Source organism: Lepisma saccharinum, chromosome 13 (assembly GCF_977018435.1).
Source record: "Lepisma saccharinum chromosome 13, izLepSacc3.1, whole genome shotgun sequence".
Lineage (NCBI taxonomy): Eukaryota > Metazoa > Arthropoda > Insecta > Zygentoma > Lepismatidae > Lepisma > Lepisma saccharinum.
The window spans coordinates 65,677,076-65,812,004 of NC_139241.1; the positions used below are offsets into that span (position 1 = coordinate 65,677,076).

Sequence of the window (134,929 nt, forward strand, 5' to 3'; positions counted from 1 at the left end):
GACCAGTTGTCACAAGTTAAGCACTGCACCCATTGCTCACCAGATGCACTATTGGTCCACTTCTCAAGGCAAATTAAACAAAAACATTCGTCGTTTTCAGAGCTTCTTTCCTGACACCTTCTTGCGCTTCTGCTTGCAGTTCTCTTCTTTTTTGATTGACGACTGTCACTTCTGTCGAACAGCCTGTTTTTCCCTTTGTTGTTTTCTTGTCTCGATCTTTGCTGTGCCATAAGTAGTTCTTTTTCAGGTGTATCTGTCAATATAGCACTTTTCTTTCTTTTCCTTCGAGGTGCTGATTCTTTAGGTTCTTCATGAGGCAGAGGTCGAATGTCAGCCGGAGAAACAGCTGTTGAGGTGGACGAAGAGGTTCATTGCAAGGGTTGCATTGCTCTTTGTTCTGGGTACAACTAGTTTCTTCCAAGTTACTTGATTGTTCTGTTTCATCGACATTGTAGATGTCTTGAGGTTCGAATTGATATTACTCCAAAACCTTCGATAGGTTTTCAATTTTTTTTGTAACATTCTCTTTATTAAAGTTCATAGCACGCGCTAAGGATGTTGACTCTGGGGTCCTTATTGCTAAAGTAGAATTTATCTTTATAAATGCGGTAAACCAGTCAGCACCAGCCATTTGACGATCTCTCCAGGACTCTAGAAACTTACACTGATTTTGGTTTGTATATTGGTAGGCTAGCTGTCTGACTTCTTTTGGGGTGAGTCCATAAAATATATTTGCACATGTCTTTATATACTCAGTTAACTGGGTCTCCATGTAGGCAGAGAACACTTTATTGTGTGGTTTATAACCCATAACAGGATTCCCTTTTTCTTGTCTCTTCTTAACAAAACGGGTCAATGTCACATGACAAATATTGTGCGCTTTTGCTGCGTGTCGGATTGAAACATTGCTTTCCAAAACTAACTTTGCAGCTTATTCCATCTTATCTTGTGAAGGGCCTCGTTCGGTAGTTCTTTTTCTGTCTCTCACCATTCTGAAACATACAGAATGTAATAATTCAGGTTGGTTGAACAATGTTTTTTATTACAATGCAAGTGAATATTTTACATAAGAAACGCATAAGGGGCAATTGTAACAGTGTTACAACTGCCCCGGTTACATTTGTTACATTTGCCCCATCCTGACGCCATATTGTTTGCTGGCTTGCAGCTACTAACCCCGACACCAGAAATGATCACAACTATCTTAACAAATACATCAAATATTGTGTATTGCGATGATATATACAAACCTTGATCAGACGACATCGCGAAATCACTATTAAAAAAATAAAAGGAACCTTATGTTTTTACTTACGTGTTGAAAATTTGAAAAACTCCCAATAATAGCCGGAACAATCGGTACGTAAGCACTACCGCCACATGAGTCACTCCCAACTGACGTCTCATTTCTACAGGTTTGAATAGTTTTAAAAAATACCTCACGAGACCAGCACAGTAGCGATTGTTACATTTGCCCCGTGTTACAATTGACCCCGCTCTCCCCTACACAAATTTTAGTGATCTTAATTAGACATACTAAGCTAGGTAATGAATACAAGCTGTTACATTTCTTCAGTTATTATGTCAAATTTGTACCTAATAATAATATTATGATTATTAATTGACCAGGAGGGGACTTCACCCTCCTGGCTACGTGCCTGAATTGACCCATTATGATAATATTATAATTATTAATAATAATTAATTTTATCACATTAAGTATAAACTATATTATTATTATTATTATTGTACATGTGACACACTTGGTTCGGAACCCTCCCAAAATCTATGTCCCAATGTCTATGGAGGGGAAACGTGTTTCTTATGTACGTTTGAACGTGTAACGCAACGTAAATATTTCCGCCATACGTAATGTTAAAAACTCAGTTTTGAAGGTATTTATCGTATCTCGAGCATTAGAAGACATTCGAACCATCCTCTCAGAATACCTGAAATACATATCTCACAACCATTGCAAATGTATGAAATTTTAGTGGTACTGAATGACAACATTGCTGGGAGAGGAGAGCAAGGTATAGTTTTTGGGGGGAATGACCTATCGGTTTTGTGCCACCTATGTAGACGACAGTGCAGCCTCACACTTCTTAAAATTTACTTTTTTTTATACTTTCAAACGGTAAAACACAAGGGTCGATTGTGCAGTCTAGCCACGATGAACAGCAACTTGTAAATTAAATCATAAGTAGCCTATGTATTATTCAAACAAAGCCTTGATTGATGTCGAACACATAGTACGATTTTTCACATTCACATATAGATTAAATCTACTTCGAAACAAATCTAAGTCCCTGTAAATATCGAATTGTGTGCTACTCACCTACCGAATAATCTTGATGCAAATTGGACGATTTCTTCTAATAATCTCAGGTTTCCAGTTAATCTCAAATGAAAACTTAGTTACACAATTCTGACAACTTGAACAAATTAATAATAAAGAATAATTAATAAATTGCTTAATAAACAAGTCTTGCTATCATTACGTCTGTGATTCATTCATTCATTCATTCCTTTATTTGGAACCTAACAGCTTTTATGCCGTTTTTTGTCCATAACAATACACATATAAAATGTACACAATTGTTTTACATTGAAATTATCAGTCCATCCCCCCTATTTTACAGATATTAGATTATTTTTTTTTAAGAACACTTTGCCTTTTACAATTGTATGTTACACTTCCTTAAAAATGATAACAAACTATACCCAATTCTCACATCTGGATTAACAACTAAACTTAACAAATTTGTTGGAAATTGAACCTTTAGATTATTTAAAGTTTTATACAAGATATTTCTCTCTCTATTATATTTTGAGCATTCCAGTATTATATGTTGTGCATCTGCACTTTCCCAGCCACATTCACATTTCTTTCTGTTCGTTATTCCAATTTTGGATAAATGTTGCCTAGTACACAAATGGCCCGTTCTCAGTCTATTAATTAATACAATTACATTTCTTGTAGCACTTACATGATGAAACCATGGTTTTTGTGTTTTGAATTCATCAAATGGTCTGTATGATTCTCCAACTGTTGTAAGTTCATTTCGACACCAATCAAACCATTCATTCAGAATTTTCTTCTTTACTCTAGGGAGAAGATCCGTATAGTATAATGATAAGTTCGTAATATTTGGAAGACGCACTGCTTTCTTTGCACATTCATCTACATGAGAATTATCTGTAATATTGCTATGAGCTTTAACCCAAGAAAACTCAATGGTTTTTCCAGATTTTTGTATTGTTTGAACTAATTGTATGCAATTTATAATATAAGGGGATAATTTGTGAAGACTCTTGAGTAGTAGTATTTGTGCTATAACCAGTGCCGGAAAGTATGAACCCCCCTCAAGCAGATTTGGCTATACTTAAAACAAGCTCAACATGCCCATATGAGCTTTTTGCTCAAGTGTGGAACCCCGTCTAATCCAAGATTTTTGTAAAAATGCCCTCGGGAATTTCTCGGAAAGTATGAACGCCCTCAGATTGATTTGTTTACACTTACAAAAGGCACTTCTGTGAGATTGTTGTCTATAAACCTGTCAAAAATATGCCCCTCTTGATATTTTTTTTGGCCACACTTAAAATTAAGCCAAGATGCTTATAAAACCCACACCCACACACACCTACACACACCCACACACACCTACACACACCTACATACACCCACACCCACCCACACCCACCCACATACACCCACTCCCACACCCACACATATTTACTTCCGGTCCACTTCCGGTCCACTTCCGGTCCACTTCCGGTTCACTTCCGGTTCACTTCCGGTCCACTTCCGGTCCACTTCCGGTCTAAGTTCAATTGGACACCAGGCTCATCTTGCATATCTAGTACCAAGACAATGCAATATGCAGAGACCCCTCTAGAATTGTTCTGTGACTCTCTCATTTCTTACATCATAAACATATGATTTTTCCCCTATGAGAATAACACTACATATGGTGTCATCAGGTAATGCCTCATGGAATTCACAGATAATTTTAATGTTTGTCCTGTCATTCACCACAACTTGTTTCCTTTTTGAAGTGTTGATGACAAACATGGGCCTCTGTGCTTTGAATTCATCTGGTGTGTAATACATGTCAGTATTGCCAGTAGTGACCCTTTTGTATGCTGTAAATGCCTCATATAATTTAAGGAAATCATTCTTGGACATGTCTAAATTATAATTTTCTCTAGGAAATACCTCATTTCTGCCATTTTTAAGATATATGTTCTTGATGTTGCAGTTATCAAATCTACTTGAATTTTTTTCCTGATTATTGTGTCTTCCAGTCTGAAACAGTACCACCACAAAATCAGGCATGTCATATTGTATACTGGAGAATGAATTTGTAGCATCAAACTCATAATATGTGCCAGATGCGGGCTTCTGTACGCATTGATATGTATAAAATTGTAGAAGAATCTGTGGATTTTTTACTATATCTGCTTTGTGTTTAAGAGCATAACTGGCCTCATATTCAACAACAGGGATTCTTAGCTCCATAGTCTGAATAATGCATTTGCCTGCATCAGGTAGGGTATTAGGCAGAGCTTCTCCTGTAGGGTTTAATGTGCTGTACCTCATCAAAGCATTATTATCATTGGCAGCTCTTCTAAATGTAATTCTTAAACCACCCTTCCACATAATATCTTTGTAATCTGAGAAGAATCCTGGCAATAGGCGCATCGGGAACAGCACTGTGTGGTTCTTAGATAATATTTTATCACCAGCCTCAAATCCACCTATTTTGTAGTAAGAAGCCTCGGTTTTGGATAATTTTAGTGTGGCCAAAGCTGTGGAGGTAATGCCGGGATAATCCATTCTGTTTATAACAACACCATGCTTTCTGATCTCAATTTCAGAGAACAGATGCGGCACAAAATTGTCTACTAATCTTATATTTGAATTTGCTGGATAATCTGTTCCATCGAGCTTTACAACATCAAATTTGATGTATAGATCTGCTCTGTGGGGGTGTATAAAGCCATCCCCTACATCAAGATCAACCTCAATCTCTGTGTTGGGTTGATTTAAATTTGCAAATGTCCTCCTGTTTGGAGGGAATGATTGTAGCTCATAACTCTCAATATTTTCCATTGTATGTATTTTTATTTAAATATTAATCTCTATGATTGCAGTTGTTGTGGCTCCAGCAAAATCAACTAATTCTTCTTTTTCATTAGTGACCATCAATTCAATATAATCTATTCTATTATGGCACACAGGAAAATATAATGTTGGGGATGGATTGTAGATGATTGGCTCCATGAATTCGGAATTAGGTTTGAATGTTGCAATGATGCCAGTTTGTTTGTGAGTGCCTATACCATTTGATTTGGTGATCATACCCTCAGCCACATTACAGTGAATATTCAGAGTCTCTATGGCTAAGAATTTGGGTATATTCATAGCAGTGTGTTTGATGCCTGCTTCAAGTTTTGTGTTGTTCTCAAATCCTAGCAGTTCTCCTATAGTACCCAGATCCACTGTTTCTGTAGCAGATACAATCTCTACTCTGTGAGTGACAGAATTTTGAGTTAATACTATACCTCTGGGTAATTGAGCATTTAGAGTGGACAGATTATACTGCCCTGGAGTGATGACAATTTTTTGATCCCCTACTGCAATTTTGTTGTTGTGGTGTGTAATATTAGGGATCAAGTACATGCCATAAAATGCTCTGAGAGCTATTGTTTTGGGATACACTATATCATCATGTAATTTGAGTTTCAATATTGAATTTTGGCTGGTGAGATGGAATACCCCCATGATGTTTCAGATACCACAAGGCTTTTTGAAAATTTTCAATTGATGGTTTATTTATTTGAGACATATATCTGAGAACAGATAAACACAAATGTCCACAATTAACATCTTTGAAGTTTTGAACACGGGCATTATTGTAATAAAGATTAGCTGAATTTAGATATTTTATTAAATTTTAAGGTGGAACACCTCCAAATGAATCAAAAACAAATGCCTCATTGTTTAAATATTTAATATAACAGATCCAGTGAGTGCCCTGATTTTTGTACTTATCCAAATTAACAATGCCACACTCTTTGTTGAGTGGTTGTTCTGGTAAAGAATCAGACATGTACACACCCCTAAAATGTTTGATGCCCAGTGGCTTGATTAAAGCTTCAATATCTTGGTTTGTAAGCGGCTCTTGTTTTTTTTAAACTTATTCATGGCTCTCTTAACACCTTTGCCTTGTTTCTCCATGGCCAGGTTATGGCGCCTCTGCTCATCTAATTCTGCCTTATTTTTCTTGGCATCTATTACTGTTTTTGCTATGGCAGCTGATCCCCCAGCCAAGCTCCCAACAGCCCCGAGAGCAGCTAAGATGGCCGGGATAGTAAATATGAATCCCCCCACATGTGATTTTTTTCTAGATTGTTGTAATTTTTTTAATTGGGGTGTACTAAGCAACAATTTCATACCATGGCCCTTGGCAATACAAGAGTTTTTTTTCTTGCGCTGCTTTTTGGTTAAAAGGCTATCAATAGTTTTAAGAGATTTAAGACCTGCATAAGGTATTTGATACATAACACCCTTGGCCTTCATTGTAGGTTTATTATATACATATTCACAACCCCCACCCCAGTTTTTGTTTGGTGTTCATAGCTATGGTGGTCCCCAATGCTGCTATTTTTTCACTTAAAGAAGCATCTTTGCTTACAAATCTACCAAATGCAGCCTCTTCTAATTTCTTGTCTGCAACATGTCTCTTGTCAAGATCAGAATGTGTGTTGTATGCTATGTCATGGTCTCTATAAGCAGCATCTAAAGGATTAACACCAGGATCACCTCTGTTTAATCTATGGTCCAATTTTGTGCCTGGACCACAATACTGATAGCCTGGAATGTGTAGTTCAAATGGCAGCTTGTTTATAATGTCATTAACTAACCCCCGACCCTCAGAAATATTCCAAAATTTAGGTGGTAGAGTATTAATAATTTTTATAAGATATCCAATCCCCTTAGTGTCATTCACTATAAAATTAGACAATTTTGTGCTTATCATGTCCATAATTCCAACCTTTTCATTGTAAAAATTGTGGTTGCCAGCATTTTCCTCCCCAGCTATCACCAATAACCTATCTACAAGTTTCCTGACATCATCAACCCACACAAATTCTTTAGGCAGGGTGTTGTATTGTTTGATTCCACTGCCAGTCTTGATCTGTGACCATATGGGCTTGATTAAATTGTTGTATTTTGCTCCACTGCTAGACTTGACTCTTTTTTGTGTGGGATCATTGTTCTGGTATAGAGCATCTGATTTTATTAATATTTCTTTGTAATAATCATAATCTTGATCTGTATAGCTGCCAGGCCTTTTCCTAGTCATCAGTTCCCACAATCCAGGTGTTCCGGGGTACTTAACAAAAGCACCTTTTTCTCCGAGACGAGATTCTGAATAAACAATCAGATCATCCCCCATAAATGTTACTCTGAAATTGCCAATTCTATGTATGATACTGCCATCAAGCTCTGTGTCAGCATATAAGCCAAAGACCTCATCTTTGTTGTCTTTAGGTGTGGTTAAATATTTTTGAGCAAGAAGACCCAATTCAATAGGATCCTGAGTAGCTTCAATTCTTCTAGGAGCAATAGGACTAGGTGTATGAATACTGGAAAGTGGGGTGATTGGATAATCTAATATGTTCCTAGCAGCTACAGGTACAAGCTCTGTGATCAAATTTTGATTTTGCTCTGTAACAGTTTTGATATTCTTACCTAATTCACTAATAGCATCAATTACAGGCTGTTCTGCTTGTTTGTGTTTTTCATAAATTCCCCGGTTCTCTGATTTCCATCCCTTAAATCTTTTTACAAGATAATCTCTTAATTTAAGATCATCAATGATTGGCCTTTTCATGTTTATTTATTTATATTTCAATGTCTAGAAAATTGTTGATTTTATTTCTGTATTTGCCACTATTGGGTGTTCTTGTCATATCAATTGTGACAAACCCATAACTGTCCTGGTTCCAGCACCTGCTGCAAAACTTAGAAAAATCATTGTAGCTCAAGTCCCCACCTACATATTCATCATGTATGTGTTTGAGGTTGGTATGATCTTGATGAAACACACATATAAAATTGCTGTTGTCTCGGATCAGTTGCTTCGGTATTTTAGAAAAAGTCTGTGCCAGGTAGAAGCAATCAATGTTTTTGTGTCGGCCCTGTGTAAAGAAATTTCTAACCTTGTTTTGATTATCCAGTATAATGTCATCAAACACAACAACAGAATTATCGAGACAGTCATGAAGTGGCTTAACATCTGGTTCAAAAGTGGCAATATCCAATCCATCATATAGCTTCATCAGCTGCTGATATTTTAATTGTTCCAAGCTCTTAGAGAAAACATACAAGTGCCTGTTTTTCCAGTCTAACCAGTTGGGTGCCAATAAAAAATTATCAACCATTAGTGTAGTTTTACCACAAGCAGATGGCCCAACAATAAGACACCTAATATTTTCAGGCAGCAATTTGCCATTTCTCTTATTCTGCTGTTCAGGTTCTGGCAGCCTTTTTATAACATCCCAGGTGCTCATATTATTATTTTGTCTGCATCGATCCAGCTGTGTTCCGGAAGTCCTAGCCATTTGACAAATAACTTGTTGCCTTTTCTGCGGATTATTTTTTCTATGAGATATGTGTCAGGCTGTTTAGTTTTGCTGAGCTCTTGTTCATAAAACCTGCCTTTGAGAATTTCTCCTCGGTGATCTTTTATTATATATGTGTTAAGGGTCCCAGGTTTAACTTGAACCACTGTAAATAATTCAGTGCTCCAGTTTCTTGTAAAGCCTCTTTTGAATAAGTGCTTATATTTGCTGATTCTTACTTGATCACCCACCTTGTATTTGGCCTTTCTTGTTGTTGGCTGGTATCTAGGATAATAAACAGTCCTGATCAATTTTTGCTCATCAGATGAAGTTACTTCAGAGGGTTTCATGTTGATTGTGGAATGGACCGAGTTGTTATATTTATGTAGAAGTTCTGGAAGAATATTAACCCATTTATAATTACCTTGGAGTGTAAATTGTTTATACATAAGATTTTTTAGGGTTTTGTTGAATCTCTCTACAATTGAGGCTTTGAGGTCACTGTAACTCGAATAATGTTTTATTGCCTGGCTTTTAATAAATTGTTGGAACACAGAATTATAAAATTCTTTGCCATTATCTGTTTGCAAATAGCGCGGTGATCTTCCACTCTGATTGATGATTGTCCTGATGGCTTCTGTAACACATTTTCCAGTCTTGGATTTGAGTGGCACAGCCCAGGCAAATTTTGAAAATGTATCTATTACAGTGAGTAGATACTTGTAGCCCTTGTTGATTTTGTCTAAGTTTTTCAACTGCCCACTTGCCATCAAAATCAAGTCGCTCTGCCATAAATCATCTATGCCTTTTGTGACTACTGGGAGTCTCTTAAAATTATGTCTGGCCTGTCTGTGTAATTCATCAACAATAATTTGTCTAGACATAATATGTAAACAAGAATATTGCAACTATGGGGTGTTCAGCAGCTGATACTGCAGGATTTTCTAAATATAATTTGTCTCCAATATGTATTTTAAATTCCAAAGTGCCATCATCTTCAGTATAGGCTGTTTCTAATGTATTGGGATCTGTAAAATCCTCCAATTCTACACTGGTGATTTTCACTTTGTTATCAGCATTTGTTATTGATAAGGTGGGGTAGTGGTGTGCCTGTGGTTGACGCCAATATTTCATCTTGATTGGTCTCAGTGTGCCCCCAACAAAAAATTGGTAATAAAATTGTGCAGGGGACAGCATATATATTTTGCCACCTGGTGTAAATGGTGAATCATATTCTTTGTTGGGGATGCTGTACAATTCAAGAATTACTGTATGTTTTGGATTCTCGATTATGCCTGTTATTTCCTTTTCTGCTGTAAGCAATCTGCTTGTTACAGATTCAAGGTGCTCATTGATGGTCCTAACAACATCATCATGGCCTGGCTTGATTTTTATGTCCACAACAAGTTTCTTGTATTGTTGCACAATCTCTTGAAGCTGGGTGGCAAAAACAGACAGAGCATTTGCTTGATTGGATTCCATGGTCCCTAGCTGTTGCTTGATATTAGCTACAATTTGTTGCAAATTTTCAACAACTGCCAATTTTGAATTTTGAGCAGTAAGATCATGGACCTGTCTTCTGATATCCTCAAACAGGGCATGCAGTTCATTAATATGTTGATTGGTTGGTAGAGTGGCCACTGTCTGAGTGAGATGTTTGATCTCTGCCTGGATATTCTTGATATCTTCTGATTTCAATATGCGATTCACTGCCCTCTTAATATTTTTAAGTTCCTGTGATGTGGGAAGATTTGATACTGTATTTTGCAAAAATTCAAGTGCCAATTTCACATTGTTTAATTCAGAAGCATCAGCCACATTTTGCATAGCATTTTGGAGCAGGGCTATATCTGCCTGAGTGGGTGTTGATTGTTGTAAAATTTCAAGCTTTGTTTGGATATCATCTATCAAGTGATGAAAATGAGATAGTTCAGATTCAGTGTTGAGGTTTTCAAGCTTTGTGATTTGTTGCTGGACACTGACAAGGGTATCTACAATTCCAGGCAATCGGGATTCTAGTACATTTGCCAAATCATTTTGCACTGCTGCTATTGTACCTTCAAGATGGGTTATGGAACTTTGAATTTTTCCAAAATCTTCATATGTTTCAAGTTGCAGCTTAATATTTGCTACACTCCGAGTTATTGCATTCAAAGCATCAGAAGATGGGAAGTTGTTCATAAAATTTTCAAGTGTCTCAATTTTTTCTTTAACCTCGGCTATGGCATTGTTCAGGGGGTCCAGATTAGGTATCTGGAGTGACTGAATCTGTTCTTTTAGAGTGGAAATCACTAGATCAAAATCTTCTTGTGATTTTATGCTTTTGACAATTGTTTGGAGCTGTGCCTGGACATTATTTATCTGCTCTTCCAATTGTTGTTTCAATTGCTCGGAGTTGGTAGCCTGGCTCTTAAATTTGGCTTGAAGAGCTGCTACAGCTTCTTCTAAACTTTGAAAATTATCCAATGTTGCCAGATCAGTATATTTCTGAAGCAGCACTTTGAGTTCAGAATCAATTTTAAGAAGAGGGTCCATGCATTGTGATTGCAAATTTGTAATTTCTAATTGAAGACTGGCATTCAGTGTGGTTTGTAAAACTTGTAAATCACTTCTTAATTTCTTGACTCTGACATCAAGCATCAGAATCTCATCACTGTGATCTTCATGTCTTGTATGGCCAAATATATCATTAGGCATTTTTGTTTTAGTGGTTATTTATTATAGAGTATCTGATTCTTAATTCTATAAAAAAGGGTGTAAGCTTGTCATATGACCCAGGGACCTCAATATATAAGCAGTCACCAGCAGAAACAGTATATACAGTGCCAGAAACCATGTTTGAGTGCTTAATTCTATAAATATTTCTCCCTACTGAAATTTTAACATCACCCTCAGGGGTTGTAATAAATTGCAATTGCCCACCTACAGGTAATTGGTAATGATTTAAATTATTGTTAAATATGTACAATATTTTGCCTGTTTCATCATCAACATCTGTAAGTATGCTGTTCAGATGAATAATTAACAAGCCACTCAGTTTAGACAGCATATCAGAAGAGGGTTGTGGTGTTGGCAGGTCCATAATAGCCTGTTTTTTGAACCCAAATAAGTTCATAGGCATGTTTATTTATTTCAAATCATGCTCTGTAATTGGGCATTGATTGCCATTTTTCAAATCACAATGACCCCATGGTAGAGTATGTATGCCACATGATAAAATGCATCTCTTATCAGCATGTGGATCCAGAGCCACTTTTCTTACAATATTTGAAGTCAATAAGTGATCCACACTCTGAATTCTGGATTCTGATGTTTTGATTAAATTCTGGGATTTGAGGCAATTTTCATAATCTTCAAATACAAGCTCTTTTTCAACAGTCACTCTGCCAATGCCCTTGGCCTTTTTGGCAACAGCGCCACTACATGTTTTAAAAGTATACATCTTGGCACTTAACCCAGCAAATTTCACAATAACATTACCAAGTGTCTCATCTTTTAACTTGCCAGGCACTTTTTTGTTGTGGTGTTTAATTATTGTATGTTCACTGGTATCAAAGTATTGAAACAATTCAGGCTGTGACATATCTTGATAAACATCTTCTGTTTTAATATCAAGAATAAAACTATCCGTGTCCATGTACATCAATTTTATATTATCACCATAAAAAGGTTTCAACACATCATAATACAATGTTAACATATGTAATTTGGCCAATTCCAATATCACAGCCCCTACATAAATAGGTTTATCAAATTTGATCTTTGTTTTCTTCATGTTGAAAAGTGCCATGTGCTCATCATAAATTCTTCTATAATTGAAATTAGGCTTTGCAACCAATTTTTTGCTCAGGCTGGGGTCAGTAATTATTTTAACATCGGTATGTTTTCTGACATTTTCAATAGTTTTGCCATACACAGAATTAACCATCAATTTAAACAAGCCCTTATCAAATTGGCTCTTTGCAGATGTTCGAAGCTCTGTATTTGTATCAATGTATGGTTTCAACCATTCTGAGTGCCTGAACCTCAAAACTTTGCCAACTTTGGTCACTTGAACACCATGTTTCATCAGGAACTGGAGGTTTTTGTAATATATGACATAGCCTTGTTTCGGCTCCAGAGTCATCATGAGCTTCTTCTGTTTAGAGCCAGGTGAGCACTGAACCTCGGGAATTGGGGGCAGATCAGAAAATGTGTTGTGCAAATGATCAGGAATTGTCAGATCAACCTCTAAGAACAGGCCATAGTTACTGTCATCAAAGTCCTGAAGATCTTCAATATTGAAATCTTCAACCCATTCAAGCCCTGCATATGGCAGTTTATCCATCATGGCATAACCATAGAGGCTGTTTGCATCCACATACAGTATATAATTTGATGGCCGTGCTGGATCATAATCAGGCATATATTTGTTATTTGCTCTGGCATATCTCTGGGAACATTGCACCATCCCCCCTCTTATACATTTCTCCATAAACAGATACTTATCTTGATCGTGGATCAGATCCAAATGCATGTTAGTGTTCAAAAACGTTGCAGACCATGCTAGGCTCGGGGCACTGAAAAAATATATTGGATCCAGTCTATAATTTTGCATAGAAGATTTTCTGAATGCCTGTATTATATCAGCTAAGAGGGTCACATCAAGTTTCAAATATGCCATGTGATAATCACCAAATGTCTTGCATTTTAAATTGTTCCACATCAATTGGGCATGGTGATAATCTTCATCAGTGATTCCAGATCCTCTGATTTTGCTGTAAAACTCTTCTTGTGGTGGCAGGGAACACTCATCAAATTTAGAAAAATCTGTAACATAGTCATATGGATATACACCCTTCCGCCTAATTAATTTCAGGTCCTGATTTGGAAACAAGGCACTTGTGATTTTGAATTGATCATCAGATAATTGATTTGCCAGTGTAGCCAGGCTAGCCGATAAAATTCTGTAAGAATCAAGAAATCTTATGTGAATAGGAACACCATTAACTTTAATTATCTTGCTAATAGATATATATTTTTCATCATTTTCAGCTAAAATATTTAAATTCTGCTTGTCAAACCCCTCGTACCTGATCAGATGATGGAAATCATAATTGGATGCTCCATGGCAAAATATGGGGACAAATTTTGGTCTCTTGATCTGAATATTGCAGCTATTACACAGGGCCATTAAGAATTTACCATCTGTATGAGAATGGTGTTTCACCTTGATATTTGTATCTGAAAATTCAGAATCACATACCGGGCATTTTTCTGCATTGTTGAAATCCTCAATCTGTTTCTCTGTTAAAGGCAACATGGGTTTTGATTTTAATAAGATGTTAGATGCTATGTCACGGCACTCATTTTCTATTCTATGTGCAAATTCTTTGATGGCATTTGGTCCCATGTATAAGTGTGGTTCACTAGCTACACCATCCCGTATAACTATATAACAAAAACTGGAAGGTTCATGTAGCTGGTATGGTGTAATTGAAGATTCTTCAGGATCTGGATTGCAGAATGCAAGAGGTTTGAGGTTCGATTCAAAATCACAGACAATATATGCTGGGTGTTCCGACAAGGCTTCAAACTTTTTGAATTTGCAATTTTCACTTGGCATTGGCATCACCATATGAACAGGTTTATGGTTGCCACAGTATTTCAGATGCTCAATTAACTTGTTTTTAGCAATTTCAGCATTTTTTTCACGAACCCCATTCACCATTTTTCTACCATCAAAAACAGTTAAACATCTTCTGCACAACTTGAATATTGTCTTAGATTTGTCTAGTTGTTTTCTGACTAAAGCTTCAAGATTATGTATCAGAGTGTAATGATATGTGCCATCCTTTTCAATTAAGAGCAGATCAATCGGAACAGCAGAATCATCATCAAATGTACTAATTCTGAGAGGTGCTATCAAGCAATTGCCACGGCCAGTAGAACAAGTAAATACATTAATAGATAATTGTTTGCCATTGATATGCCTGGTCTTTTTTTCAAATTTATCAATATTCTGAACAGACATTGGATATTCTAAACCCTCCATTGCCTCATCAAAATTGTGTTCATGTTGTTTATAATAAGTTATTCTCTCAGGATTTCTTGAAACTGGAAACAAAGCAGCTAAAATACACCACAAAAAGCATTTCTGGTCGGTATTTTCAATATTGACCACGGCTTGTTTGTTTTTAATATTGGCAGGTAATGGCAGATATGTAGAACCTTGTAATGGGCTGAATTCAGAAATATTAATATATAACTTGTGTGGAGAGCCGCATAGGCTCCATCCCGACTCTTTTGCTGCAAATTCAGAGTGTTTAATATTCAATTGATTTATCAAACTGCTTATTATTTTGTCTGAATTTGCGTTTGAATATACCGGTACAGTTTCTGTTATGTGGGGCTGTGTAAATTTTGTGCCATTTGGTTTCTTATATTGTGCAAACAATTTAAGGGACAGTTTATAAGAGCCATTTTGTGCATTTAGAATTGCCTGCAGATCAGGATTTACACTGTTCAAAAAATTCTTAATGTCACATCTTGGCTCTGATACAAACCGGTGATCTCTTAATTGGCCATTAAAACTGCTATGGATGGGTGCATGGCGTGGCTGCTTTGCAGGTCCAGCATTAACAGGTGCTTCGTGCTTTCTTTTCAGACCAGATGTAGATGGTTGTGAGGGCAATATTGATGACTGTGCAGAGCAAGTATCTTTATGTGTATATGTGAAGTATTGCATGCTATATTTTTTATGGCATTTGGGGCATATTTTTGTGGGAGTTCTGTATTTGTCTGGGTTACAAATCTTTTGGTGCTTAGCCCAATTGGGGCTGGATATATTCTTATTGCATTGATTGCAATATTTTTGACTTGGCATTTTTGTTGTTGTTTATTATATACAATTTCCTGGGTTTCAAATCAAAACTCTATGCTGGATAAAAAATATCAGTTGGGTTCAGCACTGTGCTTTGTGTGTGTGTGTATGTGTGTATGTGTGTATACACTTAATATTTTTGGCTTTGGTAATTATATACAATTTCTTGGGATTCAAATCAAAACTCTATGCTGGATAAAAAATATCAGTTGGGTTCAGCACTGTGCTTTGTGTGTGTGTGTATGTGTATATGTGTATGTGTGTGTATGTGTGTGTGTATGTGTGTATGTATATGTGTGTGTGTGTGTGTGTTGATATTTTTGGTATTGGTATTTATATACAATTTCTTGGGGTTCAAATCAAAACTCTATGCTTAATAAAAAATATCAGTTGGGTTCAGTGCAGACAAAAAAAACTGCATAGCTCTATGTCAATTAGTTCTTGAGATTTTGTATTTAGGAACCACTTTGGCCCCCCTGCCAAAAATTGGTTTTTACTGCACCAGTGTATATTGTCTCTATGACCTTACTTGGGTTATTCCACCAGACTGTATGGCAGACAAAAAAACTGCATAGCTCTATGTCAATTAGTTCTTGAGATTTTGTATTTAGGAACCACTTTGGCCCCCCTGCCAAAAATTGGCTTTTACTGCACCAGTGTATATTGTCTCTATGACCTTACTTGGGTTATTCCGCCAAATTATATGCTTCAAGTCTCCTATACTTTGGTGGAGCCTGTTCAGGTTCTGCCCCCCACTTGTGGGTTCCACTGCCGATCCAGCAATGGTGAAGAATCTGCAGTGTGCCCTGGCTTATATAGATTTACAGAGCCAATAGAAACACTGCTTATTTAAGCCAATCAGAAAACGCACATCATCACATTATGTCATAAGCAGCCAATCAGAAAACAACACGTATCTAATAATTTATTGGATAATAATTTGTTGCACAGCATGATGCAATATATATAAACCAGAAATAGGCCACAACTTGGCCACAAGTGGACCGGAAGTAGGCAAACCGGAAGTGAACCGGAAGTGGACCGGAAGTGGACCGGAAGTGGACCGGAAGTAGACCGGAAGTGGACCGGAAGTAAATATGTGTGGGTGTGGGTGTATGTGGGTGGGTGTGTGTAGGTGTGTGTGGGTGTGGGTGTGTGTGGGTGTGTGTGGGTGTGGGTTTTATAAGCATCTTGGCTTAATTTTAAGTGTGGCCAAAAAAAATATCAAGAGGGGCATATTTTTGACAGGTTTATAGACAACAATCTCACAGAAGTGCCTTTTGTAAGTATAAACAAATCAATCTGAGGGGGTTCATACTTTCCGAGAAATTCCCGAGGGCATTTTTACAAAAATCTTGGATTAGACGGGGTTCCACACTTGAGCAAAAAGCTCATATGGGCATGTTGAGCTTGTTTTAAGTATAGCCAAATGTGCTTGAGGGGGGTTCATACTTTCCGGCACTGGTTATAGCACAAATACTACTACTCTCTTGTAAGAAGATTTAAGAGCCTGTAATACACTTTGCGAGTCAGTAAGTATTAAGAACTTTTGTAAATTTAATTTTTGGACATATATTAAAGCTTGGTAAATTGCGTAAGATTCTGCTGTAAATATTGAACAGTCTTGTGGAAGCCGAAATAATAGGTCTGTTTTATGTTGTGGATCGTACACTGCACATCCAACTCCTGACTCACTTTTAGATCCATCTGTGTATATGAAATAAAAACTTGGCCATTGAGTAAAATATTCCGATATGAGCGTATAACGAGGGAAATGAATATTATCCAGAGACTGTTGAGGATAATCTAATGAAAAAACAGGCCGTGAACGCATCTGTAGAACATCCTGGTATTCTTGACAAAACAAATTATACAATTCTATCCACATAGCAGATTTTCTGTTTGTTATTTTTCCCGTTTCATATAAGTGTATCACATTTGTTAGTACATTGTTGAAAGGATGCTCACAATATGATTTTACTTTGAAGAGCATATTTGCTGCTAACATCTTCTGTCTACATGAAATGGAACATTCACCCGCTTCCATGTATACTACTACGTTTGGAGTGCTGTTCATAACGCCTAAGCATCTTCTCAAGAATTTCCTCTGTATGACATCAATGGAATTCAATTTTCCTTCTGTTAAGTTACACATTGCCAGTAGAGAATAATCTATCATAGGCCGAAAATAATTCTTGTAAAATAAAAGCATAACTCGAGGATGACATCCCCACTGAGTATTTGCTATTGCTTGAACAAATTAAACACTTTTTCTGATTTGACTTGTATTGCTTTAATTTGGTCCTTCCAAGTTAGTTTTTCATCCAAGATGACACCTAAATATTTTACTCTGGATGTAATGGGAATTCTTGTTTTTCGGGACATTGAGTGAACTATTGGAGGTGTTCCCTTTTTACTAAAAATTGTAATATTAGATTTTTCCATTGAAATGGAGAGTTTTTTACTTTCAAGCCACTTTTGCACTTCCAATATTTGTTCCTCTAAAACAGGAAAATCAGTATGAATTTGTGTCGTGGACATATAGATACAGATATCATCTGCATATTGAAGATAATTGACTGTTGGAATTAATTTCCTTTTCATCCCGATCATATATATGTTGAATAACAAAGGACTTAAAGGAATTCCTTGAGGTAACCCTTTGCAGGCTGAATACGGTCCTCTACTTTCACTGAAAAAGTGGAAATATACAGATCTTTTACTGAGTAACTTCCATAATATCAAAACATAGTTGTGAGGTATTTTTAGCTGTTGTATTGTTTGGATTAGGATATTAATATCTACATTATCATAAGCTGCGCTGACATCTAAGAATGCAGCTAGTACAATTCTGTTTCTTTTCAGTGAGTCGAAAATATACGAGGAAAGAGTGATTAATCCGTCTTGGCATCCTAATCCCTTTCGAAATCCTATTTGTTCGAACTGAAATATATTTTGGCTTTCTAAAAACCATTCTATTCTTTTTTGTATCAGTTTCTCAAATATCTTTCCTATAACTGACGTCAAAGCTATAGGTCTATATGATTTACCTACTTGAGGGTCCTTGCCTGTTTTTAAAATTGGAATAATCAACTGTTTGGACCAATCTTCTGGTACTTTTCCATTATTTAAGAATTTATTAAAAATTGTGCACATCGCCGTTAACGCTACATCTAGAAGGTAATTAATCATCGAATAAGTAATTCCATCCATCCCTGGAGCAGATTCTTTACTGTTGCCGATGATTTCATAGATTTCCTCTTTTGAAATTGGAGTTGCAAAACCTTTCGCCGAACGTAGTTGTGATGTGTAACTACATAATTCATTTGGTGTTTCAATTACTCCGTCTGACACTGTAGGTATGAGTTTCTGAATAAATTCAGTCTTCCAATTTGATTTCAAAGGGACCACATTTGCTGTACGAGGATTTTTGAGCGACCTAAACTTATTCCACACATATCCTAATTTCATGCTTGGGTGTAAATTTTCACAAAATAATTTCCATGATTTTCTTTTTGCTTTTATGCATAATCTCTTTGATTTGGCCACAGAGCGTCTGAATGCTATCCAGTTCTCCGGATTTGGTTGACGTGAGTATATTCTTGCTAATTCGACTCTATGTAGTTTTGCTTCAGTACACTCTTCTGTCCACCAGCATATCTTTGGGAAGTGTTGCTGACTACTTTTTATCACCCTGGGACAACTCAAGTCCATCGCAGCCGATATGATTTTTACAAACTCCTCATATGTAATATTATCAGGTTTTAGTCCATCATTCTCTGAGAAATAAATATTTAAAAGTTTAGTATAATTAGACCAATTAGCTTTGAATACTTTCCATTTGCGAATAGTTAATATTCTTTCATTTGTTGCATGGCAATAAGCCAGATAAAAATAACATGGATAATGATCGCTTGTTCTCAAGTCCACATCGGCTTCCCATGTAAAGTCTGCACAATACTTTTCTGAAATTAATGTTAAGTCTATAGATGACGGATTACTTCCATTTCTAGGCATATGAGTAGGTGAACCATCATTTATTATAGTTAACTGTTCGGCCTCCATCCATTCAACAAGAGTTCGACCCAACTTATCTGCTGCTTGTCGACCCCACAATGGGTGGTGGCAATTGAAATCTCCAGTTATGATTAATGGAGTCTTGAATGAACTAATCATAGACCTTAAATGTTTCACTGCAATTTTTTGCGATGTATAGGAAGATGGTATATAGATCGAGATAACGGTAAATATTTTATTCAAAATTTGCACTTGTATTCCCACTACTTCCACCCGATATTCTCGAAGAATCACTAAATTGGGATTAAACGATATGGGTTTGAATGCCAGACTTTCATGTACAAATATACCCACTCCTTTTCCGCCTTTTTGATTAATTACTGCGTGATAATTTTTTTATTTCAATTGAAACTCTTCCATCCCCCCATACTTCACATACACATATAATGAGAGGATGATGCTCTTCTATCAGTTTCATGAGTTCAAGTTTTCTTGAAGGAAACGAGCATAAATTCCATTGCACAAACAAAAACATATTTTGCATTTAATAACTTACTGATTATTATATTTAATGTTGAGCATCTTCATATGATTCAAGCTCTTCAATAAGTTTCAATAACTGTGAAGTAATATTTGCACAATCGACTAGAATATTTTTAATTCTCTGAAGATTATCATCCACAGTTATGTTCGACGTTAGTTTTGCCATAACTTGTAACAAACTAATCATTATTTGCTTTTGAGAGTCATATTGTGGAATGCTAGTCCGTAATTTTCGTTTTTCCGTTGTCACTGACGTTGGACTGCTTTGGGAATTTAGTAAAATATAATCTGGTCTTTCTTGTTCGTTTTGGGTTTGAGGATTGTCACACGACTTTAGATTTTGCATACCTTTATTTTTCATAACTTCTTTACTTTTAAATATCTTCCCAAGTCTTCGATCAGCATAACTATTGTTCATGTTGTAAAGATGAGGTTGAGAAGATTTCCACGAATATAAGTTTCTTGATGTCCCTAATTCCTCATCTCTTAGAGTGGCCAGCACCTCATATCTGTTACCTGTTGTAATTGCTGAACTTGGAGCTTGTACAAAGGAAGACTCTGCTTTAGTTGTTTTTAACTCTTGGAAATCTTGTAGTATGTTTGCATAAGAATAATCGTCTCTTTCGGTCATAAATGAACTACTTTACGTCTGTGAAGAACAATTTTTAAATCTTTAAATCAATCCAATCACAGTTGCCAGACACATAATTGGACTTGCTACTTGGTGTTTCCTAAAAAAGTCCATTCCACTAAGATTATAAGCAACAAACATATTTGAGTTAACTTTATAGCAGCATTTTGTGGTACAAAACGCAAGTTTAAGTAGTGAATCATGTTTTAAACATATAAAATCGTATTATTTTCCTCGTTAACCAGATTTTTATTGCGGGTCCAACTTTTGGCGGCATGCTATGACCGTCAGGTATTTCTTTGTATCTTCTTTATCACGTTATGTCTATAAATTGAGGGTCGATAAAGTTCACAACCTAACTGAAGAAAAAAAATAGCAAAAGCGAAAACAGTTCAGTGTTTACGGATGTCAACATTCCTAAGCGTAAGCAACGTTATAAAAATCTTTACTACACAGTTCGATCGGCGTTCAACGACTGCAAGATAATTTTCCACACGTGCTTCTACTATGACAAGAATCTAATTCCCCCTCAAGTTTACTACAACAGAATTGGTATGCGTTAGGTTCCTTACTTCTTAACCCTTTTTAGCATGTACCACGTGCTGCTCTTCCATAATTTCCTCATTTTATCGCTTTGCAAGCAAATGGGGAAGAAAATGAAGGCTACGTCAGTCTTTAAAGCAAGATACTCTTCGTCCCCTCGCTTGCATAGAAAGTGTTTCATTCCTTGATGAAAATAGCCGAGATTGGTAACGCGTTCGTTACGTGCTGCTTCTAGCGGCCTTTCGTGGAAGTAATGGAAGATATTTTCTTTTTGACCAGTGTGCTTAGTGTCGCAATAAAGAACGCGACTCTTTCAAGGGGGAGTGGGAGCTCAAGTTTGGTTTCTTGCACTTTGGAAGAGGTAATGACCAACTTTGTGAGCCAAGGGCTCAGAAAGGACAAGAACTGCTTGACGCGAAGAGAACTTTGCTCATTAAGGAAGCTAAGTAGAGTCTTGCCGCGGAAATATTTCTTGCAGCAACTTGCAAAATCCATACTCTTTGTCAAACTTCATCCCAAGTCGTTAAAAGCACAAGTTTGCGCATGCTCGTGGCATTTTGGGAGGTCGAGGAGTTGACCCAAAAGTAATACTTATATCGAGAAATTCGTAAGATCGCTAAATAATGACCATGGCAAAGGGTACTGACGGATTAATGACCATTGTTCGGATGGTAAGGCTAGTTTTTCATTATTTTTAGATTGATTCAAACTTCATTGGTGGTTTTAGATAAGACTATCTCTTGGGGGGGATTGGTTAATATTAGACCGTCATCGTCAGTTGATCTCATCAAATTGGTGATTTACTATTTATTTTAGAAAACACAGAAGAGTTTATCGTAAAATTTTATATATCAAAGGAGCATGCCCATTTAATCTTCTGCTAAAGTAAATGGTGATTTATTGTGTATTGAATGTCTCAGGAGGCAATCATTGTTATTATGCTAATTTGCTATTTATTATTAGTTTTGAAAATGTCGGTTTCGGGGTAAGGACAGTACCGACACAAGTCTCGACCTCATATCAAATTTTGAAACGAGATCAGAACGGTCTTGCTTAGGAGAGGTTGGTGTCAAAGGGGAAGAGACACCAATTTTGTAACCAATGGTTTATCCACTACTTTCCATCGGCGGGGGATGGTAAGGAAAATTTTGAACCAAAATTTCCACGAATTGGGCCTTGTGGACAAGTTTTGGGGGGCGTTGAGGAAATTTGGGGATTCTGATTGAGGAACTTAAAAGCTACTCCAATACTGTATTAATATTTAAATTGAGCAAAATTCAGCTGAGAGTTTTAAGATGGAGAACAGAAACTAATTTTGTTTTCCTTGCTATGAATTCTGTCCCATTCTGTTCATTCAAATCAGATGGCGAGCACTGATAATTCTCTATACACAACAAAATGCACCTTTGTCAAGCAGAAAAATATTTCTAATGCATTTTCACACAACATAGTTTACAGTCTTACAAAAATGTATTCGTAATCAGAATCAGTAATAAAAAGGGTTAACTGTTTTTGGGAATTGGGCAGGCCATGTATAATGAATGGGAGAGGAAAGAAGACTTTACAGGATTCTTGTTGGGAAACCTGATGGTAAGAGATCTGTAGAAAGGCCAGAACTAACGTTGAGATGGGCCTGAAGGAAATCGTTAAGGATGATAAAGATTGGATTGATCTTGTCCAGGTTAAGGACAGATGGAAGGCTTGTGTTGCTGCAGCATTAGACCCTCGGATTTAAGAAAGCTAGAGAGTTAGTTAGTTTAAAGGATAGTTAATAGGCTACTTCTCTTTGGACTTTGGAGGTGGGTGCTGCTTCAGCTTCAGAAGGCATCGTCTGGCTTCTCCAAGTTAAATTTCAACTGAGAAGTGGCTCACATGCGTCTTCGAATAGTAATAGTGGCAAATATATTCAGTTTTGGGGTGAACTAGACCTCTAGAGTGTCGGTATTGACCCAAGAGCAGAGCCGCGATGGGACTCTATTCACTGAAAATGAGTCACTCAATGAAAAGCTGATCGGAAGAACATGACCCCCTCCCCAAAATGTAGTTGCCCCACAGACACGGAATTTAATTATGACGTTGGTGAATTTCGTTATTATTATTAATAACATTTTTAACAGTTCCATTTCCCTTCAATATATCACGGAACATACATTTCTTAGATATTTTCATAAAACAAGATCTAGTTCTTAATACAGGGTGACCATGAAATAAGGGGGCACCTTTTATCACTTTGTAAAATTTGTATTATTTGAGCTAGTATTTTTCTATCCTTTTTATCTATCTTGTATGTAAAATCTAACCGACATAGCAGAAGAAGTGGATCATGTTTAGAATGGCAGCAAGTTCCCTAAGTATTGAGCAGCGTGTCCAATTTGTAGGCTACGTGTATTTTCCATTACCAACAACGTGTAGCTGAAGTTTAGCGATGAATGCTGCAGGAATGTGGACCTCTAGCACTTAAAAGTGACAAGAATCAACAAGTTATTTCATGCAACCGGAAGTGTTTCAGACCTTAAAAATCTGGTAAGCCAGGAACAGTTTGAAGGAAAGTCAATTACGTCTCCAAGATTGCATTGATTTAAATGGATCTCAAATTGATAATTATGTGGAGAAAAGATAAAATTGTCATTGTGATGTCTAAGTTACTATCTTCAGAAAATAAAAAGTTGCAAATATTATAAATATGTTATCATTCTTAAACGTAATTGATGATCAAAAGGTACCTCCTTAATTCGTGATCACCCTGTAGATTACCAGTACTCGAAATAGAGGGACGGAGGGTGAGTCCTCCTTTCTAATTTTAAGAAATGCACAGATCTCTACGACGCCATGGGTCCTGTGTTCGAATCCCGGCCTGGGCATGGGTGTTTGTGAGTGCCCCTTCATCAATTTCATCACTCATCCTCATTCGCAATTAGCCAAAAAAGTGGCAGAAAAGCGATCAATCAATCAATTCAATATTTTAAAAAAATGATCCGGCGTCCGACTGCCACGCGGGAGATCCTGGTTCAAATAAATGGGTACCTGGGGGTAAAGGCGGCCCGAGCGTGTTGCTGATCACATCTCCAAAATATAGCCCTATCCCCTACATCCCCCTAAATGCGCCTTCACGGCACGGTATCATGTGCACTGGGAACTAAGTACAGTTACTCGATGTACATAACTGGCTTCCAAACACTAGCTAATGTTTAATTCTTGGATAGTAATCCGTGTCAACAGATTGGGTTCCAAAACGGGGGGGGGGGGGGCAAGGACAGTTTACTTTCCTTAGTATATAAGGTTTAGCGTAGTGCTGGAACAAAAGTGGCAAAAAGTAGATGGGGGGAACTCGCCCCTAATCGCCCCCATTGCGTGTCAATGCTACAATAATTAAATATTACTTCTAAAATCAGCATCATCAGCATGTTTTGACTAATAAATCCAGATAAAAAAACGAAAAATAACTTAAGTTGGATGTTAATATGCATAGCAGTATAATATATCCATTAAATCAAGAAAATCGTAACTTTCTTTTTGCGACAACAGCGTTTGTTGTTGGTAAATCAACTTTCCAAAAATGCAGATTGATAGCCATCTTTCTGGGCGGAGCAATTGAAGATTAAGCTTTACATACTCCTGCGGCTCCGATTATGAGATTGTAATATTCTCATAGTTTTATTGCCCGAATACCATTGTTAACAATTACTTTAGTCTCTCTTTATTGCAACCTCCTGCCTTCATTGTTGAACACACAATTGCCATAACACGATAAAATTCCTATGGTGTGCACTTTATAGATATGGGAAAAACTGCTTAGCAGTAATCCCAAGTAAAAGTAAATAAATAATAAATAAATACAGAAAACAACCTTGTACCATAGCTAGGCTCTCTATGGATTTATTATTATCTGGCTTGTCCGACATAAGGGTTGTAAAGTATTTAGAGCAGTGGATATCAACCTTTTTCAGTTAGTGACCCACCTTGAAGGACATTACACTTCATAGGGCCCATTAGCATGGGTGCCAGAAGAATTACTTGTAAGGGTATGCACCCAGTTTATATTCATATTTTTGCTAACCCTGTTTTACGCTTGCTTAAACAAATTACATATGCTTCATTCTAGAAATGTAAATATGTAATTTAAAATAGCTCTAGTCTAACATATAACTAAACACACATGCTGAAATTGAAAACAATTCTTTTTCTTTTACTCACCGAACTAATGTGATGGTTGGGACTGTTTTTTTCCGCATAAGCTGGGGTATGTTGGGTTCAATGGTGGTTAACTCAAGTTTTAAATCTAAGTGAGCTTCACTTGAATCAGAGATGAAAATCCATTTTTACACAAATATGAGGTGGAGAAAGGCAGAAGTAACTTTAATGCCTCATCGGAAAGTTCAGGATACTCACATCTTAAAGATATCCAAAACTGTTGTCTGAATCTCAAAATGTAGTTTTAATGCCAGAATCACAGTTGATATCACACAGTTGTTCTCTTAGGTTTTTAAGAGACAGTAAATAAACTCTCGATCCTGACTTCATAACCTACCAAACACCTCCTCGGGACCCAGCAGTGGATCGCACCCCATACGTTCAGAAACAATAATCTGAATTTTTGGTTCCGTTTTAATCCCTCCCGACCCTACAGGTGAGTTAGAGGTGACGTCATGTTCGTGAGCCGAATTGCAAGCAAAGAGTAGGAAAATTAGTGCCTTACAATTGCAGAGCTTTGCTTTAGTGCAAATTGAATAGTAGTTTTACCTGTGTGTGTATAATGTCTGGAATATTGAGTACAATAAAAAAAATGTTAAAAATATCTACACGATAACAATATATGAAAATATTGCACAGCCGTAACCAAGCACGTATCTAGAAATACCGGATGGTCCGTTTGAGATGTCAGAAAATTAAACCTTTGTATACAAGAGGTTAATGTACGTATCTGTGAGCAGTTTGTTGTAACATAAGCAGAAAGGATGTAAGTTTCGAATGAGTGGAGGTTTACTGACTTCAGCCACATGGCGGCGCTAATGTGCATGGTAACAAATGTGGTGATCACGTCACAACAGCGCACACAGTATGTCGTGTCGTATGGTATGCGAATTTTCGAGGATTACATGCATACCAGCGGCGTATACTCTGGGTCATCTAGGTAATCGCAGATGACCCAGCTGTATTTTTTTAAATATATATATATATATATATATATATATATATATATATATATATATATATAAATATATATATATATATATACATTTCTTGGCAATATTCTTCCAAACCAATTTCGATGCATACATTTCTTTGCTTCCAGCGCGCGAATGCTTCCAACCGTTTGCTGCTGAATGTCCGGGCGGGAACCTTTCTCCAGCCGGTGGAATGACTTCAGGGAATCTCACTCTGACGTCATTCCTCCCTCTTCCCTTACAACCCTTGGCGAGGAGGGAGGAGAGAGAAAGAGGGAGAGAAAACACTGCTTCTCAGGCGCGGTGATTCCGTGGCCAGGGTAAGCTCCTTCTTGTTGAGAGTCCACCGGTCGCACTCTCAACCTTCAGAGCCTTTACCGTTCCCTCCGCTGAATAGGGAAAACATACCCGGTAGAGTGCGAAGAACAGGAAAATTGAATAACATGGGCAAACCAATTCTACGCTAATTTTCACTTTACATTTGCTTCTGTCTTGCTGATTTCTGTTACTTGAACATAAATTTATCAAAAGGAAAAAGCTTAAATATTGAAGATGAAGCAAACTAAATTAAAATTCAAAGCTTAAGCAATTAAAGCACCTATATGCTGACTCCCCCCATCCTTGTATTTACAAAAATAGTGATTGTTTCTCCTCTCTAATCTTCAAAAGCAGCGAGAATACTTCTTTCACGGAACTGAATATTTTTTAAAGGGAAAGATATCAAAAATAAATTTTATATATATATATTAGTTAATTTAAGTTGCTATATTCCGCCTCTTTAGATTAATAGTGATGAAGATGAACGAATTAAACATAAAACGTAAAAAAACACATCAGGCACGTAGCCAGGTGGAGGACTCGTGGGGCTGAAACCCCCCTTCCCGAAATCCTACAAATATCTAATTTAAAAAGTGTATAGTGGTAATTAATTTTACTTCATTAGCAGGATTAAACACCTTGCATAATACGTTGTAATAATCTGAGATTCATCCTCAGGACTTCTTCTAATCCCACTGTTTCAACTTTATGTGGCGGCTGCCACTAAGGGATGATCCCCATCCCGAAATAAAATTCTGGCTCTGGCCTGCAATGATTCGAACTTTTAAAACCTGTCATTTCGAGCTCGGAAAGGGATTTTTTTTATCATTCATAGGGAATTTCATTCTCAGTCAGGAACACAACAACAGAAGTTTGGCGCGTGAAACTGAATGCGTGTAGTCGTTGGCTTCGTGCTGTGCTTCGTGTTTATTATTTATTTAGGTGTTAGTGTTTGTCGTGATAGTGCTGTGTTAAAGGGTAATGGATGTGATACAAGATTTGCTGGTGAAACCTTTTGGAACAAGATCTTTTCAGGAGAAGTTGCAAATTGTTAATACAGACAGGCCAGTGTCATCGCTTGAACTTATTTCTACGCACAAAGACAAAAATCGGGAATATGTGAGGCATTTTCGCAAGCAAATTATGACAAAACACCATGGTTGACAGGAAGTTTAAGTGTTAATAAGCTTTGCTTTTTTGTTGGCCGTGCTTACTTTTCGGGGCTGAAAAGAATGTATGGACGCGTGGCGGATACTGTAATCTTTGCAACGCTTGTGTCAAACATGAAAAATCCAAGTCACATAACTTCCTTTGTTAAGCTGCAATCTTTCGCACAGACACGTATTGACGTGCAACTGGACAAACAGCATACTTTGAATGTGGTACAGCCATGGACGTCCGCAGGAATTTTTCCAGGGAGGGCCAAGGAAGGTATTTTTTTCCAGGGGGGGGCAATCAAGTCACATTTTCCCCCAAAAGAGTGTTGTTTCCTAAAAGAACATTGCTTAAATTTGAATTTATGGTGTTCATGCAATAATTAACACATATTATTGTGGCTAAAATGAAATTTTATGTGTGAAATACATAATGTTTGGGTGACTTTCATTTTCCAGGGGGGGGGGTACCCCTTGCTGGGTACAGCACAAGTAATCGGGTCCTGGAGTAAGTTGAATTTTGCACTTAAATTAATATTGCGGGTTTTTATTTCACTAGTGCACGTCTTTCATTTTATATTTCACAGGTTGTTTTTTATAGCTTTATAATACTGTCTTGTTTTATTATTTGAAATTCTACACGTATATTAAACTGCAATAACGAGAATTAATTGATTGTGGTCGTAGCAATAAGACAAACATTCCGACACAATATTCCTAAATCCAATATGGATCCTGACATAAATTGCACGGAAACTTTTGGAGTTTGAGGATCAAGGGTAGGAGATTACCCACTCGTTAGAACCAGCATACGCCACTGATGCATACTACTGCCACCACGCAGCTGAAGACTGTAAACCTCCACTCACTCGAAAGTTACATCCTTTCTGCTTATATTACAACAAACTGCTCACAGATAAGTACATTAACATCTTGTGTATAAAGGTTTACTTTTCTGACATCTCAAACAGATAACCCGGTACAAATGGTTGGAGGGGGGCAACCAAGTGTCTCAATAATAATAATAATAATAATAATAATAATAATAGAATAATTATGTTAAATTAAAACAATATTAATTACATTGTAAATTAATTAATATTATTATTATTACATGAATAGATAAAAAGATGGTAAAATAATAGATATTCATTATCTACCTTACACGTGGATCGCCAAAATTTATATATTTATAAACAACTGCCTTGGCAAGGAAATTAATATAAAATAGATAAAGAATTTAATATTTATTGAATAACAGAAAAAGAGGTAGATCCAATTGTAAAAAGCAAAAATAACTGTACGGTGGTAACTTTTAATTGCCTATTACAATTGACAAAAAGTAAAGTTAATATTTTTATGCACCTTATCATAAGTAGTAGTGTGTGTGCATAAATCTTTGGAACTGTCCTTCAAAGCTATATGAGCTAAATTCTTTGCCTTAAAATAAGCGGAAGTAAATAACTATCGATTACATAAATGCTAAACCAATACGTTTTGATTATTTAATTTTGGTACTTGGTAAGTCCGGACCCCCTCCTCCCTAAATACGCCCTTGGCCGTAACGTCTACCTACAGACTTCCCACCAGGAATCAGGGAAAAATGCGCCCGGGAAAAATGCGCTCTCGCAATAAAAGTGGGAAAATTGCGCCCTCCCAACAGTAACCACATTAGAAAGTGGGAAAAATGCGCCCAGCACACAATTTAGCGAGTGGCAGCTAAGAAGCGAGCAAGAGAAGGTGACGAATCTATGTCTAAGCTCTACCAGGAAGAAATGGGTCACTTGTTTAATCAAGGATTCGACCTCGTGGCGGAAGTTCCTGTGTACTCCAGCTTCAAACGCAGCATGAACTGTGTGAGGAGGCAGGCACAAGGAGATCGTCGGGACCCGAATTCCAGACAGAACATCGTTTTATCTGAAGAAGACCTGAAAATGGGCGACAGTTCAAGTTTCCTTTTGGTAGATGAAGGAGACGAGCAGAGAATCCTAGTTTTTTGTAGCTCCAAAGGCAGGGAAATACTGCAGAATCACAATCAGTTCTTCATGGACGGGACTTTCAAATCGTGTAGCAAGCAGTTCGCCCAGCTCTATACAATCCACGCAGATCTTGGCAGTACAGATAACGAGACTAACATCGCTCCAGTAGTATTCGCCTTCCTGCCGAACAAAAAAAGATAAACTTACGACCTACTTTTTGGGAAAATGAAGGAATGTTTACCGGGTTGGAATCCAGAAAGAATCATGGTTGACTAAGAAGATGATTGCATTTCTTCCCTCATTTCAAACTTCCCGACTTGTACCGTCAAGGGATGCTACTTCCACTTTAATCAGTGTCTGTGGCGCAAAGTTCAAGACTTTGGATTGGTAGCGGACTACAAGAATGACGAAGAAGTAAGGCTTCATGTCCGCATGTGCAGCGCTCTGGCAATGATCCCCCGGGAGGACGTTGAAGATGGGTGGCTCCTAATCCATAGTACGCCAGTTGATGTGTGGCACTGTGGAGATGCAAAGCACCGAACGAACAATGCTGTCGAAAGGTTGAACAATAAGCTGCAGGAGAAAGTTCGACTTCATCCCAAATTCTACACCCTTCTGAAGACGCTGAGCAGGAAGTGGAATACAGCGGATACAAATATGACAGGGCTAGCATCGGTTTGGAAGGAACGAAGAGGAAACGAACGTACATAAAACTGGATGAACAGATTAGCAAAATTTTACATACAAGTACTTACAAAACAAGCACACCCAAGGACCTTACCAAGTGCCTCAGAAGTCTGGCGTACATCCAAAAAATGGAGTAAAAGATCGTCAACGGAGGTCACAAGAAATGGAAATACAAATGTAAATAAAAACTTTAATCAAATAAAATAAAAATTACAACATATTAAATAAAAATTACAAAAGTAAAAAAAAAAAAAATGACAAAGGACATCATCTCCAGCTTCTAAACACGCCAGAAAAGAGAATATTTTTACTGTACTTTTATTTAAAAAAAATTATCTTTCCTGACAGTCCCAAACCTGTGTTAAATGTGAGGGGAAGCTGCGTCAAGGTTGTTTTAATCAACCTATTATCATATTGGTGAAGGTCGTGTGTGCTGGGCGCATTTTTCCCACTTTTCACTGTGGTTACTCTTGGGAGGGCGCATTTTTCCCACTTTTATTGCGAGAGCGCAATTTTCCCGGGCGCATTTTTCCCGACACCCCCACCAGATTATCCAACCAGTTACAGAGTGACATGTGCTCAGCATGGCAAACCGCCAGTTGTTGTTAAAGGTTTTCTACGACCAAGTTATGCTACTCATTCGTAGATCCCCAATTTGATCACCATGGTGGGTGGCCACCGGTCCCATACACGGGCAAGATCTTAGGTAAAGTTTGTTACTCTTTCCCTCCAAGACTCAAACCTGCATGCATCGCCTAGTTGAACCCCAAAGTTTGCACTTAGACTGCAAGGCCACGGTGCAGTATTAAAGTGAACTTACTATTCAAACTAAATAATACAGGGTGTCCCAAAATGATTATCGATGTTTCATAGTCACTTAAGTTCTTCCATGTGGGACAAAGCTTATATTGGAGTAGAGAACAACTCAACAAGTTTACATAGCGTACCTTATAAATGTTCAATGTGACACGTCCTTTCCCCTTGGACCAATATTTATTGCTGTTAATTTCATTTCTTATTCTACAAATGTTTATTGTTATTAATCTTAATCTCTGTTATTTATTTTGTGATTCTTGTGGTATGCGATATTTAAACCAATCACTGATAATGCCAGGATAGTGACTAACCTGTATATAGAGCTGTTGCCATGGGAATTACGATGGTTTTGAGTTTTAAAGAGTGGCCACGTTGAATTGAGGAGTTGCGGATACTTTTTACATTTTTATAAAAATTGCTTTCGCTCATTTTTCGACTATGCAGCTTTCAGCTACGGGGGAGCAAAATCCAGTCTACTCGACAAAATAGATATATTACAAAGAAAAGCATTGGGAATTTGTCTAGGTCTTATGCAATCAAGCCCCAATGTAAGTGTTTATATGGAGAGAAAAGAAACTTCTTTGAGTCACAGGCGGATTCAATTAACAATAACATTCTTCCTCAAACCATGGAAAAATCACCCTCATCCATTTAATAAATTGTTTGAAATACAAAAACAATGGGCTGAAGCCGATGTAATAAATCCTCATACCACCTCATATTTCTTTGTGTACTGTCATTACTTATTTCCAGAACTTCGATCTAATACAGTACTTTCATTCTCTTACATCCTTTGATTTATCAACTAGATATTCCACTATATACTCAATGTTCAATTCACTTCAAAGATCTAAATTTACATGCATTGTACAGAGAAAAATGGCCAATGCATGTAATGATTTACACCGATGGTTCTAAGAATAAAAAAAAAGCTGTAGGATGTGCCTATTACATCCCAGAGAAAAAACATTTATCAACAATTTAGATTACCTATAGATTCATCTATTTTTACTGCGGAGAGTTACGCTCTATACAAAGCCTTACAATGTGGAATAGCTGAAGATTTTTTAAAAATATTCTCCTTACAGATTCTCTGAGTGTTCTTCAAGCATTATCTACACCCTATCCCAAATTATGTCATCAATCATATCTTATTATTTTAATTATTCAGCAAGTTCAATTTGCTTGCAAAAGGAACATTGACATACAATTCAGTTATGTTAAAGGACACAATATTAACGTAGGAAATGATCGAGTGGACTTATATGCTAAACAGGCCAGAGATTTAAAACTCATAAGTTTCAATAGGTTACTGTATACTGATTTATTACCACGAGTGAAAATCAAAATTATGGAACAATGGAACGAATGGTGCAAGGTTCAATTTAAGTTTGTGGGCAATACATATAGATGGATTGCAGAATTTAAATCCAAGGTCCCTTGGTTCAATTCATACACACTCCCATGACAAGTCATAGTTTTTATTAATAGATTAAGAACAGGACATGTACGTACACCAGCATATTTAGCAAAAATAAATATTGAAAATTGGAAATTAAAAAGAAAATTAAATTATACACGTGGCAATAATAATCCTGATGCTCAACATTTATTTCTAGAATGTCCAATTTTTTTCATATCAACAAATCACACTCTACAAAGGTTTACAACGTTTAAAAATTTCATTTCCAATATTACTCTCATCCATTCTAACAGATTTATCGCCTTCATTAATATGGATGCTGTATGCATATTCTCGGAAATGTAGACTCCAAATATAAAGTGATTTACATACATATATATACACCGTGTCCCAAAAGTCTGGTAACACTTTTATTAATTCATTATACAAAAACTAGAAGTGATAGGCTATAGCTTTCGTGTATATGTCATATGAAAGAGTATCTCAAATGGGTTTTTTAATGTATGAGTTCACAATGTCTCGATATGGAAACCATGTGTAATACAACATATGTCTACACGGTATTCAAATTCTTGCCAGAGATATGCTCCAAAGAGTATGGCAAGAATTTTATTACCGTGTAGACATATGTTGTATTACACATGGTTCCCATATCGAGGCATTGTGAACTCATACATTTAAAAAAACCATTTGAGATACTCTTTCATATGACATATACACGAAAGCTATATCACTTGTAGTTTTTGTATAATGAATTAATAAAAGTGTTACCGGACTTTTGGGACACGGTGTATATATATATATATAATTAATAAGGAACAGCAAAAGGTAAAAAAAAGTGAATTATTCATAATAATCGTTTTATGTTTGTGATTCTGATTAATTTGAGAGACTAACTATCAATTTTAGAAGAAAACATTAAAACAAATACAAAACAATAACGATATTCAAAGTCGACAAGATAATGCTGACAGAGACAGTTAAGAAGAAGAAGAACGTTGGGGATACGAAGGGCGAACTCAACAAACACACATTGTGAGGGAAATGCGTTTCAAGTTGTCAGACACAGTGTGAACTCTGCAAAAACGTGATAAGAGTAGATCGGAAAGATTCCTGTGTGATTTCGAAAGTTTTTTGTTGAGTTTGCCCCAAGCCTCACAACTTCAAACATATTTTCCTCAAAATGTACTTTTGTTGAGTTTGCCCTTCGTATCCACAATGCCTCAATTGTAAGAAGCTGTTATTTCTTTGAGTGAAATTGATTTTATGCCCATAAGTATTTATTTTGCTAAAAACTAAAATTAAAATATACTTCTTTTCTCTTAGTGAAAACTTGACTTGATTTTTATTTGGCCAACCAACGAACAGAGATAATACCCAATACCCTGAGAGGTATCATGTGAATGCTACAGGTCTTCATGTGAACATTTTTATTGTGTCTGGTTTAAATCATGTTCTCTTGACTGAAAGAATGTGTCAAGATTTTGGTGCATCAACGCGGGGCTCGAAATATGTTTTTTTGTTAGTGTTTATTTTTGTGTGTTCGTGAAGTGTAATTGTTTTGTGATTGTGATGGAAATTCTGTGCTATAAGAAAATGGATAATAAAATATTGAGAAGTGTCAGTAAATCATCAGTTGAAGAGAATGAATCTCCAGTGCAGTCAGTTCCAGTTACAGTAGATCTGCTATCTTCATTACGGATTATAACGGTCAAATCTTGAGTAAAAGGTAATTGATTTAATTGCCCGTTATTAAGAATTAATTACAATAGGTAATATTAAAATCCGTCGCGAATAAAGATGTCTAGCAAATGCTTTAGCCAAAGCGAGCTTGCTCAATCACCGTTTTTCGCCCTAATCCTGATTTTACATGCATTCATATGGAGAATAACAGGAAAAGAGGAACTTCTAAACTACTGGACCGAATTGGATGAGATTTTAACCAGCGGAGGACCACATCATGAAAGTACAGATTCCAGAATTTCAGCATAATCAGAACCGAACTATGGGAGTAATAAATTATTAAAGATCCAACGCTGGATACAATGCCATCCAAAATCCCCATTGAGAGAGGCCTCGCTGGACGTGCGAGACACAATAGCGGAGGAGTGAGCCTAATCTCTGCACGAGGGGCTGCTAGCAGAGGTCAAGGAATGACATTAGCACAGACCAGGATAGGAGGACAACGATCAAAGCACCAAAAACAATAAATAGGCACCTAAACACAGAGGCTAGAGCGTCACCACGTTCAAATCTAGAATAAAAGAGATGTTTGGGGATAGCCAGGACACAGTTTTGCCAAGAATCGACACCGGAGTGTGAGCTACGCGCGACCTAGCTCCGAATCGCGATCAGACCCAAGGTCTGAACTTCTTTTTAACTCGAGTGATTGATTAAAGTCATGGAGTCGAGTGATTGTTTAAAGTCATGGAGTCGAGTGATTGTTTAGTCATGGAGTAGAGCAAAGTAGACCCAGGGGGTCGTTTCCCCTCGCCGTCAACGCATCCGTGTACATACGTGTGGTTATGTGAGAATAACACCAGACACGTCCACCCATGTCAATCGTCCGGGACAACGCCCTAAGTTAGTAGAAGTTAATAACAACTGACAGCAAAGTTAATATGTGTGTATATTCTGAATCACCGTAGTACTATGTCACGTCATTTCAGGTGCTTGAAAACAAATCCTCCCAGGTTTATTCTTAGTAGCTCCAACTGTAGGCACTTATCCTGACCGTTTTATAATTCAGGTAATGGTTTAATTAGAGTGACAGGTGTGTCATGGTAAGCGATTCTGTGTTGTTTTGTTGTATAATTTTGCATTGAAAAGAGTCTTCTAACAGGATTATGTTGGAGGAAAGAACAAGGGTTCTGGAAACCAAGATGCAAGAAAACTACAGAAGTCTGGAAGCCAAGATCCAAGAAAACTACAGCAACCTGGAAGCCAAAATCCAAGGAAGCTTCAGCAATATGGAAGCCAAGGTGCAAGAAAACTTCAGCAACCTGGAAGTCAAGATATAACAAAACTCCAGAAGTCTGGAGGCCAAGATCCAAGAAAACTACAACAACCTCGAAGCTAAAATCCAAGGAAGCTTCAGCAATATGGAAGCCAAGGTGCAAGAAAACTTCAGCAACCTGAAAGTCAAGATAGAAGAAAACTCCAGAAGTCTGGAGGCCAAGATGCAAGAAAACTCTCTAAGTCTTGAAGCTAAGATTCAGGAGAATGTAACCATGTTGGAACAAAGTTTCACTTAAGGTTAGAGGAAAGTGCCAGAAATCTGGTGGCAGCGGAACGGCCAGAAGAAGAAAAGTTTTCACAGGGTTATTCGAAGCTCACAGAATCTACTTTGGAGTTGAGACAGTTGCCTTGTAGAGTAAAACAATTGTACCTGGCTTATGATCCGAACACCGTGGATCTTTTACTTGATTTTGTTAAGAGGTATGAGCAAGCAGAGGAACAAGATGCTCGACGGTCGACAAGGGGACGTGAAATTGGAGCTGAACAGAACAGCAGAGAGGGCGAAAGAACATCTAGTTTGCCTACTTCAGCAGCAAAACACCAGCAATCAGCAGATGCCAGTTCAGACCCAAGAAATGGATATCGCTACCATCAACAGCGTCAGTTTAGATCATGACGAGAATATCCAGCATCCAGAGGTAATCCTTATCACCACATTTTTTTTCTCATCAAGACAACGCTTATCTCCACCGCGAGATAGCAATAATTCTTCAAGGACTCAAATGACAAGCAGTGGCATGCAGACAGACATTGTTGAACCATATCCCAGCGCTGAGCAAGTGTGTAGTTCGGAACTAACAAGGAACTTCTGTTGGGACAACGGATCTGATCTGTATCGGGTGTGGGATATTACCCCTCGCGTAGCATAGAACTATCCTTTGTGTTAGGCGATCTCGGATTGAACTGGTAGGAAGAAGATATATTTTACAGCCTGGTGACGAAGATATGAAGCTGATATTTGCAACAAATCAGAATTTATGTGTAAATTAAGGCAAGCCATTCAGTATTAAAAATTCAGTGTGCTAGGACTAGAATTCAGAACTTGATTTGTTTGCAAGCGTAACTCAGTGTTGGAAACTATTGAAAGCACAATTCTAGTGGAAATCTTAATTGTTCAAGAGTAACCATAAAATCTACTTTTAGGTTATTCGTTTCTGTGAAAGTATGAAACAGATCAGTCATATACATAGAATATTATATTTAATGGTGGACGGAGTGTTTATTGAATAGGAGCTAAAAGAGGATAATTCCATAGAAAAGTAAATAAGTCTGGAAATTTAAAGCTAGCTCCTTCACCAGAAGATATTAAAAAGAAGATTGATTATAGTAAATCACTGATAATGGAACGAAGAACCTATTTAATTTGAAATCTTTATGATCCATAGGAAGGTGTCTTCGGAAAGGCCTGGTACTGGAAATGTTATAAATGAATTGGTTGTTACAATATGTTAAAGAACAAGAACATAATGGAATAAGCTGCTGAATGTTTACTTCATATGGTCTCCATATTTGTATAAAATGTACCAGAAGTCCCATGCTGTACAAAAATTGAATCCTTCTTCAAGCGTCCAGTTTTATCCCAGAACCTGCGAAGAATTGTAAACTGTTATCCAGAGATTGAAACCAAAATTTCCTAGACTGGTAGAAATTTTCCAGTTCATTGTCAATTTTGTTTTTCTTCAGAGGGGGCAATTGACACATCCTTTCCCCTTGAAACAATATTTATTGTTGTTAATGTAATTTCTTATTCTACAAATGTTTATTGTTGTTAATTTTAATCTCTGTTATTTATTTTGTGATTCTTGTGGTATGTGATATTTAAACCTATCACTGATAATGTCAGGATAGTGACTGACCTGTATATACATATCTTGTAAGAGCTGTTGCCATGAGAATTACGATGGTGTTTTGTCTTTACTTGAGTTTGGGCTTTTAGTTTTAAAGAGTGGTCAAGTTGAATTGTAAGAAGCTGTTATTTCTGAGTGAAATGGATTTTATGCACACAAGTATTTATTTTGCCAAGAAGTAAAATATACTTCTTTTCTCTTACTGAAAACGTGACTTTGATTTTTATTTGGCCAACGAAGAAACAGGATATTATTACCTAATACCATGAGAGGCATCACGTGAATGCTGCAAGTCTTCATGTGATCATTTTTATTTGGTTTGATTTAAATCAAGTTCTATTGACTAAAGGAATGTGTAAAATTTGAGCACCTTTCATGACGCGGCACACATCCATCCGGTAGTCCAATTCTTCCCAAACACGAGTCAGCGTGTCTAGAGTGATAGATTGAACAGCTGCAACAATCCTGTTTCTCAGGTCTGGCAGGTAGCAGAGGTATGTACACTTTATGTTTTACATAGCCCCACATGAAGTCAGATGTGATGAAGGACCAAAACACCAAAATCAACAAATTCAAGAACACAAAAGGACTTCTGCATGGGAGTCCCCTTCTTGAAATACACTCTGCTGTCATTGATGGGAAATAAATGATAAATGTTCAGGCTAGGAAACTTCAACAGCCATTCTTATCTTACATGTTTGATATAAACATTCATCTTCGTATGTTGCAATATACAAACTACTTGAAAACCCGATAATGATTTTGGGACATGCTATACTTTCCAACAGGGCCTCCCTGATGGCGCAGTTGTAGCATCGTCACCTTGTAATCAAGAGCTCCCGGGTTCGATTCCCAATGGAGGCACATAGTGGTTCGGATCCCACTTTAAAACTGTAGGTCCAGTCCCAATTAGCCTTACTGTGCATAAGGTGGATATAAAACACCAATTTAATAATATACAGCGTGTCCACAATGAGACTCCAACATTTTGGAAGTCTAGAACTTTTTCATTTTAAATTGTACAGCTGTGATTCCGGAAGCAGCAGAAGCAGAAACTCAAAAAGTTTATGTGGTAACGTTTTAGTGTGCGCAATAGCCGTAGTGGCGCTGCAGCAATCGATTGTTTGAAAATTGAGATTCCAAACGAGCGTGCACAGGTTGTGTGGTGGTGTGCAGAAACGAAATCACTTATTCAAGTGCAACGAAACTTTCGTCGTGTGTACGATAAGGATCCTCCGACATTCACGACTATAAAGAAGTGGTGTGATCAGTTTTTGGCGACCGGCAATGTTTTGAAAGGACACTGTGGTGGTAAACCCAGAATCCAGGAACAGGCTGTAGAAAATGTGCGGAGGTCATTCGAAAGGAGTCCACAGACGTCAGTAAGACAAGCAGGGAGAGAACTTGGTATGAAACGGTCGACAGTTCACACAGTTCTTCACTGCTTGTCTTACTGACATCTGTGGACTCCTTTCGAATGAACCTGTGCACGCTCGTTTAGAATCTCCATTTTCAAACAATCGAGTGCTGCAGCGCCACTACGACTATTGCGCGCACTAAAACGTTACCACATAAACTTTTTGAGTTTCTGCTTCTGCTTCTTCCGGAATCACAGCTGTACAATCTGAAATGAAAAATTTATAGACTTTCAAAATGTTGGAGTCTCATTGTGGACATGCTGTACTTTCCAACAATAATTTGCAGTATTCAATTTTATATCAACACTACCTCCTTCAAAAATTTCTGGTCATGCCAATGGTCCTTTACAATATTTCAAAATATCACAATTGAAATAAAAATGTGCGCTTGAAATGTGTAATTTTCGCCTGATCTTCACACCTCTGGCCCCCTTTCAGATGCACGTGTTGAGCTTAAAGTGATTTTAATTTTACAAAGTTTTGAATACGAAATGATTAATATAGAGAATAAAATTAATTTTTATTAGTCCCCAGTTAGACACAGGTTGTCTAAATGTGTGTACAACATCAAGCCAACCGTTATATAAAACAAATTTGTACATTATTCATAAAGGTTAGTTTGAATTTGATATAGAACAAAATATACTCGTTTTTATGTTTACATATACAGAGTTCAACAGCAACAACATATACGAAAAATCACCAGTAATTATTTCAACAATGTAACATATACCACAAATATATGATTTCCAAAAAAATTACAACCACAAGTTTATTCACTTTATGACAATCTCTACACTACACAGAAAACGTTATTATCACAAGTAAGAGCATTTCACTTATTACAAACACTACATTTACACAATAATGAAGATTTAAGTAACTTCTCTGAAGTTCACTCAAAGTGCAAATAATGTCAAATGTATTCAAAATGCACACACATAAATATGGCACTTACGAACAAATATAACTTTCTTGTTCTCTTTACAAAATTATTCTGGCAGATAATTCAGCTACAATCGCACAAACCCGTATGAAAAAATTCAACTGAACCTGAATTTGTCATAACTTTATCAAAGCAAAGACTGGTTGGAAATTAACTAATTTTGTGTTGCCCTGGCAATTACACCTGTGTGTCTTGATTGAGTTGGTGTTTTAAGTCCACTTTATGCACAGTAAGACTAATCGGGACTGGACCTACAATTATTGGGATCCGAACCACTATGTGCCTCCACCGGGTATCGAACCTGGGATCCATAGATTACACAGCAACAACGCTACCATTGCGCCATTGGGGAGGCCCTATATGCTACAGCTGGGACATCGTTCTTTCTACAAATGGGTGCAATGGTTGGAAATTTTACATAGTTGTATACTAAGGCCAAGTCCTCCCATGGAGCAAGAATTCTTAAAAATGCTCATTCAAATTATCCTAGCTGGGTAGGGGCGGCTCAAGATAATTATTTTTCTTTCCAGACTCACCCCCCTCATATTCTACCCTGGTCCTCGTACTTTCCACCTTCCACAAATAAAACACATGGCCATATTATATATTTAGTTTTAATGACGAAAAATATTAGCCTTATTAATAATAGTAATCTCTTAGCTTAAGAGGGGGGGGGGGTTTCCCTGATGGCACAGTGGTAACGTTGTCTCCTTGCAATCAAGGGGTGCTGGTTTCGATACCCAGCGAGGGCCAATAATCGTTCGGATCCCACTTTAAACTGTAGGTTTAGTCCCTATTAGGCTTCCTCTGCATAGAGTGGACGAACTCATATAAACAAAACTCATATATAAAACTGACATGTACGTAATCAAGGTTTTCTCGCTAATGGGATGCCCCAGTTTGGTGACCTACCATGGGGGGGAACCCCCCCCGCAGTCGCCTGGGTCTTCCAGCCCTTAAGCAGCCCTGTAGCTGGTGAAATGTTTCAAAAAATCTCTCTTAACTGGGGGTATAACATGTGCCCCCTCCCCTGCCAACTTCCGGAACTGTTCCAACCATCAGAAAGGTGTTTCTGGAAGAAATCTAGTTGGTACTCTTCATAATTAAGGACCTACTGCGTCAAGTTTACCATTTTCAAATTGCTTATGACAGGACATATCAGACACACATATGGAATCGGAATTTTTGAAAAATCAAAAGTACTGGTTTCTTGCTTTGTCTATTAGTATAATGTCCTACATTATATAAATGGAGTGATTTTGGAAAAGCACTTTCTTGGAAGTGAACTAGCCAGACGTTTTCAGTTATATCGTATCCGTTTACGAAACATGTTGCTTAAAAAAATGGTCATAGATTTGTACATATGGTCAGATTAAAAAAACAAATTGACTTTCAATTTAAGCATTAATTAATGCGATTTAATCAGAAAGCTCATGATAAATCATCACACGTTCAGCCTTACATATTGAAGATCATCTCTACACAAAATAAAGAATTACTAAGTAAAATGCTGGGTAAAATATAACCAATTTTCTCTCCTGTGAATATTTAAATTACAGCTATACTGCAAATTGAACCTGATTTACATGTTTCTCGTAGATCTTTGCCTAAAGAACATAAAATGTGAGAAAAATATAATGTATAATGCAGGAAAATTTAAAATACAGAAACTCAAACTTGGGATTCCACTATATTTGTGTAATAAATACTCTTCTAGAATGAACAGATATAAAATACCATATTTACTCATGTATAATGAGTACTTTTTTCCAAAATTTTTGCACCCAAAAACTGTGGTGTGTACGGAATATTTTTTTATGTTTACGGAACCCTATCATGTTATATACCATTGTAAAGCTTGAATTCTGTAGTTTCTGAACAATGCAGTTGAAATAAGCTCAACACAAAATGAAGGAACGTTCTGATTTTTGTGGTACTTTCGATGAAAGAAAAGATGAGAAAGAAATAATAATTAAAATGTATTGCTGGCCAAATAATGTGACATATATGGAGTGTGTAAATGCCTTAATGAAAGAAATCTTGTTCTGCTAACTGCTAGTTTGAGGGTCCTGAATGGGCCTCTTATAAATGTTATGTCAGTCATGGAAAAAGGATATATTTTGAAGGGTTTTTTTTAGAAAAAGTAAAGAGAAAATGAGAAAAACCACGCATTAAAGTTTAAAGGCCATTTTCCACGATTTCTCACTTTGTAATGTAATGTTCTGAGACACAAGAAAAGCAGTGCTGTTCTGGCAGCATTCGAGCATGCACCTACCGTCACATGGGATGTGTATCAGCGGCAGTGGCATAGCGTTATAGTATGCCTGTATGCCCGGCATTTCCCGATTTAAAATTTCAAAAATGTGTAAATACTGTAAATATAAGTAAAACTTGACTAATTTCATATATGTTTGACCTTCATGGCATTAAAATAGCTATTTTTCGCGATCCGCTTGCAACGCTCCAACAACACTCGTTCTAGCATTTTTTTTCAATGTCTTTCCTGGCCGTACGCCGGGCAGGTTCGGCGTAACGGACTCTATATTCCTTGCTGTCTATCTGGAGAGAAAGCTTGGAGAGGCTTGGATCTCTCCAGCACGCGCACAAATGCTCTCTCGTACACCAGCGTACGTACGGAGCAGAGGGCTACGTGATTGGTTCACGTGACCCTTCCTGCCTTCTGAAGCAGACGACAGCGGTAGAATTCCTAGCCGGCTCTTCGCGCTCATGCCACTCGTGCTATGTGATGCTACAATACACAATATTGACTGACGTAACTTTACCAAACTCAAATATACCACTTCTTAATGGCCACTGCATTGTATAATTTATCGCACGAACTGCGATGTGCATTAGAAACTAAAAGATGAACACAGCTTTTGTCAAATAAGTTGGTGAAGTCCTCGTGGTAGAAATTCAGCCTGTGGCTGCTCTACCACTTAACCCGCAAAACTATTTTTTTTTAATTGTTATTATTTTTTCGTTATTATCTAACTGCTTAATATTGTGTCAATGGAAATGTTTAGCATTCATTTGAAAACTCTTAACATCGAATGGTCTCTGGACAAAATTATTTTAAAATGTTTATCAGCATTCTCAAGATGCAATAAACAGTGGTCTGAATTACTAATCGGCACTGTTACGTCAGTAGAGTGTACGATATTTGGATCATCCACCCACCTCCGTGTCAGAGTGCTTTGCACACTGAGACAAGTTACAGAGGTCCCTGGTTCGAATCCCGGTGTGAGCACGGGTGTTTTGTCAGTGTCCCTTCACCAATATCATCAGTCATATTCATATTCGCGATTTACCAAAAGTGGTAGAAAAGTGAAGTAAAATAAACCAAATCAATCAGTAGTTGGATCATCCACAACAATGACGTCTACTGTTGTGCAGGCGCTTGTGATTCAGGTAGGTTTTTAATGACATGCGTCATGCAGAAAGGTATAAAACACCAGAGTTCAAAACATTTGTGGCATAGTGAGGCATCTAATTTTCTAGCTAAAACATGCATGGATGATGTTTTATTGAAAACCCAGCTGACTTCAGGCAAATAAACAATACCTGTGGCGACTAATACCATAAGTAAATTATTAAGCAAAAGAGGATCGACCCTTCCTTCGGACTTGGCGTTCCCACCCGAAATGCCCATGCTACGCCACTGATCAGTGGTATTTCTTGGGCGAGAAATAACAGAAAATTACTTCCTGAGCACTGCAAATCCATAATATAATTTTGATCCCGCTTTCTAATAAGGTGCTTAAACAGCAAAAGCTTTGGGATGCTAAACACAGTGGAGGGAGAGTAGGGAGGTGGTGTGGGTTGGCGACTTACTATTTACACAAGAGGATATTCTCCTCTTGGTCCACATAGCAACAGGTGACTCATTGAATAGGTATGATGTCACTAGCTCTTGATTGGCATAGCAACAGCTTTACGACCTACAACTAAGAAAGCCATTTCTTGAACCTGTATTATACTGCGCATTATACACGAGATACAATTTTTTGTCACTTTTCTCCATCAAAACCCAGGGTGCACATTATACACACACGCGCATTATACATGTGTAAATACAGTACATACAAAAAATTGTACTACAAACTGCAACTTACATTTATACACACACAGTCTTACAGTAACTTAACCTCACAACCAATACATACATCGCTTCTTCTTAGAGATGCATAATAAAAAAAGTGTGGTAATTTAGAAGCACTGATCCTGTTTCTAAAACACAATGGGACACACACAAAGAAATGACCAATTTCGTTAATCATAATTTAGCATAAAGGCTAAATTACAACATACACCAAATATTCCTTCTATGGTGCACGATCAGTATTTTTGTCAGGAATTCAAAATAAAATTCAAATTGTTCCCTGTTGCAGGATGACTATTAATTGATAATTTCAATTAATTGTGTGCAATACAAAAAAAATCAATATTTACAATGTATATACATGTTTAATTAATTAAAGTATTATTATTAAATGTTATTCACTGTACAAGATAACTGTTACATTCAATTATACATGTTGATGTTGATTTTTCTTCTTATTTCATGTTCCTTTTTTTTCCTAACTCTGAATAATTGTGAAGCGGGAAATTGACTGAACTCTCTGGTGTTGTCATTGAATTTTCAACCTAAGCAAGAGCATGGGCGATGCAATCAGCTGTTTACCCTGAATTGGGTAAACCTTGCATTGCCAAATTGTTCTGTGTTTTTATGTCATTAGACACAATATTTAATGTAGTTGATGCAAGGGAGGGTGTGTGTGTATATATATATACACTCTCACACATGGCAACAAGGAGGCATTTGGACACAAGCGGGGAAGGGGAAATGAGAGGAAAAACAAACAAGTGTTGACTTTAGTTTGTGAGCTTGTAGCGATTTTCCAGTCCTAGGCTACCAATTGCTACCAGCCTGCAAATCTTCCAACAGAAACTTTGGATTTTTACACCCACACTAGAGGTATCGTCACGAATTTGGGAGATTTACGTATGACTATTTTCAATAGCGAGGGCTACATTTAACCACCTGCATGTTAATCCAGAATTATCCTTTTAATTTAATTTTGGAAAAGGTGGGTGGAAGAGGGAATCAGCGTGAAACAATTCTATTGGAATTATACTCATCTGTTACAAGTTACAAACCATCATGTTATCACATCAAGATAAATGAAGTTACTACAAAAATTCTAACATGAAACAGTACAATTTTAGTGCCTTGGTTGAACATGATTTGCCTGTGTACAAAATAACCTTTTCTACTGTGAAAATATCTGTATACAAAATCTAGCTATCAACAACCTTCAGCTACATATAAAAATGTTTTTGAAACTCGAGGGTGTCCCACAAGTCACGCACCATATGAAAATTATCTCTTTCTACACCTGCTTCCAATGAAATAACAAATAACTTATTACAATGTGTCCTCAATGATCAAGTCATCAATCTGAATATACATATGTAAACTAGAGATGAGCCGATGCCAATGCTGATGTATTGGTATCAGCTGATACTAGTGGTATCGGTATCGAAAAGTATTCGTTGGATTTTATTTACCGATACCATCCAATACTTTTCCGGTATTTTGGTATTTCACAGGATCTGGAAAATTATGCAAAGTTTCCCTTTATTTTGCACTAATATTGTGCAAAAAAGTGTTCTTCGTAATTACGTAAAACAGGTATTGTAACATTATGATGTAATTTGTAGAATATTCTGAAACAAAACTCTGGTAAATTGATGCTTAAAACTGGAGTGGACACCCACTAAAATTAATCATCATTTTTGACAACTTTAAATTGTTACAATTTTCAAGTATCAGTATCGGAAGGAATCGGTAACAGTATCAACAATGGTTCAAACTGGTATCGGCTCAGCCCGAATGTAAACAGAAAACCAATCCACACACTCTTAACTTTACTTTTCCTTATCGTGTAGGACTTGTGGAACACTCTGTATATGTACTTTGCAATCTTTGCTAATTATTCTGGTCCACATACCACACTTGAACACCAAAGGCACTGTGCATATGTCACAGACATTGAACAAATATATATTAGCAATATAAAAGCCAACAATGTTAAGTTTGTAAATATTATCACGTATTAACATTAATGCAATGTTGTCCAATTATTACAACTTCCCATATTTTCAACATATATCTTACATGTAACAAAAATACAAATAGAGTAGGATGTCTTAAAGTTGGCCCGTGAAAAATATTAAAGTAGACCTGTTGAACCTGCTGTATTTGTGTAAGAGTGACCTTGTATGCACATGTGCAAAGCAAAAGTACCATAGCATTGTAAGAGGGGTGGAAATGACGAGCAGCTAGCGACAGCCCTAGCACCTTGGAAATACATGCTAACAGCACCACCTGCCTAACATATCCACGCATGCATATAATAGCTTTAAACAAACAAAAATTTACCTGCCCAAACAGTTTACATGCTTATTTCTACTATTACATGACCACATGGATAGGTTACGCAGGTTAGGTTTGGTGCTGTTAGCATATATCTCCCAAGTTGCTAACACTGTCGCTAGCTACTCGTGTGGAAATGAGGGCATGAGTGAGGCTGGAAGCTAAGGAAAATTGGCTGATAAAACAGGACATGGTTCTACGAAAAGGAGGACACTTTCTCTCGCAGTACTGTTTATCTTCCAACGCAAGAGGGTAGCTTACTTGGCCTTCACAAGTTCACAAAAGTTGCTAAGTAAAAGATAATACAGTACATATATTTTGGTTCACTTAAGTGGTGCAATTTCCTGTATGTAATACAAATAAATTCTATGAAGACAAGTAAAAGCAGTGAACCAGCCTTTACTGTCAGGTAGGTGGTAGAGAGGTCAGTGTAACTCAGTATAAAGCCAAAGGTCAGAAGTTCAAACAATGGGTTTCAGCCATCATTCCTTTCACGAGTTCATCCCCATCCTTGAGAATAACCACAGAGGTAGAAGAGTGAGATAAAAATTAATAATTAATAAAAATAGACTGTGCCCTGGATGGTTTTTAGGAGGGGGAGAAAACTTGGGATTATGCTTGTGGGAACATTATTTTACTTGTTCTCTTCAGAACATCAAACTTCCAATGGCGTAGAAATACTCATGAATGGAAAGAGGACACGTTAAGATTTTATTTGTCGTCAGAAAAGTTGAAAAATCTCATTTGATTAGCCGTTACGTTAAGTTGAAGTAGTTTTGTTTTCTTTCTACGATTCTGAAACTACATACTAATCATATTTTTAAAACATCGCATCTAGCTTAATACTAAACTTGAAAAAATGCTTCCACTTGCATTATGGGAAGATATTCATATTCTCTTGTAGAGCTAGTTCTTTTGGTAGCTGTCCCGATTCTGACGATATTGAAATAAATGTGCACCTGGTGCGAAAATATCATTCTTCGCCAGTGCCAGCAATTAGGGCAGGGCACATGTCCCCCAACCTTTTGACACTTTTGACCCCGCACTATGCTAAACCTTATGTACCAAGGGAAAGTAAACTGTCCTTGCCCCCACCCACTTTTTGCACCTCATTTCCCCCCTAGTTTTTGAACCCAATCGTCACCACTGTTCTTCACCTTAAGTTCTCCTGAAAGTGGGGGTAGTAGCACGTTTCAGAGATCTGTCAGAGCAGTTGCATTTGGCAACTCTTATGTACATTATGCTCACACATGTAACAGAAAATTGCTGTAGATACTGAGGGTTGGCTATTAGAACCTCAATTCTCACAGAATGAAATTTCTCAAGGTCTTAACTCATCTGCACCTATGTGAATTAATGCATTCAAAATTACTTACAGTGAACTACCAAGCCAATCGGTACGAACACCCTACTCTCTCAATAGTATAACACATAATCATGATTGGTGAGCAATCATCATGAACATGAAATGCAAACTGAATTCTCAAATAACAATGCTCACTTTAAAACATGAATTCTCCTGTTCTTAACAGGAGATGGTCTCGTGCTTAAAGACACAAAAATGAGCAACGTCAGCCAAGAATGAAACATATTTACATTAGAAATCTCTATACAGACTATTTACAACACTTCAATACTTTGTACATATAAATGACATCACCTCACTGCAACAACTTGAACCTGTTGGCATTTCTTCATTTCACTTCAAACATGTTGGTCCAAACACCTGTAAGTATAGATATACTGAAATTTGGGGCATAAGTGAAGCTATTCTGAACCAATACTTGAACACTACAACTATTTCAAGTTGTTCAAAATATTTCTAAATACGTTTTCTATCGCAACTACATCATGTCATTGCGTAAGTGATGTTCGGTATTTCTGCATCACAAATTTAATTGGTTTCCTGATTAATTTCGAAGGACTATTGAAGTCATTAACAAAAGAGAGGAGTAGGTAGTGCATCACTGCTTTGTTTGTTCCTGGTTGGTGCTAGTTCCAATATCTCAGATTTCAACCATCAGGGATTAAACAAAGCTGTGACACACTACCTACTCTTCTCTTTTGTTAATGACAGTAGTAGTCCTTCGAAAATAATCAGAAAAACCCATGACATTTGCAAGGAGGAAATACGAAACATCACCAACACAATACTAAAACCAAGTTTACCACACCCATCATGTCAACCTACTATGTTTACTTTAAAACATTATGAGATCCACTAAAACATCATCACAATCATCCTTCACAGTTTTCTGTCTCTGGCTGGGTCGGCATCCACTAAAAACATGCTTATCCTAAATGAATTTTGTTAACTTATAAAAATATGAAAACACTTTTCGATCACTATAATCAATATTCAAAAGTGTACACAATCAATTCCATTTGTAAACATTGCTATATACTTTTGCTGCCACACCCAAATTAGCAAATTGTGTATTGCACAGTTATACTGCTCACGGTTCAACTGTGAATAGTTCCTACAAGCCAATTAACTTCTCTTGCGGTCACGTGGTTTTCAATTTTCACTTAAATTTCTCCTGTGTGTGTTAAATTAAATGGTAAAGGAAACTTAATTACCAATACAGCATTTGAATCAGTTTCCAAACCAAAGTACTTAAAGAGTAATAATAACAAATGAAAATTATGTTAACATATTCAACCAAGATCTGACTGTGGTCAGGCAAAAAAGGCATAGGAATTTATTTTGTTTAAACCTATTCATAATTTTGTAGTTCTAGAGTGTAGTATTTCACAAGGAAAATATATTGTTTGAACTATCGCCAATGACCTCCTGGAGACATGTGATACTTCTCAAAGATTTTTACAGTGTTTGTGATTAAACAAATCTATATGCAGAGGTCTTTGGAAGCAAACCTTTCGCACTGTACTAACATGACAAACTGCACACGTTGATTGTTGCCTGTATGTCATTCAGAATGCACCTTCTGACATTAGTGCATATTGTGTCACCTGGGTGAGTTCTGCATCCTTCAATTGTCCATTCATAAGAGTTGATAACTGCAGGAAATTTCACATTGTAATTCACATAAAAATCCCAGTGCTTTTGATTCATTGATTGATTTGCTCTATTTTACTTTTCAATTTGTGCCACTTTTGGCTAATCTGCGAAGAGGGGGATGAGTGAGTCCAGGACAGGATTCGAACCCAAGACACCTGGCATCGTAGCGTGATGTGTTAACCACTGAGCCACGGGGGCCAGCAAAATTTCCAGTGTTAAAAGTACCAAAAGGTGGTTTAAGGCATCAGTAGAGGCATGCATATTTCGTCTTTTACGAAAACACAAAATGTGACATAACACACTGAAATAATAATTTTTCATGTTTTTGAAAGGTGCGAGATGCATTTTTCTATCATGTTTTGTCACGAAATGATGCAAAATGTGAAATACAATCTTAAACATGAAATTTAAAGTTTATCTACCCGAGACACTTCCTGAAGTCTGAATTATCCTGTGAGTTATGCAAATCCCAGAAAACTGATTAACTCTGCTGTAATATATTTGAGAAGCAAAAATGGATTCTTTTGCACAGAAATAAACTTATTACTCTGATATCTACATAAATGTCCTATTAGAAGGGAAATATTTCTTTTGTGTAATAGGTGTAGTTTTTAAATCAAATTTGGGGTTTTAATCACCATTTTAACATAAAAATGTCATTTTTTATACTGCTTTTGATCCCCAAATGTGCCTAGTTTATGTATTGAAATCGTGATGTCTTATTCAACATAAATATGTGGCTCTAGGCATCAAGCGCTGGTTTGTTTCCTGGAGGAAGCAACTTTGGCTAACGTATGCGACTGATGGTCATCCACTATCGTGAGGAAATTGGGGAGCTACAAACAAGTACTGTAACCTGGTCAAGGAAACCTACAATGACGATTGCAGGTTTGTCGTGCTAACCTCACATCAACCTGTAACTGGTTGAATATCAACCACCTCTGCTGAGACATGGGGGAATTAAGGCCAGCTCAGTGAGTAGATGGGGATGGGGGTACGTTTAATTCAGATACCAAAAAGGAGGAGAATGCCAGATTGCCAAATCATATATTTTACTTACCCACTATAGTCTTAGGGAAAGAAGATTAATTTCACCAGGTTGTGGATTATTCTTCTGTCGAACGACAACTTCTTCTTCTGCTCCGTGAAGATTCAGCGAGTGAATATCAAACGGAAAGATGCCCACCGTCTTATCCATTCTCTCCTCGCTGACCGGTTCGGGAGACGGTACAATGAACGGCAGCTCCTCTTCGATCTGGAATAGCCTATCGTCAGGTGTCTGACTGCATGCTCTCGCAGATCGCGGACAGTTGCCGAGGTTGTGCTGAATCTCCTTGATTGTCAAGTTCAGCTCCTCGATGGCCTTGAACTTGCAGGCCGAGAAACGTAGAGAACACATGTACTGGAACAAAGCACCGGCTTTTACGCTGTGGATGCAGTTGACCAATCGATTCAAGTCCTTCAACAGCTTGAACCGGCGCAGGTTGATCGCTTCCATCGGGATATCTGACTGGGAACAGTACGGTAGGAGAACCGTGAAGAACTTGGTTCCAGAATGGTTTCCGGCAAGTTTCTCCCTCAGGAATGTCAACCCAACTTCATACAGGTTCCTATAAATGACCTCCGTCACTTGTTGCTGACATTCAGGGGATGCTACGACAATCACGCAATGGGCCTCTTCAAATGCTTTACTCAACCATGTGAATGGATCCTGAAAAAGGAAGAAAGAAAATACAACACAAATCACAATAGAAGAATTTGTGAATAAAACAGGTGGCCATTTTCCACTTATGGCTACCATAGCCACATAAACATTATTTATTGTGAAATTTCAGATCATGAACTCCTGCCTCTCTTCAAAAGTAGAACCCAAATTCCCATATAACAGCAATGAATTATAGTTGTCTATCATAGTAACTACTATATCAGGATGTCCACCAAAATATCAAATCCAAAATTCTTGACATTTTCTTAACATCTTTCCCCTCTTTCTTAACATGTATTTAAATGCTCCCTGGTTAGGTACAGTTGGAAAATACAAAAATTATACAATTGTTCTACAGTTAGAGTTTTAAAAATAAAAATAAAACATTATAATATATGCAGTGTTATATTATAATTACAAAGTGTAAGACTAACAAGGGAGGTTATCTAAGTGTCCCCCCTATCACGCCCCTGCGTGTGTGTCTCGGTAGCTTTGGAACTCTGACAAGAACTACAGATTGAACTAAATTCACCCTAAAATTATTTGGAACCCGAGGAATATAAACACTACAATCGCCTTGTGTCTGGATATTCAAATCTTACTGTGAAAGGCAGATTAAGCAATGAAATCAAATGTTATTATAGTTCGTCATGATTATTCACCTAATGCTAGCAAATTTCCCAGATACACCCAAACGTAATTTTATCTTATCACAGGAATATCTCCTTTCAAACCAACACCCTGTATTGGATGTGAATTATTCGTCAACTGACATTTTAGTTGTACAAAAATCAAATAAACGACAACTCCGGCTCTTACCATATAACTGCCAATATTTTAACGTATAACTTACTCCCCTCACTCCCGTCCCTTGCCCAACTAAACAATAATCACTGACATGCCAGAAACTTGTCCCAAGTTTGCAAGTACTCACAAATGGCTGTGGACTGGTAAATGAGAAAATATATTATATGTTTTCATAACCCCCTTTCACAAATGTTTTGATAGCAATTATGCACGAGAGACCAGTGCGAAAGAAACCCCCCCTCCTGGAAGAGAACACTTTCATTAAATCACACTCGGTTGCATGCTATACACTTAGAGCATAAACTGGTTCAATTTCAACACAACATCGGAAGATAAACTGTGTATTTTTATTATTTATTTAGAACAACAATGAGCATAATGTCCATCCACAAAACGTGGAAATCACCATAAGTTACCACCGATCAGATGACAAGTTATTTTACATTGTTTGAACTTTATATATTTTTCATGTAGACAAATACAGGCATAGCTGTTCTTAAAATCAGCTGATTGAGCAACCCGCGTTTAACCTTATGTATGGTACATGTATTTAACCAGACAACGGATTAACAATTATAAATTCAGCCAAAGAACTATCAACTTTCGATAGTTTTAATATTGCTCGACAAATTATAAGTTCGTTTGCTCTTGAAATTGGTAAACTTGAAATGAGATTTTTAACTGCAATCCCACAGACACACCAGTTTGTACCAGCTGACGGACGTTTATTTACGTCACAAAACCCCACAACAAACTTCTTACACGAGCTGGAACAATCCAAACAAAAGATAAAAACACTGAGAAATAGAATTTAAGATTATGTACAATGATAGTTTTTATCACAACATCTGTTTTCACTCCGATGTATATGCACGCCAAGATGGCTACGCGAAGCATTCGTTTCCCGCTCGAATTAACGATGCCTTGAATTCCCGCATTATGGCCATAATGTACCGCACACGAGAGCTAGCTATAAATACGAAGTAGAGGTTATCCGTTGATCCAAGGATTGACTTGCAATAATCCAATAGCATTTAGGATAAATAAAATTTGCTACTTACATCCTCTCCTGATACCTCGATTCAATCTTCAGAAAACCGACGAAGAAAAACTCAAATATCTGTCCCACCTTACTTTTGTGCACAAATATTTTTCGAGTATTAGGTGTCCCTGACCTTCATTTAACGTCAGCACCATATGGATTTACTGGATAACCTGAGGATGCTTAGATAGTCTTTGATATCCCGTGCATGTACCGAAGTCTACATGTTTTGGCTAAAAAACTGTTCTAGGGGGCACCCCCCCCCCTGAAATGTCAAAATGAGGACAATTTGAAGTAGGGATCTGACCCCTGTGTACCCCTCCGATTTCCATGAAACTTGGCAGGTGTAAAGAGGGGCCCAAAGGAAGAAATACATGTTTTTTTTGATTCAGCTTAAAAACTGTTTTAGGGGACAAAACCCCTCTCAAATGTAAAAATGAGGACAAATTGAAGTATGCATTTGACCCCTGTGTCCCCCTCAGATTTCCAAGAAATTTGGCAGGTGTATAGAGGGACCCTATGCCCCCTGTTTCTTCCTATGCCATATTTACGTGGTTTCGGTGTCAGATCCCCACTTCAATTTCTCCTCATCTTGACATTTGGTGGGGGGGAGTTGCCCCTTAAAACATTTTTTTTTAGCCAAAACCAAAAAACATGTATTTCTTCCTTTGGGCCCCTCAATACACCTGCCAAGTTTCATGGAAATCAGAGGGGGACACTCAGATAACCTCCCTTGTAAGTGTATTAATTACAAATCACGCACGCGTGCATACAATATATATATATATATATATATATATACTGGGTGGTCCAAAAGTCCCGGAACGGTCACATATCGTGAAAAATACACATCGAATCGGAAAACGAAAAAATATGTGTTGAATAAGTGAAAGAAGGCTATTCAATGATATCACACTTGATTCCCCCCCTCCACCCCAGCTCCCTGGGGGTGGGGCGGGGGCCAAGTGTGAAATTTTATATGAAAACCTCCATTTGTTATTGTAGAATCGGAAAGAGGACTTCATTCCGAGTCCAACGAGCTATCAACAATCCTCCTAGCTCAATTAGGAATGGAGATGTGGCGATTTCAAATTTTCACAAATTTTCTGCCCCTAATTGAGCTAGAGCGAAAGCGATTGCAGATTTCAAGGTCTTGATGTGCAGATTCCAAATCTGCAATCGCTTGCACTATAGCTCAATTAGGGGCAGAGCGTCCCTTTGAATTCTTTTTTTATTTGTTTTATTTATTTATTTTTTTTGGGCGAAATGTAAAATTGCCACATCTCCGTTCCTAATTGACCTCGGAGGATGGTTGATAGCTCGGTGGACTTGGAATGAAGTCATCTTTCCGATTCTACAATGCAAAATAGGGGTTCCATTTAAAATTTCACAGTTGTCCCCTGCCCCACCCCCAGGGGGTGGGGAATCAAGTGTGATATCATTGAATAGCTTTCTTTCACTTATTAAACACGTATTTTTTAGTTTTCCAATTCGATGTGTATTTCTCACGATATGTGAGCGTTCCGGGACTTTTGGACCACCCGATATAAGGCTGGTTAAGATGAAAACTGAAGCTGTACTTTAACAAGCGTCTCGGTCGAGATACCCAAATGTAACCCTCATGGTCCCAAGCGTCTCGATCGAGATGATGTGTCAAGGTCGTAGTTTTTACGTTATAACTTTTCCATTTTTGGCTAGAATTTCTATTTTTTATATATATTGTTTCAAACACATGTATTTAACAGAAATGTTTCTTGCACTTTTTTCTTCATGAAAATGGAGGGGAAAAGGCGGGAAAAGGGACTTCTCTTTTGCATCTCTTTTCAAGGGAAAATCGTAGCACAGTGTACATAACGGAGGTTGGCATGAGTTGCTTGAACCTGGCTTACAGTGAACTTGTAACCTTAAGCCTCAATGTTGAATTGGTCTGAGCATTGCTGTGTTAGTCCCGTGACTTTTTCAGGTCATGAACAATTATTTTTATATCAAACTCCCTGAATTTTCAAGGTCAATCAGAACACCGATGGACAATTCACAAAGATAATATACACACACACAATTTTCTCACCATATTTCCTGACCGGGGAATGCTGATTTGATCCATTTCTACATTCACTTGGCAATTCCTTGAAAGAAACTCAGCCAGGATCCTCACTGCTTTCACATGTAGATCATGAGTCGGGTTGTAGATTATCAGAACAGTTCGTTGCGTCTTGTAGGCTGCAAGGAAATTTGCCAAACTATAGAATTTTTCAACAAATCAAACAAGAAAAACAAATATAGTCAATATTTTTGGTTAAACTTCTTTACAAAATCTTAAATAGGAAAAAACAGATGTTTGTAATATTATAAGTCAGAAGTAACAAAAATATCTCAAATAAAAAAGCAAAAATTTTCTCATCGAACAGATTTTCTAATATACAAGGTGAGTCCAAAATGAAACTGAACATTGAGTGCACCAATGTATTGATATTTGGTATTCCACTTCTGGCATTGTGTAGTGAGTCTTTAGCAGTAATATTCCACTTGTGCCACTACCTTACTTCATTTCAAGATCACATGTGTTGCGGTGTTCCGTGCTTGTGGTGATTTTCTGATACAAAGAAAATTAAGATTCTTGAAGAGCAATGTTCCTTATTCAAGAGTTTCTTGCAAAACATAACACAACTGTTGTATCCCACCCTTCCTATTCTCCTGATTTGGCACTTGCAGATGTCTTTCCATTTCTGGGAATGAAATCAGTGATGGAACATCTGAAATCAATACTTGCTTTGAGAACTAAAATCAACACTTGCTCTGAGGACTAAAATCAACATTTGCTCTGAGGACTAAAATCAACACTTGCTCTGAGGACTAAAATCAACACTTGCCATGAGGACTAAAATCAACACTTGTCATGAGGACTAAAATCAACACTTGCTGTGAGGAGTAAAATCAACACTTGCTCCGAGGACTAAAATCAACACTTGCTCCGAGGACTAAAATCAACACTTGCTCTGAGGACTAAAATCAACACTTGCTGTGAGGAGTAAAATCAACACTTGCTCCGAGGACTAAAATCAACACTTGCTGTGAGGAGTAAAATCAACACTTGCTCCGAGGACTAAAATCAACACTTGCTCCGAGGACTAAAATCAACACTTGCTCCGAGGACTAAAATCAACACTTGCTGCTCTGAGGACTAAAATCTCCTTGCACATGCTAAAAGCTGAGGCTGTAAAAGGGCACTCAGCACATATGTGGAGTAAACACAAGGCAACATGCAACCCTACGAAGGATTATACTTGCCATAGGCACAGATGCCAGAGCCTCATTCATCTGGAAAAGTGCAGTTATCGGGATGTACTATGTGGAAGTGTATTCTCAAAAGGTCACCCCTTACAGCAAAAACAATAGAGGAGATAAAAGAAAATTTGTTACAGGCCCTGCAGGTTATTCCAGAACACTCTTATCAGAACTACAGGATGGCCCAAAAGTCAGTTTCCCCTGAGAGAAACTGTATATGTAATATCTGGAGATGCTACAGGATATTGTGATGCCAGAGCTTGAAAACAACCCTATGTACCACAACTTCTCGCCTATTATCTGGCAACAAGACGGTACCCACCGCACTACGTGATTCCTGTTAACAAGCTTTTGAATGAACACTTATCTGAATCAATTGGGTGTCATGAGACATTCGACTGGCCTCCTTGCTCATGCAATCTTACACCTTGCGATTTTGCTTTACGGGGAATCATTCAGGATGCCATCTACGCTGCAAAACCACAAACAGTGAATGATTTGCTACAAGAAATTGAAAATGCTTTTGATGAACTTAATGCAAATAAGGGTTTGTTATCAAAGATATGTGAATCTTTGTATCATCGTTGCTTAGAATGTATTGCAAATGATGGGAAACATGTTCAGCAAGTATGGTAAATTGTGTTCCTTTTACCTTTCTCCAGCAATTATCTAGATATTCGGAGTATATGATGCATCCAAAACAGATTTTGAATAATTTGAAATCTGGATATCTATCCAGATTTTGTGGCCATCCATAACCAGAACACATTTCTCAACAGTGGCGGGAACTCATTTGAAGGGGATCACTCTTATTAACATAGATAGCAAAAATTAATAAAATAACTTTGAAAAAGCTCAGTTTGTTTGTGGTCAGACCTTGTAAATTCATTATGAGTCACCCATTGTTCCATAAACTGAATGGCACTGTGGTGAATAAGTCCAATTTTGACTTACTGGTGCAACAAGTACTCTTTTTTGATTACTATCAGTACTAAAATAATAACAATGATATTCACTTACATCTATTCTTCCAGCAGAACTTCCAAAGCAAGATAAACAGGATGATCATCAATATTACAGTACAGTATATTGCAATGGTGACATACAGGGCTTCAGGTTTTGCTGTAAAAAAAAAAAAAAGAGGAATAACATTATTCAGGGTGGCTACTCTGTGAGCTAGATACAATTCAAGCGTAATTCCAGGTTTTCAAGGGAAATTTTGAAATATTCTAAACGAAAACTAAGTATTGTTATACAAAAACTTAATTTGCATTAACATTTGACATTTAACGTTTACAAATAGTTCCTTAAACAGCTGAAACTTTGTGCACAATATATGGACTCACCATGGATATGTTGAAAACTAAGATTTAACATAAGAGTCAATGATCATCTCTCCTTTACCTCAGCCTAATGGTCTAATACTAAAAAAAATATTCAATTTAAACATTAATGCTGACTGCCAGTTATAAGGTTCAAAAAAGTAGATTACTTCTTCCTCGAATCTTGATGTGAGCACTGAAAAACTCTTCCCCACCATTGATTTAAAACTTCCAAATAACTATGTTAACACGTTTGTTGCCACCTAAAAAATGACATACAATCAGGGACCGATTAAGGTTCTTACGTAATTTTGCTTATTTGTAACATAAAATGGATTTATTTATATAAAATTAGAGTTGGAAGTGGTCAGAAAAACCAGGCTTTTTTTTAAAAAAAAACTGTTGTTTTTTTTCCGTGGCTTTTTTTGTTGGGCTTTTTGCGGCATTTTTCACAAGAGTGTCTGAAATCAATTAAAATACAGGAGTTGGCAGTATTTTTCCTCTTCCATGGTTTTAATTTATCTCCCTACTGTAAAATAGACACTCATTTCTAAACATAAAATACAATTTATAATATGAAATTCATTGCTAGACATAAACAGTGTTTTCAAGAAAGCTGGCTTTTTTGAATGGGTGGTTCTTTCCGAGCGTTATCTTCATATTTCAGTAGGCTTATTAAATATATCGATGTAGTATAAACGTATTAACATAACTAGAGTAGTTTTGTATGTGTTTTAATTGAACCTAATAGTATGATATGATTTCCAATGTTTGAATTTCTTATTCGACCATGTACATGAACAAAAAAAAGAAAATACTGCTATACCTTTTGAAAATCTAGTATCAAATCTCTCTACATTAAATTTTGTGTTCAGTAAAATATATTTGAATTCTGGCTTTCCAGTACATCATGTATATTTTGGTTAAATGGCTGGCAAACCTGGGCACAGAGCAACTACTGATGTATTTTGGCTGTTTGTTGCAGTGGTTCTTAACCCTTGCGAGACCACAGCCCAGTAAATTTATTTCTTACAAGTCAATGCCCTGATCCCAACAATTTCACTCTAAAATACATTTCTGATCATTAAAGTTTATATGGAAATTAATATGCACCCTTAATTAATATTAATATATAAACTATGGTATACTCGTATAGTTCAATTATTTATAGACTTGATGTCAAATATAAAATTAGATTTACATTAGTCGTCAACCTCTGGGTGCAACGGACCTTTTGCAGACCGCCAGTTGAAAAACACTGGCACTAAAACTGAAGCAGAAGCAAATAAGATTAAATATTAATAAATGATTAATATACTTTCAAAAATGGCAAGATGAACACTATGAACGTGAGCCTTGAAGAAATATAACTCGTCCACACTTTCAAATTATTTATTCAAATCCGAAACTGATCTACCATTATATCATACATTGTTCTTAGGTTGAATAGCAATCTTTCGTACAGGATAGACAATCCATATTGGCAACTCTTGTGCTACACATGATAGCGTTTGATCCCTAGCACACTTTGTTGTAATTACAATGTGATGCAGTACCTGACGTACCTCTATCTCAAACTAGAATGATGGGTGTGAATTAACGTTAAGACAAACTCTCATGCTAAATCTATAAACCAGCTGGTATACCCTATGTATCTCTTTGGTGCATGCATGAATTACAACATCAAATATGCTGGTGCATGTTACCACACCACTAAATACTCACATTGGTATATTTCAATTACCTTTCCTACAAAGCTTGTCCGTATATTGGACGAGACCCCTACCCAAAAGCGTTTATACCATTCTATTAAGCTCGAGCAATGCGATGGGGGTTTTAACGCGTGACGTCACCCAATCAGTCAATTAAACAACTACTGTAGAGAACACGTTTCTTCTATCACCAACTGTAGACGTTTTCATGCATGAGTTAACTTTAGTTTTTCGACGTAAAAACTTTGACGTAGAAAGGTGCCCTTTTTTCAATATGGTTGCCCGAACTACGCCTCGGGTGTCCTTTGCTTACAGGTCATGCACTGTACTCCCTTTACTTGAATTTCACCTTTGCGAGTATCGCACGAAACCATTAAAATTGTAACCGACATTTAAGCTATATGTTCACTCGTCGCGATTGTCCTAATGGTAGATCTACCTGACGTGGATATCTTTGTTTTCGTTAGCACTTCACTTGTAAGAACGAAACTTCTTACCTTATTGTGGTGTCTCACAATTCACACAGTTACTACTTACTGGTTTTTGATGACCAAAAGAATCCACTTAGCTATCCGGATACCAAAGATTTAACTTTGATCCAGATTTCTCGTCCACTACCGTGCAAAAAACTGATAATCCATCCCACGTTGGTTTTTTGCAACCACCAGCATTCCCTCCATCTTTCTTTTTTGTGTGTTCCTTTTCTACTTCTCCACTCACCGGGGCCACCTCCGAACTCTCCACATCCATCTTCCGCCAACACTCACACACGCCAAATAACTTAATATGCAATTGTCACTAACTACTGCAAGTGTGTATGTTAAGGCCCAATTGTTAACGCCTTAATGCCTTCCCTCGAAACGTAGATATTTTTATGCTTTTCTTATATTCCTCCCGCTCACGAATTTCTGAACACAACCGATCCCTTGAGATTCGTCAAAATGTCCCTCGTCGAGCGATAATTAGACCAAGAATATTCACGTACTTTTAAAAATAAATGTTCCATTGCTCTTAAGTCCCCATTGAATAAACTGAGTAAGCAACAATACATTTAATAATTTCCACAATTAAATTAGCAAGGAATTCCTTCCTTTTTTAGATCAAATAAACAGAGACATCTAGCGGGTAAATTTGTAATCATAGTTTCCAGATCACATTTTGCCTGTAAGCAGCTGAATTCTCCAAGCGTCGAGTGCATTCTCACCAAGGACGAACAAACCCAATTCACTACATCCATTCTCCAACGATCAGAATATAACATGGCTGACTAATGTTTTATTATCAAGAGAATTATGACCCAAAACCGTCATATCACTGTCGCACTTTGGTTCAAAAGATTGAATGGATTACTGAGGATCTGCTTCCAAGTGACACATGTTACTTGTTGCTTCGGTCTGAAAGTTCCCCGAGAAAACTGTACAGACCAAGTGACAAGAGACACTTGCAGCTTATGTTGCTTCGGTTCAAAAGATTGCATTTACTTCTAAGGGTTGGTTTTCAAGAGCAACGCGTCACTTCCATCTGAAAGCTCCATTAAACAGGATATATACACACATTCACGTAATACGTATACTTCTGCATGTATGTTGTGAACAGTAAAGATTTTTAATTGTCCCGAAACATCGAATATTTAGATATTAACAATTGTTTCATATTTTATGACATCAACATTTAAATTGAGACACAAACATGTAAGAGCTTGTTTTAAGCCCATTTCATGGTCAGATGTTCTCATCAGGAGTACACGTTAAGTAGTAACCCTAGCTTACCCGCGCCGTACGAGAAACTTACATACCGGGGGGCAACTCGAAGGCCCACACTTTTTTATCACTAAAATTCAAGAAATCATTTTATTATTGGATCACTGCTTCCTTTGCTGATTACATAAGCAGTTAGTAATTTTTATAATTAATAAATATCATTAATAAAAAATAATCAATTATTACACATAGGCTATATTTTATCATTCACTAAAACTCACAAAATCTATAATAACTTTTATTAATGCTTTTTAGTTTGCAGAAGTGTATTTGCTTAATAAATATAATAATTACAATCAATACCAACCAATTATACACTGTCACTGGCATGAGTGTCTCGAACGAGACACATTCAGAGATGGCCTGATATGCTCACCAAGTGCCTCCTACTTACATTACATTTATGTTTTTATGAACAAAAGTAATAAATAAATATTGGGAACATCCTAGGAAGCAATGTAATTTATTATTTTCAAACAGTTGAAAAATCTAAAAAATAGAGGTGGTGGGCCTGCGAAGCCCCCCCCCCCCCCCAAACTCCCCAGTTCGCTAGGGTTAAAATTGTATCTTACCCAGTATGCAATATGTGCCCACTGAGATTGGCCAATATGTCTCTTGGCTGCTACATCATGTAATTTTTCTTAGGTAGTTGTAAAATATGTCACTACAAACCTGTAAACTCATAACAGTAACTTCAAGTGAAATAGGTTATCTGTAATTGGTAAAAAGACAAAAAAGCCAAAATTTCCGGTTTCCCCCCAAAAGCCAACTTTTTATCGAAAAAAAAAAAGAAAAAAAGACCATTCAAAAAAGCCTGCAAAAAAGCCTATATAAAATAATTGTAAATTTGCAATATTCATGTAAATTTTACAATGACGCACATGCTTGTCACCAGCATATAGTATTAATTTTCGTTATTTTGTGCTGCATAATGTGCAAATGCGTCATGTTATATTGACATTGATAATATTTATTTTCGCACAGCATTCGAGATTTTCTCAATATTCTATTTTTCTTTATTTTGGATGTTCCTCCTTAGAAAAATTATTATAATAAAATTTAATAGTGTCATTATTATACACATGTACTACATGCATACATACATATTTATTATACAGGGTGTGGCATGAAAACTAGCCCCGTTCTGATCAGTATACAATATGTACACTACATTTGAGATAAAAATGAAACACAAACTTACTGTTTACAATAGATGATGAAAGTGGTCACCATTAACCTGAAGACACATTTCCATATGGGATAACATGTTTTGCATGACAGCTTGCTGTTTCACATGTACATTTTGTATACTAATCGGAACGGGGCTAGTTTTTCGTGCTGCACACTGCATAATGTACTATAATATATTGAAAAGGCTACATTGATGCACAGTTCATCAATACCTTGTTAGATTTTGTTTAGTTTACTTCACTTTTCTGCCACTTTTGGCTAATCACAAAGATGAAGATGAGGGATGAAATTGATGAAGGGATGCCCAGGCTGGGATTCGATCCCAGGACCACTAGTGTCGTACCATGCTGTGATAACCACTCTGCCACGGAGACCAGCAATATTTTGTTAGATATTGATGTAACATTACAGAATCACTTGTAAAAACAATGTTACATTTATAGGTTTGCTTTTGAAGTCAAATGCTAAATTACGAAAGTTCCCAAACATTTACTTCACTTATGGTAAAAAGCAAAACAAGCATCAGTGCAAAGTCCTGGCTTTCCTGGACATCCTAAACAACAGAATGCAGTGTTTTTTCTCTATTGGTACAGGGAATAAGAATTGTGTGGTTGCTATTTATGTATCCTGAACTGGCAACACTAATGTTGCTAGGTAACATCTAATAAAGGGTGTTCCATTACTTTAGAACGATATGAAATGTGAAAGAAGGTTAAGTGTTTAATGTTTTTTTTATTTTTCTTTCAGATTTAACAAATTCAGTCTTCGGCAATTGCAACCATGGAAAGATTAACAATTGAGCAACGTGTTAAAGTTATCGAAGCGTATTACGAAAATGGATGTTCAAACTGAAATGCATTTCGGGCACTTCGCGATTTTTTTGGTCAACTCTCGACCAACCGAGAGTGCAATTGGCAAAATTTTTCGTAAATTCAAACAAACTGGGTCGGTGGCAGATGTGAAAACACCAATGCGTGCTCGTTTACGCCGTTCAGCTGAGAACATTGCTGCAGTGTGTGAGAATGTGGCCACGAATCCAGACACCTCTGTTCGTTATCATGTGCAGGAATTGAACCTCTCAACAACAACGCTACATCGAATTTTGACAAAGGATCTATCTCTACACGCTTACAAAATTCAATTGACACAAGAATTGAAGCCTGCTGACCATTTGAAGCGCCGTACATTCGTCACTTGGATGCACAAGGAAAAACAGACCGATGATGATTTTTCGCAAAAAATCATCTTTAGTGATGAAGCCCATTTTCATCTCGATGGGTTCGTTAATAAGCAGAATTGTCGCATTTGGGCTGATGAAAATCCAAGGAACATTGTTGAAAAGCAACTGCATCCACAAGAGGTCACTGTTTGGTGTGCATTTTTTGCTAGCGGAATCATTGGCCCGTATTTCTTCGAAAATGAAGTCGGGAATTCTGTAACGGTCACAGGCGAGCGATACCGTGACATGATAACCAATTTTTTATGGCCTGAATTGAATGCTATGGGTGTCGAAGATTTGTGGTTTTAACAGGACGGCGCCACAAACCACACAGCCAATGCAACAATGACTTCATTGAATGAGAAGTTCCCAGGTCGAATCATCGCTATAAACAGCGATGTCAATTGGCCACCACGATCGTGCGACTTGACCCCATTAGATTTCTTCCTTTGGGGTTATCTCAAAAAGGTGTAGCGTCAAATCATCGATGGTACAAAACATCGACAGTACAAAACATCGACGGCACACAACATCAACAGCACAAAACATTGACGGCAAAAACATCGATGGCAAAAACATCGACGGCAACAACATCAATGCCAAAAACATCGACGGCAAAAATATTGATGCCAAAAATATCGATGGTAAAAACATCGACGACAAAAACATCGACGACAAAAACATCGACGACAAAAACCTCGACGACAAAAACATCGACACCAAAAACATCGATGGCAAAGGCATCGACAACAAAAACATTGATGGCAAAAACATCAATGGTAAAAACATCGACGGGAAAATAATTTTTTACAAAGTTTTCCACACTAATGAATTCAGATCTAATCCCGAATATTTTGAGATTGGCTACCCTAATTTATAAAGTGTATCAGTGAAACGAACAATGTATAATGAGCGAACTCAAGTTCCCAACTTATAGTGCTACCGTGCTACCAACGTACAGGGGCTATCCACGAGTAAACAAAAACATATCGAACGGCACAATCGATTGTGGAACTGTAGAACAACAACTTCCGGTTCAGGGTGGCCGGGTAATTCAAGCACGTACTTGTGGCATTTCTTCTCGTTTTGTATACCGGATGAAATGGATCATATAAAAGCACTTGACGACGAGGAGAATAACAGATATCAGGGCAAAGTAGAGGCATTTGCATATCAATTGGATGAGCAACTAGGAAGTAATACGACATTATTCTAAGATGAGATCCATTTGCTGATCGTCGTTTCATTGGCGATATTTGTAGCATACATACTTAATAGGAAGCAATTTTTCCTACAGAGCGAGAGCGCTTAAAGGATGTAAATCTTTGGATACATAAATTTATGTATTAAGTGAAAAAGTGCGAGATGTACGGACATATAAAAAATGGAAAAAAGAGCTTCTTTTCTTCTTTCTTCAGTCAGGGTGAATCAGAGGGATGCGGTAATGCACACTTGATGGTTTCGTTCCCGTTTGAACGCAGAAATACAAAAGGCTCAATGTTATTTTAAGTCAATTTTCTGCTATTTGTGTTAAACATGAGGATGAAGATGAATAATAAACTGGAAAAATTAATGATGGGACAAACACAATGACACACCATTGCTTGACCATGGTGTTCAAACCTAGGACCTCTTCTCTATCAATGTTGATTTGATTGATTGAGTTGGTGTTTTAAGTCCACTTTGTGCACAGTAAGGCTAATCAGGACTGGACCTACAGTTTAAAGTGGGATCCGAACCACTATGTGCCTCCACCGGGAATCGAACCCAGGACCCATTGATTACAAGGCGACGACGCTACATGCGCCATCGGGGAGGCACTCTATCTATCAATGTTGAAAAGATTTCCATTGCAAAAGACGAAAATTAATAATAGTACCCACACTTAATTTTCTGGCTACACAAAAAAAAATCCCCTGGTTACACACACACAAAGAAAATCTGGTTACACAAAAATTTAATACAGTTCGTGTGTACTTCAAGAACGTAACGTGTAACCTATCTGACTATGACCGAGCATCTTTTGAAAGGAAAAGTAATATTTTTGCTCATATCACTACCGGTCGCGGTGGCTCAGTCTGTAACGCGTCTGACTACCATGCTAAAGGTCCCGGGTTCGATCCCCGGCCGGTTCAAATCCGGGAACTTTTCTAACGATGGAAGCGGCCCCGGCGCCCACCCAGCATCGAATAACATGGGTACCTGGGGGAAACCCTGGGGGGTAAAGGCGGTCAGGGGCGTGATGCTGATCACATCACCCCCACTCACGACCGGATCAAGAAAGTGTGGGGCGTTACCCCCACACCCCCTATATGCCTTCATGGCATGGTGCTATGCACAGGGGAGCACTTTACCTTTACCATATCACTAAAACAGAGAGAAAATTGAGATTTGAATGATTTCTCTACCTTTAATGAAGTGCAAGGGGTGCGGGACGCAAAATTTTTGGTTGAGAAGGAAACAGGACGGGGCATTTTTAAAGTCCTGACGTTCAAAACGGGAAAAATAATGTTATTTCCCGACTAAATTGGGAGATTATAGGAGCGGAAAATATTCAACATTACCCAATACTAAAAAAAAAATGTTAATTATACACACAATTTCACCCTCGCGTGATGATTTATTTTGTATTTCTTGAATAAAAACTGCTAATTTCAATAAATTTCGGACATTTAGTACCAAAAAAAAGATGTAGGGAATAAACTACTTTTAAACTCTATCATTTTTTCCGAAGTCTGGATCGGAACAGGACGGGCTTTTTTTTCAGATCCCGAATACTTGGGTTCCTGCACTTCCGTTGTCATTACTGCTGAGTCTACTCCTGGGCTTCCAATTTTCACGTCCGACAGCTTGAATGCAATAATTTTGGCACCTAGATCTCGAGGAAATGAATGAAGAGAGATCCGTGAAAGATTATTTAGACCTGATCGTAGTTTACATCCTCCTCGTACACACCCATTCGTTCCTTTCATAAATGACACAATCTCAGCCTACGAACCGGAAGTTGTTGTGCTACAAGTATGGCATCCGCGCGAAGGCATTTCCTTCCGGTGGATAGCCCCTATATGATCATTGTTGTAAGAATGGTCCGCGAGGCCGAAACACGCCCTCTCAATAATGACATTATTATTATTATTGATACAATTACAAACAATGAGATTGCGCAGTGAACGTGATTGTTTAGTTTCTGGTAACCATTTATCACTTCCAGCCGGCAGCGTTTGTGGTCGGGGGAAAGGGAAAGGAAGGCTCCTCCGTGTGAAAGATGAAAAGACCACCAGCTATTGTTAATCCTTGTTTATTAGACGCAGGAGACCGAAAGGGCCAATATACAACTTGACTTTTCCGTAGTGACTTTCTTTCGGTTCATGCACTGGTACACGCCGTGTGCAAGTAATATAACTGCCCCCTTGCAATAATGCCTTGCCCCCTTCCTCTCCAGACATTTTCCCCGGGTGTCGCACCAGGAAGCGCCTTTACTGTGTATCGGTACTGCTGTTGTATTTGAATCAAGGCGTCCGAGGTATGATCCCCGGTGGAGGAAAGTTGCACAGTGGTATGGATTCTTTAAACTATAGGTTCAGTTCCGATTAACCCTTCGTGGGTCACACGAGAAAAATTACCTTGTTGATCGCTCAAGGTGCCAGAGACCAGGCTCTTAATATACGTATGTTAAATTAAGGGTCTAAAACCCCAAATCCTCAATTATTACGATTAAATATATATATTGTGTATATATATATGTGTAGTTGTTTTGAATCTGAACCTGAGAGATTGATTTAAAGTCACATATAATTTAAACAGTGTGATCTTTTTTTTTTTAATAATGCAATACATATATAGCTTATTGCAAGTAGTCCAACAAGGCATGGTATCTTCGAAAGCATTTAAGAGATGCAGGATAGAAACTTATTCCTTTAATTATCCTATCTGTAACAAGATGGGCTGGCTGTGCGAATGTTATGACCATCATAAAATCTTTCCGTAAATATGTGACATCAGGAAATAGTCTCAAATATAAAAGTAACTGAAGTAAAGGCAATAGAAGAGGACTGCTTTTGCAAATGAGAATGGCGGAAGCAAGGGCGGCATTGGCAGTCTAAAATTTTCAGGTTTATTAAAATTTACAAGTCAATGGTACTTTTATTGACCTCTTCGGGCCAGAAGAGCAATTTTTATGATTTCACAAATGTGACAGTTGTTTCACAAAATAAAAATAATCTTGGATGCTATTTTTATGGCCTAGAAAACTTTTTAATCCTCTCCAAAAAAACTTAAGCGGCAAGTTCGATTGTGACCCCTAAAGTTAGATTCCAAGCTACGCCGATGAACTTGGATAGAGAAATTCCTCGTCAAACAAAAAAATAGATAGTACGTGGCAAAATGATGTCTAAATGTGGCGGCGATTGGTTTCAAAAACTGGGGAGGGGGGAGGACAAGGACAGTTTACTTTCCCTTGGTACATAAGGTTTAGCATAGTGCGAGAGAAAATATGGCAAAATGTATGGGGTGGTGCAACTGCCCCCCCCCCCCACGCTCTCATATCTCCGCCAGTAGTTAAATGTGAAAGAACATTTTTCTACTTTGCAGCAAATCATGGGTTACTTTCGTAATGGGATTGGTAACTGGAGGTTGAGTGCTGTATTTATTCCCTCAAATGTAAGAGTTATTTAAGAAAATAGTCCTGGATATTATTTTTATGGGATGGAACAACTTTTTGATTCTCGATTAGTGCAGTGGCGGCGATTAGGTTGCCATGGGGGTGCATATGCCCCCCCCACACTTTTTGCCGCTTTTGCCCCCGCATTATGCTAAACCGTATGTACGAAGAGAAAGTAAATTGTTTGCCCCCCCTCCAAGTTTTGTAACCCAATCGCCTCCACTGCATTTTCCACTGCATTTAACTGTTAATGAATAACACAAAGCTTATAAATAGAGCCCGGAAGTTTGGCAAAATGCCTCTTTTTATCTACTGTATATATTGATAACATTTTTCCAGATATACGTTTCTTATGTTGTTTCGAATGTTTTGGAAGCCTTTTCATTTTGCCTATTTTGCCTATTTGGGACCCCACTGCCAATTTTTAATTATAATGACTTTTTTTGCCTTTTTCAATGAAATTTGACATTTTTTTAAAAAAAATGTGTATATAAATTATTTTTCTCCCAAAAAACGTTGTTGGCATTTATTTTTCTTCCGTTTATTATGTGAATAATTTTCGCCTTATTTAAGTAATATTGAACTCACGCATGTTTCAACATTGCTGAAGGAGAAAAGTGTGAGAAAAAAGTATTTCATGCTGAGTCAGGATATTGCCTTTCGGTTAACATTTCTTGTGCATGATTGACTGCTGAAGTGGACAGGTTGATTTCGAACACAAAGGAAATATTTCTGAAATCTCCCTCTCGAACCCGAAAATTTAAGGAAGTTGCGATTGAGCTTAGTTTACCTCAGCAACCAGTCTTGACGAGATAGGGAACCTGGATATCAGTAGCTATATATTATGCTAACAACCTTCAAAAAATCAGTGAGGTGATCGATGCTCTTCCAGAAAAATGAAGCGGCTTCAATTCGTGAAGTGAAAAACCCCTGTGCTATTCAAGTTTACTTTTGCACATTATGGTGCATTGTCAGAGACAATTACAATTATAGCATCCATGAAAATCTTCGAGGAATCTATGCAGCAGATGATGGAAGTGCCAGGAGAAAAGGGGTCAGCAGTTGCGGAAAAGTGCTAACGGCAAATGTTTCGTTACAAATCGACAGTTTATGAAATAGTGAGTGCAAATGAGGACTTGAAACAATTGAAAACAATTTGTGATATTCTAAAAGGTGAAAATGCTGTTACCAAAATGAGTCCAGCAACATTAGCTTGTTGTAGGTATGCTCCAATAACTTCTGTCGAAGTAGAAAGATCATTTTCTATTATGAAAAACATTCTCTCTGACAGACGACTAACAATGAATGTTTAGAACTTAAAAAGCACCTTGTAGTTATCAGCGGCGTGCATTCTGGGTACGCAAGGTACTCACTGCGTACTCACAACACCGTAAGAAAAAATAATAATTTTCCCCATTCCCAATTTCCCCAATTTTCTCTTCTCGGAGCATGAAAATTCAACTATCATCTCTCCGAAACCCCTTCCACTGCCAGAAATTCTATCTTCCGTCCGAGAACGCTCTTGCCTTGCCCGAGTAGCCTGGCCCTCCAAGCAGTCCCGAACGTCTGCCCGAATGATCCCGATCGTGCCTTCGGTGTTGCCCGCACCCACCCCCATCCACCGTGGCTTCTGCCGATTTCCACGAGCAAAAGCTGCTGCCTCTGTTGGGTACCCTTGAAATTCGGAGGGCAATCCCCATTGGCTCCGATCAACCCCCACCATATGTTTGGGTCTTCCCGCGCTCATCCCACGGTGCATTTTCCTGTTCAAAGCACATGGTTCTAAGAAGCCAGGGTACCTAAGATTTTGGCAGCATCTGCAGTGTTGGTAGTAGTCAACATATATTTTTTTTCTAATGTTTAGTTTACTAACATTGGACAGACACGCTTAGATTAATTAATCCCTGTGCTTTGGTTGCAATAAAAATGCGTTATAAAAATTGATTACTGACATACAAATCGGAGCGGAAGACAAAAAAAATGTTTATCGGGAGGTGAGGGAAATGGATTGATTGATCGACTGAGCATTGTGTTTTACCTGAAACCCTTTTCGGCGTCGTCATGTCAATGTGTCAGAGGAAAATTATATGGACAATTTCCATGTTTCACACCATTCTCAGTATCTGTCTTTCTCATTCTAGATATCAAAATTGTATTCGTGTCACTTTGCATTTCAGCTTATGATAAGGATGGGTGTTGACTGTTGACCCGACGATATAAATGAACGAAAGAAAAAACATAAACACATTGCTTACTATAGGATTCGAATGTACCCCCGCTCCCTTACGTTGCAAAGTTATGTAAATGGACGTTACATTGTGCCCAACATAAGGGTGCAAAATCATATTGGTGGTGGGGGGGGGATATCTCAATCTACACACACGAGCGCATATATTACATATACACATAATATAATTATGATATGCATATTTATAATGTCATTCAATATAAAAAAAATAATGAATTTCTAAATATTTCAAAATGCATTATTAATAAATACATAGAGAGAAATCAATTTGTTACTTTTATATACATGAGATATTTATAAAGTAGCAAACTAATTCATTTACTAACGGGTTAAAGATGTCAATAAATTACAAAAATAGTTGGAATCGTTTTATTATGCAATAGTTTTTCTATTAACATCATATTTATATTTGTCTTGCATTCTTGTTTTACTTCTATTATACATATTTTGCTTTTGGTGTAGATCTGTTAAAGATCTCTTGAAGAGGTAGTGTATGTTTTCATTATCATCCTTCATTGTTATAACAAAAACTCTCCCCCCCGGGAAATTTTGGTGTGGGGATTTTTGAGGCCAAGATTATTGGTGGGGGGAAATCCCTCCCTTCCCCCTCAGGACTTCGAACCCTGCCCAACGTTTATTTGAGCTTTTGAAGTGTGTTGGGATTAATACATTGATGCATTTTCTACGAGTCTCCTTAATTTCTTCATTCTACAAAATATCTCGTCGACTGACAAACCTGATCCATTCATCTACAAATGTGAGTGGCTATTTCGAGGAAGGATACACTTGTTACCGTGAGAGGTTGACGTTTTTTGTTTCTTCCGTCTTGCGTGTGAAATTTGCAGTGTTTCGTTCTTATTATTGTTTTGTCAGTGCGGTGAAGAGGTGAAATAGAAATAATATGGAATTGGAAGTTGATGATGACGTTCTGGAGAGGGGTTTTTCGTCATATAGTTATGAAAAGAAGTGGAAATAATCCGAAATGGGAGGCCTGTTCCTGAATTGGAGGACTTGTCTCAGGCAGGAGTTACGAAGGATGGTAAGCATGTTAGGCATTTTCAGGAAAAAACTTACTTAAGTGCGTATTTCTTCCTGAACCTTTAATTAACATATTACTTATTTAAACATTTGACTGTCCTTTCGTTCCCGTTCAATGTGCATCGCGCTGCATGAAGAAACTAATCAAGGTTGAATTGTTGGGCTGCACGTTTCTTGAGAATATATTTGCGAAACAAGTATATAAAATATCATACAAATGTTTTATCGTGTTACATCTGAATCTCTCCGGTAGCGTTTTAAGGTTATATCTTTATATAAAAAAATCCTGAATTAGATCCCATTTCAATTCAACTAACTTCAATCAGCTTTAGTGTGCATAAAGGAAGCTTAAATTCTGCTTCCTTTAACATACCAAAAAATGCGGCAGAAATCGTTTTTTTCTTTTTGTGTGCATATGAATGCATTTGATACAGCCACTAGTAAATTATCCACTAAGGATTTCCGTTACGTACCCTAGTCTAAATGTCACCGCACGCCACTGGTAGTTATGTGCAATCAAGACGGAGAAAATTGAAATGCTCTTCCCAATTTAGATTTTAACATTTTGCCAGAAATTATAGATAAAAGTAAGCGACTTCTAAATGTGCTTTTTTTCGGTTTATTTTGCCTTTTTTTCATTTTTAGTGCCTATTTACCACATTATAAACGCCTTTTTGCCTGCCTATTTTAACGAAAATAAATGCCTGAACTTCCGGGCTCTACTTATAAAGTTCGTTAAAGACAATTTTGAACGTTTCAACCATTGCAAGCAGTTGCTAAAGGGTTCTTATTGCTAATTCCCTTCCATATCACAACAGTAGTGAGCGGCGGAAGATTGTAGCTTTCCGTAGTTCTTATATTCGGAACTTTCTGAATTGAAACGGCCAAATCCAATTAACACATCACTTACTGTCCTTAGTAAAGCCTTCCTTTAATTTAGAAATTAATAAATCATAATTTTAATATTCTCTTCACATGTAGCTCTTCTGCTTTCACATGCTGGAATCGAAATGGGCTACTATGACAGTGCACAAATTATTTTCTAACCTCAGAAATGAGGTTAATATAAATCCAACCAACTAAATACTGCAATACGGTGCAAAAATCCGCATGCTTGGGGAATGTAGGCATACTCCTAAGACTCCGAAGAGCATTAACTTGCCCAAGCGTGCTGACCTTTGCACAAATTGCAGTATTTTATAGTGGAATTCGAGCCACTTAATGAAATGTACCCCCACCAGGGATCGAACACGGGTACACTTGGTTACAAGGCAACAGTCTTATTGCCAGACTACCTGGGTGTGGAGCTCAATTTTAATATTTCTAATTCATAGTTTGTTAACTCCTTGATTTCATAACGTCGTATTTCTCTCTCTCGGAATTTTTAGCAATAAGGATATACGTATACACTGCCTTTCACGGCCGAGGTGGCCGTTGGGCGGTGGCTGGCACGTCGGAAAGTAAGAGCACATCTGCCAGCATTTAAACCCACAACTGTACGCTGACCTTGACATTGGAAACGTCCGTGCTTCAGTATCCAGACAGCTGTTGTCCAATTTGCACGTGTTTGTGAAGTGTTAAATTCTTAACAAGTGTTTTAGATTGTTTTGTTTTATTTTATGTATTGCCAGTTCTTTCTGCAGTCTAATAACGCCACGCTATCCATACAATTTTAAACAACGAATTTTTATATACGACTCTTACGTCATCACGAATTCTTGTAGGGAAGTCAGAAGGCATTTTGCAGCAGAATTCCCAGATGTTCCTGTCTCACACAGAGACAGTGATCTGTTACTTGTGAACAAATTTTGGAAAATAGGGTATGCTCTTGTTAAGGTAAAACGGCATGTGCTTACTGAGGATAAACTAGACGACGTTGGAACACGATTGAAACATACTCCTCAGAAATCTCTCCGATGCCATGCACAAGAAACATACATATTTCTAACGTCATCGTGGCGAGCTACCAAGCTTTTATACCGGAAGCCATATATCAGAGAATTGAAAGAAAATATGAAGAAATAAATTGAAGCAATTTCGAAAGAGGAACTGATACGTGTTAGAGAAAATTTCCTATAAATATGAGGATGCAGGAGGACATCATTTCAGAAACAAGTTCTAGATCCGCCTATGTGATTGGCGACAACCTGTATATTTATTTTTAACACAAACTACTAGCAAAAAATTACAGCTAAATTATTCTCCTTATTTTCTTAAGTTCATATAAGGCTGTGTATTTTTAAAAAATAAGACACGTTGTTTGTTAAAAACACTTCATGCACAATCTACATTTGTGACAAAAATTCTTGAAACCCTTCTGGTGTGACTGGCAGAATTGATATCAGTTACAGATAAACCCTGATGTTTGTGAGAGACGATGTTTTGAAGGCTTCTGTCCGGTGGCTGTCGCAAGGGGTCTGCTGTGTGAAGGTGGGAGGGGGAGGTAAAGCAAAGGGATCCTCAGTCGGTTCGTACCATAGTCATAAAGGAACATTTCTTCCACATCCACAATATAACGAGCATACAACGATCCCGTCTATGAAGTTAAAAGCAGCTTGCTAGAAAGCAGAAGGAAACATGACACTTCGCATTGTTTATGATTCCATTGTTTGAGCTTTGGGGCAAGAATCAGGTGCTAATAATAATATTGTGTTGATGTCAGAAGGTGCGCGTGCAGCGCGAAATAATCGAATCAATGAAAATACCGCTCTTGCACAACAACCATGGCTGATAAGAAATCTAAAAACAAGATCGACCAATGTAGGCATATTTGGTCGGAACAAAGAAGAGCTGTAGCTTCATGATGCTATTATCATAACACTAAATCCTATTCATGAAGCGAATCAAGATATAAATTTCACCTGGGCGGGTTGGAGTTTTAGAGCCCCTCTACTTTCCTTCCTGTTACTCACCCTAGTCTATCTACTCTGCTCCTCCTACTTTCCGCCTTCCTCCAATAATAATAAAACATGACTGCATTATAAATTAACGGTTTTAATGACAAAAAATAGCGATGTTTTTGGTGTCAATGTTTTTGCCATCGGTTTTTGATGTCGATGTTTTTGCCGGTCTATGCCAACAAGCCAACACCAATTCAACAGCTGAAGGATGAGATAATGAGGCATATTGGTGAGATCGAGGAGCAACTATGCAGAGACGTCATCAAAAATTTTGACCATCGAGTGGACGTGTGCCGCCGAAGCCTTGGTGGACATTTGGCCGATATTGTTTTTCACACATGAGTGTCATGCCTCTTATAACATGATCCAAAAGTGAAATCAATAAAGTTTCACCAATAGCACCGTTTTATTTACTGCTAACTTTGATCCGTCTTAATGGAACACCCTTTATATCCATTGTAAAGTTAGACATTTCTATGGTATATGTACCCAGAATGTTGTGCTTACGGATGCTATTTTTTGTTTGTTACAGGGACTTGAAAATTTCATCGGAGGCCAACAATGGAATTAACTAGAGAACATTTTCGAGAAACGATTTTCTACAACTTTCGATGTGGATTATCTCAACAACACCGCATCGATCAACTCACTTCGACTTTTGGCGATGAAGCACCATCTAAAAGCACTGTATATCACTGGTTTAGTGAATTCAATCGTGGCCGTCGTTTGCTCATGGACGAATCTATAGAAGCCTGTCCAAAATCGGTTGTTGTGCCAGAAAACATTGATGCTGTGCGAGAACTGATAATGCAAGATTGTCATATGACATATCATGAGATTGAGGCATCCCTGGCAATTAGTATGACTAGCATACATAAGATATTGCATTAACATTTAGCCGTGAAGAAGATTTGTTCACGTTGGATCCCGCATAATTTGACAATCGCTCAAAAAAAGGCTTGTGTCGATTGGTGCAAACAAATACTCACAAAATAAAATCGTGGTGCTTCAAAAACAGTGTCTAACATCTACACAGGTGACGAATCTTGGATCTATGCATATGAACCCAAAAGCAAACAGCAGTCGACGGTGTGGGTGTTCCAAGATGAGCCAAACCAAACAAAAGCTGTTCGTGCAAGCAGCACTTCGAAGCAAATGGTCGCCTGTTTCTTTTTTTGGGGGGGGGGGGGGGGGGATGGACATGTGGCTACAGTGCCACTGGAGAATTGTAGAACCGTCAATTCTGAATGGTACACAACCATTTGTTTGCCAGAAGTCTTTGGGGAAATCAGAAAAAACAACCAGCGATGCAGGATCATTCTTCACCATGACAATGAGAGTGCTCACACATCAGTCCAAACAACTCAGTATTTGACAGGTGAAAACATTGAATTGATGGGTCATCCGCCATATAGCCCTGATTTAGCACCCAATGATTTATTTTTGTTCCCGTCCGTGAAGAATAAGCTACGTGGTCAATGATTTTCGATGCCAGAAGCAATTGATGTGTTCAAAATGCATGTTTTTGAGATACCTCACTCGGAATGGACAAAGTGCTATGAGAATTGGTTCAAACGTATGCAAAAGTGCATCGATCATCATGGAGAATATTTTGAAAAACAATAAAACCATTTTCAATTATACATATTTTTTCTTTTGTTTGATATTCCGGATACATAAATAGCAACCCTCGTAATGTTTCATACTAGCAATGTTATCAAAAATAATAATAATAAAAATAATATATTTGCTGTCAAACGATGCCTTGATACATGACAAAAGAAACTATGATGCCATTCAATGCAACAATGCTAAGAGATATGTGCAAATGAGAAACCAAGCTACTGTTTATTTCAAACAATCCTTCAGCAATGTGTCATGAAAGACTCAAAAGCCTGCCGTGCAGTGCCGCTGATGGGCAAGCATTCAAAGAAGGTAATACGTATGACACACAGCAACAACCCCACATGACGCATATATGCGTCACTGGCAGCGAACGTGTTAAGGCATAATCTACACCACATGCCATCATATCTCTAAGTAATGAAGTACAGTTTTGGGATGTACTTACTTTTTTCTCTAGTTTTCACCACATCATGTAGCTTCATTAAAAGATAAGACAAGAACTCAAAGTTTAAAACATGGCAAGGTAAGTTAGGTTAAAAAAGGTTAAAATGGTAATAGACAGCGCATGTTGTCACTCCTTCCAACTCCATCTCTGACTGGCAAACTATTGCCAGCACAAAATTGTATTTTACCATTTTAACCTAACTTAATTTCCCATGTTTTAAACTTTGAGTTCTTGTCTTATGTCCTGATGAAGGCATATGATGTGGTGAAAAAAAAGAAAAAGTAAAGTGTACCCCTGTGCTTAGCACCACGCCATGAAGGCGTATACGGAGTGTGGGGGTAACGCCCCACAGTTTCTTGATCCGGTCGTGAGTGGGGGTGATGTGATCAGCACCACACCCTTGACCGCCTTTACCCCCCAGGTTTCCCCAGGTACCCATGTTATTTGATGCTGGGTGGGCGCCGGGGCCGCTTACAACGTTAGAGAAGTTCCCGGATTTGAACCGGCCGGGGATTGAACCTGGGACCTTTAGCATGATAGTCAGACACGTTACCGACTGAGCCACTGGGGGCCCCAACTTCCGGTTCCGTCTCTTTCTCCTCGCACCGATGATCCTATGAAATCAGCAAAAAATTTGAATTTTTCTAGTCCGGTGAGTGTTTCCTTTTACCTTCTTTGATTTATATATATATATATATATATATATATATATATATATATATATATATATATATATATTTGTGTGTGTGTGTGTGTATTTATTTGAAATAACTTCTAGGCAAGAATTAAAATTACTTTTTTTTTTCTTAGTGAAAAGTTGACTGATTTTATTTTAACAACGAACGAACAGATATTACCAATACCCTGCGAGTTCAGATGTAAACATTTTTTTTTTTTTTGTGTTTGATATAAATAGGAACATTGAATTTTCGCAATGCGCGAAATCGTGAAATGTGAAAAAAAGATGCAATTTCGAACATTCTGGACGTAACTACACCCCCAATGATGAAATATGCATGAGTTTTATTCACAAAGTAATGTGAAATGTGTGCTTTTCCACAAAATTAATGCTTTTTCATGAAATAACCATGAAATATCATAAAATTAAGTAGAAAACACGCAAAAACCGGCAATCGAGGTTGTGCGCACAAACTGTCGATTTGTAACGAAACATTTGCCTAAAGTTTCCTGCCACTTGCAGCTGAAGAATGTTATATCTTCGATCACATCAGGAAGACGCTGCAAATTGGGATTTCCCATGCACATAATCTCAGTTCGAAAACTTCGCTCCCTGTCAAGCTGCATTCCTTTCTTCCCCCAAATGTTTACTCAACTTCCAGTTTCATTGAACTTGCTAGCTGTAGCAGCGATAACATTAGTATGTTTTTTTTTCCACCACTGGTATATCTAGCATTTTATTTACCGCTCTCCTCAGTTTTTATTTACCATAAATTTGTCTCCCTTGATATAAATAATATTCTTTGGCTAAAAGAATGTGTCACACTTGGATATTTTCTCTTGTTACATATTTAGTCCCCACAACATATAAGCTTAGAACAAAGACACTGAGCTACACAAAAGCAGCCATGTGCAGTAGTTCACAGAGTTGCATTCTCATGATTGAGGACACCTGTACCACATGCATCTAACAGAGGGTTCATAGTTCTATAAGGTAATCTCTTACCTATGGTTATATCTGGGGACTGTGACATAAGACATCCACTTGGACCACAATCTGGATGAATGGGCTGCACCCCAAATTTTATAATCCCACCGGAATACGATACAACATTGTAGTGAAACTTGAAGATGTCTGTGTCAGAATCTTCCACTGCTATTTCCTTAACAGAGCTCAACTCCCCGTTCCACCAGACACTGATATTGTACTTCTTCACCTCAAACTTTTCAGGTGTCTTCAGCAGCATGAGATTTAGCTGTGGATATGATGTCGTTTCCACATATGAAAACACTTTCCACTGGTCAATTGTAGTGTTTGGGTCTGGAAAAGAAAATTGCCATATTAAAATGAGTCTCTGGTTAGAGAACTAACAGAACAATTTCAAATATGAAATTTTAATTGAGAGTTCTCACAGATGACCTGACAGTGTTACCACCTACATGATCCAAAGTGTAATGGTACAATACACACTTCCTTAGTTCTTATATTATTATTGGTGGAAATATTCATTACAATGGAAAAAAAATGGGTGCCTAATCTTTACGTTTTTCTATCACCAGAAATCACAGAATTCACTCAAAAGTGGGAAATTGCTTTGTATTATTGCAACACTGCAAGAGATAGTTCGCGAAGGAATTTCAACCTTATGGCCATGGTAAGAAGGATGCCACCTCATGACAATAAATTAACCCAGATAGTGTACACTGTGCAAAGACATTTTATTTGTCGAACAACATGGAATAAGAAGTTTTTCACTGTCAGAAGTGCAGCTAAATGCTGAGATAAATTGCATTTTAAAACAGAGATTTCTTGACTAAATATGTCTGAGAATTTGGAAGCCTTACCACTAATACTACAGGGTGTTCAAAAAATCACTCAAGCAAGACTTTGAACGTATGCAACTTTTGTACAAAAAGCGAACAAGACATGAACCTTGCACATGGTTATCTTTATGTGGAGGTTTTTAAACATTAAACAAGATAATGATTCTCTACATGAACATTCAATATGGGGATAAAATTACTACTAAAGTGTTAAAAGTAACATAGATAAAATACAGTTATGAAGTCACTTGCATTAACTTTCGATGTGCAGGGATAGATGGTCTCTGTGGGTATTTAGCATTTTGTAGGTTAGTCGCGTGTTACTCACAAATCCAGAATATAAAAAAGGAAAGTTAAAAATTGTACTTACGTATGTGAGTATAGTGCTCTTATTGTAGAACGACATTTCAGAGATTGACTATATCTTTCCTCAGGTTCGTATAAAAAACTAAGTACTTGGCATAGTACTGCATCAAAAATGTAATATGAGGATTGTGGTTAAGGGTTGGTTAGGATACATTTAAAATATTAAGTTTTTGCTATTAGAAGTACGTAAAAACCAAGTCGTTCCCTAAAAAAACTTGTACATTAGACCTATTCAAAGGTAAAAAAGTTAAAAATCTAAAAAACCTGCATGAATCACAATGCAACCTGCAGGTTTGGCCTTTCCTACCCAACTGTGCATCTCAATCCACATGAAGGTCAATTCTCCACGAATGTTTCCCCTGCCCTTAATTTTCTCGTTTCCCCTTATTACGTCACAAATCCAACGTAAATTCACGTTCCTCTCTTGCAGCTTGAATAACTTCCGGAGTGACGTGGAAACCGATATTGGGTTCAATCTTCCATGTTTTGTCCTATTTTTTGAGGAAATTGATCCACTCTTCTTCCAAATTTCCTTCATCCCTATTAAGATTATTCTTCCCCCCCCCCTACAAATATTCGCTGTTTCATACACGTTTCTTCCTAATTTCCTCCCCTCTTTTCTGATTATCTCTTTTTTTGAGATTCTATGCCCACTTTCCAAATGTTTTCAGAGAGACCCGTTTTGGGAACTTTTTCCCTTATGTCCTTTTCATTCTCGCTCCATCTTTTACCCATATTTCGGCCCATCTGTCCTATGTACTCATTCCCGCATTGGCATTCTATTCGATAAACCCCCTTCTGTTTTTCCGGTATTTCCCTAGTTGTCTTTCCTTTCTTATAATCGGTGAAGTATTTTTCTACATTCTTTGGTGCTTTCATCCCGCAAACGATTCCAAAATGTCTCGTTATTTTTCCGATTTTTTCCGATATGGATTGATGGTAAGGGATGCCAACGTACTTTACCCTCCTATTTTCGATTTTTTCCCCTTCTTTTTGATCCCCTTCCTCTTTCTTGGTTTCTTTCCTAATAATTTTCTGTGCTCTCTCTGCTATCTTATCCATTTCTCTATTTGTATATCCGTTTTTTAATCCTGTTTTTCTTATCCACCGAATTTCGTTGTCTTTTTCTTTTCCATTATTGCATATAGGGCCGGTAGACTACTGTGGGTATTTATTAAACTGATAAAAGAGCAATAAACTTTTATGCATTTATTCATGAAAAAAGTTTTTCTTCTTTTTAAATTACGATGTTTACTGGCAACATTGGTCATATCAAGAGGGCAGTACTAGGTGTGCTCGGCCTCTGGCTATATTATTCAATCAATGCCCAGATGGAAGAAAAGATTTGAAATTTATCGCGTACAAAAAAACTAAGCCACGTATCTTTGTGTTCGATAAATTTTAATGTATCGGTTAACTCTTTCGCTGCGGAATTCTCTGGCACCCAATATCCCTTGGCTGCGTAATTAAATTTGAAAAAATATTTTTTTATAAACAAATAGTTTTCACAATTACATTGCGTTATATATGAGAGAGAACTTACAAAATTCATTCCTTGCGCTGGAAAACCATTCTGTAACCCCTGGTGGTATGATATTTTGAAAAATTTTGATATTTTGAAAAATTTTGAAATTTTGAAATTTTTAGAAAGAATAATTTAAAAATTACATTGCAAAATATGTTATAGAGAAATTACAAAAGTTATTCCTTGCACTGGCAAACCATTCTGTAGTCCCTGATGGTATGGTATTTCTCAAAACACGGGATGACGCAGAGTGGTGGAGCGGCGTGGAAATTCGTAAGTAGTATCAAGATACTGGGTGGCGAAAACTTCAGTTTGTTATGCTGTGTGTTCAAATACTGAAAAAAGTTTTTCTTCTTTTTAAATTACGATGTTTACTGGCAACATTGGTCATATCAAGAGGGCAGTACTAGGTGTGCTCGGCCTCTGGCTATATTATTCAATCAATGCCCAGATGGAAGAAAAGATTTGAAATTTATCGCGTACAAAAAAACTAAGCCACGTATCTTTGTGTTCGATAAATTTTAATGTATCGGTTAACTCTTTCGCTGCGGAATTCTCTGGCACACAATATCCCTTGGCTGCGTAATTAAATTTGAAAAAATATTTTTTTATAAACAAATAGTTTTCACAATTACATTGCGTTATATATGAGAGAGAACTTACAAAATTCATTCCTTGCGCTGGAAAACCATTCTGTAACCCCTGGTGGTATGATATTTTGAAAAATTTTGATATTTTGAAAAATTTTGAAATTTTGAAAAATTTTGAAATTTTGAAAAAATAAATTTTAGAAAGAATAATTTAAAAATTACATTGCAAAATATGTTATAGAGAAATTACAAAAGTTATTCCTTGCACTGGCAAACCATTCTGTAGTCCCTGATGGTATGGTATTTCTCAAAACACGGGATGACGCAGAGTGGTGGAGCGGCGTGGAAATTCGTAAGTAGTATCAAGATACTGGGTGGCGAAAACTTCAGTTTGTTCTGCTGTGTGTTCAAATACTGAGCGGGCAAAATATTTGATAAAACAAGAAAATGGTGTGCTAAATACTGTACTGTCACCAAGTAACTTAGCACTTGCCTTTGTCGAACTTCCCGCACCTAGATCAATGCTGCTTTGCACTCTGCTCCATGATGTTACGGACCGCAGTACAAATTCTTCATCACACACTACACAATCACTGTCACCAGTTGAAGTCTCATAAAAACTATCGCTATTATCGTCACAACTTAATTCACCTTCTGATTCAACAGTTGAGTAACATCATTATCAGACAAGTGTTGACGACTTGACGAAGCCATGTTGTTTACATTCGAACATGCATTTGAAACTGACATGTCGGAGCACTCAACGCTCGTATTCTAAACGGAGGCGTAATTAGCGACATCATACAGATATAAACAAAACTACAAGTTCAAATAGTTCTAAATAGTATCAACAGATGTCTGAAGGCTACTAAAAGCGACGTACTGCGAAAATGCGACACCCGCAGCGAGTGGAAGTATGAACTCGCAATAATGCGACTTCCGCGGAGCAAGGCACCTGGCAAGCTGTGCATAAAAGCGACGACCGCAGCGAAAGAGTTAAGTGACTTTTCGGAAACCCATAGAATTATTCAACGTTAAGTCTATTAAGAGTATTTAAATATTAAATTTAAGATCTGAAGCATCTCACGGGTACGGCAAATGTCAGTTATGTAGGGGAAGAAACACGTCCCCACAAGTAAAAATCAGTTGTTGTTATGTCTGGTGAACGTGGTGGCCATTCACCTATGTAACCTGACTTTTGCCTCACCCTGTAGAATAATTTATTGTGGTTCACATCATAATTGACACACACTATTATTGTCACAGGTAATTAAAACATCCTACAGTGTAGAACCTCTTTCAGACACATCAACTTCACTCCATCCATCATGCATATGGAACCACGTTTACAAATTATCGTTGATTTTTATGGATGCTTTCACATACACACACAGTGGCCACTGATTGGCTTGAACAGCATGTGTCTCTTTCTTCATGCAGTAAGGACTGAGTACAGCATTTTCAAAGTTTGGATTCGTTCTCTGTTACTGGGAGGTGCTACTTCACTCTTTGTATTTCTGGCAATTTTTTGGAGATCCGAACACAACAAATTATCCACGATGGCATGCAATGCCCATGTACAGTCACGGACACTTCTGTGTGGTAACAATTCCATGGAAAGTCAAGTGTCCGTGACTGTACATAAGAATATTACAATAGGAAATTGGTCTTTTGGGTTTTGGTCATGATTTCAGGGCTTCATAAACCCTGAGCAATGTTGTAGTTCAACCAAAATTTTTTTGACTGCTCGAAAACTAGTTATTATTTGCTATAAAAAATTTTGCCTACAATTGAGGTTACTGTTGCAACTAGTTATAATTTTCTATGTAAAGAGTATTTATTCATAAAAACAAAAATGCAATATTTTTCACTATCCATTTGAGCAATTATAGCCAACTACGTTGGATATATGGGTCTACAGATGGGGAATTCCTTCAATTCTTTGAATTAAGTGGACAGTGCCATAACCCTCAGAAGGTGGTAGCAGGGGTAGACAAAACTAAAAATAACTCAGGTGCCAGTTCCTTTTTCTCAGGAGACAGTTTTTATCTCTATTTCTTTTCCAAATACAAGCCAAGAAAGCCATGAATCCAACCAAGACAAAGCTACACATTTTGAAATGTAACCGAAGAACACTAAGGTTATTAATTAATACAAGATTGGATTAAAAGTAATTAATTCTTGTGCAGAAGTGGCCTTCCTAAAGAAGGTTCAACGAGTAACAGCATAAATAACGATGCAATACATTCTACCATATATTCACCTGCTACCATATCGCTGCAGAGTTTAAAATTTGGCTAAAACGGTGCAAAAATTTATAATTGCATGTATTCTGATCTAATGTGATGCAGAAAACAAGCGCATTAAAAAACACATACTGTACTTGTTATCAAAAAAAAAAAAGTAATGGAAATTTTCATAAGTGAACTCGAAATTTTAGAAAATATATATTGTTGTACAATAGAGACCAGGGCAGCCTGTATTTGTCTATCCTTGGATGATAGGACATTGGTGTGGTCATAAATTGTCTATATATACTTTATGTATAACAGTTGGGCTGAAAAGTTCGTAGGCTGACTCATAGATGGCGTTACTAGAATTAAATCCATGTGATTTTTACTTAGTACTAACCTTCAAAAGATACGTGTATACATTTCACAGCTGCTGGATAATTAGTTCGTGAGATATAGCATTGTGAGTGAAGCAGCTTTTGTTATTGTGAAAAAATGGATAAAAAAGAATTTCGTGTGTTAATAAAGCATTGCTTTTTGGCGAAAAAAAATACTGTTGAAGCCAAGGCTTGGCTTGATAAACATTATTCGGACTCTGCACCAGGAAAATCAACCGTTCAGAAGTGGTTTGCTAAATTTAAACGAGGCGAAATGAGCATCGAAGACTATGCACGCAGTGGACGCCCCAAAGAGGCTGTTACCGACGAAAACATCAAAAAGTCCACAAAATAATTTTAAATGATCGTAAAGTGAAGTTGATCGAGATAGCTGAGACTTTAAAAATATCAAAGGAACGTGTTGGACATATTGTGCATGAATATTTGAACATGCGAAAGCTGTGTGCAAAATGGGTGCCGCGCGTGCTGTTTCATCAAGACCATGCACCGTGTCACAAATCAATGAAAACAATGGCAAAATTATATGAATTAGACTACAAATTGCTTCCCCATCCACCATTTCTCCAGATCTGGCCCCCAGTGACTTTTTCCTGTTTGCAGACCTTAAAAGAATGCTCGCTGGAAAGAAATTTAGCACTGATGAAGAGGCAATCACCGAAACTGAGGCCTATTTTGAGGCTAAAGAGAAATCGTACTATAAAAATGGCATCAAAAAATTGTATGACCGCTATAATCGTTGTATCGCCCTCGAAGGCGAATAATTATATTGAATTATATTGAATAATAAAATCGAATTTTGTCAAAAAAATATTTTTTACTATGTTAGCCTACGAACTTTTCAGCCCAACTGTTATATAGACAATTTTAGGACATGTTTCTTCAAAATTATAGTGAACATTTTTACCTGTTTTAATCAATATTTTGGCCTTTTTAGAATATATAAATTTGCCCCCTACAGTTAACATATTTCAATCTCATAAACAGAAATTATGCTTTTTTAAATATCTACCTATATTTCCGTGTAAAGGGACGTTGAAAATATATGTCTTCATTTCCTTTTTATCAAAGCCTTGTGCCATGTATTCGAAAATAAATGTCTTCGTTTCATATTCCTCGTGAGACCACAGACAATCGTAGAACACCTTCGATGATGATGGAACAACCAAATTGTCTGAAAGCGTGAATTCTCGACAAGTATTGATGGTGCTGTGGACAGCATTCTGCCTAAATCGCATGCGCAGAACTGAAAGATGAAATTATAAGTGCATAAAAAAGTATAGAAAAATTAAATATTTATAAGCAAAGAAGTTGACAAGGTAACTATGGTTCCTATTAACCATGTATTCCCGAAATATATATTTTAAAAATGTTTGATGTTTTACACTAGTTTTGCTACAAACTGTACCACTTTGAAGAAAGTTTAAGAATTTTTAATGAACTTTATGTCTAACTGTGAAATAATTAACAGTTTGCGGACTGACCTGAAAATATTTATTTTCCTATGTACACTATTTTTTTCCCGCTGTTTTTAAAAATCATACAAATAAATGTTTCCATGCTGTAAATATTTACCAAACCTTTCTGAAATCTACAAAACATCCTCTTTAAAAACATATATAATATGTTACATTAAAAACATATTTTCTCACATTTATGATTTTTTTGTAACAATTCTTTTGGAAAAAAAAAGAATCACATATTGAAAAATAACCTAAATCATTAAAAACAGCATTTCCTCTTGAGAATTGAAATCGTCACTATTTTAAAATATGAAGTGGAATCCTCATGAATAATTAATATCCGCAATGTGATCTCCATCTAGTCCTGCACAGTGGCTGTGGGATCTAAACCATCAGGCTTTGGGCTCAGGCCACGGGACCCATGCTGCTTTGAGTCGGGGGGTAACAGCTTTTCTCCTGAGATTTTGGCCAGCGTATGGGGTCGTGGTCACAAACCACCCTGAGAAAATTTTGGAGCTACGAATAAGTAGCGTAAAACCTACAACGACTATGGACTTTGTAGTGCTGACTACAAGTCACTCTTTTACTTGCCAAGTGATCGCCCACCTCTGCTGAGGCATGTGGGAGTGAGGCCGGCAGTTGGTAGGTAAGTCCTGGCCCACACGGTCTGTTCAGTCACAGGTTATATATTATGGTATGTTCTGCCTCTAAACTTTTCAATGACATTCTCAAGAGCATAAAGAAAAGTGCAATGTACTTTGACATGAGTAAGAAAAAATGCAGCAGTCGCTAAAACAATACACAAATGCCATCTAGGAGTTGGAATTTTAAAGAAATGGGCACAATGAATGTGCACAAGAGATGGTACAAATATAGCCTGTTGTATATTCACAATTTGAATGTATACACGGTGTCTACCAAAATAACAAATCTGAAATTATTGACTTTTTCTTCAACCTTTTTCATTTTCTTAACCTTTTTTAACTGGACCCCTACTTACATAAAGTTGTAAATCAGCAATTAAGAAAAAAATATATATTTAATGAAAAACCTCTACCAAAAATCCAGTTAAGATGAAAACTAAAGCTGCATTGAACTAGATAATTGAATTTCCTTCATGTATTAATGTATTCTGGATTGCATTTGGCAGACTAGCGAGGCTCGGGTGACTGGACTCACGGTCAGTATAATCTGACATGGGGCTCTCTTATTGTCTTCCCTATATGTTTGTGATTGTCCCTTTACCCATCGTATCTTACCAGCATTCATCCTCATCTTTGCAATTAGACAAAAGTGGCAAAATAGCAAATAAATAATGCAACACAGTTGTAATGGATACTCAATCACATGGTAGATCGAGTAGCGAAGTTTCCCCATTGACATAATAACAAAAAGAATTGGAATAAAAAAGGTTTATTTTTCTAATTTTATAATAGTTATTATAGTTAGTGACACAACAAGTCAACGTTCCATGGCAAACTCACTGCAAGTCCAGCAGAGACCCTGTACATATGTTTGGACCAGATTAACAACCGGAACTGACAGAGAGAACACCCTATATATTATACACTTACATTATATACTTTTAAAAATTGCCTGCGAACTACACTTACATTTCCATTTGATGTTGTTAAACGTCACATTAAAAGCAGTCTGCTGGTGATTAAAATTTTTATAGAAATACGGCAGAAGTTCCACAGTTCCCAAATCCTCTCTCAAACCGCTCCCAGAGAACTCCAATGCCTCACATGCTGCAAAACAAAACAAGAACTTTACAACATATCGTATTTCACTGCATAATCAACCAAGACCATATAACAAATATTCTTGCTAAAAGTAGGGTCAATCGAATAGGAATTGAACCCAGAACCTTCACATGTGAAACTTATATGCTACCATGGGGCCACAGGGACACTTGAAAATCCTACAATATCTTTGCCTCATAAGATGCACTTCGAAAGCTTCAAACTGTATTTTCTCGGAAATGGCTGGCTAGTTCACGCTAGTACCTTGACACAGTGGCGGTCCGTGGCTACTAGGATGGGTAGTGCCAACGTGATCAAAAAATCGAAGAAAAACCCTCTGCAATGCCCCTCCCCCAGCCCCTCCTTTTGGTTGCGCCACTGGTCAAGATGTTTAGCTTTTAATTTATCCTCGCTTGGTAACGTGGAAAACAGTGTGTGTAATAAGTAATAACACACTAATCCGATTCGTCTTCACTCACTAACCTATCTTTTATACACTACAGGACACTTCCCTAAAAACACAACAATTACAAGAGAAAGGAAAAAAATAAATCCTCTCACCTTCTCCTCCCCCTTGCACACGTATTCCAACAGGACGTCGAAAATATCCTAGACATATATTTTAAAATAAATTGTCGAAATGTCAAAGGAAACCCGCATCACCATAGGATTTTTTGCTATCTAAAAATATAAATGTCTGGATGGCCCTTTAGACGCATCTATCTTATATCTAAATGTTCATTTAACTTTGGCTAAATACTACATTTGTTTTTCCAAAAGTAGGTAGAAAAGTAGATAGTACCTTTCTGACGAATTGCTTCCCAATGGGTCTTACAAATCAGTCACATTTAGCGACTTATCTCCAAAGGTGGCAACTATGTCCCTCATTGCGCCAAGCGAAAATGGGCTCGGCTGGTGTCTGATGACCAGCATGGCTAACCACCTCCCCTCCCTTGTTTCCAGCTGAGACTTCTTCGACCCTCTGCTCATGTGTCAACTTGGTCAGGCCAGCTCTTGAAGGGATCAGGCCTCGCGAGAGTACGAAACAGCTGGCGATGCAGCGTGTAGGTTGGGGAGGTAGAGGTCTGCACGGGCCTAAATTGTAAGGCCCGAGTCCGGCCCGGCCCGAGGAAAAGAAACCCGAACCCGACCCGAGTCCGATAATAAGTAAACATGAGCCCGGCCCGAGCCCGAAAACATAATTAAAATTACTTTCCAATTCAGCATTTGAAAAAAAAATGGGCACTGTTGTACTTCGTTAACTAGCTGTTATAAAAAAATGTATTCTCATTCTCGAAGTAAACCATAATTTCAATAATTAAAAATTATTTTTCGATGACAATATTCGCTAACAAAATAGCCACGAGGCCCGGGCCCGACCCGAGCCCGAGAAGTTCTGGTTATTTATGGCCCGAGTCCGGACCGCGGGCCGGGCCGGGCCGGGCCTAGGCCCGAGCCCGTGCAGACCTCTATGGGGAGGTCGTCAGCTTGAGCCAAGTCTTTCCTCTACCACAAGCTTGACCGATTGCAAGATTCGAATCTCCTTGTCTGTAAATTGTAAATGTATTAATTTATTTAACAATACTTTGGCGAGGTATGTGTTTCTTCTGAGGGTAGTGCCACGGCACGGCGGCTCTGCCCTTTGAGCTGCTGCTGCCTTGGCATATTACCTATAGGGTACCCTACCTACACTACCTGAAACTCAAGATTCCCAAGCCATGTCCTCTCCCTGTTAGTCATATTTTGTTCACTTAGGCAGTGGCGTCGCGTGAAGTAAACCTTTGGATGTTCACACTCAGCCTAAATTAAAAGAAAATTTTACCCCCCCCCCCCAGACTGCGGTGGGCTACAAACACACAGAAAATCAATTGTTGATCACAATCAAAGAGCAGAAATCGGCAAATATGAGTGGCACTGAATAATTGAGCACACAAAAAGGTTAACAAATTGTAGAGTATAAGGAAATAATAAAATAAAGTATAACAAGAAATATGAATATAATAATAATGCAGGTTTTATGAAGAATACGAACCTGGGTGATAGACACTCTGCCAGAGCACCCAGCGAAATTTAATTTACAAAGCACAGGTCAATTTTAATTTATTGCTATTTATTGTTTCTGCCTAACACCCACCCCTCTCCTTGCCTGGCAATAGCCTTAAAAACAAGGAAAAATTACTAGGGTAAACAATGCATTTTTTTCCAGTTTGAATTATTGAAATGCCTTACTTCTCTCCTTATTTAGTTTTGGAAATTATTTTACTTATTCCTAAGAATAAACCTGCCACCATTTCCACTAACCATGATACCAACAAATTATTATTATTTTCAATTTCAATAGCTATTTGCAATTTCACAGCAGCTATTCTATATTTTATTGGTAAGTCTCTGACAATGTTCAAACTTCATGGTGCGAATTGCAATTCGGCGGCAAATTTTAAATTATAGGTTTAAAATGTACCTGTAGGAGTATATAACAATTATAATTTATTTTTGATAAAAATATAATGGATATTTATCCATACTCATTTACATGTGTACCAAGATAAATACTATTTTCTACTAGCAGTGTCTTTGTCTTCTTTCTTTTTGACTCATCTACAATATCTAAAGGCTTAAGCAACACAATTTAAATGTTGATGTAAGATTAAATATGCTCATTTTGGTGATATAGTGTTTGAAAACATAAAACCTTCGCCATGCAAAGCTTTGGGTGCACGGCAACTATTTGCAATGGAGTTATTGAGAAAGTTTGGGGCCTTAATTTTGGGCGAAATGAATTGGAAAGGAAAGACATTAGGCTAAAACATCAAAGATCTTAGGAATTACTATAAGAATGCAAACAGTACTTGCATTATATCTTAACTACTGCTTACTTTTCTCCAATACAGAAGCAGAATGAAACGAAAAATAAAATACTTGGGAATAGAAAAAAAAAATGCCTCCCCAGCTATTCGTACATTCCCCCATCATCTAACAGTTGCTGCCATATGTTGACAGTTCTTTCGGAAGGTGCACGTACTACACTTCTACCTGTCAGATAGATTGCTCTGCAAAGGACACTAACAAACAGATTGACAGAATTCTGTTTTGTTTTCCATGCAGCTTTCTTTTCCTTCCTCGATAAAAACAAAAGCTAAACTGTAAAAAAAAAAAAAAATGGAATTGGAACAATTATAGATATGTATAAATTCAGTGGGATTTGGATTAATAAAAGTCACAAATCCCGTAATTCAAGGAATTCCCGGTAAGTAGCCACCCTGTGTAATAATTAAGTTGTTCAAAATATATTTTAATCTTGGTGTGTAATTATTTCACTCTAATCACAATTATTTGTATCAATTGCCTAAGATTTTTGCTTTAAAATATTTTGAGAATTGCATCTGAATATTAAATTACATGATATATTATCACAAAGCTGGTGCGAAATTAAAAAAAACTCTAATTTTGCATAATTTTCAGGATAATTAGACTGCAAAATTGTCGCAAGGGATTTTTGAGGACTGTGTGAAAGACCAAAATGCCGGAAAAGTATCGGCAAATAAATTCCAACAGATACTTTCCGATACCAATACATCGGCTCAGCCCTACACATGAACGAAGAAAAAGTTTAAGTACTAACCTTCAGTGTTGCGTGGAAAATAGGTCATAAGACAATCCTCTTCTGTTGCACTTATACATCGAAGCTGAAAAGTAGTAGGAGACATGCATTATTACAAAATTTACCAAAATATTGCATGCATATTAAGTTTCTACACATCAGAAACACATACAGAAGTGGAAAAAGCCTATGATAATTCAGGCACCATTTTTTTAAAAATGGTCTAATAAAACCATGAATGCAATTAAAGCTACATAATTTCAAAACATTAAATTTATTAATTAATTCATGACTGGATTAAAAGTAATCAAATCTTGTGCCAGAAGGACCTTCTCTGCTACATTGCTCCAATTCTAAAGTTCGACTGGCAACACTGCAAAAATGCATAATTGCATGCTTATTATTCTGATTGACCACATGATACAGAAAACACAAATACATTAAAATACACATAATGAACTCATTACTCTAAAAAAAAATAATGGAAATTTCCATAAGGGAACTTGAAATGTACATTTTTTTAACTGAATTTGAAAAATCCAGGTGTCAGGTGCAAATTTTCAGATATCATGACAATCGGACACCCTGTATATTTTCTACCCCTGTTAATAATGATTACTCTACTATAGTTGTTTTCACGTTCAGAAGACACAACGGCGCTTATGGAGAAACCGCACAGTGTTGCCAATACAGCGCTAGCTCATGTCGCCGGGAAATGATGAGCTTCCTTTACAATGAAGGTGTTACATATTTTGTATATACACTGCTCGCCATTAAAATTGCAACACCCAGAAGGAAATGAGATAGAAACACGAAACTTGGCAAATATGTAGTTCATAATAAGATAAGAAAATGATTACAGTTAGAGCTCGGTGGTGTGACACGTAGAACATGGTTGCATAACGCCAAGGAGCTAGTAGCGTGTACAGCCTCCACGGGCAGCAATAACTGCTGCAACACGGCGAGGCATGGACAGAATGAGTCTATCGATGTCTGCTTGCGGTATGGCGTCCCAAGCGGCTTCCACACGGTGCCAGAGGTCTTCAACATTACGTGCCGGAAACCTGAGTTGGGCCAGCCGGCGACCCACCATGGACCAGACATGTTCAATTGGCGACATATCCGGCGAACGTGCTGGCCAAGGAAGCAGGGGCACGTGGTTAGCTTCCATAAATGCGAGGACATTCCTTGCAACATGGGGGCGCATGTTATCCTGTTGAAAAGTGGCATTATGCAGTGCATTGATTAATGGGACAGCAACAGGGGTGAGAACCTGTGTGATGTACCGTTGGCTGTTCAATGTCCCTTGAATGCGTACGAGACGCGAACGAACACCTATGGCGATGGCACCCCATACCATGATATCCAATGAAGGCCCTGTGTGATGATGCATGATGCAGGCATCATGAAGCCTAGTGCCACGGTGCCGCCACACGCGTGTACATCCATCATGATGTTGTATACAGAAGCGGGATTCATCAGAGAACACTACAGCATTCCACTCCGCCATCCATGCACGATGGTCTTGGCACCATCTCAGACGCAAACGCCTATGCTCTACCATCAGAGGAATCCGCAACAGTGGGCGCTGGGAAAAAATTCCCCGGTTCGCCAAACGACGAAGCACGGTTCGTGGGGACACTGGACGTTGTAAAACATCCCGTACTTCATGCGCAATCCTCGTTGACGTGGCCTTTCTGTCTGTAAGGACCATGCGTATCAGACGTCTGTCCTCTCGTTCCGTCGTCCGACGCGGACGTTGTGAACCTCTACGTCGCTCTACAGTGCCTTCCTGGACCCACTGGTTCCATAGACGGATCACTGTGGATGCATTCCGTCCTACACGGGCACCGATCTCACGGTAGGATAATCCGCATTCACGGTATGCAACAATTTGGCTGCGATCGAACTGGGAAACCTGCTGTAATCGCTGCCGTATTCGACGACGTGGCATTGCTGACCGATTTTAACACACTACACTCACGACCATGAACTTTCACTGCTCTTCTGCACCTATCTGACCTGCTACAGGTACCACTTACCAGATGGCGTGGCAGGCGCACATGATGCATGACAGCCTTGAACACCTAATCATTTCCTTCTGCACCTCTCCTCTACACACTGTGCACATTTCGTCCGATTCCGATTACTCCTTCTGGGTGTTGCATTTTTAATGGCGAGCAGTTTATAATGATAATTATAAGTAATTATTAATATTAATATTATACTGTGAACATTACAGTTCATTACCATGTCATTTTCCCATTAGATTTAATTTAATACACAAGCACATTTAATATTCATTCGTCTTTCTCTGTAATTATTTCATAGAATAACATTGAGATATGGTAATGTGTTACATATATATATATAAATTCATTATTGTCTATGAATTTATGTGTACGTTGGAAACTGAAAGGTGATCTTCATTTCAGTATCCTTTCTTTCTCTCTGGGAAGGAGAAAGAGAGAGGGAAAGAGAGAGGGAAAGGGAGAGAGATGTCGACAGTAATGTAAACAAAAACAACATGTATTTGTGACAGCACTAATGTTGCTCACAACAGCAGCATTGGAAATAATTGTCAATTATTAAATTAAAGTAATTGCAATTCTATTTTAACAAACTGCATGCAGTTAATATTTTTACTGAATGGAAATAGAATAACAACTCGAAAACTTGGTGGTGATTAGCCGGAATGCTGCGGTGAGTCAGCTCAAGATGGCCAGACAACGCCTCCTTACTTTGTGCGCAGTTCGGGTTAAAAAGAAACTCCAAGTGCATGGAAGTAATATTTTTGAGAACCTTTGAGTGGTTATAAAAAATAATTTCATTATTTTCTTCACAACTTTGTCGCTGGAAGTTTTTACTTGGAATTACAGAACAAAAAATGTCCAGCGACGACATTTTCTACTGCACGAATATAGTATTGTCTAACATCGGGAAGGTATTTTGTGTGAAATTCAGGTAAGTTCTCTGTTCTCTGCGGGGCCACGTTAGCGGTTGGGGGCAGAGCCCGGAATCGGTGGGAAATTTGAGTCAAAAATTTCAAACGAAATTAATTTTTTGGTTTAAATTTCGCACCGATTCTGGAATGGATAGCCCCAAAAACCATTCACGGAATGTTCAGCTGCTATGCTGAAGTAGTCAGACCTTATACAGGGTGGGCAGAAAAACTGGATTACAAATTTTTCCAAATTATATAATACAGTAAAAAAATCGTAATTATTCATGTGTTACATGAAATACAGCCATATGTATGTCATTTTTTTTTATTTCAGGAAAACATTTGGTTTAGTTAGTTCAAGGAACTAATTAGCATTGTTAAAACCTTCACTAACTATTTACCAGAGAAATTATGATTTGAAAGGTAGTTTACATGAGTATACATACTTTGCACAGTGTGTTGATGGATTTTCATGCAAGGCTCAAAACAGGATTTCATGTTTGAGACCAGACGTTGGAAGCATAATCAAATAACAAAAGAATTTGGCAACACAATACCTCTTCACACCCCATGCATGTTAAGCAGATGGCAGTAGGAATCCATATACAAGACGAAGTAAATAAAGGATCGAGTTTACAATACCGAACCACTCTCCAATTTCTATGAAATTTCGCCTACTCACTAATTGTGAACTCCTAATCACGAATCTGCATGTAATAATTGGCGGTCAAGTATGGAAATCGAGAAAAAAATTAAATAAACTATGTTTCCTTAACATAACGTAACCCTACCATAAGAACAATAGCTCCACGGAAGATGCCATTTTACCAATATGAAGAAATTAACAGGCCAGACAAGGTATAGTTCTCTTAGCTAAAATATTAATTTTTCTTTGAATTTATGCTAATGGAACCTAACCTAAAAGGCCTAAACTAACCTCGTAGGCATTCCTCGTCTGACGTCAGCAAGATTGTTGTGTGTAAAGGAAGACCATTAACAAATTGCGACATAAAGATGATTCTGAATTGCTGTGTATGGACAATCACCATGGTAAATCACATGGTTATTTTACAAGTTCGGTACCAGTTGTATAAGCCGGAAACACATTAAACTCGTTTATTTTCAAATAAAAATCATTTCTACTTACCTCATATGCATACCCGACATTTTTCAAGCTGGGGATCACTTTTTTTCCCATGAAAAAAGTGTTATTTTTAACATTATAATCATTTATTGGTCGTTGCTAATTCGGTGGGCAAATCTTGACTCACGTTGTCTATCGTCAGCTGATATGCAGTATCGTCAGCTGATGTGCAGTGTTTCCAAACTTATGAACCGATAAATGCCGCACACAAACTATTCACAAAAGGTTTTTAAGCGAAGATTGAGGCTAGACTCTACTTTACGTCCTTATCTGCATGGTGATTGCTTCTTTGCGTTCGCGGTGCGGCACCCGGCATCTCTTTGGGTAAGTACCTTTTTCTTTTTACACTTTCTGTTCACGATAGCCCAACTATCCATTCACGGATCGAGGTATGCCTACAAGGTTAGGTTAGGCCTGTTAGGTTAAGTTCCATTAGCACTCATTTCACCCCTAAATATGTGCTTCATCATCTAAAAAAATCCTCAGTACGTTCAATTACGCATATCCGGACAACATCGGTTTTTCTCGATTTACTCCTTCAGGAAATTTTTCCTCGCCTTGGGATTTACGTTGTTGAATTTCTTATAAAATAAGCTTTCCAACGATATATGACACGTATTCCTTAGGAAACTGACGTAAACTAGAGTGTTACCTTAAATTGGAAAAAAAACCGCTCACACGGCATCTTGTAAAACTACCGCGTAGTTGCTACACTGACAGGGGGTTACATAATCGAACGCACGGAACATTTGATTTATGTAGTCGACGGTAATGGCGGCACGAGCTATCGTACAACGGAGATGCATGAATGACGAAAAATACCTTACTTACAGGCCAAATAAGTTCCACGATTTGAAAAAAACAATTTCCCCGGCTTTAGAAAGTCCTCAAGAACGCAATTCTGTAAGTACTTTCTAGTCTTTTCTCCTGTAAATTTGAAGAAATCCGTCTCCGACTTATACAATCGTTACCACAAGTTCTACACGTAAATGTACAATTTTAACAAGTGACCGCCAAATATGAACTACAAATACGTCATCAGGACACCGAAATTAGTAAGTAGGCGAAATTTTATAGAAATTGGAGTGTGGTCCGTGTGTTAAGACGATGCAACCCCGTAGCCAGTGTTTCAGCCTCGCCGTGTTTTCACTAGAACCACCTGTCGAGTTCGGAACAAGCCATTTTTCCCGAATGGGTGTCACTTATCGCACAACACTGTAGCAACATTGTGTTCCGACGTCACAGAGAGAGCTGTTTTTATAACTTTTCTTTGTATTTATGCTAATGGAACCTAACCTAACAGGCCTAACCTAACCACGTAGGCATTCCTCGTCTGACGTCAATATTCAAGGTTGCAAGGAAGAGAATTACGAAAGAAAGATGGTTCCGACCCGAAAGGGTGTCACTTATCGTACAACACTGTAGCAACATTGGGTTCTGACGTCACAGGAAAGATCTTTTTCATGTTTCTTTGTATCTATGCTAATGGAACCTAACCTAACAGGTCTAACCTAACCACATAGGCATTCCTCGTCTGACGTCAATATTCAAGGTTGCAAGATGGTTGTGCATAAAGGAAGAGCATTAACCAATTTCGAAAGAAAGATGGTTCCGACCCGAATGGGTGTCACTTATCGCACAACACTCTAGCAACATTGTGTTCTGACGTCACAGGAGAGACCTTTTTCATGTTAGGCAATACAAAGGTAACGCGTCTCTTAGCGAAAATATTATTTTTTCTTTGTATTTATGCTAATGGAACCTAACCTAACAGGCCTAACCTAACCGCATAGGCATTCCTCGTCTGACGTCAATATTCAAGGTTGCAAGAGTGTTGTGCGTGAAGGAAGAGCATTAACGAATTGCGAAAGAAAGATGGTTCCGAATTGCGAAAGAAAGATGGTTCCGAATTGCGAAAGAAAGATGGTTCCGAATTGCTGTGTATGGACAATGAACGTGGTAAATCGCAAGGTTATTTTACAAGTTCTACACGTAAATGCGACATATTAGCATAATTTCAAATAGGGGAACGAAAGTAGATATTTTCCGGTGAATGAGGTTGCACCACTGCATAAACGACAAAACACTCTCAGAACGCCCCCTAAACCAGTATGCTATCACGGCCATAATGTGTTACAGATTCGAAACAACAAGTAACAGTAAGTACTCGTAAATAGAGAAAATAAACATTATCTTAGTTAGAAATGCATTATTTCGCCTTAAGAAATGTTCCGCAACGCGTTAGCAATGTAAAGAAGTCCGAAATATATGATTCGTAGGTGTTTCACCCATACGATAATAGTACCCTCATGCCTAAATAAATTTATGCTTGTAAACAAAGAATCATATTTCCGTATGGGAAAATCCTTGTCCAGAAAACATGCAGTACATAATCACTTACACCCTGAAGTAAGTGTTGAAGTGAAGTGTGCAGAATTCGAAATTTCTAGCTACGTGTGTGCATGAATTTAGTTAGCAATGCCCGCAAGAGGCAACTATTATAAACATAATGAGCACCTTTAGGTCTGTAACAAATTTGCCTACGGTAGAATAAGGCAAGAATATGAAACAGATAATCATATAATACATGGATCATGAGCCGCCACACTTTGGTATTGTGATATACATTTCGACGTATGGTTTTTGAATATATAGACGAGAAAATGAACTCTACATGTCACACAACAACAATTAACACCTTGTACTTCTGGTTTGGTGTAGGGATCTTTCAAAAAAGAAAGGTGCTCGATTATCCTCATTAGGTATATAGTAAAGGTAACTTTTAAGTCACCTACCTGATGTTTGCATGAAGAATTATGATGAAAGCACAAGTCGCTTTGGTTTAAGTTGAGTCCTGTTGCTGTTACAATGCAAAATATAAGGAACACTGACAGAGACAATCTGTTATCATTTCTATTGGGACACAACATTTTTAACATGATTTCACTTCACAACCAAGGGTGTCTATGAATAAACTTCACATATATTGTTTTTCCAATTATTTTAACTCAGAACATTATTCCTGATCATATATCACTCGTTCACTAAGGAAAATGTCTTTTCTTTACATTCCATTTTCTTCAACACCTGCGCAGTGGTAACCTGCGTTCACAGACACAGATTCCATTCCTTCCACAAGCCACAGTTTATTTCAATGGGTCGTCGTTGTCTTCTTTGTTTAGCACACACCGCCTATTAGCGATTTCCTGCCAGAGGTCTTAGTTGGTAACAGCTCATTTTTCTCAAAGAACACCTACACTTTAGTAACACTCTTCTTTTTCTGATGTCTCTAAAGTCTAAACACGTGAGTGTTTTGTTATGTGAAAGTTTGTTTACGTTACGATTTTGTGTTTCCGTTCAAAGCTGTACAAGATCCACACGACGCCAGTCCGTGGTTCGTTTGAATTAGTGTTTTAAGTCCACTTTATGCACAGTAAGGCTAATCGGGACTGGACCTACTGTTTAAAGTGGGATCCAAACCACATATGTGCCTCCACCGGGTATCGAACCCGGGACCCCTTGATTTCAAGACAACCACTGCGCTATTGGGGAGGCCCAGTCCGTGGTTCGTAAAGTAGAGTCGAAAGGGACATCGGAAATGGTTGCTATGTTGTTGCCGAAGTGGGCATTGAAGAAATTCACTGACAGCAGTGATGTGCGGTGACGTCGACACTTGGGGTAGCAGTCAGTGGCATGCTCAAGGAAGGGGGATCACACCCCTCCCCCTTTAGGGTCTAGTATTCCTAAAAATAGAATGTCAATAACAGGAAAAGATTGCAAAATGATGAATGAGTAGGCCTACTAAAAAAAAAGCACACGTAACTACCACCCACATTCGAAAATAGAAAAAAACGATTTGATTTGACCAATGATTTTACTACTAAGCCAGAGAGATCCATGGGTATTGTTTTTGTGTGTTCCTTCATCAATTTTATCGTATCATCTTCGCGATTAGCCAAAAGTGGCGGAAAAACTAAGTAAAATAAACCAAATCAAGCAATCAAACAATTATTTGATTTCATTTTTGTTACTTAGTGTCATTTTTTTGTCACATTTGGTTAATTACGAAGATGATAAGATAAAATTAATGAAGGGACAAACACAAAGAACACCCATGCCCAGGTCGGGATTCGAACCCGGAACTCCCGGTATCGTAGCACGCTGTGATAACCAATCCCCCACGGTTGGTTGATTTGGTGTTTTACGTAAGTACACTTTACGCATAGAAACAAAACAGGTAACGAAACACACTTTTTTGTAGTTTCTTCAATAATATTCATTTGGCTTTTTGAGTTCTGAGATACATTTTTCATTCCAAATTATTTCATTATTCACTGCAGAGTACAACCATAGTACAGTGGGATCCACTAGTATTGCACGGCAAATTGTCCACGACTATTTTCATTAATTTTTCTCTTATATCCTATATGTTTTTAAATGATGGATTTTATGTATGCTGGTGGAGAAGTTGTCAACAGCTTGTTTTGAAATTTCTTTTAACTTTTGAAGCTCTTATTGGGTCAAATAAAGCGCACGAACACGGTGATGGACAATTTGCACGGTAATACTCATGGATCCCACTGTACAACACATAGGAATAGGACAAGGCGGTTGTCAAGGGTTCGAATCCTGGCCTGGATTGTTCATATGAGGTCCCTTCATCAATTTCATCATATCATCACTCATTCTCATTCTCGCGATAACCAAATGTGGCAGAAAAGCGAAGTAAAATAAACCAAACCAACAACAATATGAACACGCGTTCTCTTGCCAAATAAATACATCCGTATTTGTGACTGTTAGAGCCCAAGAGTAGTATATTTAAATAAAACACTACTAAAACGAGAGCGAGAGAGAGCCTGAGTACATATTTGTAATTTAATCATTATATATTCCATATTTGAAAAAAAGAAGAAGAAAGAAAGAAAGAAAGCATAACACGTTCCCATTTCATAAATAATAAAACTACATCCCATATTATACATACATACATATTGTACAACGTGTAAAGGGTTGTGTAAATACAGAGAGCATAAGTACTGCAGAAAATTTTACCCTGAGTTCTTTAGAGGATTTACAAAAAATCTATGAGAAACCTAAAAGCCTGGGCTTTCAACCATTGCAGCGGGGGTCGAGCGAGGGGGCAAGGGAGGTAGAGGAAGAAATCTTCCTTTTTCCTACGGGCGGCCGTTTCTACCTGGAAACTGGCCACGGGGAAGAAGAGTGAGCTAGGGTATCCAGTCAACTTTGCCCACAGATCGCACCGATGGACGAGAAGCGCGTGGAAAAGAAAGTGTTGCATATGAACTGTGGCTTTAACAAGACAATAAATATTGTGATTTGAATATAATTCGAGATGTGAGATTGATTGATCATGCCACTTATAGGTAGTGGTATTTTGTAGTTGTTGGATGCACCAATCGTCCCATTGTTTTTCTAATTTGATTTTGACCCGTGGGAGAAGGTCAGTGTACGGCAGGCGCATCGGGGTAACCTGTTCTTTCGTTCTCGCTTGTTTAGCCATTACATCAAAGTGATCTTGAAATTTATTGAGGTCAGTGTGTGCTCGAATATACGTAAAGGTCGCTCACAGACCCTTTTGTTCAAGTTCTAACATGATTCGGAAGATAAGATAGGGAAAGACCGTTAACTTATATGCTGCCCGGCCTGTTCGTGATAGCGGTTGAAGTACACTCAATGCTTCCGTGAGATTTAAAGAGTGATCGAGTCGTTAGGTGTGTGCGGGATAGATTTTTTTTGGTCGGGACGGGATCGGGACGGGAAATTGTTTAAATCCCGGCATCCGGGATGGGAAATATTCGCCATTTACCGACAAAGTCGGGAAATTTCCGGGACGGGAAATGATCGAAACTTCCCGAAGCTCTGAAAATCTCGAATTTTAGACATTTTCACTTTGATTGATTGTTTTTGCATTTCTGGAATAAAAGCGAATAATTTCCGATAAGTTCCAGAAATTTATAATGCAGAGATCGTCGAAAATTAATGGCTTTTTAAAATGGCCATTCGGTATTTCCCGACTGTTCGGAATCCCGAAAAGTCGGGAAGTCATCTCCCGAAGTCGGAATCGGGACGGGAATTTATTTTACCGATCCCGGTCCAGGCTTTTCGGGATCCCGCACACCCATACGAGTCGTAATTGCAGGGCAAGTTGTAACGCTTTAAACATAGCATAACATTCCGCCGAGAAGAAAGACATATCTGGTGGGAGGGGGAATTGTCGAGTGATATTATGAGATGGTATGTAAAAAGCACATCCCACTCCGTCTGCAGACTTCGACCCGTCAGTATAAATAAAATTTGACGTGGGTCACAATGCTGAAACTAACGGAATAGAGCCATCTTCCTTCCATAGTTTTTTTCCATTCGATTGGCCATGAAGGCTGGGATAGGACTCTCGAAGCCACCGAGAATGTCCTGTTCGGAAACGTCGTGAGCTATGCCGAATACGAGGCCTTCCCGTTGAACTAAAGAGAATGGAATTCTCGGTTTGACTCCCATATCATAATGCAGTGCACTACGAGTTAAAAACTTAGTAGCTTTAGCGGTGGGGAAAGTCACCCGAATGCTATTACGACCGCATTGTTCCACTAGTTGTACTCGGAACGTCCTTCTTACGGAGGTAATTACCAACGCTCCCAGCGGCGAGAAATTTCTCGTTTGTATCTTTACCGTCAAACAGAACAATGTAAGGACCCGGCCGGCATATCCGTATCATACCAATAGTGAGGTGGAATCGGGGGGGGGGGGGCACCTTTGATGTATCACTACGTGAGATTTTGTCAGGGTGTATATCGTCCACTTCTTCTCGAGAACGTTTGTTGGAACATTTCTCAGCGTCCACGTTGGAGGAGGATTTCAGGATATGATTCCCGGCCATAATGGAACGGGCCTCATTCTCTGCCCCTTATAATTTACACGACACTCAATCACTATATCACTTCACTTCACTGTCACTGGACCACGAAGAATTTCCCGTACACGAAAAGAAAAGGATACAATTCGAACAATGAGACGGTGGTAGATACTCGGGACAGCTGTCACGACACGTCTTGATCCTATCACCACTTACTCACTAATCCCCAGGGGGTGCTCGTTCGGCGGCGCAGATCGTATGCGCAGTTGTCCGTGGATGCATGACGTCATCATCGAAACACACGGCACGGAAAAAGCTGGTTCCTTATGCAAAAATTGAGATATTTGACAACGAATATCTTCTAAAATATAGTAGCAGGGGAAGAGTTACAACTTTTACTGTTAAGATTCATCCTTTCTAATCAATTTATCACAAAGTTGATTCAAATGTGTAAAATGGTTTTCAAGAAATCGTGTTAAGAAAGAACCCCTGTTTTGTTCTATCCAGGCTTCCAATGTAAGGGAGTTTTAACTTAAGCGCGTTGGATTTCTTTTCGCTCTATGTTTTGAAATAAGATTATTTTGTTCTTGTCAACTGAAATCATGCCTAAATGCTATGGAATGCTGTGAAAACTATTATCAGAAAACTAACGGAAGAAATCTAAAATATCACAGCTTGACTGATATAAAAAATGCGGTATTGCCCATTTTTGTGAAAAAGGCATTGTGCGAGATCTAAAAGCAGAACTTTTTAATATTGTATATAAATGTAAGGGTGTAATAAACGTGACTGCTTCCCAGGCACGTATCCAAGGGGGGCTTAGGGGGCTCGAGCCCCCAAAAGTTTTCGGTTTACACATGATAAAATGAGATTTTTTGTTTCTTGTGGTGTCATGGTGTCAAATAAAATAATGTGACGTTAATTTAAGAAGATAAATAATTATGGAGGCAAGACGGAGAATATTGCATAACCCTGTTATTGGTAACAGCTCGTATCCAAGGTGGGAATCAGGGGGCTCAAACCCCTCTTTAGAAAATTTTCAGTTTACGCTAGATTAAATTAGGTTTTTGGCGTATCCAAGGTGGGGATCGTAACTCGTGCCCCCCTCCCGCACACCAGGAAATTTTTCAGTTTACACTAGATAAAATTAGGTTGTTGTCTTCTTGAATAATGTGACGATAATTTTAGGAGAAAAATACTTATCAAGGCTAGACGGAAAATGTTCTATAACCCTGCTGTTGATAATATTGCATGTAAACTTTTCTTACGCTTTCGGTGTTGTCGTAGCGAACTTGAACTCTATGTAGAGACTTGTCAGCATTTGCAAGCTGCACAACAAAAGTAGCGCCACACGTAGGACGATTCGGATTCATTGTAATTTTTTAATCTCTGGAAAGCGCGAGAGGGAACGTTCAGAGAAGGAGTCGAACTACTGGCAATATTTACGAATCGTTGTATCTGCGGAACGTTCTAGAATATAATGAGGATATTAATACGCGGCTTCAATTTCCCGGTTGATCTGTACAACAGAATAGCTGGAGACTTCAGAGGTAAGTATGACAATTCATACAGTCGATTAGTGATCAGTCAGTGTCCATTGGTTGCTTTATAAGTTCTAGTGATTCAAAAATGAAATGGACTAAATACCGTAAAGTAACTAAGTCTACTACTAGTTCCAGTTCGGTCGCAAAGCTAAAGACATTGACGACAGCGGTACTTCGAGTAGTGCTACGAGTAGTTCGGGTCGAAAGACGAAGAGATCGAAGGTCTCTCTCTCTAAAGTGAATATTTCGGCAGTATCGGGCTGGGCATTGGAGCGATTTATTAAAAAAGAAATAAGCTGCACAGATCAACTGAAAATCAAAGCTTTGAGTGATGATTTGGTTGTGTCAGGACCAAATTTTGTGTATGCAGTCCGAGAATTTCATGGCATAAAAAATACTTTTGTTTAAGGCTACTGGGTTCGACACACACTTAACAGACAATTTTGAACACTTGCGAGTGCTTAGGCCTGAATATGAACAATTTGGTGGGTTTCGGCTTTTATAAGAGCTGCAAACATGGGAGGACAAGACACATTAGTGGTGTTCAGGCTCGAATGAGAGAGAAATATTCGTGAACTGTCTGCGTCCAGTTCTCAGCACACAGTTTGAATCTCGCGTTGTCGAGTCGATTGTGCATTCCGCGCATGTGTAACACCTTCGTAAAAATACTTCTGGTACATGGATGTTTTGATGCCTGATGAGAAGAAATGGACAAACACACATATTGAGATGGTTCCGGCACACAATATTAATGCATGGAAACAGAGGAGTTGAATGGTAGAAAATGTCCCGATTTCACGTTCTGATTAAAATGACAGCCTTAAACAGTGGCGACGATTTAGGAGATAGTTGCTCCCCATTCTTTTGCCTCCACACTATCACATTGTCTCCTTGTCCACCTCCCCACCCCCCACATTTTGGAATCCAATTGCCACCACTGGCCTTAAACATACAATTGTGATACCCTTTAAAAAATGGTGTTCAGCCTCCCCTCGAAAGGAATCCCTGGATACGTGCCTACTGCTTCCCGTAAAATATCACTGCCCTCTGCACGTTGTTTATATATATATATATATATATATATATATATATATATATATATATATATATATATATATATATATAAGTAGAGTAAATATGTACTTCTGACCGCAACTTTGATTTCTTGACCAAACGACCACAAAAAGTTGAAAAACTCACTTTCTCTCCCCGTTCCGCGCCTCATTTAGTGCGCTGACGATGTTTCACGGGCGCAAAAAGGCAGTGATGAGTGAAAGATGAGCTCTCATTCTCTCATCCTTCTCATCTTTCTCATCTTTCTCATTGTTCTCTCATTCTCTTTTTATTCTCCTCTCATCCTCTTATTTTTTTTTATTCTCTTATTTTTTTATTCTCTTATTTTCTTATTTTTTGAAAGATGAGTGCATCTTATCGTAATTTTCCAAGTCTGGGACCAAATGTTTATATATCGTGACCTACGTAAACCTCTCCTCTCATTCTCTCATTCTCTCATTTTCTTATTTTTTGAAAGATGAGTGCACTTTATCGTAATTTTCCAAGTTTGGGACCAAATGTTTATATATTGTGACCTACGTAAACCTCTTCTCTTATCCTCTTATTCTCTCAATCTCTCAATCTCTCAATCTCTCATTCTCTTTTTACCTTTAGAATATTGTCGTCAACATTAGAGATGAAGTTGGAGTGCTGGAATCAACGGGGCCAAATGTTTATATATATCGTGATCTTCGTAAACCTCTTCTCTCGGGGAGGGAACGATGTACCATACACACACACACACACACACACACACACACACACACACACACACATACACGCGCGCGTATGCCTCTTATTATTTCCGTATTGTAACACAAACAAACAAACAAAATAATAATTGTTGTTTTTAGGATGCCTGGCCCCTAACCTCGCCAGGGTGCGTGGTGCCCAACCCAAAAAGGTTCTAACGGCTACGGCTCTAGATAACCGCACCTCTGTAGGGTTTCACGTGTTTTTTTTTTTTTTCCCCAAACTTCCATGAAACCCTACAGAGGACCTCCGTAATGCATGCAACGTGTACTAACGACTCTAGTGTTATTTGATGTTGTGATATTTTTGGATATAGAGTTTTATTGTGAGATATAGATAAAAATAATTATGTTTATTATAATATTTTCTTGATGAAGATGGAGAATATGTGCGTGTTACAAATAAAGTTGCATGCTTTTTTTTTTCTAGTGTGTGTGTATGTGTTTTTGATGTTTCGACAGCATCTGAAACGATAAAAAAGAAATTTTATTGTTAATTTTCACGTGTAAAAACAACAACAAATTTTTTTGTGCAAATTTTCTGATTGTCTCTCGTGCTATAGTGCAAAAAAAGATATTGTAACTTATAACTAATGAAATTGACATTTGTAACTGATCTGAACTAGTGAAATTCGTATTGTGCCATTGTAACTGATTGTGCTAGCACTAAAAATTTCTTATTGTGCAAGAAAATAGATGATAAAAACTTGTTAAAACTGCTCTGTGACCCTCTCATTCTTCACGTCGTAGGCGAAGGACTTCTCTGCAATCAGGATGACACTGCATAGGGTATCCTCGGGCAAGGCATCGTGGAACTCGCAGACGACCTTGATGTTGGTTCGATCGTTGACCACAACCTTCTTTCTCTTAGATGTGTTGATGACGGTCATGGGTCTCCGTGTTTTGAACTCGCTGGGCGTGTAGTACATGTCCACACTTCCCTCGGTCACGCGTTTGTAAGCCGAAAACGCTTCGTAAAGTTTGAGATAATCGTTTTTGGTCATGTCGAGGTTGTAATTCTCGCGCGGGAACACTTCGTTGCGCCCATTTTTGAGATAAACGTTCTTGATCTTGCAGTCGTCGAATTTGCTGGAATCTTTTTCCTGATTCTTGTCCCTCCCGGTCTGAAAAAGCACTACGACGAAATCTGGCATGTCGAACTGTATGTTGTTGAACTGCGTCGTCACGTCGAATTCCATGTGACTTCCCGTCGCCATCTTCTGCACGCACTGGTAACCGTGAAAGTGAATCGGTACCTGCGGACTTTTCAAGATCTCCGCTTTGTACTTGAGGGCATAGTTTGTCTCGTATTCCACCACCGGCATTCTCAATTCCATGCTCCGGATGATGCACTTGGCTGCTTCGGGTAAAGTGTTGGCTATCGGCGTGCCGTCGGCATTCAAGTTGGTGTATCGCATTATTGCGTTGTTATCGTTGGCCGCTCTTCGAAACGTTACTCTCAGTCCTCCCTTCCACATGATCTCCTTGTAATCGGAGAAGAATCCCGGAAGCAGACGCATGGGAAAGAGCACTGTGTGACTTGTTGTCGATATTTTGGTCCCCGCTTCGAATCCTCCCGCCTGATAGTATGCTGCATCCGTTTTGGATAATTTCAACGTTCCCACTGCCGTCGACGTGATGCCTGGATAATCTATTCTGTCGATGACGGTGTTGTGTTTCCTCACCTCCACCTGCGAGAACAGGTGAGGCACGAAGTTGTCTACGAGTATCAAGTTTGCTGCTGCGGGAAACGTGTCTCCGCTTTCTTTCTTCACCACGTCGAATTGAAGGTAGAGGTCCGCTCTGTGAGGATGAATGAACCCATCGCCTACGTCAACGTCGTATTCGATCTCCCTGTTTGCTTCGTTCAGATTGGCAAACGTGCGACGGTTGGGAGGGAAAGATTGCAATTCGTAACTTTCGATTTGCTCCATTTTTTTTCACTATGTATGGTTATTTATTATACGTTGATCTCCACGATGGCAGTAGTTGTTGCACCTGCGAAATCCACCACGTCTCCTTTCTCGTTCGTCACCACCAACTCTATGTCGTCTATGCGGTTGCGACATACTGGAAAATAGATCGGCGAAGAGGGCGTGTAGATGATCGGTTCCATGAACTCGGAACTGGGTTTGAACGTGGCGATGATTCCCGTCTGCTTGTGACTTCCTAACAATCCGTCCGAGGATTTCGTGATCATACCTTCTGCCACGTTACAGTGTACGTTCAAAGTCTCTATGGCCAAGAATTTAGGAATATTGACTGCCGTGTGCTTAATGCCAGCTTCGAGTTTTGTGTTGTTCTCGAAACCTAAAAGTTCTCCTATGGTGCCCAGGTCCACAGTCTCCGTCGCGGATAGGATTTCCACTCTGTGCGTGACCGAATTTTGAGAAAGATACGTGCCTTTGGGTAACTGAGCTTGCAAAGTAGAAAGATTGTATTGGCCTGGTGTGACGACGATGTGTTCGCTTCCTACGCTAATTTTGTTGTTGTGCTGCGTAACATTAGGTATGAGGTACATGCTGTAGAATGCACGCAGAGCCACGGATTTAGGATAGACAATGTCGTCGTGCAGCGTGAGTTTCAAGATTGAAGATTCACTCGTGAGATGGAACACGCCCATCCTAGTGATGCTGTTTGAGGTTCCACAATGCTTTCTGGAAATCCTCGATCGTAGGGTTATTTATTTTAGAGAGAAACGCGAGCACGGAGAGGCAGAGATGACCGCAGTTCACGTCTCCGAAATTTTGAATGCGTTCGTCGTTGTAGTATATGGAGGTTTTGTTTGTTTTCAGATAATGAACTAAATTTGTAGGTGGAACACCTCCGAAAGAATCGAAAACGAATGCTTTATCATCATTTTTGTGGTAACATATCCAATGCGTGCCTGGATTTTCTTGACCGTCCAAGTTGACTACTCCGCATTCTCTTCTTTTAACGCTTGAAGGTAACGAGTCGGACATGAAAACTCCTCTGAAGTGTTTGATTTGTAACGGTTCGATCAGAGATTCAATATCTCGGTTGGTGAGTGCTTCTGTTTCTTTTTTTTAAACTTTCTCATCACGCCCTTCCCCTTCTTCTCCATGGCCAGGTTGTGACGTTTCTGTTCTTCCAATTCCGCCTTGTTCTTCTTTGAGTCGATGACGGTTTTCGCGATGGCGGCACTTCCGCCGGCCAAACTTCCAACGGCCCCCAATGCTGCCAGGATGGCCGGGATGCTGAATATGAAACCTCCGATCTTTTGCTGTTTCCGCGAACGTTGCAACCGTCTCAATTGAGGTGTGCTGAGCAGCAACTTCATTCCATGTCCTTTCGACAAGCAAGAACGTTTCTTCTCGCGTTGTTTCTTGGTGAGTAACCCATCGAGGGCACCTAGATTTTTAAGATTGGAGTATGGTATCTGGTACACAACACCCTTGGGCTTCATGTTGATGCTCTATGCGTTATTTTCGCAGTATGTTATTTATATATATTCTGAGATTTTTTCTTGTGTAGTTTTTTACGGTATGTTATTTATATATTTTCAAGGCCTCGCAGTCGCTACACAAATTCTATTACGTGCTTTGTTTTCTTGCCAAGAAGTTCCTTTGTCCCCTTGTACACGATTCGAGTTTTGTTCTCGATTAAAATAGATAGCTTCTCGTCGGATAACATGTTAGCGTATCGATCTGGTAAAAATAGACTGTATTGTGCGTTGAGCAACAGGCGTACCTTGGGACCATACTGGGTAGAAACGATTGAACCGGAAGTTATCGTGTAAGGTTTGTCGACTTCCAATTCCCGAATTTTTACATACTCGACTGACAAATTTAGCATTTGTTTTAATGCTTGGAGATCACTTATTTTTTCAGTTGTCATATTGAAGAAGAGAAATTTTCAGTGTGTGTGTTAGGGAAATTTAATTGTTTTTTTTCACCATGTGTGTTATTTATATATACCGAAGATTATATTTTTCACGATGTGCGTTATTTATATATCAAGTTTTTTTGATGCGTATATATTATTATTTTTTTAACAGAGGAAGAAAGTCCGTGCTTCGGAAAACGCGATGATGTGCGTAATGATATCTTCCTTCTCCTGCATAGACTTGTACCAATCATCAGTATACCGTCTTCTTCCCTGCATCGCCTCGTGCAGTTCCTCCGACCTCTCGTTTAATTTCTCCCCTGCAGCCGAAAGCAGAATGTTGAGATCACTGCACCTCAGGCCGCTGATCTCCCGAAGATGGTCCTTGAGAACCATTTCACAAGGGATGCGAAATTCCGGCGTTGTTCTTGCCATGATTAGAAGTTTATTAACATCCCCGTTAACTACCTTTTTGAATATTTTAGATAGTAGTTCGTGCGGCAAATCAGTTATACGAGACATGTTTATTTTTTTACTGTATGTTATTTATATACCCCACCCCAATTTTTGTTTCGTGTTCATGGCGATGGTGGTACCCAGTGCGGCGACCCGTTCACCCAACGATGCGTCTCTGCTGACGAATCTTTCGAAAGCTGCGTGCTCTAACTTTCTGTCTGCTTCGTGACGTGCATTCAGATCCGTCTGCGTGGTGTTGTAGGCGATGTCGTGATCTTTGCATGCTGCGTCCAACGGATTCACACCCTTGTCTCCTCTCTCCAATCTTTTCTCGAGTTTGGTACCCGGTCCGCAGTACTGGTAGCCAGGTAGATGCATCTCGAAAGGTAACTTGTTGATGATGTCGTTTACGAGTCCCTTTCCTTCGGCCACGTTCCAAAATTTCGGAGGCAGCGTGTTGATGATTTTGATGAGGTAACCTATGCCCTTGTCGTCGTTCACGATGAAGTTGGAAAGTTTCGTGCTGATCATGTCCACGATGCCAATCTTCTCGTTGTAGAAATTACGGTTGCCTGCATTTTCTTCGCCGGCTATCACCAACAATCGGTCCACGAGCTTCCTCACGTCGTCCACCCAAACGAATTCTTTGGGTAACGTGTTGTAGCGTTTGACCCCGCTGCCTGTTTTGACCTGGTTCCAAATCGGTTTGATGAGATTCCTGTACTTCTCGCCGCTGCTTGATTTCACCCTATTCTGCGAGGCGTCGTTGTTCTGGTACAAGGCATCCGTCATGATCAGAATTTCCTTGTAACTCTGGTAATCTTCGTCAGTGTAATCTTTCGGCTGCTTTTTGGCAACGAGTTCCCACAGTCCCACCGTACCCGGATACCTGTTCCAACTATCCTTGTCGCCTAAATTGACTTTAATGTCGTTGCCTTCGAAGGTCACCTTCGATTTCCCAATCTTCCACACCACACCGCCGCCTTCGCTGGTTTCCATGCTGGGATACAATCCGAACACTTCATCCTTGTCGAATTTCCCTGTACTCAGGTAGTCTCGTGCCAAAGGTCCCAACTCGATTTTATCCGAAGACGACGACGTGCTGCCTATGGCTCGACGTCGTGCCGGTGCATCCTTCAGTTCGAACGGCGTCGAAGGAATGCTTGAAATGGGCGTGGGTACGGCGTAACTTTTAGCTGCGAGTGGTACGAGTTCATTAATCAAATTTTTATTTTGTTCCGTGACACTTTTAATTTCTTTACCTAGACCGCTGATGGCATCGATCACAGGTTGATCCTGACGTTTCTTCTCTTCGTAGAATCCGCGATTCTCGGATTTCCAACCTTTGAAGCGTTTCGCGAGGTAATCGCGAAGCTTGAGATTTTCGTCTTCAATTTTTCGTTTCGTCATGACGTTATTTATATACGTCGTTTCTCACAACGTTGCAACGTTTAGAAAGTCGTTGATTTTGTTTCTGTATTTTCCATCGTTGGGTTTTCTCGTCATGTCGATCGTCACAAATCCGAAATCGTCACCGTTCCAGCAAGTAGAGCAGCCTTCCGAAAATTGATTGTAGTTCATGTCTCCGCCTACGTAGTCATCGTACGCATGCTTGAGGTTGGTGTGATCTTGACGAAACAAACATATGAAATTAGCGTTGTCGCGTACTAACTGTTTTGGAATTTTGGAAAACGTTTGAGCTAGGTAGAAGCAGTCCATTCCTTTGTGACGGCCTTGCGTGAAAAAGTTGCGAATTTCATTTTGATTTTCCAGGATGGCGTCGTCGAACACAACGACTGAATTTTCACGACAATCGTCGAGTGGTTTTATTTCCGAGGCGAACGTTGCAATGTCCAGACCATCGTACAGTTTCATCAGTTGCTGGTATTTGGATTGCTCTAAACTTTTCGAGAACACGTACAGGTGCCTGTTCTTCCAATCTAACCAATTCGGTGCAAGGAGAAAATTGTCCACGAGCAGTGTCGTTTTTCCACACCCCGAAGGTCCTACGATCAGACAGCGGATGCTGTCGGGGAGCAACTCGCCGTTTTTTTTCTTCCTTCCACTTTCCGAATTAGGTAAACGTTTCACAACATTCCACGTACTCATAGAATCACTTCGTTTGAATCGATCCAACTTGTTTCCGGAAGTCCCAGCCATTTCACCAAAAGTTTGTTGCCTCTCTTGCGCAAAACTTTTTCGATAAGGTACGTGTCAGGGTATTTAGTTTTAGAGAGTTCCTCCTCGTAGAAGCGCCCCAATAAAATTTCACCGCCACTGTCTTTTATTATATACGTGTGACGGTTCCCAGGTAGAACTCGAACCACGGTAAAAAGTTCAGTACTCCAGTTTCGTGTAAAACCCCTGTCGAACGTTCGCTTCAATTTACTGACCCTCACCTGTTCTCCAATTTTGTATTTAGCTTTTTTTGTCGTGGGCGTGTACTTTGGACAGTAAACGCTAGAAATTAAATGTTGCTCGTCAGACCTGGTAACGTCAGCTGGCTTCATGCCTATCGTTGCGTGCCGTGTGTGATTATAGTCGTTAACAAGTTCCGGAAGAATGATGACCCACTTGTAGCTTCCCTGAAGCGTGAAACGTGACCACATGCGCGATTTCAGAGTGCGATTGAATCTTTCCACAATGCTGGCCTTGACGTCACTGAAGGTCGAGTAATGATGAACGTTGTGTTTCCGAATAAACTTTTGGAATACGGCATTGTAAAATTCCTTCCCTTTGTCCGTGTGCAGAAACCGAGGTCGTCTGCCGCCGCTTTTGCGAAAAATTGTCTTGAATGCTTCCGTGACGCACGTTCCTGTTTTCGCCTTCAAAGGTAGAGCCCATGCGAATTTCGAAAATGTGTCTATGACGGTGAGGAGGTACTTGTTGCCATTGTTCAATTTATGCACGTTTTTTAACTTGCCGCTACTCATTTCGACGAGGTCGCTTTCCCAGAGGTCGTCGATTCCCTTGGTTACCACAGCCAAACGTTCGTAGTTGCGGCGTGCAGGTTTATGTAATTCTTGGACGATGGCTTGCCTAGACATTTTTTTATTATTTTTAGAGATTACGTTTCAAAAGAAGCACAAGCGTGATGGGATTCAAAGAGGGTGGCACTTCGCTCGTGTTTTGAATGATCAGCTTATCGCCGGCACTCACGTCGAAAACAGTAAGATCTTCGTCTTCGTGTATTTCATATATGTTGCGCGTTTCGTTCCAACGCGCCAGAGGAATGTTTCCTGCTTTCTGGACACCACGATTCGATATCAAAGTCATGGTGGGAACGCTAGCTTTTCTGCCGTGAGACCAGTACGAAAATTCGTTTATCTTAATCGTGCCATCGAGGAGAAACTTGTAGTACGGATGATAAGGATGTAGCATGTACAGTTTGTTACCTTCGACGAAGGTGGAGATTCTCTGTTGATTGGGAACGCTGTTGATTTCGATGGCTTGCAGAGAATGCAGTTTAGCGAATTTAGTATCGATGCTAACGAGGTTGCTGTGAAGCTGACCCAGTGTGTTTTGTACGGGCACCAAATGCTCGACTATGGTATCCGTTACGGTAGAAAATGACGGTTTGATTTTCACTTCCACGTTCAACTGCTTGTAGCTTTCGTTGAGTTCTTGCAACTTGGCACCGAAAGAGGCCAGCGTCGATTCCTGCGTTGATTCCAGCACTCCAACTTGATCTCTGATGTTGACCACAATGTTCTGAAGGTTCTCGATTTGATTCAATTTCGAGCTCTTCTCGGTAAGATCGTTCACGATGATTCGCATCTCTGTAAACTGCGTGTGAAGGTCGGCGACGCTCTGCGAAGTGGGCAGCGTCGACACCAGCGAAGCAAGTTCGTCTCGAATCTGTTCCACGTTCGCTGTTTCCGTTTCCAGTCGTTTCAGCATACGTGATATGTTCCTTTTCAAAGCGTGTAATTCTTTGGAGGTGGGGAGATTGGCCACTTTACTCTCGAGATCGCTCAATGAACTTTTGATGTCACTCGAATCGGATAGTGCCGTCACCGCCGTTTTCAATTTTTCCAAATCTTCACTTGAAGGCACGCTCGTTCGTAACGATTCCAAGTCACCCTGTATGTTGTCCAGTACGTGATGAAAATGAGCGAGATTCGTTTCGACGTTCAAATTTTCTAAATATTCGATCTTCTGCTGAACAGTGCTCAACGTGTCTTGAATGCTCGTCAACACACTTGCTTCAGCGTGAATATTTTTAATTTCTTCGTTGATCAATTCCAAGGACGCCTGAAGCGTAGCGATGGTGGTTTGAATGTGTTCGAAATCTTGATAAGCCTCCAGTTGAATTTTTATGTTCGCGACGCTTTTACCGATGACCTGCAGTTCGTCCGACGATGGTAGGTTCGTCATTGTATCTTCCAAAGTCTGCAACTTGGATTTGATTTCTCCCAACGTGCCAGTGAATTCTTCTTGTAATTTAGAAACAACGACCTGCAAGCGTTCTATATCAATATCGTTCACGACGGTTTGAAGTTCAGAGAAATTCTTTTCTATTGCGGAAGTTCGCTCTTCGATTTCGAGTTTCAATTTTTCCAAATCTTCATTTTTCGATTGAAATTGCTGTAATTTGGCCAAATCATTTTGAAGCGAATCCATGCTCAACTGTATATTTTGAATGTTGTCGTAAGAAGGTACGTCAACATAATTTTTTATCAGTGTTTTCAGTTCGGAATCGATTTTCAGAATGGGATCGAGACATTGCGTTTGGAGCGTAGCGATCTCAGACTCTAAACTTTTGTTTAAGGTCTCCTGCAAAGCGATCAAATCGGTCCTCAACTTCTTAACTCGAACGTCCAGCATGAGAATCTCTTCTGCATGGTCTACACGCTTAGTGTTGCCGAAAATGTCGTTAGGCATTTTGGTTAACGGTTATTTATAATAGGATAGACGATTCGTAATTCTACGAAGAGAGGAATAAGTTTGTCGTAATCTCCTAGGAGTTCCACGTAAAGATAATCTCCTGCAGACACATCGTACGACATGTTAGAAAGTAGCTTGTCGTGCTTCATTCGAAAAATGTTCTTGCCGGTAGAAATTTTGATTTCGCCTGCGTTTTCCGGATTCACGGTGATTTGAAGTTTCCCGTCGATCGGAATTTCATAGAAATGTAAATTGTTATTAAAAACATAAAACATCTTGCCCACATCGTTATTTATTTCCGTCCAAATGCTGTTGAGGTGAATGATTAACAAACCGCTGAGTTTAGATAACACGGAAGGTAAGAGGTTATTGGAATTTGGTGCTGCAGTGTCCATGTTGCTTTGTTTGCGAAAACCAAAGAGATTCATTGTTCTTGTTAGTTATTTAACACATCGTGCTTTTTTGCTATTCTTCAAAACATACGCAGGAAGAGAATGAAAGAGGGAGCCCTCGGGCGATGAAAAGTTGCAACCTGTTATTATGTTGTTAAGCCCACTCAAACCGAGGCTCATTAAATTCAACTCTTATTTTTCATCGCCCGAGGGCTCCCTCTTTTATTCTTTTCCTCCGTCTGCCATTCTTCTTCAAAAACACAGTGGACTTCATGACTATGGGGTTACGGTTAACACACGTCACATTTATCGCTTTTATTGTAGTGCCCCCACTCTCGCGTGTGGATTTGACAATCGAGAACGCGTAACTTGTTGTCTCTGCCATCCAATGCGACCTTGGTTACGCGCGTCGTGTACAAATCATGCAATTTACTTGCAATGCGATGATCGGTGCTAAGTTGCCTTTTACCATGAAAAAGGCATTCTTTGTAGTTTTGCATGCTAAATTTGCTGGTACTTATTTTTCCTACCCCCTTCGCCTTCTTGATCTCTTTTTCTTCTGTAATCTTTACACAGTACATTTTGGCACGAAGCCCCGCAAATTCCCTGCTGTAATTACCAGCCGCTTCATCTTTGTATTTTCCAATCGTCATTTTGTTTTCTGCCGAATGTAAGTGATGGCCTGATGGTAAGTTGCTAAAATCAAACAGATGCTTCATCTTAGTCAGATCATGTTCGAGGCTTGGTGTTTGGATTAGAAAAATGAAGCTATCCGTGTCAATGTAACATATTTGGATGTTATCTCCATAAAAAGGTTGAAACTGATCGTAGTACGATTGGTACATGTGCAATTTTGATAGTTCAAGGACGGTGGCACCTATGGCAATCGGCTTGTTGAGCATCACTTGCTTCTTGTTCCTCTCAACAAATACTAGATTCTCGTCGAAAATAGTGAAGTTTTTGAAGTAGGGTGACGCGACGATCTTCTCAAATTTCTTTTCGTCCGTGACCAACGTTGCGTCGATGTAATTACGCACGTTCTCCATCGTCTTGCCGTAGATGGCGTTATTGAACAGTTTGTACAGATCCTTGTCTGCAGGCGATGTCGATTGTGCTCTGCGGCGCGTGTTCTCGGCTATGTACGGTTCGAGCCACTTGCTCTGTCGGAACTTCAATCCTCTATGAACTTTCTTCAACTGCAAGCCGTGACTTATGTAAAATTGGAGGAGTCGGTACTGCAGAACGTAATTCCGCTTGTTCTCCATGCTTAGTATGAGTTTTGGCTCCGATCCTCCAGGTGGCTTCTCCTTGGTGGGGGCCAGGGCCAATCCGTGATGTTTCTCGTGAAGCGTTTCGGGATAATCGAGATCCACTTCCAAGAAACAGCCCCATTCATTATCTTCGCTCCAGTTGAGAAAATCTTCGCAGGAGAGTTCCTCTTCGGTCATCCACCCGTAGTCGCTGATGGGAAGACACTGGGACATGGAGTGGCCGTACAGGTTGTTGACATCCCAGTAGACAATATAGGTGTTGGGCTTCGATGCATCGTAACCAGGCGTATGAGGATTGTTTGCTTGAGCATGGCGTCGGGGACATTGGACGATGCCACCCCGTATCGCACTCTCCATGAAAGCATACTGTTCCTTCTCTGCGATGAGGCCCAGTTCCACGTTGGTGTATTTCATCATCGATTCCCAAGTCAATCCCGGCGTGGTGAAGAAATACGCAGGATCCAACTTGTATATCGCGATGCATCTCTTACGAAACGATTCGAAAATATCCATCAGAAGTGTCACGTCCAATTTCAGATAAAGATCGTGATAATCGCGAAAAGTTTGGCAATTGAATGCCGTCCACACACTACGAGCGTGTTCGTAGTCCTCTTCGGAACAGACGTCCTCCGTGAGAGAAGAATAAAATACCCCCCGGGGTGGAAGTTCCGTCTCGTCAAATTTGTCGAAATTGTTGACGTACTCGTAGGGGTAGACACCCTTGCGACGCAACAGATTCAAATTCTCGTCTCTCCCCGAAAAACATTTTTGCTTGGTGGCCACAAGATCTTCGTCGCCAAGTTGAGATGCAAGGCTTGCGAGGCTGGAGGACAGGAAATTGTAAGAGTCCAGGATTCGCACTTCCACACTTCCTCCTTCTTGGAGAGGGATCCACACTCTCACCACAATATATTTCTCGCTCGTTCTCGGGATGATGCTGATTCGAGAAGTTATGTTGTGGAGCTCTTTGACGAAGAGATGTGTGTCGTACTTCTCCGTGTAGTGCAGAAACACGGCAACAAAATGCGACTCCTTAATCTTGAGATTGCACGAATTACAGATGGTGCTTAGAAATAATCCATTCTGGTGGTTATGGTGGACGACCTTGTAATTTTCGGCGGTGAAAGCCTGGTTACACTCCTCGCATCTTGTCGCCGCGTCATGTCTCTGTTGTTGTTCTGTTGTGAGAGCAGGTGGAGAAACGTAAGAGCCTTTCAGGCTGGGTGCAAGTTCTCTCGCGCATTCCGCTATCTTCTCAACAAAATGTTTTGCCGCATCAGGTCCGCAATACAAGATGACATCATTCAATTTTTCTCCGTAGATGGAGAAACTGCAAGGCTCGTGGTGAAAAATTTGGGTCGTGCTTGAGGTAGAGGGATCAGGGTCGCAAGACGTCATGGGAACTTGGAAGCTTTCAAAGTCGGCATAAAGGACGACGGGATGGTGGAGAAGAGCCTGGTGTTTCTGAAATTTCATCTTGGTTTCGGGTTCCGGCATGACATCTTCGGGTTCTGCATTCACGGAGCCAAAACACTTGTGCTGTTCTCTCATCTTCTTACCTCCGCGAAAAATTCTCAAACACCGATCGCAAATTTCGATCTTATCGTGATGCTTGCTGATCTGTCTTCCTACTAATCCTGAGAAATTTCGTATCAAACTATAACGACCATCTACAAGCAAGAGTCGAATTACATTATTCTGGCTTCTCGCAGGTCTTAACACACGAATGTTGTCGCAATCGTCAACCCCAAACACAGAAATATTGATATATTCTCCTTTTTCCTCTCTATAGTTTTTTTCAAATTGATTGATCTTATTCAAGGGCACAGGATAGGAAATTCCTCTCATCATATTCTCGTATCTTCCCTCGTATCCTCTGTAATTGGACAGACGTTGGGGGTCATTATTATTAGCCGGGTGTAATGCAGCGATGACAGACCATAGGAAACTCTTCTGATCATTACTTTGTATGTTCAACACTGCATTTTGCTTTTTTTGTTTTTTTGTTTTTTTTTGAGTGCTGCGTAATGGTTTGAAATTGCAGACTCGAAGTTCTAACATGTGGTTGTGACCGCAAAGACTCCATCCACTTCCTCTACCTTCAAACTCTTCTTGTTTTTGTGTCAAGTGCTCAAATAGCCGTGTCACTATCTCGTCAAGATTCTCGTTATTGTCATCGTGTAAGCTTTCACACCCTACGTAAAAGCTGAAAGTGCTTGACTCGGACGAGACAACTTTCTCATACAGCAGGGTCAAGACGAGATGAATTTTAATTGCAACATTGACGAGGCAATCACGTAATTTATCGACTACCAGAGATTTCACATTGTTGAGGAAGATGCTCGAGTCACACTTTTCATCGCTTCCAGATTTATAAGTCATGATGCGTGCACTTTTATTCAAAGCACCCTCCTCATGCCCATCAGTGCGAGATTTCTTTGCCGGCGGGGCTGCGACATCATGATCTGGTAGACGACATTTTTTCAAATGCCTAGCAATATTAGGTTTAGAAATCAACTTTCGACAGTTGCGACATGCCACAAGACCGGAGGGACCTGGTTGCGGTTCCATTTTTTTCCTTCTGTTATTTATATATATACACAGAGAAATTTTTTGGGGGGGTTGTGGTGATGGTAGTGGAAAGCGCACTGAAACAGAAGGAAAAAAAGTTAAAAAATGCTAGATATTTTTTCCTTCCACATATATATTAGACGCAAACAGTATGTATGTATGTATGTATGTATGTATGTATGTATGTATGTATGTGTGTGTGTGTGTGTGCACTGTTGTAGGAGGTTAAAAAATATGGGACATGTAAGTGTGTGTCAATTTTTTATGGCTCCTCTGAATATGTGTGTGTCAGACGCAAAACAAAAATATTAATATATCATGAAAATAAAAACTTACCTTTCAACAGAGATGGAGAGAAACTTCAAAATAAAAACTTGTAGCTCACTAAAACTTCCACGATGATATATATGTATACTGCCAGACAAACAATTAAGAATACTGAACTCCCACGATTGACGTTCACCCTTCAAGAGAGATAGAAAAACTTCAAAATAAAACTTGTAGCTCACTAAAACTTCCACGATGATATATATGTATACTGCCAGATAAACAAATTAAAAAATACTGAACTGCCACGATTGACGTTCACTATGATAATAATGTACAAAGAAGAAACTACTACGTTATATAGGAACTCCTCTTTTTTTTCTCCTTCTCTCCTCCCTACTCCACGCGACTCTCTTTGGTGAAAACACAATGAGGGCTATGGTCAATATCCTAGCAAATAAAACCCTTGTTAACTAATTCATTCATGCCATATTTTTTTCAACAAAAAAATTTTTGTGATGTGCACAATATTCTGTAGGGGCAAATAACAATAAACGGGGCGTTGACAGTTCCACCCATGCATGTATTGTCGTTTATTTCCCCCCTCGGCCTCTATTCCACGCCCCGTCGGGGTGTGGTGTGTGAAACAAACGATTCCCAGCACAAAACTCAAAAAGCGGAAGATGCTGCTGTGTTTGCTTCCGCCGCATCTGCTTCTGAATCTATTGTTATCGGGGATGTAATAGATTCTTTATTCAGAACCGTGGGAAAGCTGAAAAAAATAAAATCTCTTCGGGCGAAAAAGGATGTAAGGTGAATAGGTTCGGGGAGGGGTTGCTGTGGATAGTTTGGTCCGTGATGAAAATGTTACATTGAGCGATGAAACACAATTTCTCCACAGGGACAGGAAAAATTTCTACCGAGCGTCGCTATCCACGCGAACATTAGAAATTGCCTGAATAGCTTGGGGGGGGGGGGCTTGGCATAGGATTATCGATTTTTGTTTTAGAGAATAATCTATGTAAGATTCTAGCATCGAGAATAAACAACATTGATTAAATTTTTGACAACATTCACAGTACAAATCTAAACTCGTGATGATTTCGCCGTTAGAACCTTTTTGGGTTGGGCACCACGCACCCTGGCGAGGTTAGGGGCCAGGCATCCTAAAAACAACAATTATTATTTTGTTTGTTTGTTTGTGTTACAATACGGAAATAATAAGAGGCATACGCGCGCGTGTATGTGTGTGTGTGTGTGTGTGTGTGTGTGTGTGTGTGTGTGTGTGTATGGTACATCGTTCCCTCCCCGAGAGAAGAGGTTTACGAAGATCACGATATATATAAACATTTGGCCCCGTTGATTCCAGTACTCCAACTTCATCTCTAATGTTGACGACAATATTCTAAAGGTAAAAAGAGAATGAGAGATTGAGAGATTGAGAGATTGAGAGAATAAGAGGATAAGAGAAGAGGTTTACGTAGGTCACAATATATAAACATTTGGTCCCAAACTTGGAAAATTACGATAAAGTGCACTCATCTTTCAAAAAATAAGAAAATGAGAGAATGAGAGAATGAGAGGAGAGGTTTACGTAGGTCACGATATATAAACATTTGGTCCCAGACTTGGAAAATTACGATAAGATGCACTCATCTTTCAAAAAATAAGAAAATAAGAGAATAAAAAAATAAGAGAATAAAAAAAAAATAAGAGGATGAGAGGAGAATAAAAAGAGAATGAGAGAACAATGAGAAAGATGAGAAAGATGAGAAGGATGAGAGAATGAGAGCTCATCTTTCACTCATCACTGCCTTTTTGCGCCCGTGAAACATCGTCAGCGCACTAAATGAGGCGCGGAACGGGGAGAGAAAGTGAGTTTTTCAACTTTTTGTGGTCGTTTGGTCAAGAAATCAAAGTTGCGGTCAGAAGTACATATTTACTCTACTTATATATATATATATATATATATATATATATATATATACAGGGTGATTCTAAAGGTATAGTACAAACGAAAACCACAGATACCTCACATGAAATAGAGACGAAAGTTCCCCTTTCACTTTGCCGAGAGATGCCTCCGTGAGGAGCTAGACAACGCCGAAAACGTGTGAAAATGAACTTCACACCTCTGTACAGCGAGTACCAGTGAAGATAGAAAGGCGGAACAAACGAAGTCAAAAGGAACACCAAAGTCGCCCATCCGAAAAACACTAGGCGGCAGCTGCGCAACGCATGCGCATGGGGTTCCACAAAGGAAATAGGAGTGTCCCGCAAGACAAGTGAAGGGAAAGAGTAGCGATCGACAACGGTAGGGACAAAAGAAGCAATGAAACATGAAGTAACAATTGCACAGCGGGAAACAAACACCATGACTGAAGCAGTGCAGTCGAGAAAAGTAGTGCAGGGTTGCATAACCACGGGAGGACGACGTAGGATGTAAAAACACACCGAGAATGCAAGCAAAGTTGTCCGTGACACTCGACAGGCAACAGACGCGTACATGGTTCGGGGCAGAAATGGCGGTGCAGCGCAAGGGGAGTCCCCAAAACACAGTGGGGAGACACCGCAGCAAGAACAAAGCACGGTGCAACAAAAGAGAAAGAGGACCGGACGGGAAATGGTACCTGCCAAGGAGACAACAAATGCGGGACGAGGGATTCCCCGTAGCAGCACCGAGGGGATGTCACACAGAGGTCGTGCGCCAGCTGGACAAACACAGCAACTACGGGCACAGGAGGTTATTGCTAATGAAAGGTGCACGTACAGATAGGACCACGTACCCCGTACTGACGTTGTAACAAAGGTCGTGATGGGGCCCAATCAGCCTCTTAGAAATGAAGCCGGAGGCACATCGCTGGGTGGGAGCGGGCGAAAGGCTGCTGGAGTGTCGTACGGACCCCACCACTCCGTACGGTGGACGACACTAATGGACGAGGTTGGAATGTTTCCATCCCGATCACCAGGTCCACCGTTCCCAGACCTGACGCGGCTGCTTGCTTCCGAGCGCAACCCCAGCCGAACAACTCGAGTCCCTCCTCGGCCGCAGCCTTCCGCTCCGAAACCAAGCGTGGCCTCACACCACCGCAGCCGCACACTGCCGCGTGGGTGTGAGACCGGGCCGAGCAAGGCTGGACAGATAAACAATCGTGTAATGAAGCTACGTGGGGGTATGCACGTCTGTTCAACTGCTGGGTTACCCCACATTGGTGTACACAAACACCACACGATCGTACGTAGTGCTCCCCGTCGGCTCGAACAAGACGGACGAAGTACGTGTTGTGGGTGAATGGGGCAAGAATGAAGGACGCTACATGTGTTCCACGATGACAAGGCCCCAGAGTACATGGCCCCACCTGACGGCAGTGGTCAGGTAGTGAAGAGCACAGGCACGGGTGACTCAGGAACGTCAGCTGATTGTACCACAGCGCCGTGCGGACGTGTGGGCTGATTGGAAGTGCAGCGTCAGGGAGCGTGTCAGTGAAAGAGCCGGTGCGGTGGGGGTGTGCTTGACGTACGACAATTGAGTACGTTGTTTCGAAGCCGTTGTGACCAGTGTGTGTGTGTGTGTGCCACCTGTGCACTGCAGTACAGTATTCCATAATTGGCACTATCCTCACCGTACCATGGAACGCTACACATTTGTAGAACTGAGGGACATGCATTTTGTCTACGGCCTTGCAGATGGCAATGGCCGAGCAGCTGCACGCCTTTAGCGTGGACGGTATCCGGAGAGGCGACAACCCGACAGCAGATTGTTTTCGAACGTGCACCGTACCCTTGGTGAATCGGGTGTGTTACGTGCAGGCCATCATGTCGGTCACCCAAGACATGTGCGCACCGCGGCGGTCGAGGAGGACGTACTTGCTCGCGTGGACGACACACCGTCCACTAGCACCCTTAGCATTGCACGTGCAGTGGGAGTATCACAGCCGACAGTGTGGCGTGTCCTTCATGTTGATCTGCTGTATCCCTATCATCCACAGCGAGTCCACGCGTTGATGGCTGGGGATTACCCACGACGTGTGGAATTCTGTCAACGACTGTTGCAGTTTTGTACCGACGATCCCCGTTTTTTGCGCCATGTGCTTTTCACGGACGAGGCATCATTCACCCGTTAGGGCATCTTCAATTGCCGAAACAGCCATGTGTGGGATTATGAAAATCCACATGCAGCAGTCGAGGTGCACCATCAGACCCAGTTTGCAGTGAATATCTGGGCAGGTATCATCGATGAACAGATTATCGGGCCATACCTGCTGCCACCACGTTTAAATGGCCGCCTCTATCGCACCTTTCTTGCATCAGTCCTTCCAGAGCTGCTAGAAGATGTACCCCTCAACGTGCGACATCGTATGTGGTTTCAATTGGATGGAGCGCCTGCACATTTTGATGGCACAGTGCGAACGATTTTGCACCGTACCTACCCACAGCGCTGGATCGGCAGAGAGGGTCCCGTCCCCTGGCCCGCCCGTTCGCCTGACCTCACACCAATGAATTTCTTCTTGTGGGGCCATGTGAAAACACTCGTCTACGAGACCCCGGTGCCTGACAAGGAAACATTGGTAGCGCGGATACTTGCAGCATCGGCCGAGGTGTGTACCATGCCAGGGATTTTTGATAGGGTTCGCCAGAATTTCCTGCGACGCTGCAATGCCTGCATTGAATGTGGTGGTCGTCAATTTGAGCAACTTTTGTAACAACGTCAGTCCGGGGTACGACTACGTACTACGTACTATTCCTATCTGTAAGTGCACCTTTGCGTGGCAATAAACCTCCTGTGCCCGTAGTTGCTGTGTTTGTCCTGCTGGCGCACGACCTCTGTGTGACATCCCCTCGGTGCTGCTACGGGGAATCCCTCGTCTCGCATTTGTTGTCTCCTTGATAGGTACCATTCCCCGTCCGGTCCTCTTTCTCTTTTGTTGAACCGTGCTTTGTTCTTGCTGCGGTGTCTCCCCACTGTGTTTGGGGACTCCCCACGCGCTGCATGTGTTTGTTTCTCGCTGTGCAATTGTTACTTCATGCTTCATTGCTTCTTTTGTCCCTACCGTTGTCGATCGCTACTCTTTCCCTTCACTTGTCTTGCGGGACACTCCTATTTCCTTTGTGGAACCCCATGCGCATGCGTTGCGCAGCTGCCGCCTAGTGTTTTTCGGATGGGCGACTTTGGTGTTCCTTTTGACTTCGTTTGTTCCGCCTTTCTATCTTCACTGGTACTGGCTGTACAGAGGTGTGAAGTTCATTTTCACACGTTTTCGGCGTTGTCTAGCTCCTCACGGAGGCATCTCTCGGCAAAGTGGAAGGGGAACTTTCGTCTATATTTCATGGGAGGTATCTGTGGTTTTCGTTTGTACTATACCTTTAGAATCACCCTGTGTGTGTGTGTATATATATATATATATATATATATATATATATATTTGTCACATATTTGTTTCAATTAGTTTTCTGCTCGTTCCGCCACCAGAACGTAGCAGCTAGGGCTCAAAGGACAGTGCAGTTACACCGGAAGAAGGCTCGGAAATGGCAGGCTTCAGAAATTAACTCATCCAAATTAAATGTGCTCTCTCTAAATTTAAATCATAGTTCACAAATAATTTGATTAAAAGTTTTAAAAGTATCTGTTTTATTTAATAGTGTATTAATTGGTGCATTCTTCTCCAGCATAGCTATAGGCAGTGACCACACTACGGGGGGGGGGGGGGGAGGGCAGGAACGGCCCCCTATTCTTGTTCGACAATTTATCTCTCTCTCTCTCTTATCTGCCCTCAGTAAAACGACAAAAATAAATAAATGAATGAATGCTCTTTTAGCCAAAATATGCATTTTTGTGTCATATGTAACGGAATAATAAACATGATTGCCCCGGGAAAATATGATTTACCCCTCCATCTTTACTATTGCGCCGTCACTAGCTACAACATATTTTGATTTCTATTGTTCCCACATATTTATTTTAATTTTAGTATTGTGAATCATATTCCACTGTGTTACCTCACGTATCCACCCCCCCCCCCCCCACACACACGTACGATATCAGTTGTAAGTTTTAGACTAAGCTTGCCAAATGTCCACTTATATCTTTGTATTCTTGAGCCAGTTAAAAATAAAAAAATCATTTCGCCCCTTCTTCTGGACTATTTCATAGCAATGTTTTCCCACTGGAAGCCCCTTTGCAGATCGACATCCGGGGCTATAGCCTTCCCAAGCCAACCGTCCCCTCCAAATACTCTCTTGGCCTCATGAAAGAAAAATATATGTATTTCTACGAAATATTAATTTGACTTGGCAGTTTCTTTTTTCGAACAGGAATACGTTTTAAATTTTAATAGCTTATAAATTTACACTAGCAATTTGGGTAAAGGTTTTGCGTAACCCTAAAAGTACATTTAGAGACTGCAAGCAAGGTCAACTCTCGACATTTCAGATATATTAATAATTTTCATCACAACGTCTTGTATAATTATTTCTTACTTCAATAACCTCCTCGCAAATGTTTCTCGCATATTAAAACACATATGCCATTTTCTGTTTATTTTCTTGTAATGCTGACCTCCGTGGCGAAGTGGTTAGCACAACGCTTTACGATGCCAAGGGCCCTCAGGTTCGAATCCCCACTCTTTAATTCTTCTTTAACATGCAACGTTTTTGTTAAAATTATATTACAATTTGTAAAATGACGAAATTCTAAAGGAGAACACGCCACTTTATTTGTAGCGCATCGGTCAGAAAGTTTCAGGAATATGTATTTTCAAAATACATTTTTTCAAATGTACTTTGCCCCCTTTTAAAAGTAGCGCGTTTTCAATTATGTTACTAATCATTAAAAGGATGCCTCAATACCATCTTGGAGGATGGCAATTAATATTTCCCCCTCCTAAAAGTAATAATATACTTTCGCTCTCTGAATCTCCCATATAAATGCTAGGGGCCGTCTGCTTCAGCCGAGCTCACTGCTTCTCCGGTGACGTCACGCGTTCGTGCAAGATCGGCAATCTTCGGATGGCTTTACCTAATCTCTATGTACCTTGACTAATCCCCTTATTGCAATGGGGCTACTCATTGCCAAACTTTTCCGCTAGAGGCGCCCCTTCCCCCCCGTTGTGTCCCTAAAGAATTTCGTTCGTCATCTGGCTGCCCAAAGCTTTACATTGGAACGCGATAGGATGGCAATTCAAACGTTATTTTTAACGAAGGTAAGAATTTCTCGTGCAAATCGATAATAAAAATATGTTTAGCAAACATTTAAGATTATGTAGCAAGTCGTAAGTTTCCGAAAATTATTCTCCTGAACCTAAGAATTAATGTATTAAAGCGCAACGGCAGGGTATCTCAGACGGGCTAAATATAGTATGTTTATGCACAAAGAGCACTAAACTTGACGTAATTCCTGTAAATAAGAAAGCCCTAGAGGTTGCGGAACATGAAACAGAGTATAATAAAATATTATTTGCAATAATTATTCTTCTCGATAAATGTTTATGTATAAAATAGAGAACCATATTTACTAGCCATGAGGAAAGTATAATATCACGTAAAAAAAGTCAGTTATTTTATTAATAACAAACTAACAACTATAAAAATAAAGTACAGTCGTTTGGAAATATTATGTACAATTATTTACTAGATTCACAAGAATAAACCACTTAAATTGTAAATATTGCATGTGACGAAATCAAGTTCTGCACAAATTTTAAGGCTCCTCTGAGTTCCGATATCTTTTCTATTGCTGTCGATCGTCTTATAAAATTCTTAGTTTCACAGCACTGATTACTTATCTATCATGTACCGACATAATTTCTGAGGTTAAGATGAAATTAAACTTGCAATTTAATGTAATAGCAGCACGCTCAGCATGAAATTTCCCATGTATTTAAATGGGAGAACAATTGCCACCTTCAATAGTTTTAGTTTGCTTTGACCAGGCCCATTCATTGTGCATACTATGTGGTCACAGGTACAGCCACAGCACTGTAATTTCGTCATAAAACATTTGATTTTCGTCAGTTGGTACTGCATTCAATGGCAATTAATTCGATTTTCATCTCTTTAGAAGGTAAAATAGGAATATATCCAGTTCCATCTGTTTCTGTTTGCTATTAGTTGATTGTTTTATAGGACAATTTGGGTGTTTGGTTTGTTAAGGTTGAAAAAAATAACGTTTTAAGAGTGATGGACAGGAAGCTTTAACATATGCCTCTAGATGGCAGGAATACATTAGTGTGTACAGCACAAATTGAATAATTATTTAATTAAGTTTAATTGATTGATTGATTGATTTGGTTATTTTACATCGCATTTCTTCCACTTTTGGCTAATCGCGAAGATGAGCATGATGGAATTGACGAAGGGGGTTAGGATTATGCAACCGGGCAAAATTCCCGTGCGCCCTCTCAGCGCCCTTCCGAAAACACACATTCGGCACCCTTTTTCCCCTACTGTTGTTTGTTTCCATCCATGGACGTCCGGAAGGGGAGGCCACACCCCACCTGGAAAATGAATGTCCACCTAAAAAGTATATATTTCACACACAATTTCATTTCAGCGACAGTAAGTTATGGGTCATTCCATGTCAAATCATCCAGAATTTTGTGAAAATGTCACCCACCATCACCGATTTTGATGAAATTCGGTATGCTTATAGAACTTTTGATGCTGATTACAAAAATGACAACGTTTTTAAAATTGGTCAAGGGGTTCAGAAGTTACGAGCTTTTTAAGAACTCCCTGTACGCCACATGCAGCTCCACTTTGAATGACACGCATTAGGATATAAACGATCGTATCTTCCCTCGGGTTTGCCGTAGAAACTTCAAGTTTGTCTTCTTTTGTTCAGAATAGTATAAGCTTTCATTTAAATAATGTTTCAGATGAATGCATCAATAAACATGTATTTTTATATATAGTTTTATGTATTTTTTTAGAAAAATAAATGACTAACTTCAAGAGCGAATTTTATGCAATGCCCCCCCTTCAATTTCCCCACAATTTTATATGTAGGTAACTCAGAGTGTGTACTAATGCCTGATGGAAAAATTGGGATGGGCGGTTCAGAGACAGGGTGATAAAAAAATCATTTGCATAAAATGACATTAAAAGTAAATCTTATTAAAAATGCTTATGTATTTAGCACAAAGCCTGAAGTACATTATGTTTCAAGCTAACAATATTCAAAATTTATGTTCACTATGTGTGAATGTAAGCATAGGCGTAACCTGGCGGGGGCAAAGGGAAGCACTTGCCCTATCCCAAATTTATATATTAATTAAAATTTACAAGTTAAATATATTTTGTGATCCTCCTGGAACTTGAGGAACGAACGAATAAAGAGTAATAATTGTGATTTTTCAAATGTATTTATCAAATTATCCTGGACACTATTTTTATGCGATGGAAAACTTTGTGATTATCCCAACCCGAAGATAGTTTCCAAGTGACACCCATTAAGATAGTACTATTTTTGCTCTGACTGTTAAACAACTAGTGTTTCGAAGTAAATAGTTACAAAGTTACAAGTACAGTTACTTTTTATTTAGAAATTCTAACTGTAACTAGCTACTTTTAAATGTAAGTACCTGTAACGTTAACAACGGTAACAGAGTTACTTTTTGCAGTAGGGAAATAGCTAAATTGGACAATTCTGTTCCGGACGATAAAAATAAAATATGTACCTTCTCCGGATGCTACGTGCAAGGATTCTCTTGGAATTGCTGCCAAGGAATATATGCTTTGTTGCATGCTAAATTTAGAACATCCACGCTTTACTGTAATTCATTTCTAATTGTATGTGAAAACTTCATTGTTTTTGGTAGACTGCTGCGTTCGTTTGGAATGTTGTTGTCCAGCTAGGAAAAAGTCATTGTCGAGGGAGTGGATCTTTGGATCTTGTTGAACTTGGAATGGAGGAGAAAGAAATGGGTGCAAGTGGAATCAATGACACCATATTCAAAATAACGTGGTCAGCATACAAATGTTTTTTTAATTATAATCGTTCAAGCAAAGCTGACTGTGTTTTTCATCATTTATTAGCAGTAATAATGTAAATATATGGATGCATATTATGTACTAGAAACATAAGTAAAACACGGAAGTCTTCATGATCGTTGATATTGTGTAACTTTTACACAAATCAATGATCATTAACAGTACGTTACTGTTACAGTAACTGTAAAAGAAACTCAGTTACTTTCAAAGTACTAGTAACAATAACTGAGTAACTTTTTTAATGATTGACTGTAACTCAGTTACTTGTAAAAAGTAACTTACTGAACCTGTAAGCTCAAAATAGTGCATACTTTCTGGTACTGTTGTAGTACTTTGCAATCACTGACACATTGTACTGTGGGTTGTTGTCATTTCACCCTAGATGATTACTAAGAAATTTATGCCTTGAATACTATTTCTACGGAATTGGTACATAATTGCCGTACTTGTTGCTTTATACTATAGAAGTCTATACAAGTATTTTTACTGTTCCAGTCATCCCGTCATAAGGATGTTTTCTGTGGTATGTGGCGAAAAAGCTTCATTTCAAAAACTTCAATCAGCTGAAATGTGTAGTATTAATTCTTACTTCATATTACGTATCCCCATGAAGAGTAGCCAAAAAAGAACTTACACATTGAGATAAAATGCACAAAAAGAATGTTCTCGAAGATAAATTTGCTAAACTTGGGAATGTTAATAATGATGATTATATATATAATTATATAATATATATTTTTTTAAAAAAAATGAAGACTGTTGAAACTAATTTACAGTGGAACGTCGATTTTAAGTTATCCAGGAGACCAAGCTGAAAAAACTTAATACAAGGGAAAATGTAAAATCTTGGAAAATTTCTAAACAATTTGCTATGTTGGATACTAAATGCAAGGTGAAGATTGAAGGAGAGCTCACAAGGGAATTTGCAGTGAACCAAGGTTTGAGACAAGGAGATGTGCTATCTACGATATTATTCAATATAGCTTTAGAAAAGATCATGAGAAGAGTGGGTCAAGGGTGTAACCCAGGAGGGACTCTCTTCAACAGAGTGAACCAAAATCTAGCATATGCTGATGACATTGATATGATGGCACGAAGATTGCAAGAAGTGAAGGAAGGACTGGAAAGATTGGAGAACACAGCTAGTGAGATGGGACTCCAAATAAACCAACCCAAGACTAAATACATGTTCTCAGCGCGAAAGATGGAATTCAGGGAAGGCCAACATATACAACTTAATGGAGACACCTATGAAAAATGCAAAAGTTTTAAATATCTTGGAACATTAGTTACCTTGGATAATAATATTAAGGAGGAAATAAAAGCAAGAATTGCAGCTGGTAATCGAAGCTATTTCTCACTGTTAAGAGTTTTCAAATCTCGCAGCCTGAGTAGAAATTTGAAAATCAAAGTATATCAGCAAGTCGTAAAGCCAGTGGTGACATATGGAGCAGAGACATGGACTTTGGTGCAAGCAAATGAAGAATTTTTGCGAAGATGGGAAAGAAGGATACTGAGGAAAATATACGGGCCAGTAAATGAGAATGGACAATGGCGAATAAGGAGAAACGATGAAATAAGAGCAATCTACAAAAAAACAACAGATATAGTTTCCGATATAAGAAGCATGAGACTGAGGTGGCTGGGACATGTTGAAAGAATGCCTGAAGACAGAGCGGTTAAAAAGGTCTATAAAGGGACACCAGGAGGGAGAAGATTAAGAGGAAGGCCAAGGAAAAGATGGTTGGAGGACGTTGAGGAGGACCTTAGGAGGATGGGAGTAAGACGGTGGAGACGTCGAGCAGAAGACAGAAGAGAATGGGCTATCATTGTGAGAGAGGCCAAGGCCCTTTAGGGGCTGTAGCAGCCAAGGAGTAAGTAAGTAAATAGGTATGTTGGAACCACCACGATTTAATGCAAAATGAAGGAAAATGTAAAATCGAGGAACTTAAATCGGGGTTCCACTGTAATTTTTACTTGTAAATTTTAAATTAATATATAACTTTGGGATAGGGCAAGTGCTTCCCTTTGCCCCCGCCAGGTTACGCCTATGCTTACATTCACACATAGTGAACATAAATTTTGAATATTGTTAGCTTGAAACATAATGTACTTCAGGCTTTGTGCTAAATACATAAGCATTTTTAATAAGATTTACTTTTAATGTCATTTTATGCAAATGATTTTTTTATCACCCTGTCTCTGAACCGCCCATCCCAATTTTTCCATCAGGCATTAGTACACACTCTGAGTTACCTACATATAAAATTGTGGGGAAATTGAAGGGGGGGCATTGCATGAAATTCGCTCTTGAAGTTAGTCATTTATTTTTCTAAAAAAATACATAAAACTATATATAAAAATACATGTTTATTGATGCATTCATCTGAAACATTATTTAAATGAAAGCTTATACTATTCTGAACAAAAGAAGACAAACTTGAAGTTTCTACGGCAAACCCGAGGAAAGATACGATCGTTTATATCCTAATGCGTGTCATTCAAAGTGGAGCTGCATATAGCGTACAGGGAGTTCTTAAAAAGCTCGTAACTTCTGAACCCCTTGACCAATTTTAGAAAAGTTGTCATTTTTGTAATCAGCATCAAAAGTTCTATAAGCATACCGAATTTCATCAAAATCGGTGATGGTGGGTGACATGGCCTGGATGAATTGACGTGGAATGACCCTTATGTTAATTATTATAAAGGCGTTGAAGGAACATGATAATTTCAGACTGAGCAGTGTCTCTTGAGAAGGCATCACTATTATGGGGTAAAATATGCCTCATTTGTCCCTCCCTGGAAAAAATTACCTTGCTTGCCCCTCCCTGGAAAAAATCCTGTTCAGGAGCCTTTATGCAAGGTCATTGCAATCTACTATTTTGGGGGGCGTCTTTGAGTTAAATTGCCACCGTCCTCTTGGCAATCTCAGTCCGGGCCTGATTCACAGGGGTTCATGCTAAATTTTTGTTTTTTCAGGGTGTTAGGGAGCCAAAATGACCATGAATTTTACAATGGTCTACACCGACCCTCCCAAAATTTCCTCAAATTCGTTAAACGTTTTCAGCAAGGCCCAATTTTTGGGTACGAGCAAACCTCATCTCCCGGAAGATAAAAACCAAAGGCAAGCCCCGGCACCTACCGACCTGTTGGGTGAGAATGAGACAATGCAAGGACCTTAAATACCTTTTTCTGTTCCCCGCAAAATATGCCAATACTGACTTGCATCTCCCCTCCCCCAATGGAAAATCCTGGATAAACCGTGATTGTCTACATTGCCAATACATTGGAGAGTTTGACAGTGGGGGGATGGCAGGGGAGTAAAAAAATCGTCGAAGGCAAGAAGCAAATTTGGTTTGGACCACCCTCCCAGTCCATGTACAGTATAGACCTAGGTACAGTCAGCAATAAAAGTTTCTTCCTTGAAATTTAAGTAATTACTTTGAATAGCTGGTTGTGGTTGGTGCTACACTTATATTAAATAATTACTTTGCACTTGTGTAATGAAAAGAAGAAAAAGCAACGTACATCATCAAGGGGTCCCGGGTTCGATACTCGGTGGAGGTACATAGTGGTTCGTATCCTACTTTAACTGTCGAGTGCCCGATTAGCCTTATTGTGCATAAAGTGGACTTAAAACATCAACTCAATCAATCACTCCATAAAAAATAATCAATAAACAAGTATGTAAAATGGTACAGTCACGGACAGTTCTCTGTTCTAATGATTCCATTGAAAGTCAGTGAGGTTCTAACAACCCAGAACTAGAAGTGTCCATGACTATAATCTTCCTCATGGAAAGAAGGCTCCTCGTTGAGTTATCTGGACTGCGAATGATGTAAATAAAGGATATTGTTATTTTCCTCCATTATTATTATATCTTTCCATTGTCGTGATAAACCTAACGCTGTAAAGATACGACGAAAAATGGGGAAACGTTACGAAGGAACAAGGACTTTCCCAGGAACTTGTCAAAATATACATCAAACATTATAGGATCGTTATTTATTTCCGTTTTTAATTTTGATTTGGAGTACAGATTATTATGAGAAGGCCTCAATACATAATTAGGAATAAAACATCCATGTTTTATACCAATGAAATACAAACAACATATGGATTAAATGTATTGTATGCGAGAAGTTAGTGTGGGCATTGGGGAGGGGAAGGGTGATCTTCCCCCATCGGATCCGCACCTAATCCAGATGTGCTTTGATCTTTGTATTCTTACTCCCTACAGTTGCGGACGAAATGTTTTCGATTGATATTGAATTCGTGTTTTTTAAGTCCACTTTATGCACAGTATGGCTAAGCGATTAAATTGATTGATTGAGTTGGTGTTTTAAGTCCGCTTTATGGACAGTATGGCTAATCGAGACTGGACCTACAGTTTAAAGTGGGATCCGAACCACTATGTGCTGACATGTCCTTCCCGGACGTATGAACAGACTGTTGAAGTACACCATCCCGCCTGGTATATATGAATCTTGTTGCTGGAAGTTAATGGAAGTGCATGAGAGAAAAATTGTGCGGTTACTGTGATTGTTTGTGAGTTTCGTTATGATGTACAACTTTGGTTCTTTCTAAATTGCATAATCAAGATAAATAGATTATGAATTCATATGTTAAAACGTAAGTTCTCTGTTTTTGTTTCTATTTACTGCAAATCTTAATGTTTTCCCGTGCCTTGGGAGGTATCATGCGTATACCAATATACAGTCTCATATTGCTCATTCTCAATTTGTATTGAGATAAATATATTCTAATGGCTATTAATATCCTATGGTTGAACCTGGCACGACCGTGTCAGTGCTTCCACCGGGAATCGAACCCGGGACCCCTTTATTACAAGGCGACGACGCGGAGGAAATGTGTGTGCTGTCTCATTAACGGATTACAATCGGGGGCACGCAAGATAAAGTGAAAAACAAAGGACAAGGAATAAAGATCAAATAGATAAAAATGTCCAAGCAAGTTATCCTGAAAATTTGCATAAACGTTGCACATGAGAAATACGAGAATAACTTGTACTCTATTTCGGGCCCGCCCGCATTGCTGGCCTGTATTTAAGTCTCTTAGAAGCTGTTCTACAATAAGAACTGCACAGCTGCAGAACTGCCATTTTTTTAAGAAAATATTTATTGTTTGCAGAATCACTAACGATTTTAATCAGGACCCGTCACTAATCTGCCCTCACGTTACATTGGTGGCAGGCACGTATATAGAAATACAGATATCGGGAGGGGTCCGAACCAAATGTCTCAGAAATGATAATAATAATAACAAAATTAATGATAAATGTTTAAAATAAGTATATTACAATTACATTAGGTAAGAGTCTAGTTTACGTCCTTTTCCTAAGGAATACGTGTCATATATCGTTGGAAAGGTTATTTTATAAGGAATTCAACAAAGTACATCCCAAGGCGAGGAAAAATTTCCTGGAGGAGAAAATCGAGAAAAACCGATGTTGTCCGGATATGCGTGATTGAACGTACTGAGGACATTTTTCGATGATGAATCACATATTTAGGGGTGAAATGAGTACTAATGGAACCTAACCTACCAGGCCTAACCTAACCTCGTAGGCATACCTCGTTCCCGTGAATGGTTAGTGACAGAAAGTGTAAAAAGAAAAACTTACTTACCCTACGGATGCCGGCTGTCTGCTAGCACGGTTTTGTAAACGGGCAAGAAGGACGTAAACTAGACTCTAGCCTTACATTAAATTAAAATAATATTAAATTAATTAGTATTGAATTTTTACATGAATAGGTAAAAAGACGCGCCAGAATTTGTAAGGAAACAGCTGCCCTCTTAAGGAAGTTAATGTCAAATAAACAAATAAATATTTAAATATTTATTCAATAAAAAAATGATGTTAAATCCATTTGATGAAATTCCTGATTAATATTTTATTCATATTATTTATAGGCAGTAGTGTGCATAACTAGGGTGACCAGACGTCCTCTTTTATCCGGACATATCCTCCTTTTTAGGTGTCTGTCCGGCGACCGGGCGGATTTTTTAGAAATCGGTAAATGTCCTCCTTTTTGGAAAGAGTGTAGCATTGACCATAGCAAATGTGCTGCATACAGAAT

General features: G+C 38.7%; 1 protein-coding gene across 1 annotated transcript; it reads right to left on the reverse strand.

Moving 5' to 3' along the window:
• Positions 1-39,556: 39,556 nt before the first annotated feature.
• On the reverse strand, positions 39,557-98,042 carry LOC145997386 (uncharacterized). The gene is made up of 9 exons (XM_083134374.1): positions 97,724-98,042; positions 90,862-90,925; positions 87,108-87,245; positions 85,044-85,277; positions 78,107-78,421; positions 57,322-57,423; positions 55,085-55,236; positions 50,523-51,173; positions 39,557-48,166 (listed from the first exon to the last, which is right to left on the reverse strand). The coding sequence occupies exons 1-8, from the start codon at positions 97,865-97,867 to the stop codon at positions 50,526-50,528; spliced, it is 1,797 nt and encodes a 598-aa protein (XP_082990500.1). The 5' UTR covers positions 97,868-98,042; the 3' UTR covers positions 39,557-48,166; positions 50,523-50,525.
• Between the last annotated feature and the right edge of the window lie 36,887 nt (positions 98,043-134,929).

Bases quoted from the DNA above. Each gene is read 5' to 3' on its own strand.
- LOC145997386 (XM_083134374.1), bottom strand. From the start codon at position 97,867: ATGTTAAAAATGTTGTGTCCCAATAGAAATGATAACAGATTGTCTCTG. The intron at 55,237-57,321 runs GTAAGTGAATAT...ATTTCCTTGCAG, and splicing joins GTTCTGCTGGAAGAATAGAT to CCTACAAGACGCAACGAACT. The intron at 51,174-55,084 runs GTGAGAAAATTG...TTCCTTTTTCAG, and splicing joins TTCCCCGGTCAGGAAATATG to GATCCATTCACATGGTTGAG.